This window comes from Hirundo rustica, chromosome 10 (assembly GCF_015227805.2).
Source record: "Hirundo rustica isolate bHirRus1 chromosome 10, bHirRus1.pri.v3, whole genome shotgun sequence".
NCBI lineage: Eukaryota > Metazoa > Chordata > Aves > Passeriformes > Hirundinidae > Hirundo > Hirundo rustica.
Genome location: NC_053459.1, coordinates 23,559,451 through 23,703,629, shown reverse-complemented (window position 1 = coordinate 23,703,629; position 144,179 = coordinate 23,559,451). Strand labels below are relative to the sequence as shown.

The following is a 144,179-nucleotide window of genomic DNA, read 5'->3' as shown; positions in this document are numbered from 1 at the left end:
GGATCACAAACCTCAGTCCTTTTATGGGCCATGGCTTCAGGGCCTGCAGCACAAAATCTCTGCCAGTGTTACTAGGTCAGCTCTGCTGTCCTCTGTTTATGTTTATTTTATAACCCAGCAGGATGGGTCAGGCTGGTCTGTGGCAAAGGTCATTTTTTCTGTGAGCAGACGTTGATGGACTGAGATACAAAAGGTGATAAAAGTTATCACTTTGAAAATGTCTCTTGTTAGAGTACAAATATTATGAATTCATCCTCTTTTTTTTTGCCTTGAATTAAAACCAACCAAGTGCAGCTATCTTTGGTTCCCTTGTCTGACACGGCTTTGCCAGTCTGTAAATTTTCTTTCAAATTAGCAGCCCGAGTTTCCTTATCAACCCTTAGCCAGTTGCAATTACTGTCACTCTTTTTAGCTCAGTTAATAGGTTTGTGCCAACCAAACTGAAACTTTTGTCAGGAATTGTGATTTTCCTGAGTGCCCTGAAGTCGCTGATATTGTTTTAAACATAAGAGCTTTTTTAGACATGGGGGTGACAGGCAGAGCTAAACTTTGTTCTCTGACTTCCCAAATTGCACTGGACAATTCAGCAAAAGCTGAGGGCGTGAAGGATTAGCTTTCCCTTCATTTTTATGAGGGATTTTTTTAATATATATATATATATAAAAAATTTATTTATTCTTAAGAATACAGTTTAAAGTAGAATAACCAGCACATGCACAAAACAGCTTTTGAAAAATGTGTGGAACAAATGCAGGGTCTTTCGGGAATCAGTGTGATGCATCTAAAATGCTGTTGAAAATGTTAATTAGTCCCATGTATCCAATAAGAAAGAGAGAGCTTTCATAATTAAGAAATATATAGAACTAAGAAGTAAATAGATGCAGATGCCAGGCAGCTGGACTCGTCTTGCTGTCTTTTCTCACTAATATTTTTGGGGAAGGATCTTTTATGGGAAAGAATCCTATAGAGGTGCAGGGGTTTCTTCTGGCAGGAAAGGTGGTTTCAGCTCTTCTGATGGACGTATCACTAAGGTTACTTCACATCTTTTCCCAGTGTTTCTTGCCAGTGAATATTTGTGAATTTACCCTTTTTGAAGCTTTTGAGGGCATGGGCAAGTGATCTATAACATCTCTGGGGTGCTCAGCTGCTGTGTAACCCAGGAAAGTTTGGGGTGGGGACCCTTGTCCATAGGGTTGAGCTGGGCCTTTCCCCCTTGATGGGAATTTCTGTAAAAAGTGAGGGTTTTCAAGGGATTTTTTTTGAAAAATAACAAGTTTGCCTGATTTGAGAACATCCTTGGTACGAGACAGTGAGGCAGAAGTGAGGGCTCCTTTGCCTCTTTGCTGATTTTCTGTATTCAGCTGTGGGAGGAGGGAGTTCTCAGAGGATTTTTTTTTGGCTGAACACGTATTTATGTACAACACTGGGAGGGATTTTTGTGGTTTTCCCCAGGTTTTCCAAGCTTTTTGCTCCAAATGAGCCAAAGCAGCAGTGAGACCTCTGGGGCCCAGTTGCAGCACCCAGAGCAGAGAGGGAGAACAGCCCTGAGACCATCTGCCCACCGTGTCCTTCCCCTGGCAATGGCCAGGAGCAGGTGTCCAGGGCCAGAATGTAACAACTGAGAGAGAATTCCTCTGGATATCCCCTCCCAGCTTCCAACAATCTGCTGCTGAAGGGTTTTCTGGGGAGCGGCAGCTCCATCACAGCCTCTAACAGCCCTCAGTGGGCCTTCCTGCTGCAAGGCCTGCCTGGTTATCCCCTTACACAACGGGGTGGAATGATCGGAATGAGCAGAAATTCCTCCCTTTTTCATGCCACCTCCAAAGCATTCTAGTGGGATTTATCCTGGTGTGACAAAACTGAGGCAATGTTGCAGCCAGACCTCCCAGTCCTCATTGCTGTGGTGTCTCTAAATTGGTGTTTGCTACCAGGCCTCAGCCTCCAAAGCATACAGGACAAGAGCTGCTGTGAAAAAAGATGCTCCAAACTGCTAAAAATACATTGTTCTGGGGTTTGAAGTCACATTTATGCTTCCAACAGAGAAATTAATTTGGTTGTCCCTGACAGAGCTTTTGCTCCCTGTGGGTTTTTCCACAGAGCTGTTTCTTCAGGGGACAATTAAAACCCACAGCACTGGGAGTGAGGGAGAAGGGGATGGACATGCTGTAATAATAGCAGGGCCCCAAATGCTCCTTTCATTACCTCCTTCTCTTCAGATCTCCTTCCTGGCCTGTCTCTTTGTTTGTTTCTGTGTTTGTTTTCCATCAGCAGGACCCAGTCTCTTCCTGAATATATTTCCCTGAGTAACTTGCTGGAAACAGCCCGCGTTTGATCCTACACCAAATGTTTTCATGGGGATGGAAATCCAACTGAGCGGGAAACATTGGATCCAAAATATATATTTATAAACCCCAAATAAACTAAAAAACAGCCTCCCCCCAGGAAACCCAACCCTCAGGAATAAAAGTTCCTGCTGGCACCCTGTTTTTTTCCATTTTTCCTTCCCTTCAGTCTTAGTTTATTTCCAAATGCAAAGTAGACAGCCACAAGTTCAGGATCAGGCTCCCACTGTTCCTGTGGAACCATCAAAAAATATTTGTTCCAAAATTTTTGCTGGTTCGTTGTAGTTTATTAAAGGTAAAACACGGGAGAAGTTGTTTTTGGAAGTCCGGCTGGCCCCAGGAGAGTTGAGCCCGCACCAGGAGGCTGCCCAGCCTTGCAGGAGGATTTCCGTCTCACTCTGCCACTCCAACTCTTTAAAAACCCCATTCTGCTGGATTTTTAATTCCTGATGTTAATCCAGGCCTTGGGTGAACAATTATTACAGAAAAAAGAAATCTTTGCAACTTGAAGCATAAGAGTTTTACCCTTGTGTGTTCCTTTACACTCTTCTCACTTAAAACCTGTGTGGTTGCCCTTCATGAGCTTTTCCTGCTGTCCCAACCACTTTCTGTGCAAGTCTTCCTCTCCCACCTCAGCCAAATTAATCCCTGGGACACTTCCCACGCAAACATCAGCACTGGGTTATTGAGGTTGCTCTTCAGAACTCGGTGCCAGCAGCTCCTCGGGGTGGCAGTCCCTGAAATGTTCTGATGGCTGTGGGGGCTGGTAATTTATAATTTTTCTGCTGTTTGCATTTATAGGTAGAAATTCTTTCATTTTTATATTTTTTTCTTGTGTTTTCTTGGGTTTTTCACTGCCGAACTCCAGCATCAGTGGCTACATGGAATGAGGCTGATTGAGGCTGGTGAAGTGTGCTTGGCTTGCATTTTAGTGGGAATATTCAGCCTACAGATGGGCTTGGAGAGAGGTCGCCTAAGTTCAAGTGAGGATTTCGATGCAGATTTGTGGATTTTGAAGGCCAGATGGCAGCACTGCCACCATTTTGTGGGATCTCCAGCAGGACACAGGCCGTGGAATTGCACCCCTTCATTCCCACCTCTAGCACGACGTTTTCCCTGCTGATGTTTGACTTCTCCTCTGTCAGGCCCAAATTTGAGCTGACCTCACATTGATATCAGTGCTGTTAATGACCCAAATTACCAGAACATTAAAGAGAAAAGCTTGCAAGGTCTCCCCTGGAATCTTGTTGGCTTGGTTGTAATTAATTTTTTTTTTTTAATTATTTGTTGTAAGGTCAATGGAGCTGTGTGGTTGTTTTCCAGAGCGTTTAGTAAAGAGCTCCAGAGGGAGGATCTGACAGCCTTCCTCTGTGATGGATTGGAATGTCAGATCAGCATATGGTGGAAGGAGGGGAAAGGCAAGAGGGACAGCCAAACCAGAGCTCTTTTTTTGAAAGACCCTGGAAATTGGGTTGGTGACTAAATAAAGCTTTCTCGCCACCAAAAGTACAGCAACAACAGCAAAAAAATTTGATCTGAAAATAAATCCCTTTTTTATTTTCTTTTTTTTTTTTTTTTCTTTCAGAAAATCATCACATATTCCTTGTTCACTTTATGTGATTGTTATTTTTCACAGCAGGATTTCTCAGTTTCCTGGAGAAACAATGAATCTGTAAAACATTTTCCAAAAAAAACCCAAACCCATTTTTGATGCTTCCCAGCCAAATCCCGGCATTGCTGCGTCAGCCAGCCAGGAAAAGCATTGCACGAGGTACTGTGAGCCCAGTTCCCTGCTCTTTGTTCCCCTAAAAAGGCATTTTTTCCTTGGAATTGTCTTATTTGTTCTGACAGGAGCTCGGCATGCGAATAAAACATCCTCTGACATGAGTAACGATTGCAGAATCAGATGTTCTGCACGGAGCTGGTTTGAAGTAGGAATAAATAAAAAAAAATAAGGGGTCAAATATTGTTCTTGTTCATTTTGCAGCATTGGCTGAAGTGAGTTGTCCTGGAGCTGGCTCAGGGCTGGGAATTCCAAATTTCAAGCGTTCCAACTTGTGGTTGGGATGTTTGAGCAGGAGGTGAAATGGGCAGGGACAGGATGGCAAACAGGGACAGGAGTTGGGCAGGGAGGGTGAATATTGGTGGGAAATGGGGTGATACAGATCTTTAATGATGTTTTGGAGATTGGTCACCAACATCTCTCCTCATTTCTTCTCCCCCAGGGACAGCGCTGGGCTGTGTGGTTAAAGGTGTGGAAGGAGTTAACAAAACCCTGCCCTTCAGCTTCAGAGGGATCCAACCAAACCCTGCTGCAGTCATGCATCCCATCCCAGTGTCCTTCATCCAGAATCCTGGAATTGTTCAGGCTGGAAAAGCCTTCTGGAGTCATCAAGTCCAGCCTGTGACTGATCCCCACCTCGTCCCCGGCCCAGTGCCACATCCAGGCCTTCCACGGACATCTCCAGGGATGAGGATGCCAAACCTCCTTGGGAAGCCCATTTCAATGCCTGAACATCTTTTTTTTCCCATGGGGAAATTCATCCTGATGTATGAACACGTGGATTTGTGGGCTGCCTGTGTTTTCTCATAACTTTCAGGGAACAAGTGCTTAAAAGCAATAAATAATTAAATGCACAGAGTTCCACAAACCAAATCCTCAAATGTAGAACACATGGAGGACATAATTTGGGACAGTGTGGGAAGTGACAGATTCTTGGAGATCTTCAGAAGCAAACAACAAACCTCTCCTGACTGTGGCCAGAAACACCTCGGTGTTCCTCGCTTTCTTCCAGGTCAAAACAACTTGAATTTGCAACTCACTGAATCATCTGCAGGGTCTGGAAGCAGTCTGTGTGCAGGAAGGAGGTGCCACGGGAGGGAGGAAGAAAATCCTCGGTGTTATTCCGCAGTGTTTACAGCTCCTGACAGGATGGCTTTACGGAATGAAGGCTTCGACGTGGCTTAGCACACGCACGCTGTAATTTGTCTGTCAGCTCTCTGAAAGTTCATTGGCATTGTCATGTCGTGTTTAACTCAGTGGGGAAATATAGATTTCATCCCTGGTGATTTCGTGGAGCACTTTGATAGCCTGAAGGTTTCCCATTAGAGCCACGGCCTCCCATCTCCTCCCCATCTCCTCGGGAATCACTGCACATCTTCGTAGGACTTCAGCATTCAAAGGACCCAAGAGGAATTGGGAAAGACTCCTTCAAACTGTTTGAAAGGATTAAATGTCTGAATGTGCAGGAATACCCACATGTCTGGGACCTCTCTGGATGTCAGTGTGAGTTGGGGTTCATAAAGCCAAAAGAAGGACATGGACAAAAATCAGAGTTTTCCTTGGTAGAAGATGGCTCGTGCGAAATACAACGGAGAGCTGCACTTGCTGCTCTGGGGCATATCCAGAGAAATATGACAGGAATATTTTGGCACTTTTCTTCCTCTTTTAATTTTTAAAGAAGAGTAGGAATCTCTTTGCAGCACTGTACCTGCTGGGCTTGGTCCAACACCAACAGAAAGTCCCCACATCCATCGAGCAGCCCAGGGCTGAGGTGCCTCTGCCTTCCCACAGCTGTTGCAGGCTTCAGATGGAGACCAATTAAACCTTCTGTATCTGGAGAACATTTAATTTTTCGTGCTCAGCCATTGAGTTAAAGGTGTTTCCAGACCACATTAACAAAAATAAAAGCTGACAGATTAAAAGGAACTCTGTTCATTTCGGAGGTGTGCTCTGAGATAAAATAATTCTCGGCGCTGATCCTCCACTGTTCAATCTGAGCTGTGCAAAGCATTCTCTGTGTGGTGTTGGATGGGTAAAAATTCCATGGAAAAATAAGAGTGTTTATATCAAAACAGTCTTTATTGTTTCTTTTCCGCTCTTCTGCTGTGCTGTGGTTTTTTTAAATCAGATTTCATACGCACGTGTATCATTTTTATAGTGTCATTTTACCTGGCAAGTGAAAAGGCAATTTTTATAAACTAAACTTAATGCTAACAAAAAACCCTACATTTCTTTGTGGTACAATTGAGCATAATTACAGTAAAGCACTGCTTTTAAGAGTGTTCAGCAGCTGCCAGCATGCCTGACACACAGCAGAATTGCATACAGGTTCAGTTCCTGGAAAAATAGACAGGAGACGTGGATTCTGTTGGGTACAGCTTGAAGACAACTTTTAACCACCAGAAAACAACTTTTAATTATCAGAAGCCAACTTGTCACCCTCAGAAGCCAATATTAACCACCAGAATCCAAAGGGCACCGTGCTGACATTGATTTTCAATCTGGAGCTGGGTTAACAAGTTGGAGGAGAGGAAGAATGGAGAAATACCTTCTGTTCCTGGAAAAACAGACAGGAGACATGGATTCTGTTTGGTACAACTTGAAGACAGGTTTTAACCATCAGAAAACAAATTCTAATTATCAGAAGCCAACTTTTAACCCTCAGAAGCCAATGAGCATGATGTGACATTGATTTTTCAATCTAGAGCTGGGTTAACAAGTTGGAGGAGGGAAAGAATGGAGAAATATCTTCTGTTCCTGGAAAAACAGACAGAAGACATGGATTCTGTTGGGTACAATTTGAAGACAAATTTTAATCATCAGAAAACAACTCTTAATTATCAGAAGCCAGCTTTTAACTCTGCGAAGCCAGCTTTTAGCCATCAGAAGCCAACGAGCATGATATGACTGATTTTCAATCTGGAGCTGGGTTAACAAGTTGGAGGAGGGGAAGAGCGGAGATGATTTTCCTGCTGACTGCAGAGAACTGGCTGTTTGTTAAACTCCCAGGTCAGTTTATTCCCACGTGTTTCTGCCTTATTGTCCGTCCCGGGCAGAGCTGGCTGTGCAATGTGGGACGTGCCAGGCTGGATCTCTGTTCAGTCTCCAGTGCTGCTCATCTGGAACACCAGGCGCTCCTTGATGGCGCTGAAGTGTCCTGACCTGCTGCAGGTTTGAGGGGATCCCACCCTGGCAGGCTGTCACAGTGTCCCTGCAGAGGGAGAGGAGAGGAGTGTGAGGATGTGACAGACTGCAGCGCTCCTCCCCAGACCCCTCAGGGCAGGAACGGGTGCCGTGGGTGGAAGGCTGGAATTGGATAATTCCTCCCAGGCTTCCCCAGCACCTCAGCAGAGCTTTGCCAGGAGGTGAAGAATGTTTGTTCATCCCTGCTTTGTTGTCCCGCTCTCGCTCCGATCCCTTTCCAGAATTCAAGAGTGGAAAGAACTCTGAGCAAGTTGCGATGATAATTCCTTGGCTGTCTCGGTAATGCCTCCATAATTAACATTTGTCCTTACAGATACAATAACTCCCTGTAATGCAGACATAAATATTCCATTTCAAATAGGCACCTGAATTCTGGGGATGAGTGGTGTAAACTTTAATTACATTTCACAAGTGCGTTTCCCTCATAATCCCATATTTTTCATTAGACACAAAATAACATTTCTGCTCATTTTGGATAGGTTTTTTTCTTTGCTTTGGTCTGTTTAAATACAAAAAAATGTGAACAAGTAGAGGAAAGCCTGTTGACTTAGACAAATTAAATATGTACAAAGTAATTCATACAGAAAGTTTAATTTTTTTCCCTCTGTCTCAATAAAGATATGATAATTTTCTGAATCAAAGTCTTAAGCTTCATATTGCTACCATCTCTTCAGGAAAATAAATGCTAGATTCATTTGAAAGTTATTATTTAACATATTACAAAGATTAATCTCTCAGCTGTTATTGAAAGCTCGTGTTGTTGAGTTCTGGTAATTCAAAGAAATATAAATACAATTGAATTTGATGAAGGTCTCTGTTGATGGAATATAGACTTTGCTTTCCAGCCAGGATTTACCTGATGATCTCATTTTTCCACATAGGAAACCACAGCTGAGTTTGGGCAGAGATGGAACTTGGGTTTTATTCTGAAAGTGCCTCTGTGTGAGTAGAAACATCTCCTTAAACTGGCTCAAGGAATTCATACAAGGGCCTGGAGTGCCAGGACACAGGGAATGGTTTCCCACTGCCTGGGGGGCAGGGGTGGATGGGATTTTGGGGAGGAATTGTTCCCTGGGAGAGTGGGGAGGTCCTGGAATAGAATACCCAGAGAAGCTGTGGCTGCCCCTGGATCCTTGGAAGTGTCCAAATCCAGGCTGGACATTGGGGCTGGGAGCAGCCTGGGACAGTGGGAGGTGTCCCTGCCATGGCAGGGGTGGGAATGGGATGGGATTTAAGATCCCTTCCAACCCAAAACACTCTGGAATTCCATGATTCCCTCAGATAAAAATTTAGCTGTTGTCTAAAACAATAAATCAAAAGTTCAGACTGAGAGCAGAAATTTCTGTAATTTCTGAAAATAGACTCGAGAATTTAACGTTGCATTTTTTTGGTTGTTTCCAATTGACAGATCCTTTTTCTCTCCCTCTATTTATTGAATATTATCTCTCCATTCTGCCTGTCATGGCATACCTGAAGTTTTGTGATTCTCAGGCTTTGGCAGCGTTATTGACTTAAAAAGTTCTTGTGTCCTTCACATTCCATCGTGTCCAGCTCCCCAGATAAGTTCATGGTTATATTCTATAGATCTGATCCAATTTATTTCAACAACAAGATATTGCTTGGAAGGAAATACATCCTGCTCTCTATCTTTAGAAATTACCTGAACATGTTAAAATCCCACCCTAACTATCTTTCACAATTAGGCTGATGGGGCTTGATGCCTTTCTGAGGGAAAAACCCAAGAAATATGCCCAGGATAACAAACCATTAGATGTAATAAGCCAGGAGGTCCAGTTTTCTTGATTTTTTGTCTTAATTATCTTTTTCGGGGGTTGTTGTTGTTGGGGTTTTTTGTTTATTTGTTTTTGGGTTTTTTTCCACTTTGGGCTACTTGTTTATACTGGAAGTAAAAATAATCCCTCTGTCATCCTTGTTTATTCCCAGCAGCCAAGAAAGTCTTTTCCATCTACTTCCCCTCATCTCCCCAGCCCCTGCAGCCAAGCTGCCTTCCAAAGTATAATTAATTTATCGTTTGTACCCCAAGGAGGAAAACTGAGTGCTCATCAGTGTGATGTTCCAGCACTTCAGTGCATTATTTTTGGGGATCTTACTGTGTTTATTCCAGTACCTGTGGCAAACAAAGCTGGATTCTTTGCCCTTCATTTCCTTATTTATCGTAATAAATAAAATTCCAGCACTAATCTTATTACAAGCACTTTTTATTGATGGTAATTCAGACTAAAAATGGTCTGATTTTGGTGCTCCCACTATAGCTGGGTGAGAGGGAGGATGGTATCCACTGAAAATAGTAAAATACAAAATATAATGCCCAGAAATTGGCTCTGTTCTAAAAGAAAACCTCAAATGTATGTGTTTTAAAGTGTTTTGTGGCCCAGAGTTTCTGCACAGGGTAAAAAAGTCTGCACGATTCTTGGTCCAGTTTGTGTCACACTTTTTTACTGGCTCAGGAACTTGAATTTCAGCTCCTTATCTGAGAGTCTCAACATTTGTGGACAGTGGAAGAGCAAAAATCCCATTGCCAGCAGCTCCTGTTTTAACTGTCTGCACTATTTCAGCAATTCCAGGTAAGTTTGTGAGTAATTTTAATTTTACAGGGACTGAAAGGATGTTTTTTTCCAAAATGGTGAATATTGGTCCCATTTTAATCCAGATATTTTTATTCATTTTATTCCTTTTTAATCTGGCATTCAATTTTCTCTTCCTGTTCTAAACTGAGCTGTCAAAAACCAGTGTAGTGTCTGGGAAGTGTGCAGGGAGAAGGGAAAAAAGTCACATTTTTGTGTTCTTTTATCTCCTTAATTTACCAGGAGACTCAGTCTGACCCAGGAGTCCAACAGGGAGAAAATACATTTATAGAACAACACAGGAAAAGAAAGAGCAGTGTAAATAGTTATTAAATGTGATATTTTGGTGGATAAGACTAAAATTAGATTCTACACATTCAATCAGAAATATTAAATAGCAGAGTGCTGGTGAATTATGGTCAGATTGTGAAGGGGTTACAGAAATTCTTAGCCTAAAATGACAGAATTTCATGTCCCTAAAACTTGGGAAATTCTCCTTAAAGGGGATATCTGAAGTTGTCAGCATAAACCCGATGTTTGTTTTCTACAATGAAATGTGGTATTTTCTTACTTTGTCCTCTGACTGCCAGGGAACTTTGTAGTTGTTTGTAATTAATAATTCTTGGCATTTTTGCTGCGCATTTTACTGGCTATATTTATAGAACTGAATTTAACTCAACCTCACATTAGGAATACAAATATATTAAATCCCTAAGTCATGGTTCTTTTTTTTTTTTTTTTTTTTTTTTTTTTTTTTTAACTCCTCACATGCATTTAGTAAAAGCAACATTTCCAAAATTCCCATCTGTTCTGCATGTAAATCCAGCTAATTATACACTGATTGACAAGGCTATAAAAGAACATTTTTTGGGGGAGATGATAGGTTTGGGAGCTGCACTAAAAATTCCCCCGCGGAGGCATTTCTGCAGTTTTCCCATGGAAACTCTGCGTGGGACTCAGGGAGATACAAACACACACACAGCGAAGTGTGCTCTGGCTGTCACCCGTGCGGTGTCACAAAGGCTTTGGGGTTGTCTGTGTGTGTTTCTCCACGCTGGAGTAAATGTGAGTGCGGGGAGGGATCAACAATCCACGATAATCCACAGCTCCGGCAGGAGCGGCGAGCAGCCCAGTCCAGCCCTGCCCAGGGTGGCAGCGAGCCCTCAGCGCTCTGCCCTCGGCCTGAAGGGCAGCTGGAGGGACCCCTGAGAGCTGTGGATGGTCCTACAGGCACTTATGGGATCAGAGAATCCCAGAATAGTTGAGGGTGGAAAAGCCCTCCAAAGTCATCAAGTGAATGATCCCCACCTTGTCCCCAGCCCAGAGCACTGGGAGACACATCCAGGAATTCCTTGGACACCTCCAGGGGTGGGGTCTCCAAACCTCCCTGGGCAGCCCCTGCCAGTGTTTATGCACCATTTCCATGGAGAAATTCCTGCTGCTGTCCAACCTGAGCCTCCCCTGGCCCAGCCTGAGGCCATTCCCACTGCTCCTGTCCCTGTTCCCTGGGAGCACAGCCCGACCCCTCCGGCTGTCCCCTCCTGTCAGGAGTTGTCCAAAGCCACAAGGTGTCTCCTGATCCCCCTTTTCTCCAGGCTGAGCCCCTTTCCCAGCTCTCTCAGCCTCTCCTCGTTCTCCAGACCCTTCCCCAGCTCCCTCAGACCCTCCTGGTGCTCCCGACCCTTCCCAGCTCCCATCTCTTCCCTAGACCTGCTCCAGCCCCTTTATTCCCACATGTATTTCCATGGAGAGCATCATATCCAAGGGATGATGGATTTAGCAGTTGAGCTGCAAGACTGAATTCTGGGCTTCAGTGAACACCCTGGATTCGAACTTAAATGCTGAACTTTTGTCTAAAAATAGCCGCGGTGCAAGATGAGCCACTCAGTTTCTTTTTAATAAATCACCCGCTTTTAAAAATAATGTATTTTATGTTTCTTTGTCCTTTTCATTCCTTCTTTTTGTTCCTCCTTTTTAAATTTTTTTTTTTAAATCTACATAAGCCAATTTTACTCTAGACAGGGAAGAGGAGATCTTGTGTTTTAAATAGATTTATGTATGAGCAGGGCTATTTATGAGAGAATCTGGGAGAAAAATTATCAGAAAATTTTGATAGAATTGGAAGGAAAATTGAACACAGAAAAAGGTCAAACAAAAAGCAGACAATTTCTTAATTGTATTCTTAACAAGGGTAATTAAGCACTGGAACAGATTATTAATGGATGTGGTTCATGCAGCCTCAGATATGAGGAGCCTTAAAATAAGATTGAATCTCTTCCTAAAATGCCTGATCTAATTTCAGCACCAGTGATTGGGTTAGATGAAGGCACCAAGAAATAAAATCCCAATCTGTGGCACCAGAGAAATGCTCACAATATTTCTGATGGCCCTGAAATACCGGGTTCTGGAAAAATCACCTGGGAGAAAATCCAATTGTTCTTCTAATGTGAAATGTGGGTATAATTAGGTTAAAAAATTAACACATTGCCTGGACCATAGAGCAATATTGGCTTTGTGGGTTTATTTTTTTAAATTTTTTAATTTGCTCTTTTGAAGATCACAGATAAAAAGGATCAATGTGTATTTTATATTTTCTGATTTTTCTGTGTTCATGTGATGCTCGTTGATCACACCAACAAGGAATTCCTGGCCATAGTTCCCGGGTGTTTGTAGGGAGTTTTAGATAATTTTAATGGGATTTTGAAGATTTATTTTTAACACGGGGGAGGAAACAACAGGGTTGAAATGCTCCTCTGATGCTGCCGCAGATCCATGTCACGGTCATCCTGCCATCCGCTGTCCTTCGCTGAAATTTGGGAGTGCATGGGATGAAATCCTGGAGCAACATTTAGTTCTTTCATACAGGTAAAGCTCAGTCTGGGAATGATGTGTTCCAGAAAAGGTTTTCCATGGACGGGCTGGTTCATCCATCCCTCCTATCTTCAGGGAAACTTGGTTTAACTCTTGTGGAAACAAATCTGAGAATTACGTGTTCCAGGAATGAAGTGGTTTTCCATGGACGGAATGAATGGTTCATCCCCTGTCCTCCAGGAGAGTGCACAGAATGCAGCCCAGGGGCATCATTTAGCCCTTGTGGGAGCGGCTAAATCTGGGAATTAAGTGCTTTCCCGTGGATGGAATTGGTTCCTCCCCCAGCAGGAGACAGCCAGAGCTCTGCTCCAGATGGGGAATGCCAAGCACCTCACGAGGTAATTAATCTCCCCCAAACTCCCGTCTAATTTGATGAGTTGTAGTTCACAGAGCGGTGTCAGTAAGGACTAAAACATTGCCTAAGGTCTGTGGGGAGCCTCAAATCAGGGAAGAGCCCCACTAAATACTTCTGGAAGTCAATCCAAAGGCTTGTCTAAATTTCTGATTAACAGGACAGCTCCGAGTCCCTCCTCATTGCTCGAAATAATACCTTCACCCCTCAACCCAAAGAGTGAGCTCCTGCTCCCTGTGCCAGGGATGGATGGGAGCTGGATCCTTCTGCCCATGATATTCCCAATTTCCAGCCAACAGAAATACAGGATCTTCCCCTCTCATTCCCAGGAATTTGCACTTTACTCTTCCAGTACTTTCTAATTTTGTTGCTGCCGTTTCAGGGAATTTTCAATTCTTAAATTTGGTGGATTTGATGCTGTTGAATCCTGTGGCTGAGAATTAGGCTCCAGCCTGGGTGTTTACAATCCCTGGCTCCTTGTTTTCAGCCAGTTCTTTCCCACTGAGTTCCATGAGGGTCCTGGTGCAATAACAGGAGCATGTTCCCAAATAATGCAACTTCTGGCTGAATGGGATTTTAATTTTTACCTTTCTTATAACCAGGGATACAAAAATATTTGTTTGTTTGTTTGTTTTTTCCTTGTAGCCTTTAATTTATACAAGAACCCTTAATAACCAGTGCTTAGCCACCAGGAGGCTGCATTTATTTAAATCAATATCTAATTAGATTCCTTTCACTCCAGAAATTTAAGGAATTTAAGCAATTAAGTTTGGGCAATGGTATCCTCCTGCTTTGCTTTTGTTTCTGGTTGACTAAATTTTGCCTGTAATTGATCATTTCTAGACCTCCAAATCGCATTGATTTCTTTAGTTTGTTGGTTTACTTGTGTATTTTTAAGGAATTTTTTTTTTAAGGATTTTGGGGTGCAAGAATCCTTCCTCATACTTTTAATTTTATTCCCACCAGCGGAAGATGAAATTAAAAGATAAGAAGAATGATTTTATGAATCCACAACACAATGCAAAGGTGAGATTTCCTCTTACTTCTACCTTGAAATTGCTTTGATTAAAACATAAAAATTACTACTATGCAAAGGAATATTTGTAAAATGTAGAAATCCTTATTCATAGGCAAAGCAGAATATTTTAGGAATTTTTACGGTGGAAAAATCACAGGGAAATCCATCCCATGATAGTTTATGTAGTACTGCATTTGATATAAGTGTTTTTAAAACCATTTAATAAGTAAAGATCTTCTTTCTTATTTTAAGAGAAGGACCTGAAAGTAAATATGAGGAAAAAAATGAGCTTCCCACTTTCAATATAAAAATTAAATATATGGAAATTTAGACCTGGGACAAAATATTTCTCCTGTGTTCTCTGTAAGGCACCTGAAAGGCCTCACAATAGGGGTCCATTAGGAAGGATGATTCCCTTGCATGGGGATTTGTGGGAATCACAACTTTCCAGGAAAAATGGAAGTGCTGGATTTTGGTTTTTGTTTTTTGGTTGGTTTTTTTTTTAATCCATAAAAAAATGAGCAACCATTTTGGGCAGACCAGAACAGCTGATACACTCCTGCCAACATTGTTTCTTTATATAAGCAATTTATTTATATATGGAGATGTATGCAAATCCTCGACACCGAAAACACCCTGTAAGCAACGGAATTCACAGGAAATCAAAGAATTCCTGGAGCTGACAAAGAAACTCTGCAGAACCGGAGAATCCTGCTGCAGGAGGCCCCTGGTTTGGTGTTTCGGGATTGTTTTAAGAGTTTTCAGCTTCTGATATTAAAAACTGGGGTTAATGGTTGGACTTGATGACCTTAGAGGGTTTTTCCAACCTGACTGATTCTGTGATTCCGTGATTTTGGGGGGGCACATATGGAATATTCAGCACAAAAAATGTCTGAGCAGGTTTATCTTCTGCCAGATTTCAGGACTTTTCCTAAGCAAACTCATCTTGAAAATGGTGCACTATGGATGGATATCACTGGATTTAATTTACACCTTTGGCAGGAAAAGTGGCTGCCTGCTGTACTCCAGGAGAGAGAATAGTTCACGGCAAACATCCCAGAAGGAATTTCTCATTATTACAGCACTGTCAACCTGAAATTGGACTTCCAAAGACTTGGAAATCCCATTCACACAGAGATATCAATTGTAACAAATAATCTCCTGGCTCACTTTATTCCTATTCACCTTAGTCAGCCTCACTGAATTAAGGAAATACAAAAATAACCCACTTGCTGAACGCTTCTGGATACGTATTTGTCATTCATGACAGTACAAAAATAGCTCGATTTTTCCGGTGCAACTTTTATTTTCCTTCCCCAAAAACTTGAGAACAGATTTTTTGAGCTGCCTGGAAAAAAAAGTTGCCTCAGAGATGACATTTCAAAGATCCAACCCAATAAATCAAGATATTGTGGCCATTTCCCCGTATTTCTAAGCTCGTTGTTGGGAACAACAGCCCGATAATTGTGGCTGCTCATGCCATTAATGAAGCAAAGCCATCTGAAGCTCAGATTTTGCAATCTTTTCTGCATATGAATAGTCTGAAGTTCAATGTAATCTGATGATCAAGACCCACTCGAAGCCTTTGATTGTGCAAGATGTTGTTCTGCGCCTCGGCTTTCGGCTCCCGTTGGCTCCCAAGTGGCTGGAACGTGGTGAATCACAAGTGGGGGAGCAGCCAAATGGGGAGAGAGCAGCAAACAGATAAAATAGAAAAAGAGCATTGGATTCTCTCTCCTCTATCCCAACTCTGGGCATGTGATGGCCACTCTTCACGAACGCGCGGGAAAAGCGTTGGGGTTTCCAGCAATCCGCTGGTATTTTAAATGTGGATTTGTAGGATAACTCGGATTTGCCAAATGCTGCTGCCGTGGGTTTTGGGTGCTCCACGCTCAGGGTTTTTGGGGTGTTTGGTGCAGAGCCTGACCCCAGCAGCTGCATGCACAGATGCATCCTCAGCTTGCATCCCGAATTTTGCTGCTCATCCAAGTCCAGCAATGTCCATCCACGCAGAGCGAGGTGAGGTGAGGTGACCTTGAAGAGCATGAGGAGCACACACAGATCCTTGCTTGGTGCTGATAATAATAATAATAAAAAAAAAAGATAAAAATTCTCCTCGGATTTGTTCCTCTTTTCAGTCTAGACAGGGAGTTTTGGAAGTGTGGTTTGATGGCAGCCCGCAACAGAAGCTGATCCTGGGAAGGTATTTTTAATAAGGGCATGCAAGAATGAGCCAAATCAAATGTAAACAACTTTTTTTTCCAGCCTAATCTGCCTCAGGAGAAATGGCAGATTCACCTCCAGCACTAATGACTGAATCCATTCCAACCTCACTTGATTTTCAAACAACTTCCTAGAGGAAAAATACACAGAATATCCTATCTGCAAATATGTGGAAGTGGAACTTGATGATCCCACGTGCCCATTCCAACTTGAGGCATTTATGAGGTGATTTATGAAACAGGCTGCAGGTAAAAAATGAATTTTAGAAACAATCCTGCCACTAAATTAAAACAACATCGCAGGTGTTTTCTGTCTTGTTTGGGACTAGAGCAAGGTCAGTCCAGCTGGATCTGTAGTTTATCAGTTCTTGGTGACTTTTAATGATTCCTGGTTTCCAGATGTATTTATCCATGCCACACATGCCTTCCATGCCACATTGAGAAATTGCTGGTGGGGACATGAAGTTGAGTCTCAGATTGTTCTTCTTTAATATGAAAAGTGTTTAAATATCCCATTTGATTGAAAAAGTCCATTATTTCCTAGTCAGTCCCTTTCTTGAAAATGTATTTCCCCAAAATACTTCTGAAGTGTTCCTTTCACCAAGATTTTGAGGTGCAAATAAATGTGAAAGTTTTGGAGCTGGCCAACAAGATGGAAAAAATCTATTTCTGAACCAGCTTTGTGTAGAAGATGTTGAAAATAAGAGAGAAAGCCAGATGGAGATTTCATTTCTACCTGAAGGACAAATCTCAGCTGTTCCAGAGCCATGAGGAATATAATTATTAAAAATCACTAAGGAAGCATCTCAGGTGGCACAATAAACTCACCTGTATCTTTTCTGTGTGCTTAGCAAAGAGATTTTTTCTGGAAAGAGTGGTTAAAAGTAATGTTAAGATGGGAAAAAAGGAAATGATTGCTGCACAAATTCTCTGCTTTCAGCTTTATTTTCACTTACAGCTGTGCGAGCTCAGTATAAAATGCAGCTATTTTGACTTTGTAGTATTTTACGTCTCGTTTGAACGGTTTTAAAAATTGATTGAAGGCAACCAGGAATTGGACCTTTTCCCTCTTCTCTTGTTCTGTGGTGCTTGGTTTTATGTGGCACCTTTTGCACTAAAGAGCCACAGAGGAGGCTAAACAGCAAAATAAAAGCCTGCCATGCTCTACTAAATCTTATTACCCAAACCAGAATCATTTGAATGTTTTAAAAGTTTTATCTGTTGGTTCCCCATGGGAGCGGGGTGTCGGGTTGGTGGTGGATTTATTTTCCCTAAATTTCTGAATTTCAATCAGATTTGCTCCAATAGCTGTCAGCTGACCTGATTAAAGCCTACCTCTCCTCGAGTTGATTTAAATCAACTTGGCTGCCACACAGCAAGCTGAAATCCATGCCGGCCATCTGCTAGGAGAAATTAATTTATTTTGGAGAACTTTAATTCAATTACCAGGCCCATATTCCATGGCAGGTGTAGGAGACAAATCCATATTTCAGGTTCCTATGTGGGATCTGGTGTAGGCAACTGAGGAGTGAGAGGAGGGCTCGGGTAATACAAAGGGAGTAAGACAGGATTTCCCTGAAAGCTTTAATTACAGTTTTAAAGCAGAAGATTTAAACAGGCTTTGGAATCAGGAATATTTAAAAGAATCATATTGTGACCTCGCAAATTGCTGCTGGTGTTGCACACAACGCTACAGCAGGCTGGAAATTACATAAACACCGTGACTCGGTTACCATTTCAAATCTCTGACTCACAAATTACCATGAAAATGGGGGATATTTCAGGAACAAATGAGGCCTTTACCCATTTCTTGGCTCGGGGTTGTAGATCTGGAAGGCCAAAGCGGCGGAGCCGGCTCCTGTGTGGCTTTTGAGTGGTGTTGGGAACCCTCTCCTCACATCTGTCAGCTGCTGGGAGGAGCTGCACTCCACGGATCCCCTGGCATCCAGACCCTCCCGGGGTGTGAATGCCCTCATCCAACGGGAAAATGCGGAAATGGGGTTTAAAAGTTCAAACCAGCTCCTGGGCTGCTCCTGGTCCCACCAGCTGGGTTGTGGCTCCTCCTTATTTATCAATAACATGAGGGGGAAAAGAAGCCTTGGTCTTATAAATTCCAGGGGAGGCTCAGGTTGGAATCAGGAGGAATTTCTCCATGGAAAGGGTGGTCAGACCTTGGAACTGCCCAGGGAGGTTTGGAGCCCATCCCTGGAGGTGTCCAAGGAATTCCTGGATGTGTCTCTCCATGCTCTGGGCAGGGGACAAGGTGGGGATCAGACACAGCTTGGACTCGATGGTCTTGGGAGGCTTTTCCAACCTCAGTTATCCTGGGATTCTCTTCATGTGTCTTCAAGGAAAACTTTCATTGTTCCTTCAACTTTAATTTCCTTCAGACTTTTGTTTTTCCTTCAGACAGCTCAACACTGAATCGATTTAGAGGAGAAAGGAAGAAAATATTTTGCCAAACTGCTGTAAATCTATTTATTGATAATCATTTTATGAGAAATGGATAGATTTTTACTTTTAATCCTAATTTGGGAGGAAAAATATCCCAAATATCACTACAATTAAAGCCATTTCTTGCCCAGCTCTACGCAACCTACAGATTCATTTCGCTACAAATTCAGTTACTTTCTCCTGAAAGGTCAGATAAAAATGGTCTTCTCCCACTGTCCTGACATTTTATTAAAATCCTGTCTGTTTTACTGTGTGTAGGAAGAGAAGTGGTGGTGTGGGGATGCACAAGGGTGGACAGGGGAGTTCTGCCAGGTTCCAGCCACTGGATCTGCATCTCTGAGCCTCATCACAGCAGTAAATATTTTTGTCTGCTGAGTTTCCGGCAATAAAACTGTTCTTAACTTTCCACAGTGTTGGTGTGGTTGGTTTTCTGTGTTTGTTTGGGGTTTTTTGTTTGCTTGTTTCAGTTTGGTTCGTTTGTTTGTGTGTTTTAGTGGTTTTGGTTGTTTTTTTTAAGGTTTTGTTGTTGTTGGGGTTTTTTTTGTTTGTTTTGGGTTTTTTTGTTTGGTTTTTTTGTTTGTTTTGTTTTTGTTTTTGTTTTTTTTGTCCTCCTGTTAATCTGTATTTTCAGGAATATCCATCAGTCTTGCCGCCACATCCACTCCAGTCACCAGCATGACCTGAGGAGTCCCTGAGGGGCGCCAAGCTTTGGAAAGTAGCAGGAGTTGGGAATTCCTGCTCTGAAAAGCAGCAGAAATTGGGAGCGACCTCTCTGAAAAGCAGCTGAGTGAGGAGCTACTGCTCTGAGTAGCAGCAGGAGTGGGGAGTTAGTACAACCATGCTGAGCGTGAGCAGCTTGCCCTGTGGTGACCTCTGTTTTCAGCCACCTCTTCTTCATTAAGGCAATTCCATCAGAACTAAAGGAAGAGTTAGTGCCTGCTCTAAGGGCCTATAATCAAAATTAATGGGTTTCATCTCTCAGAACCAGTAGATTGTTAATCAGGACATGGGTAGTTCAATAAAGGGGGTTGACGAAGATTTATGGTGTTACCAAAACGGAAGAGAGACAAATTAAAAAAATACAAAAAAGAAAAAAATATTGGTGGATTTATACACTTGCCATCCCTTTAGGAAAAAAAAAAAAAAAAAAAAACACAACAAAAACCAACCAAACAACAAATAACAAAACCCATAAATCCATCACTGCCCTACAGGCAGAGGAGGATTTGTTTCACCTGGTTTCATGTTTCTGATGAACTCGTTCATATTCTGGTGAACAGAGGTTGTGAAATGCATTCAGGTCTTCAGCTCTCACTTAGATTTACTCAAATTTTAAATAGTTTCATAGATTTTTTTCCCATTTTCATGCCCTGTTTTCCTCCTTGACTTGTGTGCTCAGTTGAAGTTCATGAGGCTGTTGTCAGGACACAAATGTAGAAGCAGTAGAAATTTTAAAGATCATTAATGATACATTTTTAAGCAGAAAAAGCCCCATAATCTGAATAAATAACCACTCCCTGCCGTGGGCTTCCACCGTCCCAGGTTGCTCCAAGCCCCAGTGTCCAGCCTGGCCTTGGACACTTCCAGGGATGCAGCCACAGCTTCTCTGGAAAATCCATTCCTTGCCAAATTCCAGCATCTTCAAACTCCGTTTGGGCCAGTCCATCCTCATTTCCCAGTGTTCTCTTTCCATACAACACAAGGACTGTGGAAGTTCTAATAAAAGGGGAATTTTCTAAAGGCTAAAAGCAATTTTGCCATAGCAAAGTATTCACCAGTAAATATTTTCTATTTTAATTGCAAATGACAGCTTGGAATGGCTCTGTTTTTACTGCCATTTTGGAACATACTAGTTTTTTCCCTTCAGGGGAAGAAATGAATTTTTCCCCTCCAATAAAATATAATCTAGAGCATTTAAATAATTCCTTTCCCAAACATGTTTTTCAGTCCTGCCTATGAATGAAAACAGAGATTTACTATTTTGCTCAGTTTTTAAGGTGGGGTTCTTTTTTTCCCTCTTCAATTTTTGAGCTTAGATTTTTTCAGTGGAAATGAGGCAATTTTTCAATGCAATTATGAAATTCCAGTTTTCCCAGCACATTTCTGACTAATGTCTATCCATTCATCTAGAAGGAAGGAGTACAGGTCTGACTGAGGGAAAATGGAGCTGTGTTCAACTTATTTCTGACTGATACAATCACAGGTCTCCAGGTCCTTTTGTGATTGCAGGACTGAATATCTATTTTTATTTCAGTGTTTTGGAGCAATGTCTTCTGAGGAAGAAAGTCACAGTTTCTTGCCAGCAGCAAGCCGTAATTATATGTATTTATATTTAACCTTTCCAGATCCCACTCATTAACATTTCCTTGGCACAGACACAGTTTATATTTTGATATAGTGGAGAGGTTGTAAGGACTCTGGTAATCTTTGACTTTCTGGTGTTTCCTCTTCTGAAAATGCTGGGGCTGCATCAAAACAGAAACAAAGAAGAGACGAGAACAAAGCCTGAACTCTGGGTTTTATTTTATTCAGCTAAACAATCTCATTCCATCACAGTAAAACTGATTTAACTCAATAAAAAACAACAGAAGCCATTAACAGTTCCAGCCTTGATGCTGTAACTGTTCCTTCATGCTCAGAAAACTTGTGCTCCTCTGGAGAACATCTGGCCAAACTTTCTGCTTAAGCCAGGACTGCAACAAAGTCAGATTTAACTTCAAAGTTGGGCCAGGCTTCTCAGAGCCTTGGTCACACAAGTTTGAAACATTTTCCAAGCCAATAAAGCCACTCAACACATCTCTCTTCCATCCTGAGCTCTGCAGGGGCATGCCTTTTCTTTCTGCTTCCCAAAGATGGGAAGGTACAGCTGGAAATATTGTCCTGGGCTGAATTCCCCACCTTTCCCGTCTTCCCCATTGAAAATATAATTGTCATACACAATTTTAAGTGGCAATAAAAATAACTCTATTGTTGTCACAGTGACTATTCTAATTATGGCTTAATTAGAAGAAAATCAAGGGGGATACTTTTAAAGATGCCTTTTCTCAGAGACTGGAATTTTATTTGCTTGATTTTTTCCTTCGAGCCCAACTCCTCCCTCTGTTGTTAGAAGCTGTAAAGAAAAGAAAAGTATTTTAGGAAGAAAAAAAATATATATATTTAAGTGCGTCTTGGCATTTATTTCTGACCACTGAAAGGTTATTTTTATCAAGGTGAGTTGGATGGATCAGTGGGATCCATTAGTGGAACTGGGTGTAATTAATGGTTCACCAAATATCCCACAGCCTGGCCTTCTCCGTGGTGTTCTTGTTCAGGTTTGCTTTTCATTGAAAAGTAAGGAATCTCCTGACTTTAAAAATAGCTGGAAAAATTCCCTTCAATAGATTCCAGCCTTGCAGACTGATCTTTGCTTCCTGCAAAGAGAAGAGCTGTCCTGCTCCAGTTCGGCTCCTGGTGGACTCATCCAAAACTCGGCATTTTGGAGATGTTTGCTTTTACAATTCCATCGTGGAGTCATGGAACGCTTTGGGTTGGGAAAGAGCTGGAAGTTCATCCAGTTCCAACCCCCTGAAAGGGCAAGGACACTTCCACCAGACCAGGTTGCTCCACTTGGATGGTTTCAAAGCTTTTCTCCTTTCCAACACCCAGAACATTCACCAAGCACCATTTGCTCTCCTTGTCCAAATAAAGACATTCCTTGTTACATTTCATCTTCTTTTTTTTTGCCAGGGTTGGGATTAAAAGTGCCAGACGGTGTTTCTTGTTTGGGCTCAGAGGTTTATTAATTCTCATCCATATTACAGTCTCACAAACCATGAGTTCTACAGCTCTTCTAGCTAACAAACTGAAAATGAAGCTGTAGCTCTCTCTCTCTCTACAAGGGCATTTAAGGATGAACTGTCCAACTAAGAAATGACACCTAAATTATTTAGATTTTTAACCCAATAACCAACCACCGCTGGCCCGCAATGTGGATTTTTCTACCCAATTACAAAATCCCACCCAGACCCGTGGAGAAGAAGGTGAAAAATGACTCAGCCTCTCCCCTAAAACCTCCATCTTGCTTTATGTATATTACTACATTCTAAACCCTTAAACTCTAAGTTTTGCACCCTGTTCTATCACACACTTCTATTCAAACTCCACACCCACAATCCCAGTGCTGTCACTCCATTTTGGGATCCTTCTCCACAGCCTCAGGTCAGTGCAGTGTTTGCTTGGGGGTCAGCGCCTGGCAGCACAGAAATCCTGAAATTCTCAGTGCCTGGGGTTCCAACCGTTCATTAGAGCGCTCCAGTTTTCAGATCTACTCTGAGGAAGGAAAAACGCTGCTCCAAATTCTGCTGAGCTCCCCTTGGGCGGTGCTGTACCCAAAATCCACGTGTGATCACAGCCACCTGGCTGCAGGTGGCTGCTGCTCCTAAATTGCTGCGGGTTTTACCGTGAGCTAATTGCCTGCTCAAAGCCCCTTGTGTAAAGCAGGAGAAGTAATGGCCCATGAGATATTAGAGGTGATTAGGAAAAATGAAGTTCCTTGGAAGACTGAGATGTTGACTGCCTGGAAGTTATTTCTTCACTTAAATTCCAGCAGCTCAGGTGGGCAGGAGGGCGCACCAAGAAAATTAAAAGTGGAGTGGTTAAGCCTGTTATGTTGGCAAATTAAGAACAAGACAAATAAGCAAAAAATTCCTCCGGATTCTGTTTGGTCAAATAAACAGAAAAAAAAAAAAAAAAAAAAAAAAAAGGCAAAAAAGCATCAGGTGAAGACCGGATACCAATTTTGAGTGACTATTTCACTACTTCAAATAGAGATAATTACTGGGAAACTGGAGTAGGGAATGTGTGTCTGGTGGTGTTATTGACCTGGGATTTTTCACATAGGATCTCAGCAGCTTGGAAATATCCTGGCAGTCAAGAAGTCAAATGAAAAAAAAAATCCTTCTTGGGGAAAGAGGACAAAAAAAAAAAAATGGTGATCACATTAAATCAAAATTGACTTTCATTCTGGCCAGACTACAGCTACATGATGATACATTAATGTTTCATAGAGAAATTTGCTTAAAGCTCATGAACATGTGAAGGGTAAGTGGAGCATCGAAGGCTGAAGAGGCAGCAAAAATATTGCCGTGAAAAAATCTCTTTGAGTAAATTATTAAAAGTATATAGAAATTATGAAATAATGCAGTGTTTTAATAACCACACTGAGCCTCAAACATTTTCTGATCTAGGCTGGAATTTGTGTCCAATGAGGATTTAAAAGGACCCCACATCTAGGGGGGATCAGCAGAGCCCAGTGCACCCAAACTGCTCTGGGAAGCTCCTCCCCAGGGATTTGTTGAACACAGAGGATCTGTTCTTTCTTTTGAGAGTTCTTGATCTATCCTACGGTAAAATCTAATAGTACATTTTCATTTTAAATGACAGATAGTCGTGATCCTGTCAGAGCTTTCCATTGGGAAACCTGATTTTTAGTTCTGAAATGCGAAATAATGCTAGAGACCTGTCTTAGAAGAATGAATTTGCACATCAACAGCCTCGTATCTGCCAGCCTCTAACTTTAGAGGAATTTTGGGTCAGGCTTTGGATTGAAAAGTGGGGTTTTTTTGAGCAAAAGTATTGTGTGATATAAACCAGAAATCTCCCAGCCTAGTCTTTTAAATTCTGGAGGGTTCATGTTTAAAGAAATGCATTGCTGTCAGCAGACAAATACTGAAATAATTGTTCTCCAGGGGATGACAAACACCCATTAAAATGCAGACACACATCCACTTCTTCATTTTTAGAGCACACTAAAAGTTTGATACACTGGGGACTGGCAGATTGATCGGGGAATCTGGAGGCTGGACAACAAACAATTGCTCATTTCTGTCTACAGCAGCTGAACCCAAGCTTTGAGGTGAGAATGATTCCGTGGCACAAAGGGTTCTGCTTCACCCCAATTTTATCTCCTCATGCTGGAGAGGTTCTGGTGGAGAACTGGGGTTATTGGTGCGCGAGAGGCTCTTTTAGCACTGGTGGGGTTTCCAAAAATGCAACAGGAACTGTGCCAGTCTGGAGGATCTTGGAGGATCTGATGGAAAATTGGGGTTATTGGTGCTCAAGAGGGTCTTTTACCACCGGTGGGGTTTCCAAAAATGCAACAGGAACTGTGTCATTCTGGAGGATCTGATGGAAATTTGGGGTTATTTGTGCTCAAGAGGGTCTTTTACCACCGGTGGGGTTTCCAAAAATGCAACAGGAACTGTGTCATTCTGGAGGATCTGATGGAAAATTGGGGTTATTGGTGCTCAAGAGGGTCTTTTACCACCGGTGGGGTTTCCAAAAATGCAACAGGAACTGTGTCATTCTGGAGGATCTGATGGAAAATTGGGGTTATTGGTGCTCAAGAGGGTCTTTTAGCACTGGTGGGGTTTCCAAAAATGCAACAGGAACTGTGTCATTCTGGAGGATCTGATGGAAAATTGGGGTTATTTGTGCTCAAGAGGGTCTTTTAGCACCTGTAGGGTTTCCAAAAATGCAACAGGAACTGTGCCAGTCTGCCAGAAAAGAGGTGAGGTCAGTCAGGGGTGTTGGGATAACCCAGTCCTGGTGTGGCTGTGAGGGCCAGAGGGAGGGGTCCAGGCACACCTGGGGTTAGGGTGGGTTTAGGTTTAGGCTTTTATTTAAGAGGGGGGAGGAGGGGTTTGGCTTTTGCTTTCACAGAATCATTTAGGCTGGAAAGACCTCTAAAATGTTCCAGTCCAACAATTCTCCTGGCACTGCTGAGCCCTCCACACACCTGTCCCCCAGTGCCACATCTCCTGGAGAAGGTAGGGAAGGAGATGTTCTTGATTGCCATACTCGTGATGACTAAAGTATTTATTTTTATGGCTTTTTTCCCCCATTCTTTGTGTTTGTGTTAATGAACATTTTTCCCCTTTTGTGTCACAGAGGCTGTGGGTGGAAGCCTCTTCCTTGGCAATGCATGGGGTGTCCTTTAAGATGTTAAAAACAAGCAGAATTTATGTTTTCAACAGCATTTTGGCCCAAGATTTTTCAGAGGAGCTGTTTATTAGGTCTTCTGGCTGATCAAGTGTCCTTTGATAATTAATTTGTCAGATTCAATTTATTTTTTCATAGAAAAGAACTAATGCTGAATGTCTTGCTTTGGTGTAAAATTCAGGGTGAGTAGGTTCAGACAAAGCTGCTAAAAATAGTAAAAATTAGTGTTGAGGGTTCAGCCAGAATAATGAATTTTGGGACCGGTGAATTAATGAATTTTGGCACTGGATTGGGTGGTGCAGGAGATGGTTGGGATGTAAATATTTGTGATTTGTGAGCATGAGACCCAGTTCTCTTTGGGTGAACCTGTTTGGGGGCAATTCCACCCCAGGGCTTGACCTCCCTGCCTGCACTAAAATTGGGGCAGATTTTTATGTGGAGAAAAGATGGGATTTGCATTCCTTGGCCTCAAACCTGTTGGAAAAATCAGGGAAATAACTCTTAGTAAAAAATGAGCATTAATGGGAGAGGTTTGCTCAGCACTGGGAGGATTCAAGGACTTGTTTTTCTGTGCCCAGGCACCACTAAAAGGGAAAGAAAAAAATATATCAGGTAGCAAAGCAGAAGCTCAGTGTTTCTGGAGCAATCCTGGTGCTAAAATACAGATAACCAGGGAATTCTGATATTTTGATGGAAAATAATTCCAAAATATAGCCACTGCAATGGAGTTGTGACAGCTCGAAGTCAATTAAAACTTGTTCCCTGTGCTCCCTGTTTTCAGGAAAGTTAATTAGGAGGTAACTGCTGTGGAAGGTTGGATTTTTCTGGGATTTTTGGTGATTTCTCTCTGGAGATGAGGGTATTAATAAGCCTCTGCCTGGGTGTTGGTTACTATGACACCATTAATAAGGACAGGCTGTTTCTATGGTAGACACGCAGAATGTTTTAGGTGTAAAGATGGCTCCAAGACACACACACACACAAAATCCCTTATTCTCTCTTGATAGCAACGGAAATAAGAGCTGCCATCAGAAGGTTATTAAAGCCTTATGGCTTTAATAAATTATTTTCCTTTTGCTGTTTGGGGCTGGAGGTGTTTGGGTCCATGTGGGTTGAGGAATAATGCCTGGAAATTCAGTTTGGTTTAGAGTTCCTCCTCAGACTCATCCAAGATGTTATCCCAAGCCATATGAAAGTGCTAATCCTTGTTTATAAACAGGAATAAAACAGGGTTTAGGCTGGAGACTAACCTGGGCTGCTGGCAGGGTTAGTTCGGGATGGGTCGTAACCACGTTTGTTCCGATTGGAATACTGCATTTTTCTGCAAAAAAACCCACAAAAAGTGCTGGTTACTCTGCATGATTCCAGGGAATTGCCATTCCTAGGGGAATTAAAATGTGTTTGTGCGCGTGTTCACATAGTTTTTACATCCTCTGGGAGCCTTGTTTTCCTGCCTGCCCCATCTCCCACCCCTCCTCAGGAGTGCCACCACTGGCTGTGGCACCTTGTGGGCAAAGGACAAAACCCCTGCCGGTCCCTGGCGCCTCTTTTGCCATTAAATTCTCAAAAAATCATTGTGATGGTTCATTTCTGGCGTGTTGCTTTATTCTCCGCGTGCATTTTTGCCTTGGCCACCCGCTCTTCCCAGCCCCAGCGCTTTTCCTGGAGGAGAAGTCCTTGGGGGAGCCGCTTTTTATTTACGGGGTGACAGCGGCTGAACATCGTCCTGGGCTCTTCGGCGTTGCCTTTGGAGTCCCGAATTCCAGCGGGATGGAGCCTCTGAGCTCACATCCATCACTAGATGGCACGCTGGGAGTGGGAATGCGCCTTGGCCGGGCGGGGATGGATGCGCCGGGCGCGCTCCTGCGGGGCTGCGTTGAGTTAATTCCTGCGGGGTTGAGTTGAGTTAATCCGTGCGGACCCGAGTTAATTCGTGCAGACGCTCAGAAGCTGAGCAGCGAGAGGCTGCTCCCTCGCCCAGAGCCCCGGTGAAAGGAGCAAAAGCCGGGCGGACAATTCACCAGGAGCAGACAGACAGAGTGTGTGGCACAGGCTGGTGACAGCTCCCGGCTGGCTGGGGGAATGTTTGCTGTCAGAGCGTCAAAGGAGCCTCTGGTTTCTTTTTTTTTTAATTATTATTTTTTATATCGCTTATATTTAATGTGGGTGCTGCAGCCACCTAGCAGCTCTCGGACGTCAGCAAAATTCAATTTTTTTCTCCTGTCTATCACAAATGCCTTCCTTGAGCCGCAGCAGAGGTGTGAGCGGTGCCCCATATTATTTACGTGGTAGAATTCTGAGAATTCCACTTAGAGGAAGACACAAAATGAGCTGTTGGAGAGTTTGGAGTGGCAGCAGACAAGCTCCTGCTCTCCACTGGTCTCATTGATCTTATTTGTTTAATTTGTTGTTTTTTTCCTGTTGCTGTGCTTCTCCATGTTCATTGGAATATTTTCAATACATTGGAATATTTTCTCTCCACCAGTGGTCTCCCCCACTGGATCATCCTTAGACCGTTAAGGAAATCCTGTCTGTTAATTAAATGCTAAATTCTAAACTGGGATCCAGATCTATTCATATCCAGTAAGGTGTTGATGTTGTTGGTTTGTTTTTTTTTTTTAATATTACAAATAATCAAGCGTGTGTTGGCACAGCAACTCCTCCTCCTGCTGCTGACCTGCAGCAGCCAGGAGAGCATTCCTTAAATGAGAGACCTCATTATATCCCTGGCAATCCAGAATCCCTGCTCAACTGGGTGTACTGGAAGGTTTCAGCTGCAATCCATCGCTTTGTTGCTTTAACCTTCCACAGCTGGTTTTTAAATGTTAACATTTAATGTGGTTTTATGGAGTTATTGCTTCCCCTGGTTATGAAACCTCTCGAGTGAGGTCAGGTGTGTTTGTTTAATCCTGGATTTTATAAGCAGGCCTGGGTGGGACAGTGGGAGTCTGGCTGCTGGGATAACTGGTGATTTTTGTTTGGAGTTCAGCTTCTGATGAGCTCAAATCAGCCCTGTATTAATTCTAGGCTCATAACCCTCATTGGGAAGATGTGGGCAGAAGGAAACACTGAAAAAGGATATTAACTGAAATCTTTATTTGTTGACTTGCGACTTTCCCTCCCAATATGTTCAGTGGGAGCTGCGCATGCCACCATAAATACGGTGGGGTGAGCTGTTACTGACCATTACACACAAAAACTGAATAAAGACAGTTTAATTCCACGTCTTTCGTATTCCCAACCTTTCTCCACGAGTTGTGGATCCCAACAGGAAGGATCCTGTGTGCATCCACCACAACACACAGAATATACCTTGGCTTTTCTTCTGCAGCACCGCTGAAAAATAAAAATTGATGTTTTTGTAAATATTTACCCGTCCTGCATTGGTGAAATGTTGGGGAAAGCCCATGTGGATTCCAGTGTGGATACTTTACTCTGACCATAATTTATTTAATGTCTACCCCACAACACATTTGCATATCAACACAGCAGTGGTGTGGTTTTGGTGCTGGGTGATCTTGGGTAGAGCACAAATTGTGATTCTGGTAGGAAAAAAAATACAGAAATACAACTTTTCCTGTGCTGGTCTCTTCTGGATGGAGGCACATTCCAAAGTCAAGAAGTTAATCCCTGGAGCATCCTTGGTTTTGAAGCCTGAGAAGTTATCTCCACCAAGTGGGATACCTGCAGCTGGGAAATATAAATATCTTTAAGTGGAATATAAGACTGTAGGTCAGGCAGTGATTTTTGTTTTAGACCTGCAATTCAGACAATTTTCTTTCCCCTGAAAAATGATGAATATATCGAAAAAATGGCGAATAAAAGGAAGAAATAAGTGATTATTCTCACTTGGAGTTTAACATATAATTTATATCCTCATTTGAAGCTGTATAATCTCCTGTAAAATTCCTACGAGCAGCTCTTTTATTGAGAAGTATTGCTGCTATCAGTGCCACTTTTATGTTAGAATCTTTGTTATACAATGCAAAGCTGGGAAGAAAAATGTATTCTTTCCTTCAGTCACTCATCCCTGTACACCCCAAAGACAAGCAGCTGAAATTCCTGGGGGTGAGGCAGAACCATTTATCACTCCAAATTCTGGGACGCAGAGCCTGGGAGATCAGGCTGGTTTCTGAATGTTGAGAGAGAGTGACATTCCACTCCAGGAAAAGAAAAAAAAAAAAAAAAAAAAGGAGGTGGAATTTGCTCCAGAGCTTTCACAGCAGGGAAAAAAAAAAACAAAACTGGGGTGGAAAACATCACGGTACAGAAGTAGGGATGAGATTTATCTGGGATTCCTCTTTTTAAAGTCCTAGGTGAGCTGAAGTAACTCTTGAGAAGTGGGTTAGGGCTTGTTGAGTTTTATTTAATAACCCTCAGCGCAATACCCAGCTCTGATCCAGCAGCTCGCATGGAGGCACCTCAAGGCAATGATATTTTTTCACCCCTCTGTTAGAGATAAGAGGATTAAGGGAGGGAAAGGTAAAGCTGGGCGGCAAGAAAAGTCAGAAGAGGAGCCCTGAGGGTTTTTCAGCGTGGCTTCCCTGATCTTATGTAATTAGGAGAGGTCACTTCATTGTGTAAGTAATAATTTAGTTCGCTCTGGAGTAATTGTTTGGAGTGCAGAGTGGTGGAAGCTGATCCTTGCACGGATGTTTTCCCAGTCCTCTGGTGCCTGTGCTGGTTGGGGGGGAATAAATGGTCAGTGGTCCAGTCTGCCGGGTATGGTGAACTGTGACTGCTGGGAATTTAATTATTTAACTCTAATTCATCTTTGAAATATGCACGTACATCTCCAGGAAAGAAACAGCTCCTTTTCAGATGAGTTTTGACTTTGACTGGAAAATTTTTTGGATAGCTCAGTTCTTGAGCTGACATGGACACTCCTGGCTTTTTCCCCCTCCACCCATCGAAGTTCTCTCAGTCCTGCCTGGCTGCAGAGCCCCGAGATCTCCCAGACTCATCTGTGTTAACCCCAAACAGCTCTGAGATCTTCTGTCTCCTCTTGCAGTTAATTACAGACTCTCCCAGCTGATTCTTTAATTCCCTGGGACGCTTTCTTTTCACTCCCTGGGATGCAGGTGTTGCATTTGGGGAGGATTTTTAGGAACTGCTTCTGTTTCCTAACGCAGGCTGTGAATTTTCAAGTGCCCTGCCCTTCCTGCACCAGTGGCCCTTGCTTTGATCTGGTTGAAATCCTGGGACGGGAGCCCTGGGGCTTTCCTCATTGTGGGAAGGAATCTGGATTATCTGAGACTAAAAAAAAAAGCCAAAACAAAAAAAAAAAAAAAAAAACCCCGACAACCCAACAAGCCCCAAACAGTTGTCTTTGAAATGTGCTCAGTGAGGAAAGTGTGCAAGGTTAGTGCAGCCCTGGGGCGACAGCAACGCCTGCTCCACATCTACACGGGTTTGACATTGTGGGGTTTTTAAACAAAAAAAGCTGTTGCCAGCAGAGCCCTGTGCAGCACTGAGCAGTGGGAAGATCTTCCCAAAAATCTCTGGGATGCTGGGAACTGCAGGAATTAATGCAAGCTAACACCTGGCCAAGGAGTCTGTCTTTGAGGGGAGAAGGATTTGATTTTCAGCTGAGAAAAGAGTTGGGAGAGCGTTTTGGAGTGGTGGAGTTGGTGGGTTGGAAGGTTTGGGGTGGGTTCTGCTGATCTCTGGTGGGGTTATGTTTATTCTTGCTGTGATGGAGTTGGTGGGTTGGAAGGTTTGGGGTGGGTTCTGCTGATCTCTGGTGGGATTCTGTTTATTTTTGCTGTGGTCCCCTGGAGCGACCCTGCTCAGTGCTCTTGTCTTGTTTGATTTTCCTCTACGGGATCAACGCAATGTAAAAAAGTCTGCAAAACAACCCTGTGTTCTCACAGGATCATAGAATCCCAGGATGGCATGGAAGGGACTGATTTGGTCTTTCCAACTATAATCACTCTTGTGATAGAATTATTGCTAAATCAGGGAAACACTCTATTATCAATAATTTTATGCCTTTACTTTAAACTTTCAGCTTCCTATGTCCCAATGTTAGATGAGGTGTCTTCAAGACCTATTCCTAAAAATTCAATCTGTTTTTGTGACTCAAAGGTTGGGATTTTGTCCTTGAACAGTATTTCATTAATGTCTGTGACTTTTAAATATCTCAGGCCAGTATCTGAATTATGGTACAAGATATCTGCCCTTACCTTGCTGTTGTGTTGAGTTTTTTGAGCACGTGACAGCCGTGGTTGTGACAAAATCCCTTCTTGGAGTTCTCTGGACCAATCCATATCTTTCCAGGAAAGGTCTGGTGCTGTAAATTCCACATAATTAAATAGATTTAAAATCCCTTGGCTGACAGGGATCACCAGGAAGCCTTTGGAGAGCAAATGTGGATGTGCAGGCCGTTGTGGAGCCAGTTCCTGTGGATAAATTAGGTGCCAGATCTTTAATCATAATCTTTAATTCCGTGTCCGTCTTCAGGTTAATTATTCAGAGCTCTTGGAATCAATTTTGGAATGATGCACACACTCAGGAAAACACTTCAATCAAATCCAGGGCTATACACTTGTGCTTAAAGCACTTAAGTGCTTTTTTTTTTGTGGAAATATTCTGTATTCTGGAAGTCAGATGCTTAATTGAAGGGGGAGGTTGTTAGGAGAGAAACAAGAGGAAAATTTTGGCCATTCCTACACAGGGAATCTTTTTCCTTGATCAAACACATCTTGGCCAGAACTTCCAATGAAAAATGTTATGTTTACTTATTTTAGGTATCGTTGAAAGCACCTCTTGGTGATGGCGGTGGGTGGTTTGATTTTGGGGTTTATTTGTGTGAGTTTGCTGTTTTTCTCTTGGTGGTTTGGGGTTTCTTGGGGAGTTTTTCCCCACGTTTAAATAAATGGTTGGGTTTTTTGGGATGGATGGGTTTTGAGTCATTTGTAAGAGTCACCTGCCAGTGCACGGAGCATTTTTCCCACAGCCAATGGTAAATGGGAACTGCTCTCCAGAAATGCGATTTAAAACTCCTGACACTGAGTGATTCCTCCCAAGAATAACCTGGAAAGTGAAAAGCTAAGACCCCACTCCAGGTGGATGAGGGAGAGGTTGGAACACACTTTCCACAGCCATGAAAACCCAGTTTGGAAAAAATAAGTACATTTAAGCCCGATTATTTGAAGTGGTTTAGAGGCACATGGATGTTTGTGGGTTTGCTCCATATACTTTTAATTTCCTAAATATCCAGAGCGCTTCGTGAGGTGTGGGGATTCCATCACAGGACTGTGAATGTGGTTGTACATTTAAACAAAATAAGTATTTAATTCTCTAGCAGACTGATGATTTTTTTTAATTGTTACTATTTTCTTTTTAATAGATTTGAATTTGATATTTTTTCTACAGATTTCTCTCCTTTTATTTGCTGTTACCTTTGTGGCAAAACCCGGAGGGAATTCATTAAACTGACTTAGGAGAGGAATGTCACCCTTTGCAGGATATGTTTTGCTGCATTGTCCCAAACACAGGGTTATTTTGACAGAGGAATAATGGAGATAGCCATGATTTAAAGAACGGGAGGAATTCCTGACAGGAGTGGGGATCTGTCCTTGTTGGGAGCCAGCCTGGGGTACTTGATCAAGGGTATTGATTCAGCCCATCAAAATCTGTTGTAGGAAATGTAATTTATGCTGCGACCTTCAGACAGCTCTCAGCTGAAATGGGAAAGCACGGCCCCGATCCTTACAGATGGGTCTGCTTGTCACTGGCTCCAAGGAAATGCAGGATGGATGGAGGAATTCAAGCAGCCGTGCGGGCTGGAAGGAATTTCCAGTGGAAAAAACATATGGAAATATCTGTTCTGTAGGCACTGCTATGCATAAAATTTTGTCATGAAACTCCTTTGATAGAGGAATTACATGTCCCAGGAAGTAAAACAAACCTCTTCCTTCCCTCCCTTTTTCAATTCTATCATTATTTTCATTGTAGATGCGAGGTGTTGTGGATTTGGTGCTGGTTAAGCCAATTCCAGGTCTGGGAATGGTGTAAATGCCCGGAGAAGGCACACAGGAACAGGATTTGAAGGGTTGTTTCTACTGTAAGGGTTAAAGATGCGTTTAAAGGAACAGAGTGATGAGAAATGCTTGGGATTGGGATAAACATCACTGTAAATGCAAGGAGAGGAGCAGGGATTCCTATTCCCAGTTAGTTTCAGGAAAGTGACCTGGTAGGGAACATTTAGCAGCATGATCTAAAATATCTGTATGCAATCCCGGGATGGTTTGGGATGGAGGGAGGCTTCAACCATCCCATTCCACTCCTGCCATGGCAGGGACACTTTCCACGGTCCCAGGCTGCTCCAAGCCCTGTCCAGCCTGGCCTTGGGCACTGCCAGGGACAGCCACAACTTCTCTGGGAATTCTATTCCAGGGCCTCCACACCCTCCCAGGGAACAATTCCCTCCCAATATCCCGCCCAAACCTCTCCTCTGTCAGTTCAAACCCATTCCCCCTGTCCTATCCACACCAGGATATTGTGTCCAGTTTTGCTCCTCTGATGTTCAAGAGAGAGGGAAATTTACAGGAGAGCCAGGGGAGGGATATCAGGATGGTCAGAGAGTTTGGGACCTTGGCACATCAATAAAAATTTAAGGAGTTGTCTCAAGGAGTTTATCCTTTTAGTACCGACAGCGTAATGAAGTTTGTTCCTTGGTTTGGATTTGTGAGGATTTGAATCAGAGGCACCAGGTACAGCCTGGTTCAGAGAAAAATCTCAGTGGTTGGAAGAAGAAGGAGAAAGGGGTGGGGAAAAAAAGAGAAGGAAAGAAATATTAACCACTGGAGTAAATTTTCCAGGGAAGTGCAGGGCTGTTCCTTGCCGGAGATGTTCATGGCTGGACAGGGGCCTGGATGAGGTAAGAGCCACAGTGGTGCACAAAGATCTCCACAGCTCCCTCCGTTTGCCCTCTCCTTCAGCCCACAGCTCCCTGCCCTGGGGCCACCCACAGCAAGGTTTTGCAGCACAGGAGGATTTTCCTCTCCTCCCATCCCTCCTCACAGCCAAATGTTGTTACGAGCCTCGGGGTAAAAGCGTTTCAGAGTTGCTCCCGATGTGGTTCTCTGCGCATTAGAATGTTTGAGGAGTTTAAAAGTGCAGAGCTTTCTAAAAACAGACACCCTCAGGCTTCTGCTTGAGGAGCTGGAGACAGGAATTCTGTTTCAAAGCTGCCTCAGGTGCCTGACGTTTGTATCAGAAAATGCTCCTGCTCATGCAGAGCTGGTGCCTGCGGTGGATTCGAGCAGCCCAGAGCCTCCAGCTTTTGTGTCTGTTGGATTTGGGACATCACAAGTTTTATTTTGGGGGATTTATGTACATGGCTGCCGTGTCTTGAAACTCAAGAATTGGTATTATACAAGATATTTTCCTTCCTCTGTTTTGGGTAGGGATATGGATGCAGTTTTCAGTTTTGTTGGAGTTGAAATCCCCTCGTTTTGGGGTTTTTCTTTTCTCCCAAAATGACAGGAGTAATCAGCACAGTGCGTTTGAATTGCTCTGGAATTAAATTTCAAGTGGAACAGCATGGTAGCTATTTCATTATCTCAGAATTTATTCCAGAATTAGGAACCAACGTTTTCAAATTTCATTCCCTTGTGCAGCTTCTTGAGCCAGCCCTTGTCTGTGACAGGCTGAGCTCCAGCAGGAACGGGTTTAATTTATTAATTGGAGGCAGCAGGCGTCGAAAGGTTCTGCATTTGGGCATGAACACATCTATATTTGCATCCCTTAACTAGAACAAATGGATGTCAGCGCTCAGCCCTGGATTTTCAAAGGAGCTCAGGAAGTTACTCTTCCCTTTGAAAGCCCTGAACTTCAGAGGAAATATTCTTTTTTAAAATTATTATTGCAGTGACTCTGTAGTTTCATAACCATCAGGAAGAAATACTGATTAACTCAAGCTCAGCGACTCTGTCCTTCCTTAGCCCAGCTCCTTGGAGTTATCTTGGAGATTTTGTTCTGTTGTTGTGTCCTAAGTTTGTCAATTCCTCTTCAGCAATATTTCTGAAATTCTGTCCTTCCTAAGTAAATGCCAGGCACCTTATCTGCTATCGCTGCTGTTGGGGCCTCATCTCCCATCCTTTATCTTATCCCTTCCAATCCTCTTGGAAGCTGCTGGATCGTTGCTGTTGTCTCTGGCACTGACAGCCCCATCAATTCTCTATCCCTTCGCTGTTCCCCTTTCTTCCTCCTGCACCAAGATAAACTTTGATTTTTATTTCTGAAGACGTTCTCTTTGTTTTCCTCTCTGGTGTCAGCTCCTATCACGCCGTGCTCGTGCTGTGGCTCTGTTAATGTGGATGGTTCCAGACCCTCAGCACAGGCTCCTCGGTCCATCCCTCCTCATTTCAGGCACAGTTTCCTGTCCTTGGCCCTTTCCTGCTCTGCAGAGACCAGAGCTTGCTTCAGATTGAGAAAATGCAGTGATTAAGGTTTGACCAGCTTGATTTAGCCCTCACCCAAGTGACCACAGGCAGCCACCCACCTCTCCAGCCAGAGGATGTGCGCTGGGGGATTGCAGGCTCCCATCCAGACTCTCCTCTGGCACGTTTAGGACGTGCCATCCTCTGCAGGAGCATGGGAAACTCCAAGGGAAGCTTGGTGGTGGTGTAGGGGATGCTGCCTTTCCCAGTGAGGGACTGGGAGGATGATGATTCCTGTTGTCCAGGAGTGCAGCCAGTCCATTCTCTGAACCTCGGATATGTGAGCTTCAGTTTGACTTTATCACTATTTTACTGCTGGTTTTCGTGCAGTGCTTCTGCTCACGGCCCTGAATCCTTTATTCCTGAGGAATTTGTTGTTGTGACCGTGGTTAAAAGTTTCCTAATTTCTCATCTCACTTATCCCAAAAAAGCTGTTTATTCCAACAAGATTCCACCTCTGCTCCCTGAGAACAATCCCAGATTGATCAGGGATCTGACTGATGCAGAGTTTTAAATCTTAATCCTGGCAGAGTGCTGAACTTTCTGTTCCTGTCCCTTTTGCTGTCTTTGTGCCTCACTCCCTGTGGGCTCAACATAAACCTCTCCTGGGGTAAGAATCCTCTTCTTATTTTCACTGCTCACACTCAAGACACCTTCTGCTCTCTCCAGCCTGGGGAAGATACTTAGGGGACAAGTTCTGGCTTTAAACATTCCCAATTTCTTAACCCCTTCCCAACAGCCGAGGGTAACACCTAGTTAAATCAAATTTGGACAAACCAGCAAACCTGGTTTGCCCAAAAACAAACAAAAAAACCCCCCCCACAGCTTCTCAAAACCAGCATGGCCTAAGATGAAATGGAGTCACTGCAAGATAATTAACATCCCCTGGATATTGGAGCGTGCAAAGGTGCATTTGATCCCATTCCTGTAAAGACCTGATTAGATTATGGTAATGAGAGTCTTCGGAGCTGCATTGTTGTTACGGGAAAGCTCCTTTTGAATTCAGCACAGCAATAATTCGCTCCCTTTGATCAGAAGAAATGCCAATTACGTTCATATTTGAGCTGGAGATCATATAAACAAGCCCGGTCCTTTCAGTGGTGCATGGTTAACACAAAAAAAAGTAATTAAAGCACATCAATAGCATTTCTCAGAAAGCATGTGCAGGGGCTAACAACAAAGTACAGGACCTTACCCCGCTTCTCGTTATTCTCTAGGTTAATAAAAGATATTTTTACATCAGCTTGGTGGTCGTCCACATATTCAAAGCACTTTGCTCCCTGCCAATGCCAGATATTCTTCCTTTTCCACCTTGTCCAAGAGGAGAAAGGTGCCTCTGGGGAACTGAGCTAAACCAAGTACCCAGGAATCTTCAGAGGGGCTCCATGTGACAATGTCACCTGTGAACTGTCTTGTTGTTGAAGAGAAAGCTGGGCAGAGTTTTATAATTCCGTTCTAACACTGAGTAAAATAGGAAAATGTATTTCATATCCTGGAAGAGATAAGAGAAGAGCCTGGTAGGAGGACATGGGGAAGTTCTTGGCCCGTGTGCAGCAGGTGGGAAACTTTGAAATATGATGTTGGGGAACCGAATTGTCCTTGTTTCTTAAGGTGGGTTTTGGGTTGTGGGTGGTTTTGTTGTGTTTTTTTTTTTGTTGTTGTTGTTTGTTTGTTTTGTTTGTTTGTTTTTTTGTTTTGTTTGTTTGTTTGCTTTCAGCTAAAAATAAATGGGCTAAATCAGGGTCAAGAGTTTCTATCTCTCCAGTCTGATGTGAAAACAACTGTTGAGAACTCACTGCAACCATCTAGTGAAGGGTGAAAATATCTTATAGATCCTTCTCCTGCCCCAGAGTGATGCTCATGTGTGGGTTGAGAATTCCGGGTGTTGTGTGAAGCGGGACAGCCCAGCTGGGGAAGAGGGAAGAGCTGCTTTTTCCTCTGTTCCTCAGTCCCACCGCAGAGAATGGGCTCAGGAATGATGGGTTTGGATTTTTTCGGCTGTGATCTGTGATCTAAAGTCCCTGGATTAATTTCTCCGTCACTCTCTGACATGGGGTGTGGTTCTTGGAGTCGGACTTTGAGCCTTGTGGGTCCTGACTGAACATTCCATGATTCCCTGGATCAGTGCCTGTGTCATGGTAATGAGGGTGGTTAAAATGAGCTGAAGAAGTCACCGCAGGAACAAAAGGGAGGAAATGATGCTGAACTGGGAGCTACCAAGTATGTGTAAATTGGTGTGTGGTGCAGCAACTACGCTGTGCAAATTCCCATGGAAAATATTGCTGAAAAGAAGCAATTTCAAGGATAATAGTTAACCACTTCTGGGACAAATTTATAATCCAGAGTGTGGATTATACACTGACTTAAATCTTGACTCTGACCAAAGCTGTGTGGCAAGAAAATAGAGGAAACATTCCCTCCTCTCACCTGCAAAGCCCCACACCAGGGATGCACTCTGTTAAACAACTTTGAGGCACAGCAATACGAAGGTTCTTTTTATTACAAATGCTTGATCTGTAAGTCTGTGGACAGTCTGTGGTTAACTGGGCTCTAGTGGGAAGGATCCATGAAGGGAAAAAGCAGGAGTGTGTTATTGCAAGGCAATTGTTTTAGTGCACAGGCTTTGCACAGCGCATCTATCTCAGTGAGCAGACGCTGCTTTGTGTCACTGGCCAAAAATTTTCATGGTCTGCTTCAGCAGGCAGACTTGCAGAATAATAAACAAGATTTCTCTATGTGTGACCGCAGCAAATACTTGTTGACGGTGACTGCTGTATTTCTTTCGGAGGTCCTGCCAGCTTTAATTAGCTCAGGTTTATTCTGAGCCGCGCCGAGATTAGGAAGTTGTTTGCAATCTATTTGCATTGTAATACACAGCCCAGAACATCGCTCTCCCCGCGTCTCCCTGACTGCAAACCTGCCTCCTGCCTTTCCACGGGTGAATTTGGACCCTGGCCATCCTCTCTGCTCCATTTACCTCCTGCTTTTCTAGCGCGGGTTTGGGGATGCTGGCTGGGTTTGAGCGCCCGGGGAGAGGGCGATTGCCTGCCAGGCTGCCTGTGCTCGTCACGCCCAGCAGCCATCAGCATCCCGGCGTCTCTTTTCAGATGCGCTCGTGTTGTATTTTAGAGGTTTTTCCACGTCGCCTGCTCTTCTTGCCTTCTCTCTGTGAGCACTTGGGGTCCCTGATGCGAGCACTGGAATCTCCTCGAGGCTGGAGTCGCCTCCAGCTGTGGCTGTGCAGGAGGTTGGATTTTGGGTGCGTGAATTTGGCTGTAGTTACACAGGATTTGTCCACACACACGTTTGCAGATCTTCCATAAGGGCCCCAGTGCAAATTCTTCCGGTGTTTCACCTTTCTTGGCTTTACCCTGCCGGGATAGGCAGCCAGGCTCTGCCAGGGATGCTGCTGCACCCCCTCCTCCTGCTGCTGCTCCCAGCCCTGATCGCTCTGCTCTCAGCAATCTCCTTAAAATTTAACTTCTGGGTGAATGAAACAGGGCAAAGCCTGTTCTCCCTGGCAGCACAACTGGCCAAAGTGACAGCTCCCACTCTGGCTGGGACAGAGATTGATGCTTGTGAGCTGTAGAGGAAAAAAGCTCCAGTAGTGCTGGGAGAGAAGGGAAAGCACAGGGACAGCGGGAATGGAGGATAAATAAGTGCTGCTGCTAAGTTTATTAGATGACTGTGCTGGATTGGTTGGGACATGATTTGTTTTCTTTTTCAGGGGAAGGGAAAAGCGAAGTTCTTCCCACCGCTGCGTTGTGCAGTTTATAGCGTAGGGAAATTGGTTTCTGATGCTGAAGTATTTTAACTCACCCCTTCAGCTTTCAGTACTGAAACCTGTAATTATCTGTATGGAAATGCTTTCATGGCAGCAGGCCAGGCTGTGATTTACCCAGGAGGTGGTGTCACCACCTCTCCAGGGGCACTGAGAGCTGTGGTTACTCATTCTCTACGGAAAAGAAGAGTTTTACCTTGTGCCCTTTAATAACCTCTTCACCCCTCTGCTGCCCTCCTGACCACACTGCCATCCTCCCACCCCTGGAAGAGAAATCTGCCCCACCTGATGGGAGAAGCGCCAGGAAGAGCTGAGCTGTGGCCAAAATAGTGCTGGAAAGGTGATTTTCGGTTTAGTGCAGAGCTCTCCTTCAGTTCTGCCGCTGCCCCAAGCCGGCCTGGGTCAAGTGTTCCACTTAACAGTGGAGAGCCTCAGTGCTGGGAGCAGCCCCAGGAATGGTCCTGCTGTGGGGATAAAAGCCCTCAGCACACAGTTACTCAGCGTGGGTGGAAATGGAGAGCTCCAGGCTTTTAAAAACAAACGTTTCTGGCCCAGCAAGCCAGAGACAGCCCAGCCAAGGAGCCACCTGCTCGTGCTCTCGTTTGAAGTGGAGCTTGGGTCTCCTCCCGTGTCACAAATGCTTTGAGTTGCTGCCAGCTATCAAATACGAATATTATTTTATATAATGGAGCCCTCTGTGCTCCTCTGAAGGACCAGCAGGGCTGTAATCATTGCCTGAAGGGCTTCAAAATTTCAAGTGTTTTTCGCTCTGTGATGGTTCGGTGAGGTTTTTCTTTGGGAGAAGTCCTGTCCCAGGGGAGCTGCTCTTCCCTCCACAGGCAGGAACACAGGGAATCCTTGTGCCTGCATGAGGTCCCACTAAGAGGTTCCATACAACGAAGCTCAGCCTCCACAACACAAAATGCAATGGGGAAAAAGGTGAAGCTGTAAAGGGCCCCCTTCTGACCTTGCCCAACATCAATTTTAACGTGATGGACAGTCGGAGATTAGCACTCTTTGTGGTAAAAGCAGTTTGTTTCTTGGATTTCTTCCCTTTTCCTGCTGTCGGCCTCCCTCCCTCTGCTCAGAGGCTGCTCAGGTCCCTCTGGTTCATCACCCAGACGTGCCCTGAGGGCAGGTTGCTGTCACCTCCAGAGCTTCCCTGGCCGCTCCTGCCAGGCCCCATCCATCAAGCGAACAGGTTGGAGGAAAACAGGAGCTGCCAGCCTGAAATAAATCACAGCTCCCAGCAGCACCAGCTTCTCGCTCCTGCTTTTCCTGCCTCATCCCCGCCCAGAAGCTTCCCAGCTCTCGGTCTGGTTCTGGAAGGAGCTTGGCTTTAGTGCCAGAACTTTCTGTGCCCAACAGGCTGGGAATGGTGGAGCTGTGGGGTCTGGGTCTGCTCAGGCCGTGGAGACAATCCCTTGTGTTGCTGGGTCATCCCTGTGCCAGCTGGGAATTCGGGGTTGGAAGGTGCCCACCCACAGGCACCTGGGAGAAGTGGCAGTGTTGATTTTATTGTTTTATTTATTTTTATTAACTCCTCCCGAGTCAGAAAACAGATTCTTCCTCACTGTATGTGATCCACATCCAGAGAGCTACGTGAATGATGTCCCTTTCCCAGATTAGGGAATGCCGAGGCTTCTGTGCTGTGGTGGGATTTCTGGGATAAAATTTGGAGGTCCTAATTTACAGTTTAGACTGGGCTGCCTAATGAAGGGGGCACTGATTAAGGTAGTTATGAAAAGTAGTAAACAAACATATGGAAAATAATTCAAATTTGTTGGTGGCGTTTCTGCGGTTGTTGGACATCAGAAAGTCAGTGATACAAAACCTGGAGAATGTAAAGTGAGGGTGGAAGAGGAACCTTTCCCTTCCTCCTAAAAAGTAATAAAAGGAGGAGAAAACAGACCAGAGTTTTGAAAACATGCTGTGTTTGATGAATCACAACCGCTCTTGAACGACTTTACTTTCAAAGGTACCAGTGCGTTGCAAGTTTAATTCCTCTGGTTTGAAATCTTTCTTGAAGCTGTTTTGCTTCAAGGAACACTCAGTGAGTGTGGACAGGATGGAAAGAAATGATGAATGGTCCTGTAAACATCCCTGATCGTGGTGCACAAACGTGGAAACACTCGTGGGTTTCCTTGATGGAGGAGAACCAGGAACTCCTCGGAGCTGGGGCCTGGGAAATGCAGGGTCTGGATGTGTGAGCAAAGCTCCTCTCAACAAAAAGACAATTTTTAGTAATTTTTTATTCTCAAAACAATTTTGAATTTCTAGCGTTGAATTCTAGACATCTAACTTAAAATCATGCCTGCTTTTATCCCTTTTTTTTTAATGTTTTTATTTGTTTTATAAGATTCATTTCACTCATTTTTACCCCACAAAAATGTGAACTCGGGTTAGCTCAACACCTTTAATTTTCTCCTTTTTATAGCACACCTTGGGACGCCTCTTTGCTCCGCACCTTAATTTTAATCATGCACCGAGAGCAGCCTTTATATTATTCAGGCAATCTTGGTGGAATAAGAAATGGAAATTGTTATTTGTCCTTGATGGCTCCATTTCCCGCGGAGCCCGTTCGAGATGTAAACACGCCAGGCTTCACTTCCCAGCTTCTGAAGTGAGACTTCCAGGTGTGTCAGGATTACACATGGAGCATTAGGAGGTTTAAAATGTTTTTCCTGTCAGGATGGGAGTCACAGCAATTTTAGGCATTTGATGCAACGCCCCATCCCATGCTCGCTCTAATAGAGGTCGTTATGATGCCTGTTTTGGAAGTGGTGTTATTGATGAGCTGCTGCTCTGCAGAACCCAGATTGCCTTTCCAGTCTGCTTTCTGCTCACAAGTTGTTTTCTCCGTGGGAAATAAATTGTTTTCACGGTGGGAAATGTTGGTTGTTTACTAATAAGTTGTTTTCTCGCTGGGAATAGATTCTGAATGTTAAGAGGGAAGATGGGGTTTTGCGTTGTGCTGGTGGAGGAAATACAATAAGCCTCAAGTCCTTGAGCTGTGGGGACCTTTTAAACAGAAGATTTATGATGTCCTGTGTCAGTCTTGGACCATATAAGCTTTTAAAAGGACACAGGGAATTGCGTCTTGGCGGCCACTCAGAACTGAAGGGATTGTGGTCAAACAGGCTGTCTGTTGATGGAAGAGGAGCATGGATTTCACCAGAACTTGTGCTCATCTGCAGCTCTTCCAGGGGAAGATCTGTGTCTTTTTTATTTAATTTCTATCACAGAATCACAAAGGATGAAAAAAATGTGCAAAGCTGAGTCCAGCCTGTGACTGATTCTCACCTTGTCAACCAGAGCAGTGTTTGTAGGTGAAACAGTCCTTAAATCCCCCCACAGCACAGATGGATGTGGTGTGTGTTTGCTTCCTTCACAGCAAACCTCCTTGGATTCGTTAAAACTCCAACAAAATCCCCCCTCTGTGGTGGTGGGGACGTTGGATTGACGTTTTCTTCTGGAGGTGTTTGGACAAAACAAACTCTGACTGAAATACATTCAGTGCAACATGCATTTTGTAGCTGGAAAAATGGGATTGAGGGGGAAAATACTCAGGAATTAATTTGCTTCCTATATTTTTCTTCAAATTTTGTTTCTCTAGGTCAGAGTATCTTTTTGATGATGCATTTTTATGTGAGATTTCTGTGATCATTCACAGAATCGTTACAGGAAAATTTGGGTTGGAATGGGACCTCAAAATTAATTTCATTCCAACAACCTGCCACAGGTAGGGACACCTTCCACTAGACCAGGTCATGGTATTCAGGAGGAATTCCTTCATGGAAAGGGTTGTTAAACATTGGAAGAGGCTGCCCAGGGAGGTTTGGAGCGCCCATCCCTGGAGGTGCCCAAGGAAAGCCTGGATGTGGCACACGGTGCCCTGGGCTGGGGACAAAGTGGGGATTGGTCACAGGCTGGACTTTATGGTCCTGGAGGGCTTTTCCAACTGAAATATCTCTGGAATTCTGTGATAGCAGTGAAGTAAAAAAGGCTCATTCCCATCCAGGAAATGTATCTTTCCTTCTTGGACCAGGGATACATTGGATATTCAGGGAATATTTCTTCACCAAATGGGTTGTCAAGCACTGGAACAGACGGCCAGGGAAGCAGTGGCGTCACCATGCCTGGAATTCAAAAAATGTGTGGATGTGGTGATTCTGGGCATAATTTAGCAGTGCTGGTTTAACAGTAGGTTTTAATCTTGGAGGCCTTTTCCAACCTTAATGATTCTGGGAAATATTAAAGAAAGCTTGATACATGTTTTTGTTAACATTTCTGTTCAGATGAAATACAAGATTTGTGTGTTTTCAGGAGGTTTTGAACTTGTTTAATGGTTCTCCGTTGATCAAATGGGGTAAAACTTCTGGACAGGGCTTTTCTGAGGGAGATACAAGCTGGTTTTCCAGCAGCCAGAACTGGCATGTGCAAACTCACTGTACGCTTGGGCAGGTATGGCTCAAAGAGGTTTTAAACGGGGAGGAAAAAACAGATTATTTCATCTGTGTTTAACTGAGTTGAATACATATTCCCCCCAAAATGGGCTACATGATCCCCCATTTCCTTTCCTGGAACACTCTCAGAAAACTAAAAGACATCAAAAATTTGAGATTTTGCATCTATTGGAGAATTTGCATAGAGTAACTGCAGTTCCTGCTGTAATTCATTGGGTGTCTTCTGTGAACAGATGTGAGCCCTTGGTGCTCTCCATAAATTAAAAGAATGACTGCGAAAGGGTAAATCTAAAAAAATAAAATTAAAAAAGGCAGAGGGAAACAAGGGAAAATATGGGCAGGGGGCGAAGAATTTGCCAGATGTGCAGAAGAGAAATCACAGCAATGAAAGGAAGCAGCTGCTGAAGGGTGGGATCTTCCTTCCAGGCTGGGAGAAACTTCTTGGAGTTAGATCAAGGCCTTGCTGGGCCACTAGAAACTTCTCCTTGATTCCTGAATCGTGGAATCATTCAGGTTGGAAAAGCCCTCCAAGTTCTTGGAGTTCAACCATTCCTGCCAATCCCACCACTGCCCCATGTCCCCAAGTGCCACATCCACAAAGCTCTGAAATCCCACCAGGAGTGTTGGGCAAGGAAGAATTTTGGAGGGAAAGGATATGTAAAAGCTTGTAGCAGCAATTCAGATTTGGGCATTTAAAAAAAGTAAAATCCGGGATCTCTATGTGTCAAGATGGAATTTGAGTTTGTTTTACAAATGGAAGATACAAAATTCTTCTCTCAACCACTGTATCCAAAGAAGAGGTTTTAGGTCACTTGCCTTCTGGGTTATTATTTTTTTTTTTTCCATTTTTAAATTTTATTTTTAAACTTTTATTTGGGTTTTAAAATTTTATATTTTCTGTCTCCATCCTTGCGGTTCTTTGCCTCTTTGGAAGCTCCTGTGTTTCCATTCAGTTGCCCGCTCTCTAGAGCAAAGAGTCATGGAATTACAGAACTCTTCAGGCTGGAAAAGCCCTCTGACTCCAACCCTTAACCCAGCCTGTGTCCCTCCATTGCCACCACTTCTTTTCTACCCAGTTTTGGTGGCTTTTCTCAGGTTTTTCTCCATCCACTCCATATTTTAACGAATTGGGTTGCCCAAAATGCAGCTCAGTGCTCCAGGTGATGGCTCCTCAAAGACACAGGGAGAAGGAACATCCTTATCTCTCCTTCCTCCTTACATTTGATAATCAGTTTAGATTTGTCTGATAAAAAGCTGTCACCACCTAAAGTCACCAAACTCTAGGGCTGGAGGGAGGAACTCATGCTGACATTTGTATGACAGCAAATATTTAGAAAGGTAAAAAGGCTAAAATGGGAATTTTGTGACGTTGGAGCAGAGGAACAGATGGATTTCAGCTCCGATTTCATTTAGGTCAAGGGAAATCTAATTAACAGAAATTACAGCAGTTGAGCCTGGTATTAGTGCTGTATTCACAGAAACTATGATTTTTACATTAAAAAAGGTAATTATCTGTTCCTGTGAAGCAGTAGAGGAGACATAACAGCTGTCAGAGGGCATTTGGTGTATTTTACCATGGCATTTTATTGCTAAATATAATTATAATAATGATTTTTTTCAGCAATGGTGAGACTGAGGGGATTGCTCCTGCAATGAGGAGCAGTGATTCCTATTTAGACGTCTTCCAAAGAATTTATCAGTGCTTCTTCGGCTTTGTTTTCAGCATAGCTGGAAAAAATAATCCAAGAGGATTTTTCAAATGGGTTATTTGGACTGTGTTTTGAATTGTGGACAGCCAGAGACTGAGAATTCAAGTCTAAAATTGGCCTTAGAGAGGAATTAAGCAAAACTTAAATAAAGCTTTGTTAATTCTGAATGTCTGAGAGGCTTCATAGTTGTTAAGGCAATTTTAACTAATCCCCTTTAACTTGATATTTCCAGTTAATTTGAATTTATATCTCAGTGTTGCTGTGCTGACAAACCCTGATATAAAACCCGTGTTAAAATGAGCTCTTTGTAGGGATAAAGCAGAATTTTGTTGTGCATCTCAATAGAATGGTACCACTTTGCTGAAATCCAGAGGGTTTTTCCTCTTGCTGGAATTGTGGCAAGGGAAATAGTTGTGCCACGTATGGCTAATTTTAACTGTTAATTTCTAATTAATTGATTTTTTCAGGGGCTGATCTTGAAAATTTTTCTTTTCTCTGGAACAAACCTTACCTTTGTCGGGCAAAATTCAAAATTGTATCATTTTATTGGGGCCCTGAATATTTTTTAAATTTAATTTTTAATTTAAAATGGCTTTGTGCACTCAGACATTGCCTCATGTACAAAACTTCATGCCCATCCCTGGAAAAACAATTTACAAAACTTTATAAACAATGCACCTTGAGAAGCAATTTACAAACGTGTCTAAAAATTACTCTGGCGGAGAGGTGTGGTCTGAAAAGCTGGAGAAAAACTCAGCTTGTGCTCGTGCTGGGTCTGAGCCTGTTCAGGAAGAGCAAAGTCACGTCCTGGGTGGCATTTAATGATTTTGTCATTGTTCTGACATTGCTGTCACAGTTGTTTATTTATCCGAGCTGCCTGAGGCACCGGAGCTCATTGGGAGCTTTGACGTGCAAAGTTCTCCCTGGAACAGATTTGGAGCCAAGGAGGGCTCCTGGGCTTGCTGGGCTCCGTGATAGAGGATGATCCATGGGGATGAACTTCTCCGTTTGTATTTCTGTGGAGATGGTCGAGGTGATGGAACGAGCTCGGAAATATCCGTAACAGCTCATCGGGGATATAAAGACCTTTGTGCTTAAAGATTTTTCAGTTCATTAAGAAATCAAAGTAAGTAGAAGTTAACTACTAAATAATCAGTGGCTTCTGAAGACAATTTGCCATCAAATTAGGTCAGATATTGAGAGGGAAGGACTCTCTCACACTTGAACTCCTATAAAAGCACTCTTGAGAGACGTTTTTCCTCCCCCAGTGAGCAGCACGTGTTCAGATTTAACCGGGTGACGTTTCCACCCTGGAATACCAGCTGGGTGCCCTAGAAAATCTTGCCAATCACCTTCCCACTTGATCTTTGGGGATAAATTGGGAAGTGCTATTTTCCCTGTGTTTCATGTGGAAGGGAGGGAAGGGAGTTCAAGGATGTGAGATGGCTCCTATGGGTTTGGCTGGCTCTTTCATGCCTTTGAAATTCCAACAGCTCTTCAGGAAGAGTTTGGGAACTCTGTTTTCCACCACCGATCATGAGAAGAGGCAATTTAGGGTCAAATATTTTTGCAGCTCGAGATAAATTGGTGGCAATTTCAGGATGAAGCTGTTTGACTTCAGCACAGCCTCTTAAGGTGTGGTGAATTTGGCAATTTTCCTGAATTTAGACTAACAAGGCTTCAATATCTTGGAATAAACTTCACGTCATAAATATTTACAACTGTTCTTAGCACCTGAGTAACTGAGCTGCTACTGCCTGAACAAAATTAAATGTCAGTTAAAACGAGTGTTACTGTTTAATGGCACAAAAGAAACGTAACTATGGCTCAAGAATTTCTGGCTATTGGTATTCTTTATTGGTGTATTGGTTTTAGAAGATTTAGTGGTCATGCCTTCATCAATTACTGCCACTTTTTAAATATTATATTGGAATTTGCTTCTCGACTTTATTTTCACTTCAGTTCCTGGCCTTTTTTTTTTCACATAACAAACTTCATTAGGGAGTAGGATTTAGCCTGACTTTTTGTGTAGCTTCTCCAAACTGAAGCACCAATCAACCACGAGCCTCTAAAAACGCTGGAATGGGAATGTTTACAGACTTCTGACGAATACTGAGCTGTTGATTGCAGAGACATTTTTATGAGTGAGTAGCAAATGTTTCTGGAGAGATCATTTACAGTGAGGCTGCTCTGATTATTTGCTGCATTTCTGTGGTGCCTTTTTTTTTTTTTTTTTTTTTTTTTTGGCAGTTGTTTGTTTTCTCCAGGGGAAGTCATAATAAAAGATGAGTCTGAAAATAGGCCCCATGTCTGGTGGTTATGGATGCACTGCTATAAATAGTGGGGCTTCTGGGGGCTTTTTTGGATGTCACGATGAAATCAATCTTGGGATAATTATGCCACTCTGAAGAAGCTGGAACATCAGCTTAGTCTTTTATGTGTGAATACATAGGAGTGACTTTATTGATAGTACAATAATTGGACATTATGAAAACTGTTCAGCATCTTCCCTAAGTGTGGAAGTGCCTATAAGTGTTACAGAAACTCAAATTCGATTGGGTCCCAACAGCTTTTCCATGGCGGGGGGAGGGGTTCTATCAGCAGGAATGTAAGAAAATGCAGTTTTTCATCATAATGCAAGCAGCAGTAAAAAAGGCTTAATATTTTTGTTTCCTTCTAAAAGGAAATGAAGTGTGAATGATGTATTTTATACCATTTTACCAGTACAGTGGTTAGAAATGTTTTTCTCATTAAATGGTTTGAGGAGGGTGCTCTTCTTATCTGTGGTCTGAGTCTTTTGTATCTCATGTGAGATTTTTACACCAAAACAATCATTAGGTTAAAGAAAGAGCTTTTATGGTAAAAAAACAAAAAAAAAAAACCCAAACCAAAACAAAAAAACCCCATAAAACAAACAAACAAAAAAACCCAAACAAACAAAAAAACCCCACAATAATCCTAGATCAAATTTAACATCTGAATCTCTTAAGACTAAGAAAGTACCAGACCAAAAAGACCGGTAATATTTATGTTAATATTTGCTTCAAAGGGAAGTTAGTTTTGGGAACTCCAGGTAAATTCCTCCACTAAAAATATGGAAAGAAGTTTTGTTTTCCTGCTTAGCTTTGCTCTGGAATGTGGTACTAACAGAGGGAAAAGAGATTCCTTGTTAATACTTCGGAATTATTTTCTAGTTCTGCTCCAAGGATATTGGATTTTCATTATACAGGACAGTTGTGCATAAAAAGTTGGAAAAGATAACAGAATGACTGGATAGAAAATCATCTTGGGGATGTGTTTAAATCCTTCTCATGTTTGGCACTGTGGAGGTTCCTCTTCAGGCCAGTCTGGATGATGTCACTCAAATATTTGGGTGCCTCTTAGGAGCAGCAATCGCTGATTTTACAGCAGAGAAACTGTTAATCCATTTCCCTGCCTTATGTACATATAGATTTTATGTGTATATAGATTCAAGTAGAGTGAAGGCTTCCAGGAGAAAGCTCAAAAATGACTTTTCTAACACCTTCATGGCTATTAAAATAAGAGCATTTGAGTCCAGCCCTATCTATAGACAAGTTATAAATAGGTTCCAGCTGGAAAATGATTTGTCACCAGCAATTATTAAAAACTTTCCAGTTAAATCCAAACTATAACCTCCTTCTTAAAAACAGAGAGGGCTGAATTATTATTTCAGGTTTCATCTGGGTCATTTTCAAACATGAATAAAACATTTCCCTCGCACAAATCATTCATCTCCACGAAACCTTCAGGAAGGGTCGCAGAAATGACCAGCAGAGGTGAAGATGTTCATGCAGATTTCGTGGTGATGGAAGAGCTTTTATAGAAACAAGGGGAGAAAGCAGAATGTGAGGAGAAATCCATCAATGTGAGGGGGGAGAAATGAAGTGCTTTACTCAAATGGCACCACGACTGAATTCGTCAGGGGCTGAAGGCTTATTTCCAACAAAATATGTTCACCCAGCTATTAAGAGTGTCCTCATGAGGAATTCCTGCTGCGTGAGACATCAGTCACAGGCCAATCTCCTGGCTTGTATTGAAATTGCTGGGTGAAAAGGTGATTTAAAGTCTCCAGTGATTGTTACTGGATTATACATCAGGGCAGAGTGGAATGGCAAAGCTTTATTGTCTGATACTGCATTGCAGAATTGGTATTAGGTTAAATCACGTTGATTGGTCATAAATCAGAGACACAGGGTAAAAAAAAAAAAAGAATATACACAACCTCTTATTGCTGTGGCTTTGTTTGTGGCTTTTCCCACTAATTCCTGCTTAAAATTCAGCTCTGCTGAAAAAGCAATCCCAAACCCATCAGTACCTGGAAGGACCTGATAGGTGCAGTGATTTGGGGGAGCTGCTACAAATATTTGTGAGTGTGGCGCTGGCTCCACAAAAATCACAGAGGAATAATTTGTAAATAGAAAATTTAACTGCAAAACCCATCTCTGGATGCTTAATTCCTTGATCTGATGGGCATTTTGGGGGGAACATATCAGAAAGTCGGACACTTGGACTCTTCCAAGGATGGGGCAGCCACAGCTGCTCTGGGCACCCTGTGTCAGGGTCTCCCCACCCTCACAGAGAGGAATTCCTCCCCAAAATCCCATCAATCCCTGCCCTCTGGCAGTGGGAAGCCATTCCCTCTCTCCTCTCACTCCATGAACAATAAAACCTCATCAAAAAAATCAAGCCACCAGTGGCACCACTATCCAGGAAAACTTCAGATAACCGAAGACACGGACCCAGAGCCAGAAGCCTTCCTCTGGGCTTGTCGTTTGTTCTGGCTAATATTTAATGTTTTTAGGCAAAGCAAAGTAAGAAAAACAAGTTTATGAAGGGATATTTATTTTTTTTTCCTTTTACATTTTAATTTCTTGGAATACCTGGTTAAAATTTAAGAGTCTCCTCCCCGGATTTTAATGTGCTTGCTTTTGTGGTCACCATGCAAGTTTTGGTAGCACTGAAAAGAGGTTTTTCCTGTAAGAATGGGGTTCCACACATGACAGCAATAGTGAGTCATAAAGCCCACAAAAAATTATTAAAAAAATCCCCCTGCTATTAATTGGAATTATATTATTTCTCTGTATGTTATTTCACTTGGGCTTTGGAGGATTAATTTATTGGAAGTGTCTGAATCGCAACAGAAATGCTGATTGTACTGAAATCACCTTAAATGAATCAGAAAAAAATGTGTTTTTACAGTCAAGCTGACTTTGCTCCTTTTTCTTTGAAAGTTTTCCCTTCGTTTCCACTTGCTTTGTCCTTATAAAAATATTCAATTTCTAGTTGTTTTTTGGAGATCTGGAAAGCCCTAATCCATCTCGATTTGAATTTTTAATCACTTGGCTACACTATAGGTTTGCAATTGGTATCTTAGTATCTGTTAAGTGAAACTTTGGGGGTAGGAAGTGGAGTAAATTCCATGGGAATGAGCTGAACTGGGAACCACCTACAAGCACCAACCTCTGGTCTTGACTCTATCTGTTTTTCTTAAGCTGTTTTCTAGAAACTTCAACAATCTGCAGTAGCTCTTTGCGTTCAACAAATCAATTTTGGCTTGTATTCATGATTTTTATTCAAATAGGTGTCAGTAGTGATGACAGAATTCTGGGATACAAGGATCTGATGGCTGTGCTGAGGTATTCCACGTTTTTTTTAGTGTAATAGGGAAGTGATTCCCATTGCCTTGGCTCAGCTGGCAAAGCCAAATCAGTTTTACAGCTGATGCCTTGGGAAGGCTGAGCTGGAACAGAGACTGGACAGGGCTGGAGAATAAAGCAGAGATTTATTGAAAGGCCTTGAGGGTGCACCTTGGGCAGGACAAGAGCCTGGGCAGGGCTGCACCCAAGGTGGAACCAAAATGGACAAACGGTCACAAGGCCCCACATTTTTATAAGTTTGTGTCCATTTGCATTTTGGGGTTTAATTCTCCAATTCCAGCTCCAGGCTGTGAGCTCCCATCCTTCTTGTTCCTCCCTCCAGCCACCGTTGTTTGTGCTTTTGGGGCTGAAAACTTGTAACCTCTGTCCTTGGTGTGCAGCAGGAACAGGATTTGTTTTGTGTCCCTGCTGTGTGCAGAGAGCTGAGTGACACCGAGTGTGAGCTCAGAGCTGCACCTGGGCAGCACAGAACATGGAATACAGGAAAGATAAAACTGAAGGCAACACAGCCTCAGCCTGAAATCTTAATTCAAGCCACTCATTCCAAACACTCCTGTGTTTTTGACGTTTCCAACATTCCCGATGTCAGTTTTGGGTAATTGCAGTGTGTTGATGGAAGCGTTGCTCTGGAAAACCTGGGAAGCTGGAGTCCATAGCAGCCAATTAACACAATTAACAGCTGCTCAAAGGGATAATTGCCTGATGTTAGCATCACCTAATGTTATTTTTAATGCTAATTATGCCAAATTTACTCTCCCATCCCGGCTCCAGGTATGTTTCCAAACGTGACAGCGGCAATATTTGTGTTCCTGCCAGCTGCACTCTGGAGTTTCGGAGGATTTTGTGGCTGCTCTGGTTAATCAGAGCTGAATATTCCTTGCTGAACGATCATCTCCAGGGTGAGGATGTTGTGGTGTCACAATCATCCTCTCCCTGGGGATTTCTTGGTAGGATTGCAAAGCCTGAAGGAAACAAGCCACAAAAACTTCCACAGCCCAGCAGATAGCTCTGTTTTTGTTAATTTTTCTGGAAAATTGGTACAACAAAGTAATTCCCACCCTTTTTAATGAACATTATGCTATATCTGTTGTCCTGTTCACTCAAAATTTCTTGGGGAATTACAAGATTACATCTATAATTTTTCTTTAAAATCCAGCCTCTTGACTTCTGTGAATTCCAGAATTATTTTTTTTTCCACAAGCTTTATTTGCTCCATAACCTCCTACTAACAACAGTCTGAATTTTTCCACTTTATATAAATGACTCGTTCCTAAGCTTCACTACAGTCTTGCAAACTGAATAAAGCAGCATAATTTACCCATTTAGGAAAGGTCTTATTGAATGTTAACATTTTATGTCCAGGATCAAATTGAAATAATTGCCTGAAAGGAAAACGCCTAAAACAAATGATGGACCTTGGAAATAGAAATCATAGTTTCAAATAAAAATAGATAGAGAGCCCTTCAGAAGCTGTGGTAAATGAATGGTTGGTTTAGTTGGGAAGTGGGGATTTATTAGCTTGGGTAGATTGTGATGAAAGATATCTGCAAAAATAATTGGCCTCATTTTGGGAAAATCAGGCAGTCCATTAAAACTGCTGCACACAATGATCACAGGAATACTAATTTGGCTTGTAAATTCCTGTGGTTTTTAGCACTCCCCGAACCGGTGTAAATTCCAGCCAAGAGAGGATAATTCAGGTCATCCAGAGTCTTTTGTTTGTGCACCTCTGCATCCCCAGGAAGATTCCTGTGTGTGAATGGATGTTGTGAATCCCTCTGAGCCCCCCCGGGAGCCTCTCCTGAGGTTCCAAGTGCAAGCAGGGAGATATCAGGAGTTGATGTGGAATATTTACAATTAATTTTGGTGTGAAATAACACAGAAAATGGAGTTTACCTTCCCAAACAGTGCCTGACCAACACCCAGCCCATGTACAGAGCAGGATGAGTTGTATGAGTTTTTGAGGAAGGAAAGCGGAATCACCGGTTAGGGCACAGGGAAATAAAATTTTCCTTTTTGCCTTTAAAGATGTAAAAATAATTCAGAGAGATATAAATGAAATATATGTGGGGGGCTTTTTTTTTAAGGCAGAAAGAGGTAAAATAATCACTATAATGGAAAATAGAAGTTGGGGTGGCAATGCTTCATTGACACCAATGTATTTTCTGTAGGTTTGATGGAGACAGGAAAACACTTTTAATCTTTTCAATCATGATTGATATCAATCATCTAAACATGCAATTACCCAGGTATACAATTAATCAAAACACTGTGAGATGAACAGAGTCTCATTATTTAATTTCACCAATAAGTGCCTCGACAGAATCTGCTCTTGAAAGATTTTTCCAACGCTTGCTTCAGAATTGGTTTCAAAATAAGAAATGATCGCCCATATGGAGTCATTTGTGAAAGTGTCGCTGGCTTGAAGCGTGGGAATGGTGAAGCCTGTGGGTGCTGCAGCAAAAAAGGAACATGAACCTGTGGAGCCAGACAGAAAAATGTACAGGGGGAAAGTCCAAGTGAAGAAGTAGTGGGTGAAGATGAAAATGTTGCACACTTTTTAAAGTAATTTTGCACTTAAAATTCTTATAAAAAACTGTGTTCCCTTTCCCAGCCAGCTCAGGAAGCCTCAGAGCTCAGCACTTTGGATACTGGCCTATCCTGACAGCAAATACACCTGGAAACGCAGCACTGCAAACGTTCCTAAAACTGATTTATAAACCCCTGTGCCTTCAGTTCTGGCCAAACAAAAGGGGTTTGTTTTCCCTTCCAGTTTTTGAGCTCTGCTGTGGTTGGACAGGTGAGATTTGTTGCTCCTGGTGCCAAGGAGAGAATTTTCTGTGTGTGAAGTGAACAACCAACAAAGAATGACTTTGCTTGGTGTAATTTTGTGAAGCAATTTGACGGCTTTTGAAGATTCCCTGTCATCCTTGAAGCATCACTTTTGTGAGAGTATTTGATTTTGATGTTCATATTTCTAGAGCCCAGTCTGAGCTTATATTTTCCCCTCTGCTCCTCTCCTTCCTAATCTGGAGTGCTGCTAGGATTTCCCAGGGCCTTCTGTTTATGAAATGCAGAGCAAATCTGAATCTTTCATCAAAATTAAGATTGAGTTGCGCTTTATCTCTCTTTCCTCTGCATCTGCTGGATTTGCAGGTGAGCATATTTCTTTCCTGGGCAGCGTAGAAATTGGAAGGGTTTTATTTTTAGTGAAAATCCAGATTCATTCCTCTGTAAGGCCAGCTCATATCTCTGATGTAAAAAGTGAACTAGGATGGAACTGATTTCTGGTTTTGCTGTAAACAGCACCATAAAATAGCGATGGAATTGAGAGGGGTGAAGCGCCTACATGAAAATATCTGTGTGTGTATATAATGGCTTCCAGTGGTCTGAGATAAACATACACAAGTAATAGGAAATATTCCCAAATATGAGCAAAAAACCCTCACTGAGCAGGATCACAACATGAGGGACAATTCTGCAGCCGTGTCTGAAGGACTAAACCAAGGAAACTCTCTTTGGAAATCAGGAAAGAGCGTTGTGACTGCTGCCTTCATTTCCTGGAGGTGTCCCGAACCTGCTTGGATCCAGTCCCGATCCCGCTGGCTCTTTCCCAGTCCTTCCTGGACAGAGAGTTGTGACAACTCCCAAAGGCTCCCTCCAGCCTCGAGCACTTTGTGACTCTGGGCAAGACTGAGGTGACAGTGGCTGGGTCAGCATTGGCTTCACTGGAAAACTCCGGTGATTGTGGCAAAGGAAAAAGGCTGAGAGGGATTGCAGCAGTTTTCAGGTGTTTGAATATAAACCCCACTGTTTTCTGGGCTAGTAACGCTGTTGTATAATATTTTTGTTAACGATACTTTTGAAAGTGGTTTTTGAATGAATAAAGGGTTTTTTAGGTAATGTTATCCAATGTTATCCAAATGCAAAACACCCTTTCAGACCAAAATTTACCCTCCTGCTCATGCCAGTTCCCATCCTCCTCGCGTTCCTTACTCAAGGAGTGACATCTCAGGCAGAAAACTAAAGAGTCTATTACACAGCAAGGGGAAAAAAAAAAAAAAAGGCAAAACAAACTAAAAAACAAACCAAAACCCAACTGAATTTAGCTCAGCATTCAAAAGCACAGTTGCTTGAAAGGTCCTGCTCCCCTCTGAAGGCCCGGAGAGCCCGTGGCAACTCCATTTGTCACGGCGGCAAAGGGGCGGAATGCGGAACCGGCTGACGGGCACGGAGGGGAGGAGGGAGATGATGGATGGTGGGAGGCCCTGGGCTGGACCAGCAACTGCCCAGCAGCTGGGCTGCATCCTGCTGGGGGCTAGGGGCTCTCCAGAGTCCCATTCCCAGGAAAACCTGCAGATATTCTCTCTTTAATGAGGTCATCAGCGGAGCGAGCTGAAGGCAAATCTTCCCCGCCAGGAGCAAAGCTAAATGTGGCAGCTGCTGAGGCTGGATCATTTCCTTAACTGGTTTTCTTGGGGCAGAAAGAAAGATGGGAGAGGAGCTGTTGCAGCTTAAGAGCTGAGCTGAGGGGTGGAAGGCCTCAATTTTGTTTTCAAGTTGATAAGTGTGGAGTCCCCTTCCCTCGCCAACAGTGTCACCACAAAGGAAAGTCACCGGATGGAGGCAGGGACATTTCTCAGTCAATCCCTCACTTCCAGAGGTGATGATATTCACAGATGTAACATCCCAAGGTCATTTAATAAGGTCATAATAATGAGTTCTGTAATAACAGGATATTTTTTACAACACAGAAAGATGTTTAAAGCAAATACTGACCAAAATTTTAATATGGGTTTAAGCCAGACCCTTAATTTCATTTCTGCTTTGCCCCTCCAAGTGTATCAGAGGGAAGGTGGGTTTCCTAACTGGAACACTGGGTTACTCCTGCAGTGCTGGGTGGGAAATAAATTAGGCTTTCTCCAAACTCGTTTCCTGAGCTGAGTTCCATGCAGGGCATGGTCAAATGCTCATTGGGGCTGGAAAAGGAGAGGCAGGAGCGTGGAGGGACCACCTGCTCTGCCTCCGTCCCATCTGGAGCCAAGGAAGTCCAGATTAATTGTATTTGTATTTAACATGAGATCAGGAATTACAGATCTGACAGAGCTCACCAGCTTCAGGGCTGGGACAGAAGACAGGAATCAAAGAATTCCAAGCGCAGAGCTGGCATGTGATGCTTTCAGGACAGTTGCAAGTAAATTGCTGTGAATTTCCAGCCCCAGCATTTCAAAGGCTGGAGAGGGAAGTCCAATTCAATGCTAAAAATTCCAGAGAGGTGGCCTTGCCTCTTCCTCTGATGGCTGCCGGTGCTAGGGTTTGTTGGAATTGCTTAAAATTGGGGAAGTGATGAAAGTGAGTTATTTTTGAAGCCTGAAAATGCTGTAAAGCCACAGCATTTTGATTTTTTTGTCAAAGAGCACTGCAAGTTGTGATTGTTATTGGTAAAAACAACACATGAAAATGATGGTTTAGGCTGTGGCCTCTCCTGTACACCAATGCATCAAACAAAGTATTTCCCTTTGGGTGAAAAAACTCTGTTTTTGATGGAGTGGAGGAAAACCTTTGGAAGCTGTGCCTGGCACAGCCGTCATGAAATGCTGTGTTTAGGCTGATAACTTCAGCCATGCAACCCGTATTTTATATTTCTGAGAACACTAGCATACGAATATTAAACATCTCTATATTCCGCCCTTTGCCTCGACAGATGTCTTGGCCAGGATTAAATTAATTGCTAAATGTCTTTTCTTGCCTGACAGCTGGGAATTTGAGGCTTCAGAGGTAAATAGGTTTTGAAGCAATCCAATAATAGGCTTACAAGGCTGAGAGGCAACAGAGCTGAAAAGTGAAAAATCAAGAGGCTGGACCATTAATACCTCCTTGAAAAGTTAATCAGTCCATGACAAGGGGCTGGAGTCTGAAGAGTGGCTGTGTTGAGGGCTTTGGCAGGCCAGTATTTTGCCCCGAGTGTTCAGGCTTGAAATATTTATGTGGTTGTACGTTGCGTGGTAAATATTTGTAGTTAATTAACTTTGTGATAAAGCTGTGAGGTGATCTGAGCAGGCTCCCCTCAAGAGAAGGGGTGAACGTCCTCAAAGTGCTCCTCCAAAGCTGATTGTCGCTGCACAGCAGATGTCCTGCATATCCCAAATTTAGGGTGTTTTTCCTGTATCTTGCTTCAGTGCAAAGGCGCAGCAGAGTTGCTGACTCCAAACGCCCACAGAGGATAATGCCAAAGGATGAGAAGGCTGAGGGTGGCTCTCCCAAGCCTTTTCAGGGGAAATCTCAGTGTTGGTGGCCGTGGTTTCAGTGGGAGCAAGAGGAAAGCCAGAACATCAGAAGGTCCTTGGTGGCTTTGGGCCCCAAGAGCTGCAGAAGTCGAGGTGGTGCTGGGGAGAGGGCAGAGGTTTGGGGCTGTATCAGAGAAGGAAAGTGACGGGGAGGGTTAAAACGTTCATGATGGATGGAGAAAGAAAAGTGTGGGGCTGACAGATCTAAGCGATAATGTTATTATTGAAACAAAAGTAACATTGCTGAGAGCCTCCAAAGCGTTCTGCACCGACTGGTAAAATACCAGTGCCCATCTGCAACAGGGGCTGCCGGAGGTTTGTTTCCCTGTTGTCTGTCTCCATGGTAATTTAGCTTCCTGAGGGCTGAAATCCATTTGTTTAATTACAAATCTTTCATTTTAATGCGGTGGTGGCTCTGCGTCCCTGATTACTCTGGCTGGTGTGCAGATGTGGAGAGACCTTTACCCACGGAATGCCTCAACAATCCTGGGGTGTTCCTAAAGGAAACATTAGCATCTGGAGCAGAGTAACACTTTTGGATATTAAAGCTTAAAATGAAGTATTTAGGGGTTCTTGTGCTTTAAAGCACACACCTGACCACGAGGAATGTGGGCAGGAGGATGTCTCGAAGCCCGGCAGAACCCCTGAAGGGTGCAAAATGAAGCCAGCCTGGGCTTTTGGTACAAATTCAGGCACATTTGTGCCATTGAATTCCTTCCTCATGGGCACAGTGGGAAGAGCAGCCACAAATTTCCATGGAGAGTGGGGACCTCCAGCCCTGCTGGTGCTGGGAGCTCGTTTTGTCCCCACCCACCTCTTTTGCCGCCTGAAAATCACCTGTAATGGGAGACCTTGGGGCTGTGGGATGAGCAGGGGCAGGGATGGATGGAGACGACGGATCCTCTGGAATTATGGTGGATTCTGATGCCTTTGGCAGGCCTGGAGAAATGTCTTGGCAAACACATTCCTGTTATCAGCTCCTAAATGGTTTCTTCAAGGACTCCCCTTTGCAGATAAATTCCCTAAAAATGGGAATTAACCTCCAATTTGGATAGGGCAGGAAAGGAAAGGGGCAGGAATTTCATGAGGAAAGAGGGTGGGAATGGGCTCTGGGAGTGCTGCCCCTGAAGGAGGAAATAGTAAAATTTATTATTATTATTATTAAATCCTGTCATTTGCTGGCAGGTTGTAACCACAGCCTGGTGACCTCCTTTTTATCTAAATGACTTCCCAGGTGAATTTCTACTTTTAATATTTATCATACCCTTCTATGGAAAATACTGGCAATTCTGGAAAACAGCCTTCCAAAGGAAGGAGTGAGCCTTGTGAATCTTAACTGGTTGATAATTAAGTGTGGATCAGGTGCTATTCCCAGAATAATTTGTCTGGTTTTAAGTACGGTTTAAGATGTTTGTTTGTTTTTGTTTCTTTTTAATAGGAAAAATTATGAAGGAAATCTTCCTTTAGGGATTTCTGAATCCTCTTATATTTTCATTAGTAATTTCCACCAGCTTGGATCTTTCCTGTGAATATCCAGCTTGGATGGGGTTTGGGATCGTGGGAGGTGTCCCTGCCCATGGCAGGGGGCTGGAATGAGATGATCTTCAAGGTCCCTTTCCAAACCAAACCATTCTGTGATTCCATGAACAGCATTGTCAATGCTAGAAAAATGAAGTATTGGAGGTAAAACTGAAGGAATCAACACTTTAAGCATTGCAATGATGAATTATTGGCTTTCTCTTCTGGATTTGTCTCCGTTTGATGACGTTGAGCACACCACAGCTCCTTTTAGGCAGCTCTTGTGGAATATTGAATTCCCAAGGCATCCAGCTCTGCCCTCAGCTCTCCAGGGAGGTTCCTTGAGCTCCCTCCTTGTGCAGCCCTGATCCCCTCAGCCCTGATGTTACAGGAGCTGTGTCTCAGTCCATGCCAGTGGAGCCGAACTAAGCACTTTGTGTCGGATAAATCCAATTTCCAGGCCTTGATGCCTTTTCCTTCCACTCCCTGCTTTCCCTCCGTTCTTTCCTGCGTGCCTGCACTCCCTGGCTCCTGCTGCAGGAGACTGATCACCTCTCCTGTCTCTGACTCAAGCACCTCTCCTGGCCACCTGAACTGTGCAGGTTGTGCTTGTCTTGCTGGTGCCTTCCAGGGAGGGAAACAAACGAGGAACAGGGACAGACCAGCAGCCACTGAGGTCAGGAAACATTTGTTTTCCTTCTGGCAGGAGGAGCAGCTGCATCCCCAGCACTGGACAGAAATCTCCTGGAATGCTCCTTATGTCTGGTGTGCGTCCCATGGCTTCACATGGCCGGGCTGAGAGCAGGAGATGGAGCCTCACTTAATTAAACCTTGCAAATGAAGGAAGGGAAAAGCAACTTCAAATTTTATACACAGAGAGGCTGTTGATGAAGAATCTCAGATTCGTTTAGGTTGGGAAAGATCTCCAAGATCCAGTCCCAGCTGTGCCCAATCCCCACCTTGTCCCAGCCCAGGGCACTGAGTGCCACCTCCAGCCCTTCCTTGGGCACTTCCTGGGGTGGGGACTCCAAACTTCCCTGAGCAGCTCTTCCAATGTTTAACAACCCTTTCCAGGAAGAAATACTTCCTGATGTCCAGCCTGAACCTCCTCTGGTGCATCTTGAGGCTGTGTCCTCCCATCCTGTCCCTTGTCTGCGAGAAGAGCCCATCCCTGCCCAGCAGGGGAAAATTAAACCCAGCCTGAAGCCATGAGTTATTCCAGAGTGGAGAGGAGCCGGAAGCAGATACGTGTGAGTTACTTGTGTCAATTAAAAATACCATCCAGCCCTATTTATTTTTTTTTTTTTTCCTGCGGAATTTGGCCTAAAACTGTCATTCCCATCCTTAATTTCCCCTTCGGCTCTGCCTTAGGAGCTAAATATTGACGTGCCGGGGTTTGATTTCATTGTGCTGTTAGGAGACTGCAAGAAGAACAGGGCGCCTTTCAATTTTCTTCAAGAAAATGCCATCTTTTCCCAGTTATCCCTTGCTTTTCTCCAAGATTTCTGTGAGCTGGGCCTCCAGCTCTGTGACAGGCAGCATCTGCTGCCAGCCTGGAGCTGTGGGAGGGCTGGCTGGGGAGCAGGTACTGCCATTCCCTCGCCCTGCTGGCAGGGAGATTCAATTTTGGCCATCTGGCTGCTGTCTCTTAAGAGCAGGGAAAGGAGTCAAAGACCTGAGAAATGGCAGCTGGAGGGGCTGAGAAGTGGATGTGTGAGTGTGTGTGGAAAATGGACTTTTCAGCGCTGCTTTCTGTGCTAACCAGAGGTGGAGAGAGGTGGAGTTTTGTGGCTTTTTTTTTTTTTTTTTAATAATTTTTTTTTTCTTTTTTTTCTTTTTTCCCCAGGCAGAGGATTTTGTTTTGAGTTTTTCACGAGCTGCTCTGAAATATTTGGGTTTTACATGTTTTTGCCATTTTGGCTGAAAGGGGAAGCTGTGTTTCCTTTTCTCCAATTCCTATAATTGCACATTCTGCTTTAAAAATGGTAAAGGAGAGCCCCACCTTGTACTGATGGAAGTGTTTTTCTTTCCTGTATGAGAACATGAAGAATTCCACACTTGGATGCTGCATTTCATTCCAGTGGATCCTCTATTGGGTTGTATTGGATGGAAAAGGAGGGGATTGAGAAAAATTTGTGATTCTTTTTTCAAAGTAAAGCAGGTGGAGCTTGGCCTAGCCAGGCACTGGGTACTGATGGAGGTAAATCATGCAGATAAATGATAGTTCCCCTGACCATCAATTAATAAGAGGCATTTCCCCTCCATTTCAACCTTTGATTGGGAAGCCAAGACTTAGACATCAAAACTGGTTTCTACCACTGTCAATTATGATAATAGACCTTTGTCTTTTGCCTCTTCACACATCAGTAGCGATTTATCATCCACTTAATTGCATACAAAAAAATTCTGTTCAGCCTGGAGTTAACCAGGAAAGCAGATCCTTCCCTTTGATCCCGAGGATATGAGCTGCAGTGGGGAATTTTCCCTGCCTTCTCCTGCCTCAAAGCCAGGGCTCACCTCATGACTCACTCGATGGAAATGAGCGCTGCTTAAACAAAAGTGAAATTAGAGTCGGGAGGGCCGTGTGAGGATGATTCACAATTCATATTAAAAATTGCCTCGTCATTTAGGGATATCAAACCAACGTGCATCCAGATCTTTTTGGCTTCAAACACTTCCCTGGTGAATAATTGCCTCCTTCCAGCTTTGTGCTTCTTTTACTTTGCAATTTCCAGGGCAGATGTCCCTGGAGGAAAAGCTGCAGCTGAACTCCGTGCTCTGCTAATTAAAGGTTACCAAGTGCTGCTTAGAGAGTCCACAAGAGGAGACAAAAAGCTTTTCTGGGGGAGTGGGAGAGGGATGTGAGGATTGGGATACGGGATTCCTTTGGGACAGCAGGGAGCAGGTCTGGGTGATACCACTGCAGATCCCAGCTTGAGGTCATGTCTGGAAGCTGAGGGAAGGAGCAGGACGCCCTTTGGAGAGTGTTTTATCCATGGATGCAAGACAGCATCCTGGAGTATCCACCTGCAACTTCCCAGTTTCCTCAGATGCATTCAGTGCAAGCATTTTCTGCACATCTGAAGACACTGTGTGCTCACTGCTGGGGAAATCACGTGGATATGTCCTTGCAAACACTCCTGAAAATTCCCTTTGTCCTTTCCAAACGTCCCTGCTGGGCTTTGACACGCCTGTGGTACAGACTATGGATGTGTTGAGTCTCTCTCTTTAGATTTTACAGAAGCCTCAGTCCTGGAACCATTTTTCCATCTGAGACTGGAAACTCAGATTTTCCGAGGAGATCAAACCCCACCTCAGTCTCTGTGGAAGGGAAACTTTTCCCATTTAGCTCGAGCTGGAGCTGCAAAAAGTGCTGGAAAACTTTTCTCGTTTAGCTCAAGCTGGAAGTGCAAGGAGTGGCTGGATGCCAGCTCATAAACACCAGAGGTACCGAGTGAATAAAAACCCACCCTGGAGCAGAGAGGATGTGGAATTTCAGAGCCAGGCACATCCAGGTGGGGATCCAGGAGCTCTGGGGCTGCAGGGAAGATGGACAGGAGCTGAGTCCACAGCACTGAATTTTACAGTGTAAATGCCAGGGAATTTCTTCCCACCAGGCTGATCCAGTGGAATGTAAACCAGGGAATGGCTCCTTGGAGAACAGGAAGGGAGAGGCAAAGTGCATCGATGAGAGCAGACTAAAGTCAGCCCACTGACCTGCCAGCACTGACTCTATAGCTGATGGTAAAGGAAATACAGATGAGAAAAATTTGACCTTCCACATGAATCTAATTTTAAGTGGGTTTATCCAGTAGCAGACCACAGGCAGGGTTTAAGTCTGCCTCTAGGTCAACAAAGGCCTTCATCTCATATTAACACACACAAAAACCAGCTTTGTTAATTTAGGTGGTTATTATGTGTTAGAGAGTGTCTGGGGAAGGGTCTGGAGCACCAAGAGGGGCTGAGGGAGCTGGGAAAGGGCTCAGCCTGGAGAAAAGGGGGATCAGGAGGGACCCTGTGGCTCTGCACAACTCCTGACAGGAGGGGACAGCCGGGGGAATCAGGCTCTGCTCCCAGGGAACAGGAGAGGGAACGGCCTCAGGGGAGGCTCAGGGTGGACAGCAGCAGGAATTTCTCCATGGAAAGGGTTGGAAGGGGCTGCTCAGGGAGATCTGTAGTGCCCAGCTCCAGAGGTGTCCAAGATTCCTTGGACAGGGCACTCAGTGCTCTGGTGGGGATCGATCACAGCTTGGGCTTGGCCTGGGAGAAATTTCCCAAGCTGAACATTTCTCTGTGTTCCCTGTGGATGAGGCTGTCCAGACAGACCCTGGGCTTTGTTCCCTCATCCATTTGGCTTCCAGTCCTGCTGAAAGTGGACATTTACCTGAGGAGCAGCCCCTGTGCCCGCTCCCTTCCCAGCCACAGAATCCCTGCCTATCCGTAATGAAACATGAAAGCTCCCCTCTCTTATTCATGGCTGCTGAAAGTTACTCAGCAGCAGTCTTCACCCCTGCAAGTACCTCACTCCACAATTTATGTGACAAGGAATGACACGCAAACATCTTTGAAAGTTAAGTATTTGTGTTAATTATTGAGGAGAGACATTCCAAGAGACAGACTGGATGAATACTCTGTGGGAAGTCTCCGGTCTTGTGGTGAGGGAAAGGAGACTTTGGGAAGCTCAGGGAAATATCTAACTCTGGAAGTTGTCATTCCAACCCCTCCTGCTGTGGCCAGGGACAATTTCCACTATCCCAGGTTATCCCAAACACTGTCCAGCCTGGCCTTGGACATTTCCAGGGGTGCAGGAACAGCCACAGCTTCTCTGGGAATCCCATCCCAGCCCCTCACCAATCTCACAGGGAAGAATTCCTTCTTAATATCCAACCTAAATCCTCATTTAATTTAAAAATATTTCTCTTTCCTGTCACTTATTTGTCCATGGAAAATCCTGCTCCCTCTTTTTCTAAGGGCTCCTTGGATTCCTCTCTTTTCCAGGCTGGACAACCCCAGCACTCCCAGCCTGTCTCCAGAGCAAAGGTGCTCCAGGCCTAAAAAAATTCACCCTACTAAGATCATTCCTGTCAGTCCACGGGGTTCTGTGCTATATTTATAAATATTGGGGTTTGAGCTCTCCTTCCAGTTGGTCTGAGGGTGTTTGTCACCACATTTCAACAAGAATCCTCGTGGAAACACGCAGGTGAACAAATCTTCCATATCTGTGTAACAATAAAGGAAGAAGCTTTTGTTTCAAAGGTCTTATCAGAGCTGCTATTAAAATTCTTTACAAATATTCCCATGTGCTACCACGTTGTTTAAGTTTCATACCTTTTTTTTATTCCAGCAGGCTGCAATATTCCCAGAAATAATAATAATAAAAAAATCAAAGCAGAGGGAGATCTCATATAACAAAACTTCCAGCTCTTACAGCTCCTTTTTATTTTCTTTAAACTCATTTGAAAACCTCCGCTCCCACACCTCCACAGCTCCTCCCTGACACGATCTGTAGCACCTTTCATGTCATACTCCTCTGTGGCAAAGGCAAAGTTGTGTCTTCCAGGGAAGAAAACATCCACTGGACGTGAGAACTCTTTCAGGCTTTTGTAGGAACACAACAATCCCGGGAACAGGGGGAGATGCCATAGGGAATGTGATTTTCAGACTGAATTTTTTTTCCCCCTTTGGTGCTTTGAGTGAGTTTGTTCCCCTAATTTGATTTGTTATGTGCTTGTCGTGGCTTGAAGCCGGGTTCTCAACAATTGTAGGAATATCAAGGCCGTGTCAAGTAATTTTCTGCTTTAATTTCAAAATACAACTTCTTTTATCTGCTGGTGTTTGGTGATAAACATCGATATCGTCATCAAGACCACTCACAAGATAATGGTGCGTGTGATAATAATTTAAATACTACAGGATTTATATGGAAAATTGATTGAGGGATGACAGTGTACAAGATTAGCCTGACTCTTTACTCTGCGTTTTCTAATGAAGCAATTTTCATTGCTGAATGAAAGCAATGAAAAGACTCCTCTGCACAATTTTTTTTTTTTTAAATTAAGAATTACTGTCAGTTTTTCTTCCTGAATTTTCTTCCTGAATGTTAGAACTAAATCAATATTTTTGATTGTCCAAGGAGCTATAAATATATATGTGTTTCCTTATAAGCCCACTAATGGAACTACCAAAATTTGTGTGGTTGTTCTCTCTAAAAACAACTTGATAATTTGATTTATTTAGAATTTTTCAAGGTATTGAAGTCTCTTCATTCTTGAAAATGTCTGTGTTTCTACATCCCTAAATAGAGTTTCTATGTGTTTATGACTCTAATGCACATTTTTCGTCACCGACTCTTTTGAAAAAAAAGGGAACAAACCCAGATGTTTGGTCTCCTGGGCATCCATTGTTGATATTTTATTGTGCTTGTAGAGGCAATAAAAATGTTTATAAAAAATGTGTTTGCAGCTTCCCACACTGCTAATTTTTGGGGAAGTGTGAGGCAGTGTTGTCTTTTCTGATACCTGGCCTAGTGAGATTGATTTATAGATATCCAGAAAAAAACATGATGGTGCAGGATTTGGAGATGTTTAAACATTGACTGAAGACGTGGAACATCCCCTGGCTCCTGTTTTTCAGAGGGATTTTAGCAGACGTGAGAGATTTGTATGGCCACAGAAATCCTGTGAGTTTCAAGGTGATGCTTTTTATTTATTTGGACAAAAATAAGGTTTTCCAAAGGATCTAGGCTGACCCAGGAGAGTGAAATGCTGGATTTTCTCAGCTATGGGCACAGATTGTGCCAGGAAAACCTTTTTCCACACCAGTTTTTCCATGAATTGGAGCTGGTGTGTGCACTTGGACTCTGTCAGGAATTTTAGCTCCTAGGGAAGTCTCTGTGTGTTTGGAATGTCACTCATGGAAAGGACTCCATATTTTTTTGATGTCCCCAAACCCCACATTTGTCAGTCCTAAAACTTCAAAAATTCCTGGGTATTTTGTGAATACCAGCTTTTAGTGGAGTCTCCCATGGGACATTCCCATCTGTGTCTTTCTCAGGATGTCCCTAAATCCCCAAATTCAACTTTGTGCTGAATACAGTGGGAGATGAAAAGATTCCCTGTTGGAATGGCTGATTCCTTGTGTTTAGGAGCTCCAGTACTGAAAAGTTCAACCCACGTACCTGAATTTACCTCTTGTGTCTTTAGCATTAATTATCGTTATTAATTTTTAACTTATGCCCTCCTTTTGTGACCGGGTGATTACTGAAAATCATGGAAGGGTTTGGGTTGGAAGGGACCTTAAAAATCACCTTGATCCAACCCCCTCCATGGGCAGGGAACTTTCCACTATACCAGATTGCTCCAAGCCCCATCCAATCCCATTTCCATTATAATCAGTATCAATCTCAATTATTCCATGTCCAGGGAATTACTGGAATCCCAACAAAAGGATCAGTCTTTGCTCACTTCTCTTCCTTTTCTATTGTACAGAAGCTCCTCAGTGCTGTGCTGGCTTTCAATAAGGGATGAAGCTCCAATTGTCTGTGAGTGGCTGATATATCAATTTAAATATATTTGGCCATTAATTAAGTCCCCTTCTTTTTGCATGCAAATGGATTTTTCTCCAGGGACTTAATTACAGAACAAATTTCAAGCTAATCTATCTTTGCAGTCCGATGCAATATTGTGCAATAAAACCCACTCTCAAAATGAAGCTGCTCCCATTTAATGAATTGCTATCAAATATTTCTAAACAATTTGGCACAATCCAGTTAAACAAAACCAGGAATCAGCGTAAAACTGACTTCTAAATGTCCCAGCACAGTGGCTCTGGTTGATAGAATTGCACAGGGATTTGGAGATGGATTCGGAGATGGTCGCATGGTTTTTTGAAATGGCATGTGGAATTATGGATTTAATTTGGATTTTTTTAATATTATTGACTTTAGTAGTAATTTTTTCATGGAAACAGATTAAAGTCCATGCTCATAATTTTTTTTTTTTTTTAATTCTACCATACCATCTTTTAAAAAACTAAATCTTCCAATCAATCACTATTCAAATTGATAGTGATTCTTTTTCTCAGGACATGAATATCCTTTCTCCAGGAATTCCTCCTCTCCTGGAATGATGACTAATTTGCTCTGCATCCCCGATCCTGCAAATCCTTACCTGTGTACTTGTATTTAGTAATGATAGGAAGAGTTAGGCCGGGTCAAACTTTACTTTCTGACTCATCCAACTTTCTTTAAAGACACAGAAAACTGTTTGGGTGTCCTCGATTGATACCAAAACCACCCCAAGAATCTTTTGCTCTGGAAGGAAATTAGGGTGAGCGTGTATTTTTCTTTTTTACTTCCTTTGAAATATTTTGGTGTTTTCTAACAGTGATTATTGGCGTGAAGAGCTCAGTGGTGCAGTGCTGGTGCAAAACCTTTCCAAGCCTCTGGAATGCCACCAGCCATTCCCATTCTCCACCTCCCAAGCCCAATGGACAAGGAAATATCAGAGCTGCTGCTCTGGAGAGATGACAGGATGAACATCCAGTGTCAGTGCAGTCCCTTCTGTCGCAGCCTGGATGTATCCGAGCTCATTGGAAAACCTTTTCCCCCATCTGATTTATTTTGGCTCTGAGCATTGACCTTTAGGCAACTTTATTAAGTGGAATCGCTTTCCATTTGCTGCTGCTTTAACAGCTTTCTGTTTTACTTGCCTTTTCCTCCCTGGCAAAGGTTAAGTGGAGGTGACCCCTATCACATTTCCCCCATTCCCCACTTCACTCTGTCCCAGCCCCCCTCTCCTCCGAGGCAGGATTTATCATTGCTGATCTCACTTAGTTCGGATAATAACATAGGATCGGCTCTTCCGTTTCCTGCTCTATCACTTTCCCCACTCCAAACCCGTGTCACTCTATTATCGCTTCTAGAACAACTGAAAGTGAGTGACTTTCTGAAAGCTCTGTTTGTAAATGGGTGCTTAGAGCGGTTTTGCAGCACAGTTCAAGGCAGTTCAGCACTCCCAGGTTTTTTTGTGGAGCTTCTTTTACGTGGGAGTTTGTGGAGTTACTTCTGCTGACCACCTTCATTCCTTGTGTTTTTTTATCGGCCTGGAGGAGGTTGTTGTGTGCAGATCTCAGAGCAGCCTTCCAGTATCTGAAGGGGCTTAGAGGGAAGCTGGAGAGGGACTGAGTGTTCACCAGAAACTGTTATGGGAAAAGGGGGAACGGATTGACACTGAAAGAGGAGAATTTTAAGTTGGAGATATGGATGAAATTCCTCCCTGTGAGGGTGAGGAGGGGCTGGTATGGGATTCCCAGAGCAGCTGTGGCTGCCCCTGGATCCCTGGCAAAGTCCAAGGCCAGGCTGGACAGGGTTTGGAACAACCTGGGACAGTGGAAATTGTCCCTGCACATGGCAAGGGGTGGGAATAGATGATCTTTAAGGTCTTTCCAACCCAAATCAGTTTGGGATTTTATGATTCCAGTAAACAAGTTAATAACACCTCGCAGCAGCGCTCAGTTTGTTCAGCTGTGCTGGCTGTCCCTTGTTCCAACAGCTAGAAACTTTCAGATATATTCCTTCTGTTTTTTGAAGGTAGTTTTCTTTTTCTTATCGGCACAAAAGTAAACACTTATTTCTGCTCTGGGGCAAAACTACCTTCATAGAAAACACAGAAGGGTCCAGGATATGCTCTGCGCTCACCTTGGGGCAATATACTTTAAGTGCCTTCAGATAGAAGTGATATCTAAAAGAACAAAAATAAAAAATCTACATCTGTTTTAGCCTTGAAGACAGACAGGCTCATAGAACACCAGGAGCTGGAGAGCTGTAATAAAACTGGAAGTTTCAGTAGCTATCTGGAGAACTGAAAAGGTTGAAAGGGCAGAGCAGGAAATGGTGCCCTGGTGAGAGAAAAATAGCTTTTCTCCAGGACATGTTTAGTGTGTTGTGACCCCGGGAAATTGTGGAAAAGCAACTAAAATGCAGTGAGGCATTGTGGTTGTGATGCAAAAGAGAAAATAATGTTATTAAAATATGGATCTGTGTGAATAAATGCATCTCTACAGACAAATACATGCATATGCACACATTTATTTGCCTGAAGGGGGTACGAATGGAGATGAAACTGCTCAGATGCTGCTCAGCAAATATAAACAGAGTGAAAAGGAACTTTTTGGGCTTTGCAGGCACAGGAGGAATTTGCAACTGCAGCTCAGCCTCTGTGAGGAAAGGTGTTGCTTCGATTTTTCAGCTCTTGGACTGGTTTGACGATTTTATAGCTGTGGCCTCTGAAAAATGTACAAAAGGTCTTTTTGCAAAGCTGGGAAATGAAAAGCGAAAACGGTGAGGGGACAAATTGAGATGGACAACAGTCAGCAGAAAGAATTTTGGATTGTTTAGGCTGAGAAAGCCTTTTAGGATCAATCCAACCATGACCCCTACATTTCCAGGTCCTCCACTGTCCCCACACCTGCAGGTTTTTTAACCCTCCCAGGACTGGTGATTCCCCCACTGCCCTGGGCAGCTGTTCCAATGCCTGATGCTCCTTTCAGTCTGGAAATTCTCCTTAATATCCAATCTCAACCTCTCCTGGCACAACCTGAGGCCTCTTGTTCTATCTCTTGCTCCCTGGGAGGAAAGACTGACCCTCACCTGGCTGTGTCTCAGCTTTATGACAGTCTCACACGATTTCCCCCATGTCCTGGTTTGGAAAGACAGGTGTCTGCTAAGGAAGGCAGGAGCCTCCCTTGGAATTGAGAATGTAACCCCCCTCCCTCTGAATTATTATAATTTTGAAATTATGGGGCTCTCTGGCAAAGATATGGGAATAGGAATAACGGTTCTTTACTAGGAAAATTAAAAATGTAGTAGTAAAAAAGCAAACAAACAAACAAAAAGAAGTAAACACTGACAGTGTCAGAACGTGACCTGACACGCTGTTGGTCAGGGTGTTGGGGGCTGTCCAATCAAATCCTCCTGCAGTGACAGATGTGGTTCTGTTGATCAATGATCCTGTAGCAGGGTGGAGTTTTCCTCTGAGGGTCCAGTGGTGGTGGGATGGGTCTGGCGTTCCTCTGGCAATCCAGTGCACACAGGCTGTGCTGGTGTTCCCAATCCCAGGTTTTATTCAGGTGGGAATGCTGGGCTCCTCCCCTGGGTGGAGCATCTCCCAATGGGATGATGGAATTGTATCAGTGAGCCTCGATGGCCCATTAACAGCAGATATCCCTGCAGGGAGGATGGGTGTGGAAGAGATAAAGAACACTGCCACACCTGGTTTAACAGCTGCTAATAGAATACATTCTGCTGGTTACCTCTTGCATTGCAAGCTAGGACACCTCAGCAGTTGGAAATGTTTCTTTCCTTCTCCTTTTCCTCATTTCAAGTCAGTGTTGGAGTGGTGCTGCGTGGGAGGAAGGAATGAAGAGGTCTCTTGCTGGCAAACAGCTGGAGCTGTTCAACAGAGCAGCCCAGCAGGGAGCAGAGGGGTGGACTGACGTCCACAGCGTGACAACAGGAAAATTATGTCAACCAGAGCTCAGAGCAGCCCGTGTTTAGGAAATTAAACTTGTTTGGGAAGTCAAAAAATGCAGCAAAACACACACAAAAAACCCCCTGAAGGATATTTGCAAAGCAGAACTTCGGACTGGCAGGCATTGGGTAGGAAGTAATTATATTTTCATTTTTAAATGGGATAATGAATTTGGGTGCCTCCAAAAATACTAAAATTACCTCCTCATGCATAAGTGGGCAGTCTAAACAAGACAGAGAATTTTGTAAAAAGTGAAAATTTAAGCTGAGCTACTTAAAATTAGATATTAAAAAAGTCTGAGAATATCCATTGTTTGTGTGAGTTTGGGTAGTTTGTGGTGAAGCTCGGGTGTGAAGGAGTTTCTGTTTCTTTAGAAGAGAACCTTCTAGAAGAAATGAGATTGGATGTAGATCAATTGCTGCATAAAATCATAGGAATGGCTTTGCATGTGGAGATTTGGATTTACGCCACTTTAATTCACAATTTTCATGTGAAGTTTGGTTTCTAAGGCCTGTTTCTAATTAAAAAGTCTTTCAGAAATTTTACTGAATATCTAATTACTAAAATTGAAAATATGTCCATGCAGCCACCACTGATTTCAACCTCACCAATGGCTTTAATTATAATTACTATTTTTAATTGGTGCTGCTTAATCAGAATTGCCATATCTGGCAATTCTTGGTTTGTAGGTGCAAATTTGGCCAAAATAGGTAACATATCCAGTTTGGATAGAAAGACCATCGTGCTCCTTATTTGTCTGCTTTGAAAGCAAAGTAAAATTTCCATGATTTCTTTACAGAGAAACAATGAGAGATCTATAAGAATTTCAAGGGGGGGAAAAAAAAAAAGCGAATTTTAAACATAGAACAATACACTTAACTCCAGCTTTTCCCTGAGGAATGCTTTTTTGTATTATTTCAAAATGCATACCTGCATTTGATTTATTTAAAATCCCTCTTTGATTTTCCACTCTTTCCCATTGGAGGAACTTCAACCATGAATGATAAATCAGGGTGTTGAAAAGTTTTCTTATCATTTTTAGACTTGAAGGATAATGGATGTTTGAAGAAACAATACCAAAAGCTACTTGAAAGGCAGAATTAAAAATAAATAAAAGAAAAAAGATGAGAGAGGGGACCTCCGCTGTGGATTTATGTCCTTTTGATTTATGTGGAAGAAAAGCTGAGTTCTTGTGACAGAAGGGAGAAGGGCTTTAAGTGCCTCCTGTTAACCTTAGGATATTCTGAATTTTCAGTGGTGAGTGCACAGGATGGAACACAAGAACTTGTTGGGTGAAAAAAAATCTGCTTTTTCTTTCAGTAGCTGCTGGTCTTCTCTGTCTTCTTTCTCTTTGTGGTTTTCGTTAATAAAGGCAAGATGGAATTTCTCCTGGAGTGAAGTCATCCTGTAATAAATTGGAATTTGCGTGTTTTAAGGATATTTGTCCAATGAGTGGGACATTTGTAGGATTTACCTGCTCTTTGGGGACATAGCTGCTACGAAGGAATATCCTAAATTTAGAGCTGATGAGGAACAGCATCCCTAAACACCCTCCCAGCTGGGCCATTCCAAGCTATTTCCTTCTGGGAGGATTTTCTTGCTTCACAACTTTGAATTTCCCGTTTGCCCTCCTAGGGGTGAAATTTGGTGCTGCCTTTTTGGCTCCGTGTTCATCACCTTTGGGTGGCTCATTCAGGGCAGAGGAGGATTCCCTGTGGGGTATTCCCTGGGTGCCAAGCCCATTCCTGCCCTCCCTTGTTTCCCTTCTGGTGCCAGGGATCCCGGCCGTGTCCGGCTGTCAGCTCACACAACGGATCCCCCACCTCTCTGCCCTTTTCCAGGGCTTCTCAAAGAGACTCATTTTATTCTAATAAGGCAGATGACATTTCCAGCAACCCTTTCCAAGCAGATTCCCTGCAGGGGACTTCAGGAGGTTTGATCTAGGCCTTGTCAGTTTTTGCTCTCTTTTGCATCTTCTTTGACCACTCGCCCCCAATTTGGTTGGCCCCCAGTGGTGTGGTGAACCAAGGAAGGTGTTTTTTGTGACAGCTGTGCTGCTGCTGTCCCTTGGCTCCTTGTCCAAACACTTGTCTGCACTTCTGCTTCAACAGAAGACATAAATGAACTAATTTGCATCTCACATCAATTATATTATTTGGAATAACGAAATGTCTGAGTGCTTTTGTTCCTCAGTCAAACCGTGCTGCTCCAGGTGGGGGGGATTGTGCTGCGCGTTAGAAATGTTGGCTGTGCCACACTCCTGAGTTCTGGCATTTGGGAAATCAAACCTGAGATCCCTCAAATTTCCAACAGGGACTCACTGATGCTTCTGACTCCCTCTCCCACCGTGTCAGCCTCGCCAAACTTCAGACTTGCTAATCAGGGCAAAGGATTTTTTTTTTCTTTGACTGAATTTTATTTACTGTCCTGACATGTAAAATTCATATCTTGCCCTGATGCACCTTTAGTTTTACTAAAGACTCCAAAAGCCAATATTTCTGCAATTTCAGAATAACAGGCCTTTGTCTGTGCAATTTTTGGCTTCAGTTTTCACACGGTGAGAACCCAAGGAGAGCGTTGCTTGTTAACCATCACCCTCATCAATAATTACAGTATTTTAGTCCCCATGCTGATGCTATTGATTAGATTTGAAGAACTTCAGGACTAAATTCAGAATCTCAAAGTATCAGAGAACTACTTTAAGATTCTTTCCCAGTTTTGATTTGTTGTTTGAACTCGTCTTCCCTTTCCCCATCCATATGTTAGATGCTCCTTGTTTCCTTCCAGCCATTCAAATTATTCAGGCATAAGAATTGAATACCATTATGGCTCAGCTACAAGAGTTTTACATTAGCCAAAATACGAAAAGCAGATTTATAGTAGTTCCTATAAAGCCAGAGATGGTAAATTGTATTGACGTGTTGTGTTTAGGGAAATCTTTCTTTACCACTGTCCATTTGTGCAATGTAAACTGATTCTTTTGCTCCCCTCTCATGAGAACATGTTCCATTCAGGGAAATACATTAAAGTTTAAATTATTCAGCGTGCTTTGCTTTGAATGCTCTGAAATCAAATTCAAATCTAGCAAATAAGTCTCTCCTTATGTATTAACAATGGAATAAATATGAGTGCTTTGCCAACAGAAATTATTCTTCATCTGGATTTTTCTGTTTGTTCGGTTTTGGCTTGTCAGAGGAAAGAGGGACTCTGAGATTTCACCGCATCCCAACTTCTGTGTGGGTGTGACTCTTTGCCCTGACCTGGGGAGGTTTTTGTGCCAGGATGTTCTTCCTCCACCTCTCCCTTCTTAACAAAGTGTGCTGTTGTGAAGGGCCTGTTGATGGAAGGGGAGAATACACAAGATTTGTGACATGAACTTTGTAGTGGACTCAGCAATGCTCTTCAAAGTAATGGGAAAAATTCTGAAGATAACTTCTTTTGTTGTCTGAACAAGTGTCCAAAAAACTGAGTCCACGTGACATTCATGATAGGGTTTCATGGGTATGATGGTCAAAGGTTGGACTTCATGATATCAGAGGGTTTTTTCTCCAAACCTTCATGATTCTTTAAGCAGTTTCTTCTCTAAAGGCCTCAAATATTACAGAAATTATAGGAAACTAGTAACAGCCCCAGAACTCCTCACGGTAGCATCATATCTGTGATGGATTTCTGAATAAAATTGATTAGTTTTATAGAAGGAGAAGGTGCTGCAGAGCAAAAGGCAGGGCAGAGTGAGGGGTGAAATCGCCTGAGGTGCTGGACCAGCCTGAGATGGTCCCACTGTGGCTTTGGACCTCAGCCCTCAGCTGTAGACTTTGAGATTTCATGGGCAGGTCTGGATTTTATGGAAATAGCTCGAGTTTGGAATAGATTAGGAGCTAGAGAAGGTTTTTTTTGAATCCTTGCAGACTTGAGACCAGGAGATATTTGACTTCTAGTCCCTGTGTTAACAAAGCCTTAACAGACAGCTGTGGCCTGGAAATGGGGGTGAGTTATTTCCTACTAAATTTAATGAAGAATTTTTGGGGTTTTCACTGCAGATGTGTTTATTCCACGGACAGAAATCCTGGGATTCCTGAGATGAGGATGGTGGAGTTGGGAGTGCTCTGCATGTCGCAGAATTCACTATAATGACTCCCAACTGCTTTAGTGCCTTCTTTCCCTCCGTTCCCTGTTCTCCGTCTGAACAAAATTTGTTGCCCTTGAGCTTCAAAAATTGGTGTTTTCCTGTGTAGAATGAGGCAGAGAAGAGGTGACACCTCTGCCTCATGCGGCGTTAAACAGATTGCTTGATGTATTTACCTTCATTTACTGGAGCCTCTTACTGTCAGCTTTTATCCTTCTCTGACCTTCTGGCAGTTTATGCAGAGTTTCAAAGCTAATAATATCTGCTAAAGCAGGCACCTGCTAGAAGTCATATGCTGTGCTTCGAATCGCTCCAGAACAGGTTGGAATTCAGCTGGAAAACTGAGGAGACTCTGTTAGCTTTATGCAACCTCTTGAGTGTCTTCCCAAAAGAGTAAAATATATGTTGGTTTTATAGGAAATCTTTGTACGACATTTCACGTCCCTTCCAGGATCACAGTAAGAACTTGTTCTACTTTGTAATTCTGTAGTAATCCATGGATTTTCCGTCAGCTAAATCCAAGTTGTGGAGAAGTCTGATGGTGCCTCCAGAATGTGGGAGTCATTGGAAGAAAATGGATGGAAGGAAATTTGGGGTAGGATCGGAGTGTTTGAGGTTTGGTGTTGGAGCAGCCCTGGGCAGGGTGTGATAACCCTTGTCTGCAGTAAAAGTGACTTGGGATAAACATTTTGGTTTGGTTCCGTGTGTCCATTTGGAATGGAATGGATTTCATCCCTTTTACCACTGGTGGTAAACCTGCTGGATATTCAGGATATGATTCTGCACTTCTTTCCATTGTTGTGCGAAGCCTCCCTGCGAGGGTGAGCTTGTGGAGGAAACTGAACCTTACGATCTCTCGCCTCATAAATGTTCCTTTAATACAATAACCATGAAATCTCAGAATGGTTTGGGTTTCAAGGGACCTTAAATCCCATCCATCCCACCCCTGCCATGGGCAGGGACACCTCCCACTGTCCCAGGTTGCTCCAAGACCTGTCCAGCCTGGCCTTGGACACTGCCAGGGATCCAGGGGCAGCCACAGCTTCTCTGGGAATTCCATCCTGGCCTCTCCCACCCCTCACAGGCAGGAATTCCTTTCCAGTATCCCATCTAACTCTTCCCTCTGGCTGTGGGAAGCTGTTCCACCTTGTCAGAAGTCCCTCCCTGGCTCTTTATTTCACTCTGCTGGCAGTGGCTGTGCCAGCTGCCTTCAGCACTGCTCCTCCTGCTCCTTGGGATACATTTATGCTTTTTAATTTTAATTTGGGGTTTTTTTTTTTATGCTTTCTATTTTTTAAGCAGCAAATCTGTGCTGGCAGAGGGAAGTGGGGAGCTGAGTGTGAACCACATTAGAGCAGAGTCCTTCCCAGAAGAGTGAAAGGATTCCAGCATTTTCATTTCCAGTCGGAGCGAAGCGTCCCCGGAGCACTGCGGGGACAGTGAGGAGAGGGATGGGAAACAACAGGAGAGTTGTTCAGTGCAATAACAAATGAGGGATGAGGAGGTACAGCTGGTAATGGATCTAAATCAGAGGAGATGGAGATGAGCAGGACAGCCCAGGACACCAATTTGTCTGTGGCTGTCACTGGTGTGTGTCCATTCCAGGATTTATGGTTGGGATCGTCCCCCCAGGACCGGGTGGGGATGGGAATTTCTGCTTGCAGGGGAAAAACTGCCCGCCAGGAGTGTGAAAAATTACTCTGTGGGATTAAGGACAGCCCAGCAGCTTTTCTCTGGCTTTACTGTTATTGCTGAAGAGAGGCTTTTTCCTCTTTTGTTTAATTCTTACCGGCGAGTTGGATTCAGCTGTGGCCTTTGGATGTGCTCGCTGTGGGGTTCTGGGACTGCATTTTGGGTTTATCTCGATTACTGCACATCCCCTGAGTCATTTCTGTGTCTTGTTGCTTCCAGTCCTGCCTCTGCTCTGTGTTGGGAAGTTCCTTTTTATCTCTTTGCCAACATTAATGCTCTGTCTTTACAAAACATTAGCAAGGAGAGGAATTTAAGGGGCAGGGCTGCTTTACCAGCCTGCTGTGCCCATCTCTGTTGCCCTCTGGGGAAGAATTTTGTTTTATTTCGGGATGGTTTGCTCATTTAAAGAAAGGAAACCCTTGGATTTGGCTCCAGTTCCTTGTTTTTGCAGAGATTTTGGGTTTAATTTCCAGCTGAGCTTGGCCTGGGCACAGCACTGCTCAGCTCCCTCTTACTTCCAAAGAAATTCCATTACCCCATTTCCAAAGGGTGCTGTGGGAATAAAATCATGGAAAGATTCAGGATTTCCTGGTGCTGAACTGGCCTCTAGGTGTTTGTGTCCCGGCTTGTGTCCTCCAACAGACCCGTCATAATGACGAATTCCCATAATTCTTTTCTTTGTGAACAGGATTTTTTTTTTCCTCTTTTGTGTTTCTTTTTTCATGTCTTGTCTTTTACTTTCCCCACTGTCGCTTGTTAATTGCCCATTTCCACAAGACCTTGTTGAATCTACTGGGAAATTCTTGGGCTTTTTCTTATATTTACTGACCAATAAATTGTTTATTGTGTCATTTGACCAATGTCCATCCTTTGATCAGTATTGATTCTTTGATATCTTCTCCATTGAAGGGTGTTAAAATGATATTTACAAAGCCAGCATGCTGGGCTCCAGACTCCCATCACAATTGGATTTTCTGACCCCACGAACTCCTTGGATGCTCTTGCTGGACTCTCCTACTATGACAATCATTTATTAACTCTCTTGGTCACTAACAGCCTTCTCTGAGTAAAATATTTTCAGAATACTCCAGCTGGACTGAAAATTTTCCCCATGAGAGGCTTAGGGTGATGAGAAGATTCGCTCTGTAGAGGGGAAGACACAACTGGTTTTAGTGGGGAGAGGACAGGAGAGCTCCAGCTGGAGTAAAGCCACAGCTTAAATCATCTGCAGTTCAACACTGGAAGGGTTGAGGAGGCAGATAAAAGAGTAAAAACAAAGTAAAAACAGAGGAAACACAATTAAAGCTTGGTTGTAACTTAACCCAGAGTTAACATTTCAGTTCTTTGCCGTCACTGGCTGCTGTGTCCACACTCAACACAAAACTCCAGCCTATGCTCCCTCTGCAGATCTTGGTGCACCCATTTCCAGGAGCAGGAAAGCAGCAGCTTGCTGCTCCAAAGGCTCTGGCTTCTATTTCAGCCCCCCAGTAAATAAAAGAGACACTCTGAATTTATCACAACCTCACCTTTTTGGTAATCATTGGTTTTGGAAGCGCAGACTACTTAAAAATTTACCAATTTTTAATTCAAAACATTCATCTTCCATTTGCTTCCTTTCCCCTTCAGTTTCTGCAGCTTTAAAACATCTCCAGCTCGCTATAAACTCACTTTTTAAAAAGATAGCATTTTAATTACTTTTGATAAGGAAGAAATCCTCAGGCTCAGTACTAAAACCTAATTCCTTCTTTAGTGAAAAACCTGATTATTATTAATTCCAGCCACCTGCAGAATTTTGGGGGCATCCAGCCCAGCCCAGGATCCCCAGTCCTACTCCAGCAGCGCTGTGGAAAAAAGATGTTTTTCCTTGTAATATCCATGTTGGGTTTAGCCCAGACTAAATCACATTTCTTGAGTGCAGTCGAGGCGGTGCCACAGCAAGCCCAGAGTCCTGTGGCCCTTCAATGTCTCTCTCAGTGAATAATGAAACATCATTTCAGTTTCCTTCATGCCCAAAACTGCACAACTCTCTCCCAGAGCTGTTGGGGGAATTTGCCAATGGCTCCACAGCCGTGAAAAGGAAAAAAAAATATCTTGGAGCGTGTGTCATATTTGTAGATGAATTTTATTTTGTTCGAATGTACGACAGCTCTCCCCAAATATTGTCTGTAGGTTACAGGCTGCTCCCACTTCAATATTGCCACGTCTGTGAATTGCACCTTGTGGGTTTTTTTCCAGTCCATTCACTGCTGTAGGCACTGAGATTAATGCATTTTCTGATTTATTTTTTTTTAAATAATATTATTCAATCTGTAATATGCTTGCCTTCCTCAGGTTCTTATCCTGACAATCTGATACTTGTCCTTTTGTTTCCAGAGTGTCCCAAATTGCTCATAGCCATAGAGATATCACTTTGCTTGCTCTTCTCTCCGGTATTTATTCCTTCTTTAGGGCACTATTGTTGATGCTCACAGGTTTTAGTGTCACATTTTTGCTGACAACTCCCAAATCTATTTTTCTATCTGTACCTACTGACCCTGTCCTGGCTCTCCCTTTGCTCTGCCTGATTGCCTTCATGACATTTTGGGTCTGAATTGATGCCATCAAACTTTCTCGAGGTGTAGCTTAAAGAGCTGTCTCAGTATTACTTTTATATCTGTATTTCTTTTTTTTTTTCCCATTGCCTTTGGTGGATGAAGAAAAATCTCCCATGATTTCCTCTAAGATCTGTAACTAATATCAATAAATATTAGTGTTTCATATGGAAGTATTAATGGCAATCAGTATTTAATAAGCTTATAATTATCATAAATTAGTGAATTTAGGCAGCTGGAATCTCTTCAGGGGATAAGGAAGCTGACCCGTTAAAAATGTGTGTCTGTTCTGAAGGGCAGCTCAATATAAAATTTTAGATAATAAAATTCAGGGAATATTTGTGGGCACATAAACTGAGGCACAAATTTGCCTGCCCAGCAGATTCTGTGTGTGCCACATTCCCTGGGCAGCTGTGACCCAAAAGAGCAGCGGCACCCTCGGAGCCCCCCCAAAAATTCCTGAAAACCCAGGAAACACCTGAGCTGCCAGCAGAGAACATCTCAGGAGAGCTCATTTGGAATTGTATTGCTGGAAATTCAGAGCACTGACCAATATGCTCAGGATCTGGAAAAATCACTGGAAATCACTGTCCTGAAGGATTGGCTGCAGGGATGGGAAGCTTTAGGGAATGACAGGGTCTGGTTCTGTGGGAACTCAGGCACAGTCACCAAGAAAGACTGAAGTCTGATGGATGTTCCTTTCCAAACTATTTTTCTTTCAAAAACTCCATGGATTTAGTTTGTAATGCTGAGGTGATTAAAACCAAGTTCTATTTTATGATTTCCTGTGTGGTTAAAACAATAATTTCCTTTACATTTTCACCTCTGCTTCAGTCTTAGCGCTGTAACACAATTCCTTATTTCATCCCCCCACTCTCTGCTGACTTCTGAGATGAAAAGGTTGATCCAACATTTTATACCCTTTGCTTCCAAAGTAATTTGCTCCTTCTGGGGCTTCTCTCTGGCTTCCCAACTCTGGGATTAACATCCAGCTGCCTTTGAAACACTTCTCTGTTCCTTGGGCTTCCATTGTACTCCTGGACACCCAAGTTCAGGACTCATCCAGGCTTTGAGAGATTTGAACACGATTTGCAAAGCAGCTTCAAATCATTATCAGCCCCAAACCCAGGAAGCTTCATTGCTCAAAGAATTATGCTTAAAATTTAGAGTTGAGAGGGGAAAGGAGTCAGACTCCTCGAGAAGCAGGAGTTCAGGGTGGTTTAATCCCGGTATTCTGAGGAGAGCTGGAGGGCAGAAGTTGTGCCCTGCAAGAACTGACCTTCTCATCCTCCTGAAAACCTGGAGAGTTGATGTGGGGGCAGAGGGAAACCTCCTCATGCCTGGGAATAGCCTCAGGAAAGATTTCATTTCTCCCGTGAATGTCACTGCTTGGGAGCTGCTCCTGCATGGACAAAGGGACAGTGACTTTTGACTTGGGTGGATAGTGATGGGAGAAGCGGGAATGGTTTTCAAGTGAAAGAGGAGGGATTTAGATGGGATTTGGGAAGTAATTATTCCCTGGGAGGGTGGGGAGACCCTGGAATAGAATTCCTAGAGCAGCTGTGGCTGCCCCTGGATCCCTGGCAGTGCCCAAGGCCAGGCTGGACAGGGCTTGGAGCAACCTGGGACAATGGGAGGTGTCCCTGCCATGGCAGGGGTGGCACTGGATGGGCTTTAAGGTCCCTCCCAGCCCAAACCATTCCGTGATTCCATGATTACAATTCATCTTTCATCCTTTTGGACTGGACTCTGACCACCCAAATGAGCCAGTTCTGGTTGGTTTGGGCAGCTGTAGGGCTGGAAATCTCCCCAAACGGTAACAAAATTTGTTCCCTTCATCCTGCTATCAATTACTTCACCACAGTCAAGTATTTATGTCAGCAACTTACTGTTAAGTGTGCTTAACACTCTCCTTTCTCCGAGATAAATTATCCCCCCTCAATCTTAACCTCTCGTCAATTTACACCTCACGATTCCCAGAAATGATGACGACACACCCCAAGCACTGGGCTGCTGAGCAGATTCCAAACCCAGCGCGTGGCAATTGTTTGCGGGAAATCCGTGGGATTGGATTAAACCGCCTTCAAGCGCCTGAGAAAGCGGCGGCTGAAAGCGATCTAAACAAAACGTTTACAAATGGGCACATAAATCTGGTTTGGAGACGGGCTCTTTGCAATGCTGGGCTCGTCCCTGTGCAAAGGCAGCTTCCAGCGCAGCCTGCTTCTGATAATTGCATTTTGCCTTAATAAACACAAATGGGACGGACGCTTATTTTTAATTACGTTAATGCCTCCTTTTTTTTTTTTTTTTTTGATGACTCTCACTAATACCGTGCATAGAGGGATGCGTGACTTTTATATTCCACGGAGAAGGGAAACATCTCCGTGCTCAGAATTAGGGAGGGTTAAAAGGAGGAGCAAATTTTTGTCTTTTTTGTGCAAGATTTGGAGTACCTTCCAAACCCGTTTTGTCCTCGTGAGGTTTCTCCAAGGGAACGGAATTTATTGTACAGCAGAGGGATGGTTTGTGTTTAATCAGCAGCTTTCGCTCTGGGTTTTGTTCGTGTGAGATGTGTGGAAATACGGGAAATACGGGAAATGTGGAATTTCAGGGTGTGACAGCACACAGGGAATGGCTTCCCAGTGCCAGGGGAAGGGATGGATGGGAATTTGGGAAGACCTCCCCCCTGGGAGGGTGGAGAGGCTGTGGAATGGAATTCCCGGAGAAGCTGTGGCTGCCCCTGGATCCCTGGGAGTGTCCAAGGCCGGGCTGGACACTGGGGCATTGGGAACAGCCCAAAGGGGACAGTGGAAGTTGTCCTTGGGACAGGAACTGGACGAGCTTTACGGCCCCTTCCAAGCCTTTCTGTTATTCCATGATTTTAAGGGCCCGGATCTAACCAGAAATCTCTATTTTCTCTCTCCATTTTTCTTTGTCTGACATATTTTTAAAGCCCAGGGAGTTAAGGTTAGACACACTTCTAGTAATGGGCTTTTTGACAGTTTTTAAACTGCTTTCCTAAAAATAAAATAAATTAAAAAACAAACCCAGTAGAGCAGGATAATGCCAGGGATTTATCAATGTAAATTGGCTTTCTGGGTTCAAATTAACTACTCAGAAATGTCACAAGACAGTCACAAGTGAAAAGCAGCTCTGTCCCAATTAGACAGAATTTGCTCTTGGTTGTTATGTTTTGGGGGGGAAATCTCTTATTTTAAGACACAAATGGAGGGAGAAAAATCAGTCTTTCAAAATAATTCATAGCCTTTTCCACCCAAAGGAAATGAAAAGGAGCACAAACTTCCTCCTGGAGAGTTTAGGGGTATCACTTTTAACTTGATTTGTGATAATGGAAAACTCTATTGACCAGTTTAAGCTGAGGACTTGGAAGGAATGTTGGGATCGCCATCCTGGCCTATTTTTATCCCTTACAAAGTTTATTTTTAGCTGAAGTTGAATTTTGCTGCTGTGTCTCTGCAGCCTTTTATTGTTATTGTTTCAAGTGTGAAAATCCCTAAACATTAGGACAGTGAAATCAGTAATAAAAAGAGGAAATTCTGTGATTTCCAAATGGTTTTCCAGTGCAACAAAGAATAATATTTGGGATGAGTAGGAATTTACTCATAGGTGCACCTGCCAGGGTTCTGTTCTTTGTTATTGGTATGTTGCACCCTGCATTTTTGGGGGATTTGTGGGTACTAGTAACTGAGAAGGGCAGTAAGATGAAAGGTCTGTTATTTAAAAAAACCCAAAAAAACAAAACAACCCTTGAAAATGTGTCAGAGGAATTTCTGCAATTCCATAAAGCTCCAGGGAGTTCATCTTTCCTGCATCAGAGAGTGCAAAACTGGGGCACTTAGAAAATTAGGTTAAAATATTTTTGTCCAATAGTCATGATTACTCTGTTTGTTATAAGTGTTATCAAATAATTTTAAAAATGTATTCACAATGGAGGGAAAAAAAAAAAAAAAGTGGTTAATAATGGTGCTATTCCCAAATTTTGGTGGGATTCCTCGGGGCACAGCAATGCAGAGTGGTTTATCTCATTAGCTCATTAGACCTGTATCAGCAGCAATTTGGATTAAACCAAAGTTTCTCCCTGAATCAAGAAACCTGGCTTCAGAAAATGCTGAATTTAAAAAGTTGTCTTGATGTTGGTTGATTTTTTTGGCTTGGTTCAAAGTTAGTTTCAATTAAGAAAAGGGGTTTTTTTCTCTATTTCACCCCACAAAATGGGAAGGGCCTGATCCTGCAGCATGCTGGAAGCTGGGAATGACCTCAGGCCACTTTTGGGGCAGCAGTGCCAGGTGGAATCCAGCAAAATGCCTGAACACCATTTAGATTTACCCCATGTGAGCGGGAAAAAGGGAAATATTGCCTGGTGCTCGTCCCTGTCACTCACCTGCCACGTCCCTGTCCTGCTCCCAGCACCGCTGATCCCTTCTGTCCCTCATCCCTCCCCTCCGGATGAGCCCCTGTAATTCCATCCACGCTGGGATGCAGAGGTTGAGTGGGAACCCTTTTGGCTGTCTGACAAAAGCAAATTTCCTCCCAAGAGGCAGCTCTTGAACGCACCCTGGGAAGGAGCTGCTGCTCGTCCCTGTGGCTGATGATGGGCAGTGCTTAACGCAGCTGCTGGAACGTGTTTGGGGTTGGTTTTTTTTTTTAATCCTTCCACAGGGGGGAATTTTCATCTTTCCACAGCTGAGAGCTCCGTGGCAGCACGGGGTGAACTCACACAACCTCCCACCACAGCTGACAAAAACGCTCCGATGCGCCGACACCGGGAGTGAGCACCAAGGAGAAAAAAACCCCAAAAAGCTGTTTACCCTTTTTAGTGTGTTTTATCAGCTCCATTGATTTCCTGATAGAACATCTCTCTGTTGCACAGCAGAGCAGCCTCACGTGTCCCATTGGGAACAATCCCGGAGCCTGGCAGGGCTAAATCCTGATTTCAGGCACTCGGTGGGGAAGGAGCCTTGGTGCTGCGTGTCCACAGGGAAAACACTGGGAAATGTGATTATTCCTGCCCCTTCCAGGAGCTTGGAGCAACCTGGAAGTGGAAAGTGTCCCTGCCATGGCAGGGATTTGGAAAAAATGAACTTTCAGGACCCTTCCAACCCAAACCATGCAGTGGTATTTGTGTGTGTGCACTGTTTGTTCAATTATGTATAAAATGGTGATCCTCATGTTGTTTAAATAATGAACTATAAAACATTATATAAACCTAAAAGGAGTTCACCAAATAACCAATTAGATGGTCCAACTATGGATGTTGTAATAATATTTTTAGTTTTTATGATATTTTCCTCCCAAAAATCTCACACTGGGTACGGCGCTGTTTGTCAAATGTCGCTTACAGGAATTAAAGGGTACCTGTAAAATAAAATTTCTGTGAATCATCAAATTATAGCTCCCATCGTCAAAAGCAACTTCCTTGGAGGTAGAAAGGAAACAGCTGGACAGACATCATTTTGGAGGGGAAAAAAAGCAGGTGTATTGTCTCATGACAGGGAACTCGGGGGACCTCAGACTTGTATTAATAAATATTTCTATTATCTTCTATTAAGAAATATTTTTAAATCCTGGTAATGGAGCTGAGAACTTCACTTTTGAGCCAAAGATTGCATTTAATCCATATTTCTTCAAACATGCTCCTTTATTGCAAATATCTACTCCTGGCCCCTGTGACCATTAAAAAACAAACAAACAAATAATCAAAACCTTAAAATTCTCTGCCACAACTTTATGCTGCTCTCTTTTTCTTTATTGTTAAACATTAGCAGCAGTAAAATATCAAGATCCAACTTTCATCAGCATTAGGATTGGAGGGATTTTTGGTTTTTTTCTTTTTGTTTTGCTTTGTTTTGTTTTGCAAAGGTCTCTTTAGGCTTCTAGGTTTTGGTGTTACAAATAAACCAAACCAACTTTGAAATCCCGGAGAAATTTGCTGATTTTCAACATCCAGCCCCAGGTGGCTTTTTGTGTTTGTGATTTTAAGGGCAGCATCTGTAATTTAGCAGCTTCCATGGCAAAAAGGCGCCGTTAAGTTAAATATACTTAACATTTAAACCAGAAAAAGGCTAAATAGATTTAAAATTCAGAGGTGTAGAGTCTTTTGAATTTCTGTCTACGATGGGTCTCGTAAGGGATCGTTATCACAGCTGTTGGGAACTCTCATTTCACAAGTAGGAGTCTGATATTTCCTTTTTATGCAACTCTTTTTTTTTTTTTTTTTGTTTTGGTGGCTCAGGATCACGCTCTGAGATGGGAGATGGAAACCCTGTGATAGAGGGTTATTTTTGTCAATAGCAGTCCTGGGTAATGAGATGTATCTCTCGGTTTCATTTGAATTTTAGAAGACGTTTCAAGTTATTTTTAAAAACTTTATCATGACTGTCTGAAAGGAGAGATAAGACGGAAAGGATGTGGAAACTTTTGCTTTGGAGATGGATGAGATAAAGGGTCTGAGTGTAGCTGGGAGAATGATGCTGGTGTCATGCCAGGAACTGATTTAGTAAATATGAATATGCAGGTAATTAGAGTATTAATGATTTCAGCAATTCTTGCTGCAACGTGAGAAAATTCTATATTTCCTGCACACCCCATCTCAGTTCTGCCAGCTCGTGGCTGCCCTGAACAAGAGCAGGGAGGGGAGGGATCATTCCCTGCTTGCTTCCATCGGGAAGATGTGCTCAGTGTCAGATGCTTCTGCTGGCATCCTCCTGAGCTTTGGGAAAAAACAATTTTCCCTGTAAATCCTCAGCTGGGAGTACTCACCGAGCACTTTCAACTGGGGTTTTTTGCCACTGTTTTAAGTGTGACAGATAAACCATTGCCATTAGTGTGAAAACGATCGATATCACAGGGAGTTTTCTTCAATTTTCACTTAAATCTCTGCTAAAAGTAAATCTGTGTGCTCCAGTGGGGCCGTTGGTGGCAGCTGGACGCTTCCATGGAGCAGCTGTGGAAAACATGGGGAGGGTGTAAATCCCAGGTTTTGTTGAGAGGTGACAGTGTTTGCACAGGAGAAGGGATGCAAACATTCCCAACGCTGCGGTCTGTGCACAAATAAATGAAAATACACTTGTGGAAGGCAGGGCAGAACCCACCTGGGCTGTGCCACCATGGAAATGTCTGCTCGTTCCTCTGCCAGGGGAGGTTTGAAAGCCACAGCGTCTAATTCTGCCAGGATATCACTGAGTTATACAAGAAGTGAATAAAGCTTAGCAAGATTTAGCACCAGAGGGTGCTGGGCACTGCCCAGGCACTGCCCAGGGAATGTCACAGCCCCAGAGCTCCAGGAGAGTTTGGACAAAGCTCCCAGAGATGCCCAGGGTGGGATTGTTGGTGTTTCTGTGCTGAGCCAGGAGCTGGGATGATCCCTGTGTGTCCTTTTCCCCTCAGCATCCTCCATGATTTTTTACAGGCAGCAACAAAGCTGACTTATCCATGGACTAAGCTGCAGCAGAGGTCAGTTTAATTAAAGCGTGAGACTAAGGAATGCTTTTCCTACCCCAGCCTTGCTCTGGGCTCCCTCCTGCCCAGGTCTGCCCAGCAGCTGGGCCCCTCTCCCTGTGCCAGTTTATGTAAGGAAGGATCCAGCTGGTTATTAATAACCCCAGACCTGTCAGACATTTAGCCCACACTCAGTAATGAGCGCACTCTCCCTGGCAGACTCTCTTGCACCAAAAAAAAAAAAGAAAAAATATCCCTGAACCCCTCCATACATTAAATATACACTCGAGAAACACGACCTAGCGGCGCTCCAGTGGCAGGCGTATGCTGCTGAGAATGTGCAGCAATTTCAGCCTCAATCACGAGCTCTCCAAGGAAACCCACTGGTACCTAATTACGGGGAAGATTACAAATGATAATGACAACATAATGAATTGCAGAACCTTCACGACTTATTAGCACAGCTTCCTGCCGTGCATCAAGACACTTGGATGGGGCGTGGGGAGAGCCTTGAGTGGCATTTGGTCCTGGCTTCCTTGGGAGGGGAACGTGATTCCACGGGGAATTACAAACTGGGTACTTCTGGTTTTATGAGGGTGGCACAAGTTCTTGTGCCTGCTGTGCTTTTTATGAAGTTAGAGCCAAAAAGCTCCTAATCGTGGTGTTTCCTAAGCCTTTGCCATCTCTGTTGGGACCATGGTGTCTGCTTTTCCAGTTATTACATTTCCATGATCCCACATTTTCCCTTTAGCCCTAATTTGTTCAGTTGTCTTTCCTGCCATAACTTACAGGTTAAGAACACACAAATCAAATTGCAAAGGAAAGGAATTCTGAAGTTTGATAAATCCAAGATTACACTTCCTGTCACCGCTCTTCCTTCCCTTTGCCGTTTGTTGGGTTCCAGACATGGGCAAGACCAAGATGTAACAATTCTAGATAGAAAATCTCAGTGTCCTCTCTTCAATCACAAATTTTATGATTCACAAATATTGATTTTAATGAAATCATATTTAACCCCTGGTATGCCCCCAAATGCCATGGGGGTGACTCAGGCAGAACTCTGCAATTTTATAACTATCTCCTACAGACAACCCTGAATTTGTTGCTGACTGGAAAATTGGGTTTTGGTTTGAACAGCTTAGCCAGGATTTCCTTAAGTCTTGCTAAGATTTATTCACTGCTTGTATAATTCAGCAATATCTTGGTAGAATTAGGTACTGTGGCTCTCAACACTGGAATTTGTTTCAACCAAAAAATGACACAAGTGAGGTTTGAAAGATAAGGAAGGAAACCTTTGCCTAAAAGACAAAACGTTGTCCGAGGAATTTATAAATAATTTTCCTTCCGATGCTGTGTTATGGCTAAGCAGAAAAGAAATGTAATGTACACACAGTAAATTAAAAGAAATCTTGGATTTGTTTGCCTGATTCAAAGTCGACTTAAACCCAATGTGTTTTACCCACAGGGGAAGAGAAAGTTGTTTGTCACTGGTGTCAAATCCAAGACCTTGGGTCATTTTAAGAGAAGTAAAACAGAAAATTTCATGAAACCTTGAGCACCTTGAGCACAGGCAAAATATCAAATATCTGTGTGTGGATCTGTAGAGCTGTTGGCAACACTCTGGATTTCACTCTCCATGGAAACAAACTTTTTTTTTTTTTAACTAAAAATTGAACCCTGAAGTCTCCTTGCCAATGAATGTCACTTTCCTCCTGTGGGAAACAAACCTTTACAGGAAAACAATGTCCTTCGAGCCCTCCCTCTCCCTGACTTTTCTTGGGAATGGGAGGAAAATCTTTTGCCCAATCCTATTTTAAAGTTCAGTTTTGCCACCTGATTCCTGGAAAGTACTTGGCAGGTTCTTTTTTATCATTATTTTTCTCTGACAGCTGGGAGCTTCACCTGGGTTGTAGGGCTCGTCCTCGTCTTCCCAAATCCAGAGTGACTTGTACAATTCCCATCTCTGTGAACCCTGTATTTTGTAATAATTATTAATTCCTACTTGGATTCTGTCATGAATAAGTGGGAATTAAAGAGCTGGCCCAGTATCTGGAGCTAACCCCCAGTGGAATGGACTGCAGGGTTGGCATCAAAGAGAGCAAGGAGAGATCTGATTTAAATAAAGGGATTGTCACAGACCCATTCTGGGGACATTAAAAAAAAAATTATATATATCTTCAGGAATCTATTCCAGATTCTTAACCACATTTAAATTCCTGTTAAAAAAATAAATCTGTGTGCTCCTCCAGAGCCTCTTGGAGCCATTGGTGGGATAATCTCTGTCAGCTGTGACTTTTTAAAATATCTTTGACTTTTCTTTTACAAAAAGAAAAAAAAAATCTAGCTTAGAGAATGGTGTTTCCAATGTCTTTTGCATAGATTTTCAGTCAAGTACTTTGAATAAAAAATAATTTGGGAATATGAGACAGGTTTAAAATCAGCAATGAACTGTCCTTCAAGAATGTGCAGAGTTGGAGGAGTGAAATCTAACAGAGTATTGAAGAAATCTGAAATTCTGCACCAAGGAATCCAAGGCTGTAGGATTCCAGGTTAATCAATGAATTCCTGACAACAATTTTCCATAATCTGAAATGTGATAATCCTTTTTTTTTTTAGTCTCAGATTCCTACAGCCTTCACCAGTCCATTTCAACACACACTACATGTTAATTCCGTGGCACAAGCTGACAACCAGGGTGAAAAAGCAAGGTTATCTCTCTCTGTTCTTTGTCTTTTTCTTCTTTTTATTCCTGAGGCCTGGCCACTTTTGTCAGAATTCTCAAGGAGCTGAACCTGCAGAACCATGTCAAAAATGTCCTCTTATCTTTCTGGCTTTAGAGATGACGCTTTTAAATTTTAAGACTTGTGCCATTTTCTGTGGGGAAGAGTCATCCTGAGTTAATAAGAAAATGATAATTGGACTTCTTTTTTAAGGGGGGGGAACGCGTGGTGTGAATTCCGTAAGAGACAGTCATTATGATTTTGGTGAGACTGAGCTATGAAATTGTGGAGGCTTCAAAGCACCCAAACCCATCACATTTCCTTTTGAGCCAGAGTGCCACAAATTCACAGAGGAGCAGATCTGATCTCTTTCCTAATGCACATGAGTTATTAAAAAATTAGGATATTGTATTCTACGTGCTGCATTAGAAATTAGAAATAACTGGAAGAGTGTTCTGATATTTCAGGCACTCAAAACCCAAGAATTGAATGTAAGACATTGATTTTCCTTTCCAGTTAATTGTTCCTAAGAAAACGAGCTTATTCCCCAAAAGAGAAAGGAATGGATGAACGTCTGCATGTCAACCAAACTGTTGTTGAAATATGTGATGGTTTATATTGATAAATAGATGGGCAGGGAAAGCCGGGAAGCTCGAAGCCGGAATCAGTAATTTGCTTATGAAATAATGATTAGAGTTCCCAAAAGCACTCCCATAAAAGGGATTTCACTGCACTGGAATGAGAAGTTCAGGCTGGAAGTGTGCAGAGCTGGAAGCCTGGCATACCTGCAGCCAGCAAAAAAGCAAGATCAAACCCCCAGGTGTTTGTTCAGCCCGTATTTTAATTCTATTTTTACATCTGTTCTGCAACCTTTCAGGCTGTTCTCGGAGTTAAGGCAACAATTCCAAATGGCTGGAGTGGAAAACATTCTCTCTGATTCCGAGCTGGAAAATTGAACCAGCGGGTGAGCACAGGTAGGCAACTGCTTTATGGGAAGAGCAAATGGTTCTGTGATTGCTGAGGTAAAAGTGCTTCTGGAAACCAGAAATATATAAGAAAATATATAAGAAACCAATCATGAGCCTTAGCAACTCCAGGCTCACAGTGCCTTTATATTGGAAAGAAGTAATTTTTAGGTGTGCTGGAAGATTTGCTGAGTTTCAATCTCCAGGTTTTATTTAGTCCTTTCATTCAGTCTATTGTGTTAAAAAAAAAAAAAAAAAAAAAAAAAAAAACAACAAACAAACAAACAAAAAAACCAACCCTCTGGATTGAATTGAGTGGTTTCTCCTTTCGGTTCTGTTTGTTAATCATTTCACTAAACACCCCAAATATTTAGAGACTGAAAGGACACTTATTTCTGAGTGTGCAGCTGGGTGGGATCCAGGGCAAGCTAAGATGATGCTTGAGAGATCTTCCTGAGTGAGGTTATTTTCCTGGCAGAGCTACAGTGAGGGATGGAATTCAATGCCATTTCGCAGGTTTTCTGATGGAGCATTTCACACCTATTGCTGGGGAAAGAAAGAATTATTCAGCTTATTCTTACTGGAGCTGATGTATATCCTAAAATCAATTTAAGCATGTCTCCTGACTGAGGAACCAGAGAGGCTTTATGTTTTATTACCGCTTCAATTTGCAAGGTTAATTTGAAAAACATGCCCTCAGCCTAATAATTGAGACTCTTTTTTTTTTATTTATGAGGGTTCTTCAGTGATTTGTTTATTAATCCAATTGCAAACAGATGGTGGTGAGTTGGAGTTGGTGGGGGTTTTTTTTTGTTTTTGTTTTTTTTTCCTTTTTTCCTGGCTGTGTTTCTCTCCCATCTGACCTCATTGAGAGATTCCCCAGTCTGCTGAAAGTCTGGAAAAATTTGGGTTAGGCTTGAGGTTCAAGACAAACCCTTGAGAGAAGGTGGTTCATATGCAAAGATGGCACAGGAAGGTAATGAGTCACAAAAACAGCACCTGAGATTTCCTTGTAGACACAGAATGCTTCAAATGCTTCGCATCTGTTCCACAGCTGGGGAAAGGATTTGTCAGAGGGAAGCTAAAAAACTAAAAAGTGACCAAAACCATTTCATTTTATTGCCAGGTTTTTCTGGTGTGTTTTGTGCCATGACAGGGAATTCAGTGACAGCAGATGCATCTCCCTTGTCCCCTCCAAATATTTTGCTAATTGAACAAACTCTGATCTTAAAATATTTAAGAGGAATTTTTTGCTGCATGTGGTGAAGTTGCTCCTGTAATAATTTTATTTGCTGGGGTGGTTTTTGTTTTTTTTTTTTTTTTTGGCCTTACATGAAGACAGATTGGATCAGAGAAGTCCAATCAATCTGGTGCCTGAGCAATTTTACTTTATAAATGCAAAGTACAGAATTGCTGAAATTCATCAATTTTTTTCCCTTCCTCATTAATACTAGAGGAAAAAAAACCCAGTTGTCTTTGAAAAAGTTCAATAATATTTTATCTAATGAAGAATGCTCACGCCTCATTTATTTTTGGAAAATTCCTTCCCTTTTAAGCAGCTGGTGTATTGTAATTTTTAAAATTTTTTTTAAGAACCAGGCTTTTCCAACATTCATTCTTGTGTTGTTGTTATTATTATTATTATTATTATTATTATTATTATTATTATTATTATTATTATTATTTTAATAATCAGGCCTTTCGATCATTCCTCCAAGCTGGTTTTTGCAAGGACACAGAGGTGACAGCCAGGACTGGTGAAGGGTGGTTTTGGGAAAGGTTTTTCTGGATATTTTTGCAGGAAACCCCTCTGAGCTAGGGATTTGGGTTGGTGTTGAGAGTTCCTGCCCTGGGATGTAGTGGCTTTGTTTGATTTTTCTGTCTTTTGAATGTAGCAGTGACTGTGGGAAGTTTTTATCTTCCCATAAATTTAAATTACTGCTTTCCCCAAGCACCTACAGGAGATTTCCAAGAAGAAAACTGCTGTGACCTCGGTGGGTTCGCACGGAGCATTTCACCAGCCATTAGGGGTGGTTTATGATTTAATCCATTTTCAACCCTTCCTGTAAGTACTTATATTTTCCACTTAATTGTATCCATTTGATCCTCAGCAGTCCTTCAGGAGACAAAGTTATTGGACCATTATCCGGTCATGAGGCATTGATCTGTGCTATATAAAGAATGTATGGATCTTGCTCTTTTAAAACGGGAACACCTCTTTGTACTTGATCTCCTAAATGGGAGAAGACTTTTCCCTCTGTGAACTTCTGGCTGAAATCTCTCCAGATCACAATTTTAATTTGTTTTTTTAAAACAATATGCTGCTTACAACACCGTTAGAAATGGGATTTGGATTTTCCCTGCGACCTCTGAATGATGATATTTTTAGTCTAATGAAGTGATGTGCCTAAAAACAAGAGGAGAAGGGCTATTTACGGGATGGGATTGGATTTTGTTCAAGAAAACATTGTGTCAAAGAGGAGTTGCTAGCCCTTGCCTTATCCCAGGAGAATCTGTAATTCCTGCTCTCCGTGTGCCACTGCCGCCACTTGCTCACTTTCAGAACTAACCTGTTGTCACTCCTGCTTTCTCTGTCTATTTTTAGAAGGGGAACTTGAGTTTAGATGTTCTGGTGGTGTGTGAGGTGGGTAATGGCTGCATTTGTCCTGTTGTGCTTCAAAAGCGTCACAGGAATTTAAAAATATTACCGATATTCCAAGGCACGCTCGTTACTACAAATGCACCCTGATAAATTATTCATGTTTGATGTATTTATTATGCCCATGTACAGGCACACCAGTAAAGCAAATCATGTTTTTAGTAAAAGCAATATTGTTTTATATTCTTCCCTCTTTCCCCTTATCACTAATTCTGAGGAATATCTGTTCCACAGTTTAGCTGGGATTGGGATTTAACTGGGAACTGAGTCTTCATGTGCTTTGGAGCTCATTTTATTCTAGAGAAGAGTGTTTCTGTTTGGTTTTTCAGTCCAAAATGCTCGTAATATGAAATACCACACAGATTTGGTCCCTGAATTCCGGAAATTCACGGATCACAGGGTATCCTGAGTGGGAAGGGGGCACAGAGATTATCCAGTCCAGCTCCTGGCCCTCCCCAGCAATTCCACCCTGTGCCTGGAGCATTGCCCAAATGATATTTTCTGCCTAAAATCCATAATTTTGACCCACTTGCCTCACCCGGTGACTCTGTGCCCTATAGCTCTCCCAAGTAATGCCCACCAATCCATATCCTCCTTCCCCAAGCTGAATTTACAGCATTTCAAAATCCTTTCTGTTCCTACATTTGTCACAAACGTTGCTGCAGCATTTTTCTAGGTTGCTGTTTTCTTAATCTGGAGTGCTTTAATTTGCTACCAGTGCAAACAATGTTTCTTAACTACTGCTAAACTCCAGCTGACAGCCCCTTATGCTAATGTGGCAAATAATAGGACCACTTTGTTATCAAGCAAATAATTTAAAATACATAAAGAAGAATTCATTATAATCTGTTATAAAAGCAATGAGAGAAGGAAGACAGCTTTTCACGAGGCCATAAAACACGGCTGGTGGAGTTCACCTCACAGCACAATCATCCAGGAGTAAACGATGCCATAAAATCAGCCTTGCCATCCTTAATTGCTTAATTAACACCAGATTTTAAAGCGGAATTTTAATACAAGGCACTGCTAAGCGCTGCAGAGATTCACCTGAGATAAAATGTTGGCAGGTGAAGTAATTCTTGATTTGTTTACAGCAGACCTCGTGCCAGCCTTTGCTGCGGCTGTCGTTGTTGCAAGGATCAGTTTTGGCTCCTCATTCCAGCCACTGCAGGGCAGGACATGCCAAAATATTCTGGATTTCTGAGCTGCCACCCTCCCATTTGTCGGGAAGAGTGATAGGATCAGCATGGAGCAGCAGGGACATTTTTAGAGGAATATTTATTTATTGCCCCACAGTGTCGCCATAGGACGGCATCCAGTGATCCAGGAACAGAGCCTTTGACACCAGAAATGGGACCCAGATAAAAAAGTGTCTCCAAATGTGGAGTGGCGTGTTGTGGAGCTTCAATTAATTAAGTAATTAATTAAGTGCTATGGGGTCTTTTCCTGAGAGGATCTCTGTGTGGTGGTGCTCTGGCTGTAGAACTTGAGGTGGAATCTCACAGAGTATTTTGCTCCCTAAAACTCCCTGGAAAGAAGCTGCAGCCAGGTGGGAGCTGGTCTTTTCTCCCAGGTGACAAGAGGAAACAGCCTCAAGTTGCACCAGAGGAGCTTTAGATTGGATATTAGGAAAAATTCCTTCACCTAAAGGGCTGTCAAGAGTTGGACCTGGAGTCACTGCTCCTGGAAGGGTTCAGAAAATATGTGGATGTGGTGTTTAAGAACACGAGTTAGTGGGGGATTTGGCATAACCGGAATTGATTTTGGAAGTCTTTTCCAACTGGAATAACCTTGTGATCATGGCTTGGAAAGGTTGCGCAACAAGTTATACTTTAGTTTTTCTCATGTGGGGTGTGTTTTGGTGTGTTTTGGTTTGGTTTGGGTGTTGTTTTTTGGGTTCTTTGGTTGGTTTTTAGGATTTTTTTTTGTTGTCGTTGTTTGGGGCATGGTGAAGCCCAAAGGCTGTGAGAAGAAGGCTCAGCCTGCGTCAAAGCTCTCCCATTTTGCAATGCTCCTGCTGGGCTGTTTCAGAGCCTCAGTGACACAGCCATACGTCAACGTCGTCAACTCGGCGCCAGTTCAGGGATAATCGATGGATGTACAGGTGACACTCTCCCAGATGGGAACATTCCTTTGACTGATGGGTTACTGCTCCTTTGTCACTTGAAATTAAGCAAATAAATTAGCTCCAGGTTCTGTGTGGAGTGAAAGGCAGCTGGAATGGGAGGCACATTCCCAAAGAGAGGTGTGGGGCCTTTGCAAAAATTCAACGTAACCAATTTAAAGTGCAGTTCAGGCCATCATTTTCCAGTTACCCTGTTTGCTCCAGTACTTTCTTGAGCCACTTATGAAATAACACTTTACTGAGGCTTAAAGGATGGTTGCAGAAAATAACACACTTTATTTATGTATTACTTACCTATTTATTATAACAGTAAAGGTATTACAGGCTTGTAACAACGAAATTAACCAAATTTGGTCTCTTATTTTAGAAATTCCAGGAGATTTTTTTGATGCTGATCCTAGTCCATGAAATAATTGTTCAGCCTGGTGCTCGCCTTCTGCCCTGGGAACAACTTCCCTGGGAATTGCTGGGCTGCAGCAAGGCCACCTGCACACAGGTGCCACCTCTGCCTGTGCCCAGGGACAGTCTAGAGACTGGATGAGTTGGTTATGTGGGAAAATCAAATCCACTTTTCCACTTCCCAGTTTCTGAGGCTGCTCTGCTTAAAAAGAATGGATTTATAGGAGGTCATACCATGGTGGCACTTTACTTATTTATTTATTGAGCTTTATTACTAGGCACAGAAGCAGTAGGATCAGGAACGTGGGAATCCGTGGAGTATAGGCATGTGAGCATCAGGAATTCTCTGAAATCCCATTGCAGACATGGAAATTCCAAAAGAGCAACCAGGAGCCCAAGAGGGGCATTGGTTCCAGGGCAAGCTCCCCTCACTTTCTCTCTGTCAGCCACAAAGGTCTTCTGTGGGCCTGCCCTTGAGCCCAAAATAAAAATACTCTGGGAATAAAATATTCTCTTGCAACTTCCCAGTGCTCCCCAGCAGTGAAAAATGAGGGAAAAACAAGGGTATGAAATCCTACCTTTTCCTTTGACTGTGTGAAGCCCACCTGACACTGAAATTCCTTCTCTCGCAGTTAAAAAATGCATATTCTCCTATGCTGCTCTTGGAAGCTCTTTCCAAAGGAAAATGTTTGGATGGAAGACTTGAAAAATAATTATTTGTTTTCCTGTAAGACACCCTGTGCAATCTAAGCAAATAGAAATAGCTCTCCTAAAATAGGAACTATTGTTTCTATTTGTGCTGCTTCATCAACTGAACCACTTCATGATCCTGTTCCTTTATCAAGGAGACATTTAAATGGAGGAAATGATTTTTAATGCCAGAGCAGAAATTAATTTCATGCATCTGCTGGCAAATGCCTACTATCAAGAACCGAGTAAACAAACATTTGCACATCTGCTCCTGCTCTGTGACAACAGGATTCAAATTAGAAAGGAAGTTGGAGTTTGCTTTTTAACTTTCTAAAGGCTGTAGTTTGCCATTTAAAATGTTATGAAGTGCAGTAGAAGAACAGAACATGATTTTTTTTTGCCAGGATGAGGTAGAAAAAATGTCCTTGGTGGTGATGTTATGAATCTTTAGTACGAGCTATTGCTTTTTAGTTTAGTGTGTTTTAGTTCGGTGTTTGAGCAAGTCCAAGTCCTGCACATGGGGTTTTGGGGAGAAATGTCTCCAAAGATGCTCCTTTTTTTTTTTTTTTTTTTTAGGTTTAGATGGTAAAATCCGAGGCAGCAAATCAGTGTCATTCAGGCTGCTCTCATTCTTGGAAATGTCCTGCTCTTGGACAAGCTGGAGCCATAAACCTGGCAAATTCCCGGGCTGGGAACGCAGAGGATCTTCTGCTGCTGGAGGTTGTCAAGCCAAAAGCAGCAGGTCTCTGCTCTTCATGTTCTGAAGCTTTTAGGAAGTTTCTAGGTCTTCCCATGGTGATTTTTGTTCAGTATAAAGGTATTGGGTGAGTAGGGACAGCTAAAAACTGTTGGTGCAGGCTGAAATAAAAATCTCATTAGATCACAAAGAGAAAATGCATTTGGTCACAGAATCATGGAATGGTTTGGGTTGGAGGGGACCTTAAATCCCCCACCCAGTGCCACCCCTGCCATGGCAGGGACACCTCCCACTGTCCCAGGCTGCTCCAAGTCCCAGTGTCCAACCTGGCCTTGGGCACTGCCAGGGATCCAGGGGCACCACAGCTTCTCTGGGAATTCCATCCCGGCCCCTCCCCAGCCTCTTAGGGAACAATTCCTGCCCAATAACTGATCCCAACCAGCCCCCTGTGAGTTTGAAGCAATTTTCCTTCTTCCCTTCCCTTTAGCTCTTGGCTAAAAGGACTCGTTTTGGGAAGCTTTGGCTTTCTCCTGCCCGGCTCTGTTTGCTTTCTCAAGTGTCAGATGCCACTCGAGTGTGTTTCAGACTACAGGGTACAGTGGGAAGTGGTCTCTGAAGAGCATTTTGCCTAAATACTTCTGCAGTGTGTACTGAACAGAAATTAAATTTCCTTTGGCCGTAGCTTTACTCATGGAGTGTGTTTTGGATGGTGGTGATATTCCAGGAATAGCCGTAGAGGCACCAGAAAAGATGGGAATGTCTCCATGGGGAGGTTGGTGCCAGACAGCTGATTACACACTATAAATAGAGATTTAAATTTGGTTTAAGCAGTCTGTGGAAGGCATCATTTAAATCAGTCACAGACACATGCAGTACAAGCATAATAACATATTTTATCTCTGACAGCGACTGGAGTTAATTCTCAGGTTGGATTTTTCGACATCTGGCTCCTCACAACACATCCCAGGAAAGTCCTAACAAAGCAAGAGCTCTGATCCTGTTCAACAAATCGAGCTGGAGAGCAAATAAAGCCTTTGTGGCAGGAGGTGTACATCATTAGCTGTGATCTCGTGGGTGCAGGCCACCGTTTAATGGCACTGCTAAAAGAAAAGCAGGAAAAAAAAAACCAACCCACCCTAAATCTAGGCCAGTTTAAAGGTAACACTCTTTTCATGTCCTCAAAAACATGGAGGAGGAGCAGGTTAGAAAATATGATTGATTATTTTAAAAACTCAGTTGATGCTTTTAAGATGTATTCAGGAATTCTCCTGGTTTTCTTGTTTTCCTGTGTCTTTAGTATCAAACATCGCAGGAGGTAAATAATGGATCAGAGGTGCCATTCCCAGAATTCCTCTTCACACAATAAGCAGGAAAGCAGAGCATTTTTTTTGCCCACTAACTGCAGTAGGAGCAATTCTGCTTCCCTTGAAGTCAATGAGATCTTTCCCGTTATCCTTCCGTGGGGCACAGATCTCACCCTGGAAATTGCTGAGGCAGAGTCCAACAGAAAACCCATTGGAGCCAATGGAATTTCTTCTCCTGATTTTAGTGGATTTTGGCTCAGGCCCAGAATGGACAGGATGGAAATATTACATCACTGGCGACTCAAAATGCTGAGCCCTCCTTTTGTTGCTCCTAAACCATAAAATACAGTTTGTTAGCAACAAGAAGACCGAATTTTTTTTTTTTTCCCTAGGCTCTTGTAAACCCCCTGACTCTGCCTTCAGAGGAATCTGAGGATGCTTTCTACTGTTTAAATTCAACCCCAAAAACCCATTGATAGCTGCACATTGCACACGAAAAAAAAATCGCATTTCGGCCACCCCAATTAGGCACAAGAAAAACAGAAGAAAATTTTTTTTCCAAATTAAATCTTAAAGGGAAGGAAAAAAAAAAAAGAAAAAAAGAAAAAAAAGTGTCAGGTCCAAACATCTTGAATTAAAATACCTGTTTTTGGATGGGTGAAACAGAGCATGGAGTAAATCTCGTCAAATAAAATACCAGCACTCTGGAGGATTAGCTGCACGCTCTGTTTCCTCCTCACAAATGCGCCACGGAGCGCTGGGCGCTCACCCCTGCTCTGCTGGAGTCGAGGTGTGTTATCTCCCTGATGCAGATCCAGCCAGCCCTTGTCAACCTGTTGAACTCGGGGGCTTTCAAATTGTTGTTCGTTGGAGGTGACAAAGTGATCACGCTGCTGGAAAATAGTAATGTTTTTCCTACGGGCAGCTGCAGCCACGCGCTGGAGCAAAAATGTGATGTGTTAATTAATTTGGGGTCCCTCTTTTAAACCGGCTGTGAGTGAGGGGCTCCAAATTAATTAGCACATCATTTATTTTTTTTTGCCCTAGTGCATGGCTGCGTTTGCTCGTGGGGAAAAACATGATTAAAACAAACAAAACTGCATCTTGTTTTGTTTCCTGGTTGGGAATTTGGATGCTTTGGGAGCTGAATGTGGTTCCAGCCCCCAAAAAAGAAGCTTTGTCACCTTGCAGGGATAAGCAGGTTATTTCTCACTCCTTGCCTGCTCTGATGTATTGAGGTGAAAACATGTGCCAAAGTAATGTAGAAAACAGGAATCTGCCACGAAAGTCTGGTGTCTTACACAGGAGTTGACCTTTCCAGGGAACTAAATCGGGAAAAGTCAGCGAGCACGAGGCACAGAACATCATTTGTCACTCTCTAAACCCCGGCTGCGCCCACAGCTGGAGCAGCCAGTGCTGTCTCCATCCCTGCACCTCGGGAAGGGCACGGGAGGTCACAGGAGTCACCCGGGAAGGTGAGGGAAGCGATTAAAGCTTGGAGAGAGGGGATGGAAATGGGAGGGATGCGACGCTTTGCTTTGCAGGGGAGACACCTGGGCAGCGACTGAGTTACAAACCCCATGGCATGCGGGGAATTTTTCAACAGATTGCACTTTCTTTTTTTATTATTATTATTTCTCCGTGTGTAGATTTTAAAACACGTTACCTTTCCGTATTTTCCTATTTTGCGCGTTTTAAACAGTACACATAATTTTTCTATTGAAAGCAAACCTGCATGCCTGGAGGCCGGGGTTGGGAGTAGCTAAATTAAATGCTCTTTTCATGGTGAAATAAGGGCAGTGGAGAAAAGAGTGCTTAAAGAAAGGAGCTGTAAAGCCATCAGGACATTATCTGCCTCCTAGGTTTGACCTCACAGCAGGGCAGCTACATCCATCCACTAACCAAATGATTTCACTCCATAAAAGTCTTTGGAAATAGATTTTATCTTTTTCCTTTTTTATTTTCTTTTTTTTTTTTTTTTTTTTCTCCCTCAGGAACATAACAGAGCAGAGGGATTGATTTCTGGAAAGAGAATAAGCTCCGTAGTGTAAATTATGATAATTACTGAGTAAAATGCCGACATTAGAGGTATTTAGGCCAACTTATGTGGAGATGCTCTGCTAAAACTCCTGCCCTCTTGTAGTTAAATATACATTGAACACAGATTTAAGGAGTAGTTTAATGAGGGTTTTTTCTTTCCCCAGAAAATGGGATTGGATTTTAGAAGAAAAATGGTTGCATAAGGAGGGTTAGATTAGTTATTTGACCCAATTAGCCCTCCTGGTGTTCTTATTCCAGATATTTTCTTTCAGCCTCATCCTGTTTTCTCCAGACAGGGCATATTCATGGAGAATTTCCACCAGATCTGGGAGGAAAAGCGGGATAGGCAGATAGGCAGATAGGCATTGGTCAGTGCTTCTTCCTGGGAACAGAGAAGGGGAAAAGCAGGAAAATGGCAGAGTGGGCAAAAAAAATAGCATCAAATGAACCAGTCTGATTTGCAAACAGAAAGAGAAACTTGGCCAAATCATTCAGTGCACGGGTTGGAGCAGTTCTTAGGGGTTATAACTCGTGTAACTCGGATTTATGTAACTTGTAATTCAAGCTGACACCGGCTTTGCCGCCGCCGGGAGGGTCATTCTGTGCTGTTCTTGGGCAATCTCAACGCTGAGCAAACCACCCCTCATGCCATGGATTTCACGTTTACAGCTGACGCTCTGCCCTAAAAAATAGCTTTAATTTTGGGGGGAATCTTGAAAAAAAAAAAAATTAAAAAAAAGAGTTCTTTGTTGGTCGTCAAAGTCATCTTTGTGCCTCTTGGCGCTTTCGTGAGGGCGGTGCCTGAGTTTCAGAGCTTTGTGCCAAATTCCTGTTTGCATTTTGGATCTTGCTCGAGAAGCCGGAGCCAAAACCCAACTGCTGATGTTCAGTGCTGTCCTGCACCACTGGTTTTTGTCATTTGAGGATTGAAAAGGATTTTCTCCAGGTTTTTGGCATCTGTAGACGTGGCACATGTTGCCCAAACCAGGGGCTGCGAGTGTGTGTAGCAAAATTAACAGAACCCAATCCAAGCTAAAATGTGAGAGACAAAAAAAAAATCAAATATTGGTGGAAGGAGCTCCTAATTTTCCCAGGAGGTTTATCTGGAGCACTGCCATTCTGCTTTAATCCTCGTGCCCAGACCCCAGGCAAAGTGAGAGTTGGGATGGGAATGGTTTTTCTGGTGAAACCTTCCCCCAGTCTCCACCACCGTGCCCCAGCAGCTTTTCTTCAGCTCCTCACGTCTGCTGACCAAAGGGACTCTTCTTTTTTTAATTGCTGATTCCTTTTGATTTGTCCGCATGCAGTTTAGTTAATCTACAATAAAAACTTCCATTTATTTCTAGTGGCGTTCCCTGCTCCTGTTGCTGGCTGAGGGAAAAAGTTCCATGTCAAGAAGTGGGGACTGAACCATGGTTAGTGACTTCATGGAAACCTTTTACAATGTAAGTGTGAATTCCTTTCCTCCTTTTCAGGTCTATTTCAGTTTGATTCTAGGCTTTATTTCAGTTTGAATTTTTTTTTTTTTTTTTTTTTTTTTTTAAGGTGAGGAATTTGTTTTATGCACCAAACAAAAAGGAATGTGTTCGCTCAGGTCTGGAGGTAGCAGTGACTCTGGATTTCTCACCCTGGTCTGGGTTGGAAGGGACATTAAAAATCACCCAGTGCCACCCCCTGCCATGGGCAGGGACAACGTCCACTGCCCCAGGCTGCTCCAATCCCTGTCCAGCCTGGCCTTGCACACTTCCAGGGATCCAGGGGCAGCCACAGCTTCTCTGGGCACCCTGTTCCAGGGCTCCCCACCCTGCCAGCCAGGAATTCCATCCCAAAATCCCATCCATCCCTGCCCTGTGGCAGGGGGGAGCCATTCCCTGCGTCCTGTCCCTCCATCCCCTGTAAATTGTCTCTCTCCATCTCTCCAGCGGCTCCCTCCAGGTGCTGGAGGCCACAGTTGGGTCACCCCAAAGCTTCTCCTGTCCAGGCTGGACAATCCCAGCTCCTCTCTGTGACTCAGGCCCGGTTCATTTCCCCCAGGAAGGTCAGAACATCCAGCCTGGTGGTGTTTTCTATTGCAGGAGTTCTTCTTCCAAGTTTGGTAATATTTCAAATGGGAAATGGAAAGTTTCAAATGGGAAATGGAAAGTTTCAAAGGGGAGACAGCAGATGCATTTGCATAACTCAGAGGGGGCTCTATCCCCTCAGTTGTGTTCTGGGAATTCTGTGTTTCACCTCATGTGTGGTGAAAGCAGCAGCCTGCCTGTAGGATCTGTAGGATTTTGGTGCAAATTCTGACTCATTTCTACAGAAGTAGCTCAGAGTGAACCTCTTCTGGGAGACGCAACTTTCCAAGAGCTTGGTGGGATGGACTTTTACACCAAAATCTGGATTGCATCAAGCACAAAGCTGATTCAGGGGCTGTTCTTTGTCACTTTTTGGACTCACCCTTCTCAGTGAAAGTCAAATAACTCCCAAATGTTTTGAATTCCAGTGCTAACACTCACAGAGATGTTCTGTGAGCTCTCCTGCTGAGATTTACAGGTGACAGCACAAGTGTCCAGCTCATTTCTGAGGAGGCTGAGATTTGTGTGCCTGGATATTTGGATCACTGTTTTGCATACATTTAAATGGAAGCATGGATGATGTACTTCAGGAAAGCTGGGAGTGTAGTTTATTAGAAATACTTGGTGATAAATTAGTTATTGAGGCAACTAAGTCAATCCTGAGCTCCTTGTCTGTAAACAATCCAAATATTGATTTTTAGAAATTATTGTACTAATGAGCTAGAGCTCAATTTATCAGAATAACGTGAGGAACTGTGCAGCTAATAATGCTGTTTATTAGCGTGCTATAATCAAATTAATGTTCATGAAAAAGCAGCATCATGAAGGTAAGAATTATGAGTGTGTATTGACACATCTGAGGAAGATCGGCAGAAAAAAATATTTATATCCAGGAAAAAACATCATGGAAATTCTGCTACAGAGATGGTCTCTTAAAAATATCACAATAAACGCATTTAGGGAGAGGAGTAGAAGTGAGGTCTAACAGAGGATATTTTGCATTCTGGCTCTGAGATTCCAGCTCCAAAATGAGATTACAAATCCCAGCTCTGGGATTCCTGTGGCAGTCACAGCATCAACAGTGCTTGAAGCAGAAAGTCAAGTGGCTGGATTTTACGGAGCTCATAAGTGGGTGCGTAATCGCACAAAATGCCAGCGAGCACTTGGCGGCTTAAAACAGGGGCAGAACTCTGCCAGGGAGGCTCAGGAGTTCCTGTGGAAGTTATTTATTCCAGAATTCCAACAAATAACGACTTTTGAGTGCTCGGAGTGCCCTGGGAGTGGCTTTTTGACGGGAGAACAACAAGCTGTGCTACTCTAGAATAATCTTTAGTCCTCTTAGTGTCACTGTCCCTGTGATCAAGAAGGAGGCTGCCCGGGGGGGGGTTAATCTCTGCTTTCATGGGAAATTTCCCCTGGAGAGGTGGGAAAGGTGGGATAGAGACCTGATGAGGTGAGGCTGCAGCAGCTACTCAAGCTGCTTTAATTTAACCCTCGTGTAGATTAGCTGGAATAAGACTTAATTTAGCATAATGAGGAGATCGTATTAATAATGATTAACATTAAATCCCCCCCCCCCCCTTGGAACATTGGTGCAGGATTTACATTCATAAAAGTTTATTTTTTTTCTTAAAAAGCTCTGGGGATACATTGCTGAGTGAGAGAGAATTAGGCAGGCTGAGAGCATTAGGGATAAACTGCTGCAGTCCCAGGGGTTCCACAAATGGGGATCTCAGAATGATGGAATGGTTTGGAAGGGACATTAAGGATCATCTTGTTGATCCCCCAGCCATGGCCAGGGACACCTTCCATGGTCCCAGGCTGCTCCAAGCCCAGTCCAACCTGGCCTTGCACACTTCCAGGGATCCAGGGGCAGCCACAGCTGCTCTGGAAATTCTATTCCAGGGCCTGCCCACCCTCCCAGCCAAGAATTCCTTCCCAGTATCCCACCCATCCCTGCCCTCGGTGTGTTTGAAGCCAATCCCTCTTGTCCTGGCACTAGAAGCTCTTGTAAATGGTGTTTCTATGTTTTAGAGGCAGGGATGAACATCTGCCTTTGTGTCCAGAAAAAGGGAAAAGCACTTCGTGGGGAAACTATTCCTTAGCAGGAAAAGAAAAGCATAAAAAGTGTTTTATTTCTGCCCTTTTTTAAAATGATGGCCTTTTGTATTCCGGGTTGATTCCATCGCAGGCTGCTGAGCCAGTGGACAGGACAAGGGACCTAGAAAAATGCAGAATGTGTGAGATAACACCGAGCTTCCCATAATCTATTTCACCCCAAAATTCAAGAATGTCTCCATCTCCCAGGTCCTGGCTAGACTTTGCTTCTTGGATTTTATCTGGCTTAGATGGGAATCCAGAAACTTTGATCGATGTCAGAGCTGCTGTTGCATCCTTAGGACTGAAGATCAAGGGAGTAGAGAAACCACAGCTTTGGCAGGATGCAGGAGCGTGGGACGGTGAGCTAAATTAATATAAAATATGTTCACACCTTAACTGCTGTTCCAGCAATTGCTGCGAGCGGAGCACAAACAGAAAAAGCAGTTCCCAATTATTTATCGTGGCTGGGAATGCACATCGTTACCGAAATGTGAGCCCTCACCTGTTACACTTCTGCTGAAGAATTTATCAACACTGACACTTCCCTATTTAGGTCAGTCCCAACAGCATCCCTTTGCCTTTCAGAAATCATTTCACAATCAGTCTGGGAGCTCTGTTAAACACAAGCTGGGAGTTCATTGTCATCTGGCAAAATCCCAGCCTGCACATTTGGATTTGGCTGTGCTGGAGAAGAGGAATCATCCTTTTGTCCACCAGAGAAGCTCAGAACGGGACAAGTTGCCAATTTTCCTATCTAGCCAGAAATGGAAGTAAAAATACGCAGTATCATGCGTGAGATGGTTAAAAAATACGCCCCCCCTTTTTTTTTTTTAATGTGAATTGGAAGTCTAGACTGTTTATTTGAAATATTGCAGCTACCACATCAATAAGACATAAGAGAAATCTCAGTCCTTGCCTCCAAATTAATCAATTGCACATTGATCCAATAACAGAGAAAACAATTTTGCAGCCTTTTCCATCTTTCCCTTATCACAAGGTGTGATATAATATAATAATATATTATAGATATATATAAATACAGAATATTACATATCTTTTAATATAGAAATATCCTGTATTTATATATATATAAATATTTAAATACTGAATATAAAGCTCAGCTCTGTGCCTGTTAGTGCTGTGCTTTCCCTTTCTGCAGCCCAATGAGTTCCTTGTGCCTCCTCAAAAGTTTAAAAAACATTTCCTCAGGAAACTTTCCCGAAGTGTTTTATTAAAGTCGTGCTCCTCCTGACACATTGATGAAGTTCTTCTCTAGTGGAAGCTCCAATGATTTTAATTTCATCAGGAAAACACATGAAAATCAAGCAAGAGGAAAACCATCAAACCCTAATAAATCTTTTAAAACAAATTAAAGTGATGGCTGAGCTGACATATTCAATTTTCAATAAAAAAGGATTTTCAGCAAGCCACAGGCATTACTGAAAGACTTAAATCTGCAAAACCAGGATTCTGCTTGTTTGTTTGCACTTTTGAGTGCATTAAATCATCTGGGTGGCTGATCTGTGAAACACTGCCCACACTGTGGCTCCCAATGCTGGAAGTTGCTTATAAATAACAGATAAAGACAGGAAAATGACTTTTCTATGAACTTTCTGTGCACCAATGCTGTGAAGTTTCATGTTTGGGTCATGTGCCAGTCAGATAATTAAGGATAAAATGTAGGATTTGTGTAGTCACACTTAAAGGATTTGTTCCTACATATTTCTACTGAGTAGTGTTGGATGCATCCTAAGTGACTTTGCTTTGTTGCCTGCTCTCAGTTGAACATATAAACACTAGGAAAAAAACAAAATAATCCCAATCCTAACAGGAAAATTTCCTCCCTCCAAGTGTCCTATTTCAGGATAATGCACTACAGGGATAATCTTTATCATTAAATGACAAAGCAGGGTATTGGTGCAAGTGTTTCAGTGTGCAGACAGCAAAGCTGTGGGAAGGAAATCCTTCTGGGGTTCTCTGTGAGCCTGAAGGGAAATGCATGGATGAAAGGGAAATGTATGGATGAAAATGATGGTTTAGGGCCAGGATTGTTGGTTCATCCTGCCTGGAGTCCAAAGTGCCTCCTCATTTCTCCCCTCTCTGATTCTCCAGCCTCAGGGCTCGTTCCCAGTCAGGCTAACAAAGGCAAACCCCACATCCATCCTGCTTCCGTATTTTGCTTCCTTCATTTCTCTTTTCCTGCTTCACCTTTTTCACGTGGTGATCAGAGGGCTGACCCCTAATGACTGAGTAAACTCCAGAAAACAATGCACTCTTTTCTAACAGCAACCACAATTACTCTGACTTTACTCCCAGCCTTAGCTAGATGTGTTCCTGATTAATTAGGCAGCATTTTTTCAAGTATGAATCAGTTTTAAAGCACCCTTTCAGGTCTGACAAGTGGTGCACGCTGGACACCACAGTTTTAACAGTTGAGTTTATTCGGCTTTTGATGATTTGTGCATCCTGCCCCACAGTCTCCCTTTGGGTCTCTACCTCAAAGCTTGGGCTGCTCCTTTTATAATGAAATAATTAATACTGGTGACAGAAAAACACAAGGTGTGAATGCAGCAGGAAGAGGGTTACGGCCTCTAATTAAAATGAGCACAGGAGTACAAAAGAAATTCCTCTTTTATAATTATCATCTATATTATTCTTCTAATGAGTGGAACATCAGGAGGTGGGATGTTATTGATCGCTCCAGAGCTGCGCCCCTCGAGGCACTTCAGCTTTTCCCAGGTAAACTTTATTCAGCTTCTGGTGTGTAGGACATAAATCTTTATTGGGGATGGTGTGTCAGTAACAGCATTGTAAAACTGACTGCTGAATATTCCCGGTAATTTGTGGTGCTCTGCAAAGGTCAGCCCTGGGCTGTGGGAGAGGGGGAGCAGCTCCCAGCACGGGCACCAATTTATTTGGGAATTTCTGCCTGGTTAAATGGCTGTCAGGCATGACAGCTGCATTTATAGCAGGAGTTAATGCTCCAGAATCCAGCAGGACTCTCTGACTCTCCAGACCTCATCTTTAATTCAGTCCCAGATTTCCATTTTGCTGGGCACGGGACGAATGTATCTCACAGACGAATTGGTTCTCGTTTTCCCTGTTAATGGTTTGCACCCTCGGGGTGCTGATTTTGTCGGTGTTGACGTCCATCCTCTTCACCAGTCCTGTAATGGAGGCATTCATTCAAAGCCCTCCAACACAGGGCAATATAAACGTCCTCAAAATTACTGGGGAGCTATAAGGTTTAGGCAAATATTCAATCTCTTGTGTGTCCAAAGTCCACCCCGTAATTAAAAGGACAAAAAAGAAACACCCCCAATTAATATCAGTTCTCCAAAACAGACTTTTTATTTTAACACACAGCATTCTTGCTCTGAGATTTGTTGATGTCTAGTGTTATTTTAGGAGTACACAGTTCCTTTATGAATATGCTGATTGTCTATTAGAAATCCTTCTTCCTCCAGGTTAAGAGAATTTGTAATGTATCAGAAATTCCATACAAATTCTCATTTGTTACTGGCACAGGGCTTTTCTTTTCTTTGGGGGGACATATTTTGTCAGCAAGAAAATATTTTCTGGCAATAATTTAATTGGGAGGGAAAAAGGTTCTTTCTTCCCTTTTTTACTCCAACAAAAAAGCTGCCCATGATTTTGTTTTGTGAACCATGGCACAGCCTTGGTCTCAGTTCCATTTTATCCCATCTCCAAAGTCACTGCTTGCTTTGAGTTCCATCTCAGAGCTCCCTGTCCCACCCGCCTCCCCACTCATTATTTTGTTGTTGGAGTTAAATTGGAGTTTGATGGTTCAGTGTTTTAAAATCAACAGCAAACCTCGAGTTGGAAGAGCATCCCTTCCCAAACTGATCCTGAACTTGAAAGTGCTGAGAGCTGACTTGTCCCTCGTTGCTTTTAATTATCTCCAATCCTGCTGAATGCAGAGCTCGCATTTCAGTGTCTGTGTTGTGGAAATTGTCTGTATTTTATTTACGTAGCCGCAGGTGAGGTGAGAATAAAAAGAACTTAAAAATAAGCTGAGCATTAACAGCTTGAAACAAGTGGAGTGCTAATTGTGTTACAAATGCCACCTTCATCTTCTTTTTGATAAGACAGAAAATTTTAAAAGCCCACACTTGTAGATGTGTTGTGCAGATTTTCAGAGCCACAACAAAGTTCTAGACAGAGCAACTTCTTTGCATTCAAAAAATATGGAAAGGTCACTTCATATACAACCGATAAACTGCCAGCTGATTTAGGTTCAGTCTAATTGTTACTTTAAGACTTTTTAAAATTTACTTTGGAGTTTATAGGAAAATTTCCTCTGGCTGCAAAGGGAGTTTTGATAGGTCCTGGGGGAAAAAAAATATCTATATCTATAACTATATCTGTATCTATGAGATAAGACGGAAAAAACCATCAAAGCACAAGTTGGAGCACTGCTGGCGTAGCCGGCATCAGGAATGGCTGCTGGAAAAGTTACTCTGATGGATTTTTATTGTGCGAGCTCTTGGCTGGGATTGTAGCAAACAACGGGAAGGGAAGGCGTGAGTGTTGCGAGCGCTGGAGCCGCGATGGCTGCCAGCGATACAATCCCAGGGAATCCAAACTCCTGGGGTATTCCTGCCAGGAAAACAGGCACAGGACAGCTGGGTGTCCCTGCCTTTTGGGGCTACCTAAAAACAGAGGCCAGACAGAGTTAAGGTAATAAAAAGCAGTTCTGTTTATTGAAGGGCCTCCAGGTCCATTTGGGGCAGACAAAGCCCCCCAGGGGCTGCACCCAAAATGGACCCCGGGTCACGGTTTCACACTTGGATCAGTTTGCTCCATTTGCACATTGGGGTTCATCTCCCAATTACAGCTTCAGCTAATGAAGTCATTCACCCCAAGTTTGCTCCCCCAGCTCACTTTTGTTTCCATCTCTGGGGCCTGAGGCAGTGAGGTGTCCTTGATCCCCAGGCCTGCAGAGGAATTGTTGTGTCTGACCAAAACGGGGAAGCAGCAGCTGACGCCGTGTGTGGAGTTTGGAGTCACACACTAAAGAACTGCAGGGGTACAAATGCATGGAAAACAGAAAAGCTCAGATCCTGACGCATCAGGGGCCAGGGGGAGTGCCACAAAATTGGGCAGCTTGGCTTTAATCCAAAATCTCAACTTTGCTCTGCCCAAAATAATGAGACAAAGACACAAGAGGGGACCACAGAGTAACCTTTGGGGATAGAAAAAATAACCTGGACCAAAGGGCCCTCACGTCCTGCTCACCAGAGTAATTTTACCATGAATTATGGTTTTGTCATGCCAAAATGATGAGTTCTGACTTCTGTGCTAATTCTGGAATCATTATTTAATGGTATTTTTAACCTTTGGCTGTGGCATGCCAGTAAAGCTTGCAGGAGGTGGGGACATTTTTGGAAGTGCCACTGTCACTTCGTAACTTGGTGACAATATATCTGCTACAGATGTGGCTGTGTTATTTTATTTATAGGTAATGCAAATAAATCCATTATGGGCTAAAAATAAATCAGGCAAGCTAATCCAAACAGGTGTACATCCCTCCAAAAAAGCAAAATGATTGACTATTTAACATTAACATTCTCTAAAGCAAATTAGGAAGTTATTAATTATAAAAATCTGTATTTATTCTGCTATAATTTATCTATTCCCATTCACAAGATGTTGCACTTGTTCCTAGGACTTCTAAACTCAGCTTAAATATTAGCATTTAAAATCTCTTCCCAATGCTAAAGACCTTCTGCATATTTGCAAATTTTGTGTTGTGGCATCGTAAAAGCCATAAAGTACTTCAAGCATTTAAACTGTACAAAACAGTGACTGCAACTCATCGCTTTGCCTCAAGTGCAATGGTTTTTCTTGTCTCCAAAATGAATAGCAGGAGAGGGAATTCCAGGTATTTATTCTTAGTCTCAATTGGGCCTTTTTCATCTGTACAATGGGTTAGTTAATGGTATTTGAACTTTTATTCAGGGGAAGAATTTAGTGTTCTGCCTTGGTAAGGATTTTTTTCTTTGCCCACAGGCTCCAGCGTGACACAGGCAAAAATAATAATATCAAACCATTGCCTTTTTGAGGGAGCCATTATCTTTTTTTATTAATCATCTGATGGGGGGAAGGCATTCATCTCAGAGCAGCAATTTCTCACGCTCTGCTCCTGGTGAATGGAGCTTTTGTGAGGCAGCAATTTTACCTTGACCTGTAACACAGCTCTGAACCTCTCTCTTTATGAGGAATTGTTCCAGTTCCTTCTCTCCAACGTTCTACATTTTACTGTGTGCCAAGAGCTTCAGAATTCAAAGAACTACGTTTCCTTGCCTGTGTCCAAACATAATTCCATCGGCAGGAAAAAAAATCAGGGTTTATTTTCCTTGACGTGCCCCTCAACTTTTACACACCTGGATATGCGGAATTAACAGGAGGCAAAAAGGTGATTTTTCAGCAGGTGCTGGGAAGTTTTACACCTTCCTGAGAGGTGCTGGGAGATGGTTGGAGATGTTTCCCAGAGCAGCTGTGGCTGCCCCTGGATCCCTGGCAGCGTCCAAAGCCAGGCTGGACACTGGGGCTCGGAGCAGCCTGGGACAGTGGAAGGTGTCCCTGCCATGGCAGCCGGATGAGCTTTAAAGTCCCTTCCAATCTACACCACTCCATGATTTTATGAGTGGCTGTGAAGATTTAAATTCCTCTTTCCTGAGAGCTCTGCATTGGAAGGTGCAGCACACAGTGCAAACATGTTTGTGAACCTTTGCCATGGAAAAACAGCTAATGCTGCAAGAATTCCACCACTAGTGGAGTGCACATCCCTGCTACTTGTTCTTGAACTTCATGGCCTTTTTACTTTCTTTTTTCTTTTTTTTTTTTTTTTTTTTTTTCACGGTTGTTTAGGTATTAATTAATTTAGGTATTAAATTGTAGCGGATTTAATAACGAGCAGAATGGAAATGGTAAATTAAATTAACTGCTCTGCAGTAAAAAACCCTACAAACACATCCCTTCCATCTAGGTTTGATATAGCCCAATTAAAAACAGGATAGAGCTCATCCCTTTGTCTTAATAAGCATGTTAAATTAGCTGTTTCCTCCTCAGAGAGAAACACGCTCAGAAACAAACTCCAGAATGTTTAGGAATGGGGAAAGAGTTGATTTCTTGTCCCCTGCTATTTGTAATCTGTGATTAAGTGGTGTGAAATGGGGCTAAGCCTTCCTGGCGCTGCCTTAGAGCGCTTCCTCCTCCCCTGCGTGCTCCAAATGTGTCTGGAACAAAAGTAGAGCAAGGCAGGACTAATCCCCATTTTCTCCACAGCCTTGGAAAATCTTTCCCAGTGATGTAAACTCCAAGCAAAGGCTGTCACATGTTTAATCCCACAAATCTGGAATTTAGGGAGGAGGGATGTTAAAAAAAAAAAAAAGAGAGAGAGTGTATGGAGCTCCTCTATTCTATGGTAAAAGGAATTGGAAGATATGTTTCTGTCTCCTCATTTAAATTCAGTTCCTTGGGTCCTTTGGGTCCTTTTTTTTTTTCATTTGATTGCATTTTTTAAATTGGAAATCCCAGTGATTAGAGGTTGGACTGCAGAGTGTTTGGGTGGATACTCAGATGTATTATCAAACATGCTTTTAGTGATGCTAAAAAGGAAGTTATTCAGATGCTTTGCTGTTGTGTTTCCACCTGCAACCACAGGGAAAACATACCGGCCCATCTCCTGTAGGAACACTGAGGGATCATTCCCTGCCATTGATGCTGCAGGAATAAAATCTTTACTTTGAATAAAACCTTAATTTGGAAGTTCTCTAAGTCTGATTGCATTGATGCGATCGTGACTTCAACCTGTTTGCCAGTTTGATTTGGAAATGGTCCACACTGCACCTCTTTTCCTTTTAATCTCCTGCTGTGCCACCTAAATTAAGTTTGTTTTATTTACTCTGATTTTTACTTGCATCAGAATAAAGGGAGACGCTTTGTGCTGTGATACCAGGTAAACTTCTTTTCCCTGTGGAATTGTGAGTGGTTCATTGTGCTCTAATAAATAAAGCTTTGCTGAAGCAAGGTTATAAAACAGATTATTATTTTCTTAAGGGTGATAGAGACACACAGGAGTCTCCGTAGAGGCACCCAAGCAATAAAAAGAGGAAAATTCAGGATCCTAAGGCAGCTGGAAGCAGATGTGTAAATGGAACAGGGAGTACCCACTAAAAGGGAAGGTCATTTCTATATAATAAATATATAGTGCACTTTAGGGCTATAAGTTGCTGAAGAGACCTAATGGTGAGGCAGAGAACAAAAGAAATTGGAAGCAGAATCTTGTAAGAAACAGGAGACAGTAAAATAACTGAGGGTCACCGAATATTTGGGGAGACTGATAGAACGAGAGAAATAGCAGCTTAACTGTGGTGCAGAACTCAGGCAACCCCAGATTTTAAATCGGTTTTGGAGGTAATTTGGCCATGGGAGCAGATCCTTGGGCAGGGAATGTTGGAGCCAATCTCTCAGGTAGTACCGACCTCCTAGGGATTTGTGGAGAGTTGATTTTGGTGAGAAACCCCCACTGAACTTGTTCATTTTCTTACAGTAACGTAGAGGTAGAACAACTCTTTCCTGAGGTGATGTTCTTTATAACAGGAGCTGCATTCCTTGGTTTTATTCAGGTTCACATGGGGGGGATGTGGGACCTCCTCCTCCCTCCAAAAGAAACAGCAAAACACCAGCTCACTGCCCAGGGCAGGGAGAGTTCTGTCTCCAGGGCCAGCTGCATTCCACAGCCTCACCTCGGAAAGCAGCAGCATTGATTAAAAAAAGGCAAACCAGCAGGAGCCATTTCCATGGTCTGGAAAAATGTCATCTCTTTGACTGTGATCCTGGAATTTGATCCTGAGGAGTTTGTTGTGGTGCAGCTCTGAAACACTGGAAAGTTGCCTTGCTGCTTTCATTTGTAGAAGACATGAAGGTTCCAATACAAAATTAAATTCTTCAGTGAGTGGCAGCAGTTTATTGATCTACAGAAATGTGTTGCGGTTAATAATTCTTCTGTGAAAAGTATTTGGTTTGTTATTAAACATTATTGAACTTTCCTGATTCATTCACCTTCTCTTTTCCAGTTGGTTGTGATCATGGGACACCACAATGGCCTGGAGTGAGTGGACAAGAGGAAATGGATTTGAATTGAAAGGGAGCACGTTTAAATGGGATATTTGGGAAGGAATTCCTCACTGTGAGGGTGGCGAGGCACTGGAATACAATTCCCAGAGAAGCTGTGGCTGCCCCTGTATCCCTGCCCAGGGCCAGGTTGGACAGGGCTTGGAGCAGCCTGTGATGGTGGATCGTGTCCCTGCCATGGCATGGGGTGAAATTGGATGATTTTTAAGATCCCTTCCAACCCAAACCATCCTGGAATTCTACGATTCAAATAATGTAAGTTCATATCTTTTATTTACCTGGACCACTTTTAAGGATCTGGATTTTTCCAATACTCTGTGGTAGAACGCCAACACCTCTATTCCAATGTCACGTACTGTATCTGACTCTTATTTTTCAGCGGAATGAAAGCATTTAAAACTGAAATTTGTAACTACCATGCTCACTCTGTGAAGGTAAATTCAGTAATCACCAGTGTTTCAGTAAAGAATTTGGCTCTGTGGCTCCTCAGCATCCAGTGGATGTTTACAATAGAGTTGTTCTACAGCAGGTACTGACTAATAATGGAATAAAGGAATAACTTCCTTTTGATTAGGTAATTGTACCTGTTAATTAAACTCCATTTAATCACAGTGCCTTCTATCTAAACCTTGTTGCAGGGAATATTTCTTAATGTACACATGACTCGTTTGGGTGGATAATTCCACTGCATGTTGTTTATTAATAATTCAGAGCCAAGGTGCTGCTGTAACTTCCCCAGTAACATCCTTGGTGGGTCCTATTCATTCAGGGCCTTTTCATTTTAAAGAAGAAAAAGAGATTTTCCTTTTAAACAGGCTCCACGACTGTAATTGGCTTCAGTGGAGCCTCAGTGATTCTCACCAGCATTCATTTGTATCATTAAAGGCATTTAAAAGCCTGATCTCATGAGGAACAAACAGTGTGATATTAAAACAAAGTCAAGCTCATTGCTGCATGAAATTCCTTCTGAAAACTCCACTTTTCCTGGCTTTTCCTGGCTTTTCCTGGCTTTTCCTGGCTTTTCCTCTCTCTTCTGCCATGAGAAATGTTGGAGGCTTGGTGACTCAAATTGTCCACTTTGGGTGGCCCTGCCCTCCTCCTGATGGCTTCCCAAATCTAGCCACTGAATCCACCTGGGAGCAGCTGGGAATGTTCTTTTTGCAGCAGCAAGTTTGCTCCGAAACAATGAGTGCACACATTTATCAGAATTGTGGGTTTATTTAAATTATTATCATTTTAAAGAACAAATTTAAAGCAGGAAAGTGGGAGGCAAAATTGCTTCTCTATTGAAAAAGCTTTTTTTTAAAAAAAAGAAAAATTTGCTTTCTTTTAAAATGAATTTTGTTTATCCTTTTTTTTTCAGTTCATCACCAATCAGGCTGGACCTTTGACTTTCTGAACACAGTTCTCTTATTTAGAGGCACCTTTGAAGTGACTCATTTAAGCTGTAGAAAATGGAATAGCAGCACTTTAATTTTTAATTATTTTGTAGGATATATTAAAAAAACATACGACTGCAGCATATTCAGTACGTGCATCACTCTAAGATCATTTATTAGGTTTGAGCTTTGTTTGAACTTCAAAAAAATGGGCAAATTTGTGGTGCTGTAGCTGAAAAACAGTGGTCGCTAATAAAGCGTGAAAATCCAACCTCTCATCTGTTTTAACACAATAAGAATTGTCCTGGGGCAGAGTTCATTTGCTCTGCCAGTTCCTCCCCTTCACCTGCGCTAAATGCCAGAGGCTCTGCGGGATCACAGCTCCGCCCCAGGAGGTGGGAGTGAGCCAGAGCGGCACAAACCCGAAAGCAGAGCAAATAAATACCCGCAGGAGTGCAGTGCTGGGACAGGAGCCACGATCAGATCCATGATGTCCAGATTCAGAGGGGCACACCTCGAGGAGCAAAAGTGGTCCTGTTGCTTCGAATGGCATTAAAAAAAAAAAAAAAAAAAAAAAAAAAAAAAAAAAAAAAAAAAAAAAAAAAAAAAAAGGTAAATTGCCTTGCCTGGGCATCGTGCTTGTCTGATTTAAGAGCTGCTTAACTCCCTGTCTGCAAGGCCAGTTCCAATTCTTGCCCATGTGATTCACCCAGAGCGCAGGGAGCTGGGAGAGATAAAAAGCTTGTAGAGCTGTTAGCACTATTTTATGTTGGAATTGATGCACCAGGCTGCCAAGTAGCACAGATGCTTAATACACTCAATTTGTAAAGGAGATTTTAATCTTCACGAGTACATCTCTTTTCACTTTCCGTCCCCGGCTCTCCTCGGTGAGAAGGAGAAATATCCAGCCAGGCTGAGGACTATAAACCAGCTTAAAAAAAAAAAAAAAAGAAAAAAAAAAAAAGGAAATCTCCAGGCTCTGAGATGGCCACTAATGGATCTTGAAGTTTGCCTGTGAAAGCCCGTGATATTCAAGTGTATAAATTCCAGTTTATTTCAGTAAATCACCACAGGATGTGAGGCAAAAAGCTGGACAAGGCTGCAAAGAGTCCTAGGAAATGGAGTTATTTGGAATGGTCAAGACTGAAATTCTGCTTTGAGAGGAGTCAAACGGCTCCCACGGCTGGGGAAGCTGGAGTGAAAAGGTGAGGAATGTTTTGCTTTTATCGGCCTCCTTTGGTATTCTTGTGTGTGCAATTAAGGAGAAACACAGTCTGTAAGACTTTAATTAATGTGCGGCTTTGCTTCTAGGTGTGGGTGAATTCAGCTGTAATCTGGTATTTTTTCTTGGCTGTAACAAACGTATTTTTCTTTGGGACACTGTTAAAATAACATCACTAGGTCTGTTCTCCAGCATCATTCCCTCATGTCTGCATTCCCACCCTCTGATAGTGTGGTGTCTGTATTTCTGAGTTATTTCAGGACATTTCACACCCTTTTCAGATTTAACATTTGGTTCGTGGTTAGAAGTTTCAATCTGGCTTTTGCATAATGAAAAGCTGGGCAGTGGGATTTGTGACCTTTGCAAACTCCACACAAGGAAGGAAACTGTGATAAAAAATGTCAGTAATGGTCAAGAGCCCAAGGGGAGAGTGGGCACCGTTAAATTACTGGAAGGCAAGGAGCAAAGTCCAGACCCAGCAATTCCATGCGGGGACTGCTTTGCATTTGGGAGTTGCAGCTACTCAAGGGTGTTTAATTCTGGGGCTCAAACTCCCAAAGAGGATTAGTTCTTCAGAAAATGTCAGGAAAACTCCTGGGGTTGTTTGCCAGGGAAAGAGTTGCTGCAGCTGTTGGTCAAAAATCCCAAAATCCAGTCAGGTCAATGGAGTGACTGCCATCAATCCAATGATGACGTCACCGTGATCATCATCCTCCTCCTCATCATTACTGACCAGCTCATCCAAAGTTCAGGCAGGCCAATGGACTCATCGTCAGTGACTTCATCAGGATTTGTATCAAGCCCAAAGTGAAAATTTAACTTTTATTGAACAAAATTCTGGTACAGAATACAAATGCATTTTCATCCTTATGCAAATACACCATATTTGGGTTGATTGACAGCTGGTAAAAGCTGTATTTCTGTATTTTATGCCTGTCCCATTTGCAGTCCATGGCTGTGTCCCCCTTTGATTTAACAAGGGGGACTTAGCCATTTCCCATATAACATTTTCTTTTGTTTCCTCTGTCAGGGCCAGGAGTTGGGCTCTATGGTCCTTGAGGCTTCCTTCCAACTCAGACTTTTCTGTTATTTATTATGGCTAAAATGATGAATCTGCCTCAATCTCCCCATTTTTCCTCCTCCTCTCAGGCTAAATGACACCATTTGTTTGGCTCTGTACTGACACTGGTGGGAGCATTGCTCAGATGGTGACTGATTTAATGAACATCACATCATTAAACCCAAAAACCCTCCTGAGAAAGCACTGCGAGCTACGGGTGGAACTCCTAGAAACACAAGCGGTGAGTACTTAATCCAATTATATTGGATAAGCTTCTCTAGGGTGGGTGTGTTCTGAGTCAGAGCTCCCTTAATTATCATTTTTTGGCTGGTTTCTGCTCTGGATCACAGATCTAGACTGGCATGACCTGTCTGAGGCATTCAAAACTCTACTGAAGTGCTTGCCAAAGCAGGATTGCCGTGCCTGCTGCCTGTGAACAGCAAAGGAGCTGCTGCTAAGGTGTTTCATCCATTGTGCAAGCTCTGGGGATGAAGCCTATTTAAATATCCACAGGTTAGGCAGAGCTTTTCATTCCTGCCTCCTGGAGCATGACAGGGAATCTCACCCGCTACCCAAGTGCAAACAAATACAATCATCACTCCTATCATCATGGATTTTCCGCTTTGCTTGCCCAGCCCTCAGCTCTGAGACATGCTCAGGCTCCAACGACTCCTGTAACACACATGAGAAGTGGCTCTTAGAGGATTCATTTGTAATTTTGCTGTTTAAGCTGCTCTAACGGTGCTGCATCACCGTTTTTTTGGATTTTTTTAAGGAACAAGCTGTGGCTGCTGTTACACGCATAACTCCAAAAAAGCTTTGTGGCAATAATACAGATAAGCCAACACTGCTTGTAGAAAAAAAAATCCAGTGTTTATAATAGCTGGAGAACATTCCCATTTGTATTTCAAATTTCCCTTGTACATGCACGGCGGCAGGAATTGATTTCACGCCGGCCTCGGTGCTTGGGCTGCGCTGTCTTTGTTCTTGCAGGGAGAAGAAACATCTGAATGGAGCAGATCCCGTTGTTCTCCTGCAGGGGATTTGTCACGTTTTCTCCTGTCTGAGATGAAAAGGAAGCGGAATGGGAAGGAAACTTCCCCATCTTTCTCTGAGGTGTGGGTAATATCCCTGCGAGCAGCAGCGGTGGCTCTCGGCTTTGCGTGGCCTTGGGGTGACGGCGGCTCCCGGCTTTGTGACAGGGAGGGAGTGGCTCAGGGGACAGCTGGGGTGGGATCTGGGGGCTCTTCTCCATGGCTCCTGCCAGCATGGATCTCTGGAATGAGAGGGAGCCGAGGGAAGGGGCTGCTGCAGGGAGGTGGAACCACAGGATGGTTTAGGTCGGAAAAGACCCATAAGATCCCCGAGGCCAGCACTAACCCATGTCGCCAAGTGCCACATCCACACAGCTTTAAATCCCCCCAGTGATGGGGCCTCCACCACTGCCCTGGGCAGCTGTGCCAGGGCTGGACAGCTCTTTCAGTGAAGACATTTTTTGAAACTCAAAGAAACCCTTCCCTGGTGCAACGTGAAGCCATTTCCTCTTGTTCTGTGGCTCGTTCTGTTGTCTCTCCTGTGAGAAGAGACCAGCCCCTCCTGGCTCCAACCTCCCCTCAAGGAGCAGCAGAGAGCGAGAATCCCCAAAACACTGAGGGTGGAGAAGCTCTCCAAGACCATCGAGCGCAACCTGTGACCCATCCCCACCTTGTGCACCAGCCCAGAGCACTGAGTGTCCAATCCTTCCTTGGACACCTCCAGGCATGGGGACTCCAAACTCCTGGGCAGCCCCTTCCAATGCCTGACCACCCTTTCCATGGAGAAAGGGCAGTGGGAGTGCCCCAAGATTCCCAACAAAATCCAAATAATCCAGCTGGAGCTCTTGGTGCAGAATATCCCTGGCCATGGAAAAAGGAGCAAACGTGTCTGAGTCGAGAAAAGTCCATCACGACCCAGAGATGATTAAAAATACAGAATAAAAGCTTACCTGGAGGGACTTGTGAGCGCATCAAGGGTCTTTGTGCCAAATGATTTTATAATGGCTGAGGAAGAAATTATTTATTAGTTCATCAAACATAAAGGAATAGTTAATGAGAGCATTCGTTATAATCTTTGTTGTGGCACATAATTAGCAAGCTCTGCTTCCGTCTCAGTGCTGTTGCTGAGCACGTCTGGGAGAGTAAAATGTGTGATTTATGACAATATTACAAGGCACGATATTTCCCCCCCAGATTAATGAATCCTAGCAGAGAGACGCAGGGAATGCTTTTACCAAGATTTGAGTCTGCTTCTAAAATAGCAAATTGTGAACCAGCAGCTGTTGTCTTGCAAGTCTTGCGCCTTTTTTGTCAAAATTTGGGAGTTTTAGCCTGGTGGAAGTCACATTTCTAGCAATGATCGTCATTACCAGAGAGTTTGGGTTATTCATAACATACAAATTATTCTGATTAACCCTTATCAGCAGGTTCCACTTTTAGTCCATTCCTCATTTCTAGAGATGAAGAGGACAGAGAAGCTTTTGATTTTATGAGGCATTGGGTGTCCAGCCACAAAGTTCTGGGCCTTACAGGGAAACCTCTCACTGAACAGGAAATGGAACCTGACCTTTAAATCTGGGCCTTCATCACCCTCTCAAAATGTAACAATTCCTCTGTGGTTGGGTCAAACCCTTCGAGTGCTGACCACAAAAACTTCCCAAATCCTCACTCACTAATTTAAGGCTATTTTCTGTCAATAACATTTCACCTCCATCAGCACCTACAGCACAGAATTTATGCTAAATAAACATTTTTTGGGCTTCTAATTTTGTAAGTGCAATAATAGAACTGCCCAGGATCTTATCAGGGTAATTGAATAATATTCACATCTATCTTTATTTCTTTATTTTTTTATTTCTTTACTCTTCTAAATTCTGCCAAGGTGGCTATTTTTACTTTTTTTTTAACAGAGTACAAAATGCAGAATTCTGAATGCATATCACATACCTGGATACATAATATGGGATTTGTGGGTTTTGATTTTTTTGTTTGTTTATTTTTAATGCATTATAGTCCCTTTTGAAAATGCGGCAAAACAAATGGCCTCAAGTTGGGCTGGGAAGGTTCAAGTTGGATTTTAGGAAAAATCTCTTCCCTGGAGGAGTGGTTAAGCACTGGAAGAAGCTGCTTGGAGCAGTGCTGGAATCACCAACCCCTGGAACTCTTCAAAATATGCATTGTAGCTCTCTGGGATATGATTTAGTGGGAATGGGGACATCCAGTCAAAGGTTGGACTTGATGATCTTGCAGGTCTCTTCCAGCATTAATGATAACGAAATGCTCGAGCACTTCCCTGAACCAGGGCTTGTGTCAGTTGATCAGGCTCTGCAAATATTCTGGATTGCTTGCAAAGTCTCAGTGTATTTAGGAACATAAATGGAGCATCAATAAATAATGTGGATTATTAGAAAGCCTCACACATCCTAACGTGTTTCCCACTATTAGGAAAAAAGCTGCAAGGTGATTAGGGATTCACAAAGAGGATCCACAATTAATGTTAATCTGCTTACAACTCACTAATGGTTAGGTTTTAATGATTTTTAGATCCACTGCTGCTCGTGGTGCTTAGCTGGGCTTTCATTTTTTTATTTTTTTTTTTTTTTTCCCTGCAAATAATAATTGAGATAAATATTTTAAAATGTAAGTAGGGCAATATTTAGTTTTGTGTTTCGAATGTAGGACTTGTGAGTGTCAGCAATGTTTTCTGACAGTTCCCATCCCACTGTAAATCCTTTCAGTGTTTTGTCTTCCAGCATTTTCATCTTTCCAGTGGGGTTTTCTTTGGATTGACTGTTTGTACAAGGGTGTCCTCCTGGTCCAGGTGTGGGGCTCAGTTAAAGCAAAGCAGCTCAGAGACCTTTTGCTTGAAGTGAAATATCTTTTATTGGGACATGGAGGTGGCAAAACCTTTCCCTTCTCCAAAAATACCAATGAAATTTTGCTTTGGGGACTGAACAAAACTAAAAAAACCCAAAATAAAGAGACATCCCGATGGGTGATGCATCTTGTCCTACTAAATTTTGAATCCATCTCCTCTAATATTGGGGTTTATTCATGGCATTAAGTCCTGTGTGCATTAATTAGTTTGCTGTGTTTTGGAAATTAATTGGATTTTGATTATTGGTTATGCTTACTGTCAGTATTACAAGACCAAAAAAAAGGTTATTAGTAAGGTAAACCATCTTATTTACTGGGAATTAGGCAACTCAAACTGAAGTACTTGCCTAAATATTATTATATATTTGAATATATACATATATATATTCTAAAAAACCAAACCTGTGTATTTATTTTTTTTTTTAATGAAAGCCTTAGATCCAGCTTGTACCTGAAGCCACAATTCTCCCTGATTTCAGCACACTTGAAGGAGAACTCCAGTGGATTTAGGAAGATATTAACTCGGTGCTGAGATGGATGGAATTAAGAGGTCAAACTGGAAAGAAACAGAGCAGAGCACAGCCTGAACCTGACACACCAATCCGTTGTTTTCACAGATTTTTAAGGAAGAAAATGCCATTATAAACATCTTTCCTGACCTCCTGTGTATTGCCAGGCAGGAAATTTAATCCCTGATTCCTGCATTAGGGGAAACCTCTCTGCTCTGTTTCATGAAATGCTTGTCTTGTTTGTTTTGCTGGGTGATATTTTACCTTCTCAGAGTGGAGAACATCAGCCATCACAAAGCCAATTTCTGCTCCCATTGCTGGGGATTTCTTTGAAGCATTTTGATATCTGCTGTCTAAATAAAGGCTTCACAAAACAAACCCTGAAAACAGCGTAGTCACTGCTCAAATATCTTCCCATCACTGCTCAATTCTTGGTTGTTTTTTTTTGGTTTTTTTTTTTCCCCTCTCTTCAGATTACGAAATTATTTTTGTTTGTTCAAAAGCCTGAGGCCACCTAGACCCCTCCTAAGCCTGGTTTGGCCATAAATCCAGGATTAAAATCCTCACTCTAGTCCCAAGTGGGACATTTACTGAAGGAATGCCACACAATCAAGGTAAGATTTTTTTGTTGTTGGTGGTGGTTTTTTTTTTTTTTTTTTTGTTTTTTGTTTTGTTTTTGTTTTTGTTTTTGTAAACCCGCTCCCAGCTAAGGAAACTGGAGGGATGAGGTTGGAATTCTGACCAAAAGGTAAATTAGAGAGTAAAATAAGCTGGGAAAACTGCTGAGAAATATGTTTTGTAGGTACTGTTACGTCTCCCACCCAGTACAAACCCAGTATTTTGCTCCCCACATTGAGAAAATCTGTTTTTTTTTATGCCCTGGCACACCTTCAGTGATTGGATTTGTCTGCCCTCACTTTATTATGACAAGAAGTGAAACCTCAGGGGAATTTAGGCACTTAGGCTGTTCTCTTCAATCACTGTAAATATATTTATATTAAAGAAATCTGAATTTTCTACCAAAAATTAAATAGGAACCATGCACAGTGTATTCAAGAGTCTGAATAGAGGGTGTAGGATTACTAAATCTCACTAAATCAGAATGCATTGTCCCCCAAACATTCCCAAAAAGGCTAGTTTAAGAGTTTGGGAATTTTGCAGGTTGTTTAGATGAGTTTCTCCACAATCCGATTTGTGCTGCCCACATTAATGGAATCACCACGTTCTGTGGTACTTCTGCAATCATTGCTTTATCTTAATTATAAGTAATTTGCAAAAGCTATTGGAGTGGAAAAATAAACAAAGGAATAAGAAAAATCTCAGCTAAATGCAGTTCCAGAAAGATATACTTATGTTATTGATTTCATTATCAAACATTAACTAATTTGGGTTTTTAAATCAGCTTTTCAGCCAGAGCATTGCTCTGAGAGTAATCATAATGTTTTGTTTTCCATTTTTATTGGATTTTCCTCTGGAGGGAATTTTTGCATTATGAAAGTGGATTGAAATAATCTGAAATTATGTTTTAAGATTTTGAAAGTACATTTGTAAGAGTTTTAATTGTTCTGAAAGAGGGGAGCTGGAAAGGGAAAGACCAGCTTGGCCCAGAGGAGCTCTGGAGTTGACGTCAGAGCAAAATTTCTGTATGAAACCCTTGAAAAATATGAACTCTAAAAAACCACCCCATCCTAAAGAAAATCAGGAAGAGATCCATTTGCAGAAGACATTAATTTCAGCATGAAATCCAGCAAGTGGGAGTAAAAAATTATTGTATAAGGGGAACCTGAGGCTATTGGATGGCTCAGGGACCCAAATGCAATCTGTGCTCTGGTTTGGCTCCACTGGAATTTTCAATCAAGACTCGCTGGAAATTCCTCTCTCTCCTGGTGCTGCTTTTGTCCTTGGCAGGTTTGGCTTTTATTTCTGTGGAGGAGCTGAACAAAAGACACCAGAGGGGGAAGAAGGAGGACAACTCCTCCCCAGGCCCCGTGGACACAGATATCTGTGGGTTATGAAGGTGAAGAGTGCATCCATGTGTCATTTAACATATCCTTAAATATGTTAAAAGACTTGTGGGTGCATCCTTCACCTTCATAACCCGCAATTTGTTCAAACTTCTGGTTTTTTATGAGTTTCATGGGACAGAGGTATTTTTCTGGTGCTCTGACCTGACCCGAGCACTTGGCGTTGTCAGAGGCGTTTGCTGATTGTGCTGCTGCACCTCTCTCCTCTCAGGTCTCAGCTGAGAGCATTTCTGAGGCGCTATAAATCACCTACAAATGTGTTTTCAAACACAGTTTTCTATCCTTTTTGCAGGCTGTGAACAAGAGAGGAACTGGCCTGCCCAAATGGCTCCTTGGCTTTGCAGGATGGAGATCCGTAACCTTTCCTGAGGGATTAATGATAATCCAGGGCACTGGCAGGCCATCAGGGTGAGAAAATTCACCTGATTTGGTAATCTGGCAGTGATCAAACTTGCATAACACTGGTTTGGAACTCTTGTGGTACATTTTGTGCCTCAGTTTGTTCCCCTGGCTGGTTTGGTGCTGGAAGGCAGCGGGGCCTTGGTGAATCCAATTCCTTGGGGTTGAGCAGGACGTGAACAACCAAAACCCTTCCTGGTGCTTTGTGCTGGGTCCGAGCACCCACAAACTGGTGACGAACCAGAACTGTGGGTGAATTTATCAGCAGGCGCCTGCAAGTCGGGGGGATCTCATCCAGGGAAAAGCTGGAAGGCCCCGGTGGATCGGGAAAGGTTTAGCTTGGATGACACCGTGAGACACTGAAGGGAGGATGAGCTCTGGGTGATTTATCCCTGGCTTCTGTTTCCAGGTGAGTTAATAAAAACTCATTTCAGTTAATCTGCATCCACTGGGTATTGTCTGTGTGTCTCTGTGGCTGGAATGAGGCTGCAGTCACGCCTTGGCGAGGGGAGCAGGGCTTAAAGCTTCTGATGTCCGTGAATTAAATGAATCAATCTCTTCCAACACACTTTAAATTGATCTTTGATTGGACCACATGGCCCTTGGATAAGGCACCCTGGTATTAGTCAATTTGACTTGGAAAGATGATGATACAAATTCAAATGGAAAGATGATCTATATTGAGCAGCTGTGGTTCTGCAGAGTGATTTTTTTTTTCTTTTTTTCTTTTTTTCTTTTTCTTTTTTATTAGTATGCTGCTCTGTTTGTGAAGTTCTTTTTGTGAATACTGATGTCTGAGCCCAGGGCTGTGTCCAGAATTGCAAACTTGGGCATTTGCATTAACGATCTGTGGCCTGTATTATTGCTTTAATCCTGCCTTCAGATTGCTCAGAATCTATAGCACAAAATGCTCCTATATCCTCTGCTTAAAAGAACCTATTTATGTCTAACACAGATACTCAGAGCTGCCTGCTGGTTTGAAGGGTCTCTCTTCAAGTAGTTTGAAATTCATATTGAAATTCGTGTTAAGGTCTTGAGAATGTACAATTGAGATAAAAGTCCTGAATTCCCAAGGGAAGGGGTTGTATCCAGGCACCTGGACTGCGAGGGAGGCTCCTTGTGTGTACTTTTATGTGCCCAGGGGAGAGTGGGCAAGTGGAGTAAATATTTTCCTTGATTTCAGCAGGATTTTTGTGACCTTTGCACAAGTGACCATGTAAAAATGAGGTGTGGAGTGACTTCCAGCTGATGTATTTTTGATTAACCGTAAGGCAAATGCCAGTAATTTTTATGGGTGTGGAAAAGGTGAAACCTCGCTGACCTATCTCAGATGTTCTTTAAACAAGGTTTATCCTCACAAAGAAGAGTTTACTTTAAAATCCGATAATTACCTGATTTATTAACGAGCTAAACCAATGCCTCTCCAATGTCAAGCACCTGCTTTCAGCCTCTCTCTCTCACACGCAACTCCACGACCAAACCTGATTTCTAACCCCAGCTGATTTCAGCCCGTAATTAAAATTTCATGGCTAAATTATCCCCTGATCCCCTGCCAAAGAAGATTTGCAATGGGACAGCTGACGAGGCAGGACGCTTTGGAATGTAGATCTGGAGGCTCCATTGTGTCAGCTCCGTCGGAGCCGCCGCAGTGCGATTGCCTTGTCAGCTGCATCCCCAACACAGGGCCAAGATCAATCTGTAATGAAGGGAGATGAGGTCATTTATCCGACTGTAGGACTGGGATCCTTCCCCAGGAACTGGAAGCTGGAATTGCCGTGGTCATGCTGGGCGTTGCTCTTCACATGCCCCTAATTTGGAATAGCCAGCAGTAAATCAAATTAAACCTCTAGAGAAAGGGGTTGCTGATAAAGATTTGAATAAAAGCAGGTCATGTTTCAGGTTTTGGGATGTAGTTTATGTCTCTAAAGCACAGAACACAGCGTTTTGTCTCTGTTTTGTTGTTTCTAAACTTTGTGTTGGGTTTTTTTTTTTTTCACGTGAGTTTAGCTGGAGAGCCATGGGTGAAAGGGGAGAAGCGAGAGCCTCGGGTGGCTGCAGCCAGGAAGATTTACTGCACCTAAAAGCTGCTTGGGCTCTGCTCTGCTGGGGACCTGCAGGTCATGGAGGGGATCATCCAGGTGGAGGAGACCAAAGGAATCCTCTGAAGCCAAAAATGGCACCTGACCATGCCCCTGATCCTTCCTGCTGCTTTTCCCACCTGAGGCATACTTGACAGTTCCACATCCCTGCAGTGTGTGCCAGAGGCTGGATGCCTGCTCTGGACAGATCCTTGTGAAGGGATCACAGCTTTAAAAAGGTCAAAAGGCTGCTCAGGATCACTGTTCCTCTGCAGGAACTTTCTTACCGGCCCCTCTCACACAGAGTTTCATGCTCTGTTTGCCTTCGGCAATGTGGCTTTAAGTTCCCATCCCAGCAGGGTCACTCCAGTTCCCAACATTACAAGCAGGTTGTTTTCCAGGTAATATCTCGAAGTTTGATGTCTGGGAGAGGTGCTGAGCTGCTGGAATGCAGCAGAGCACTGACAAGTGCAGAAGGGTTGTGTCAGTGCCAGCTGAGGGCTGAGCTCCGTTTCTATAAAGATTATCCAGAGCTGTGGTTGCAGCCTTGGCAGCAGCAAAGATGTTTTAGATTTGTGATCTCTGCTCCTAATCCTTCTTTAAAATTAGTAATCTGGACGTGGGCAAGAGGTTGATGATTGAAAATTAATAATTATGCAGTGACAGAGCGGGGAAAGTAAGGATACGGTTCTCACCTGTGTCCCTGCAGACACTGTCACAAGAATTTGGGGTAACATCCATCCTCCAGAACCTCCCCCTTGCTGATGGTGTGGTTCCAGCTGTCTGTCATCAGTCAGGATTGGGTAAGGACAGCCCTGACAGGCCAGCCAGGCGTGCCAGGGGGACACAAAGGAGGTTGGGAGAGCTCTGGCTGCCAGGAATGGCAGTTCTGCCCCTTGCCAGAGCACGGCTGACAGCCCCAGGGCTGTGGGCAGCCAACCCGAGGGCAGCTGGGAGTTGGGATTAAGCTGCTGATCTCCTCAGGATCTACGAGGGAATCGCTGTCAGCCCTGGTGTGGACCAGCAGGGCCGGGGGGATTAAGGAATAAACCTCTTCAGCCACACAGGTTCCCTCCAGGGCAGGAAGAGTGGAAGCGAAGTGGATTGTGGAGAGTTTTTCTTGAATTCTTTCTGCATCATGACTCTAAAAATTCCCCCCTTTTCAAGCAGGTCTTTGCTTGGGATTGATGACAAAGAATAAGACTCACAGAACTTTGCATGTTTGTTTGAGGATGTATTGGGAGCTGAGCCTGGGTGAAATGTGATGCAATATTTTTATTTCCACCTACGCATTGCCACGTGTTGGAGTAGTTTTGTTAATTCCCATGCTGCTTTTCATTGACAAAGAATTTTATGGTTCTTGCTGTGGACGTGCCATTCCTGCAGCTTTGTCCCTCACTGTTCAGCTCCTTCCTCATAAGAATTTCTTCTTTACTAATGACTCAGGTTTAACTACCCCTAATTTAATAAAATTAATAGTCTAATTTAATATAACTAATAGTTATTTCATAGCTGTTTAGCACTGCTTAATGCAGAAAGCCTGTTTCAACTAACACAGGTTAACAGTGACAGAAAAAAATTGCTCTAGAGAAAAATCTGATGGCATCTTTAAGAAATGAACTTAATACAAAGCACAGTTCATAATTATCTGTGCACTTTTAGACTGGAGGTGCCTGAACATTCTGGTGTCGTGTCAAAGAATTAAAACCTGAATTAAATTAGTAACAAAATAACTAATTAGATAATTCTGATAGTGACTGTGTACCTGGCAATGTGTTGCCCCACCATTGCCTGGGTTTTAATTGAAAAGAAGCTCTTGGCACTGAAAGACCTTGCAGAGCTGGAAGGGTTGGTAATGAGGAACCAAATTAAATCAGAAGTCAGCTTTTTCCAAATTCAATACCTTTCTAAAGTTAATTGGGATTAGTTCATCCACCCACCTGTTTAACTTGTGATTCTTGTTGAAATGGAGTCATCACAGAATGGTCTGGGTCGGAACCCAGCTCTTCCCATTCCACCCCTGCCCTGGGCAGGGACATCTTCCTCTATCCCAGGTTGCTCCAAGCCCTGTCCAACCTGGCCTTGGACACTTCCAGGGATCATGAGGCCGCCACAACTTTTCCTGGTAATCTATGGCAGGTCCTCATCACTGTCTTGGTAAAGAATTTCTTCATCAATATCCTCAATTAACTAAAAACTACTCTGAGTGCAAGGATGGACTATCGGTGAAGGTCATCAGTCAACTTTGCATTAAATGAGACTTTTCTTAATCTTTCCACCTGGAAAACTACTTTAAAAAAAAGAAAAAAAAAAAGATTTGACAACATTTTTAGAAGTAAATCTGGAATTTTCAATGCCTCCTTTAAAAATCTTTCTCTCAGAAAACATCCCTCCTCCAGCATATTGCTGCTAGGATTCAAAGCATTAAAAATAACCCAAAATGCACCTCGGAAAACCTCACTGAAAGGAGACCTCCTGCTTGCTGTGACGTTCCAAAGAAAGCTGATAAGAAACCCAGCCCTGGTAAGGGAGGAGAGGAAAATGTCGCAGCCGTGGCTCAGAGGGGGAATAAGCGAAGGGTGGAGAGTCGTGGCTTCATGAGCTTGACTCCTCCAGCTGACTGCACACACGGAGCAATCACCGAGCAGCACCCAGAGCCCTGATTTTCCTCTCCCTCAGTGGAGTTTTCAGATGGATATGACCCCACCATCCTCACTGAAATAATGCCTCACGTATCAATCTGTGGCTGGGAGCATTTCGTGCTCGGAGCGGAACTGCTCCCGCTAAAACACAAATGGGAGAAGGGGCCTTTTGTCAAGAGGAGGGATAGATATGAAATTTTTAGTGTTCAAATGAGCCTGTAGATTGATGATTTTCTTCAGCCAGTGAAACATCCCCATCCATTTTTCTATAGACTGTCATTTCGGAAAGATCGCAATTTGTAAAAAAAAAAAAACAAACAGGGTGCACTTCTCATTTAAACGCAATACTTAAATATTTACACTAAATAAAGACAAGACCTTCGCAGTCTATTAAAGCAGAAATAATTCTGCTGCCACAGCAGTTGTGTGAGAGTTTCCATTGAGAAATGAGGAAAATCTCCCTGTTTTGGTTCACTTCAAAAAAATACGGATAATTCTCTTCTTTCACAAGCGATTTTGCTGTCAAGATGCTTCTCACAATGGCATGGCTGGATTCACACCTGCCCCGAAGGAGTTTGTGGCAGCAATTCCGGGCGATCCAGGGATCTACAGGGGATTAATACCCCCCAAAAATGCCCTCCCAGCTGCACTTTCAGCTCATGTTCAACACAGAAGGTTATGTAAAATGTCATGTGATAATTATGGGACTTTTTAAATCCTAAAACATTATATGACAGCATTTCTTAGTTATTTCTTTAATTAGATTTTCTTAGATTGTTATCCAAAAATTCTTACATTTACTTAAAATTGTAGATTCAGTTATATCTTTTAAAACTCGTAGTTTTAATTCTTAATACATTGCAAAAAAATCCCAAGAATGGGAATAAGGATGATTCAAGACTTGACCTTGACAATAGCAAATATTTTTTATTGCTTTTATGATTTTAATGTTCCTAATGATTTAAAAATCTGTTCTGATGTTATTCTGGAAGAGGCCAGATGGCCAAATAATGTGTAGCATGTAAATTAAATCAGCAGTCTGATCAAAATACTTATCCAAACACAAATACAGGCTGTGACAATAATTCCACAACCATTTTCAAAAGATAGGAAGAAGAGTCTTGTGCCAAAAACTGTGCTTTGTGTATTCCTTAAAATTGCATTAGTGGTTTTCAGTGGAAGGAAAATGGAAATTGATGTCTTGTGTGATAGAGGGAAGTTATAATACAGAAACATAAATACTATTAATTATTCAGTTCTTTAGTAATGAATATTTGAGTATTGCTTTTTTCTGTTGGGTTGAAGGGGTGTGGTCTGTGCTTGGCAGTTCTATCCTGTGCCAAAAGGGCAGGAAAAGCTCTGTGGTTGTGAGGTTTTCCACACTTTTTGCTTTAGTTGTTCCCAAACGCTGCCATCAGCAAAGCATCCCCAGCTCCAGTTAAACCAGTTAGGCCAGTAGTGCAAACCAGTTCACAACTGTCCAGGCAGTTCCTGAGCAAACTGGAACTGCAATTAGGATTAAGGATATCCCAAAAGGGAGTAAACCCGAGTGATTGTGGTTTCACATTATTAGGACCGTTTAGGGTGTCCCATAGAGTTCTTTCCTTCCAAATTGCCAGCTTTAATTTTATTGTGGAAAGGAATGTTGCTGGGTCCCAAAAATCTGTGTAAAATGATGTTTTTCTGGAGCAAGAGACCTCATCTCATTTTATCTTTCATCCTATCCAGCAGATCACTAGAGATTGCTCTTGATTTGCTCTTGCCAGAGATTGTCCCTCTATATTAATATAGTAATTCTGAGATTTAATTAGACCACATATTTTATTTTACTTCCCATCCTGTCAGCAACAAAAGGTGCAAGGAGAGCAGATCATAAAACATGTCAGCTTGGGGGAGGGGGTCACTCCATCAGATCTGCTCCGCAGGACAAGGAGCAAGGTCACGGAAAACGGGCAGCACAGAGGAGGAGGGAATAATGGATATTCTCATACTGACTTAGATCTGCTCCTGTTTAAATCAAAGTTTTAATGCAGTGGGATTAACTCTTTTGCAAAAATGGTGAGCAGGATCCTCCTCACTTGGAAATACCTCCAAAGGAAGGATTTTAAGCGGCACTGAAGTTTGGTGGCAACAGCTTAGGTGACAGCAATATCTTATAAAGTTTTTTACCTCTAGGTCACCACTCCAAATCCAGTTTAGGTCATTACTGACACAGAGTCGTTATCATCTCATGAATGTCATCAAATGGCACTCCAAATGTTAAGTATCTCATTCTGCAGTTGAGACCTGAGGAATCTTTCTGTCAATTTTCAGGACGATCAGTGAATCGCTCATCCTGCTGCTCTTCATCCGTAGCCTCCCCTTTATCACATCAAATAAAAGCCATCACCTGCCAAGGGTGGTTGATATCCCATGGCTAACCTGCCATCCTCATTTTCTGTAGGATAGCCCAAATAATTTTTTTGGTTTGTGTCCCATGTGATTTTTGTCCTGTCATTGTTTCACATTAACATTTCCCCCTACTTGTTCCACTGTGGAGGTGATTTGGTGTAGTAATTTATTGCCAAGGTGTAAATAATTAAACCCAAAAAGGGCTTTTCATCTCTGTGTTTTCTGTTGTTATTTGCAGAGGTGGCTGAAGGACAGTGTTGACTTTATCAATGATATTGTGTCCATTTTATGTTTCAAGACACAACTGTTAGTCCAGTCCCAATAATACTGAAACCTCAAAATTGATACTGGAAAGCCTTATCAATAAAACATTCAAAGTTAATTTATAAGAAAACTTCCTTTTATTTGGTGTCAGGCTCCCCCAACATCCCTCTGGATCCAAGTGTCCACTGCTCCAGTCTTTGTGAAGAGGGATGGGGAAAGGTTTTCCAGTGCTGGTCAGGGTGGGGATTTCTTGCTTTTCTGTTCTGGATACATCTCTATTATCATTTACTTTAAGTCCTTTTCCCCTTTATTATGCATGCTGCATCTCAGTTACATTTGGAAAACTTCCCAACAGCTCCTCCAGCCCAGCGAGATGTGAAGGACAACGTTTTGTGACCTGGAGGCGACCTGAGGCTGTCAGAGCCCGGCCGTGTGCAGCCTCCATGGAGCAAGGGAGGGCAGGTGAGACGTTTGCTGACCACGGCTGAGGTTTTAAATAACACCAGCCCTGCTGGAACAGTCTCTGCTGAAGCTGGAGTCCTTTGTGAGGGTGACCCTCCTTTGGGCCAAGAGGTCGCTCTCCATTGCATAGAGAAGAAAAAAAAAAGGACAGACAGTTGGAGAGAACAGTGAGGAGGAAGCCAAGGAACTGTCAAAATGTCTTTAGAATATGAGCAAATTATTACTTCTTAATGTGCTTAAAAGACACAGAACTGAAACAAAAACTAGTAGGTCTTTTTTTTTTTTTTTAAGATAAAGCAGAAAGAAGTGAAGTTTTTCTTTCTCTTTTCCTCCTTTTTTTTTTTGTTTGTTTGTTTGTTGGTTTTGGTTTTGGTTTTTTTTTTGGACACAGAGATTCTAAATTACTTTTTAAATAGGATTGTACTCTCCAGCCTTACTTTTCCAATTCCCTCCCAGCGCTGTTTCCACAAAGGCTCGTGCTGGTGCCACTGGAACTTTGGTAGCCAGCCTGCTTTTCCTCATCCAAAGTGCAAGAGTGCAAGCAAGGCTGAAAATGGAGAGCTATTAAAAGCCCTGTTCCATGTCCAGGTGGGGAGTGGTGTGTCAGCTGCTGGAGAGGAAGGACGTCTGAGGTAAGCGGGAGCTTCCCTTGTCGTTTGGAACACAAAAGGTTTAAAAGTCGAGGGCAGGACCCCTGTGCAAAGGGACGCTCAGGGAATCATTTCTGAGGCCAGTTGTGCATGTAAAATAAGGTCAAACCTGTGCACGGCTCGGGCTCTGGGTGACAGCTCCCATCCAGGTGCAGAGGTGTTCCTGTAGGACCAGCACATCCATAGGATAATGAGTGCTAGGCTGCCTTTTTCCTTTTGCCACCTGTGTTTGCTCCAGCCCAAAAGGAGATGGGTGCAAGGGCTGGTACAAGCTGCTCTGGCTTCAGGAAAACACACAGGAAGGAAAGAAACCAACCTGGCTCGGCAGTAAAACCTGGGAAATTACACATTTTCGGCCTGGCAGTGCTGAGGGATGAACAGCAGGTAAAGAGGAGGGAGCAAGATCTGCCTGGACACTTCCCCACTGAAGTTTCTCTTTTGTAAAAGGAAATTAAAGCAGCAATTATAATTCAAAGATATTTTGATATTTGAAATTACGCTGGTTTTTGCTTCCAGGTGGTGTAAAACTGTTAAAAATCAGTTTGTCCTGCAGAACAGGTGGGTTCCTTTCTATTCATTGTGATAACAGGAGGGAACCTGATGTCCCCATTACCTCAGTTTCCCTCTCAAGGAGCCAGTTTCAGACCAGCTCTGCTAGCAGTGAAATGTGATTAGAAGATCTGCTAGGTCAGAGAAGTCTTTCTTCCTCAAATGTGAAAATATCTGCTTATTTAATAGACCGTCAGAGTCACCAACTTTTCCAAACCATCTTCCTAAAGAAAAATAATTTAAATAAATTTGAAATTACTTAGGAAATTCTTGTAGGAAACTGCATCTTGTGGACCACATGCAAAGATCTCAGAGCCTCTAGCATATCTTTTCTATTTTATGTATTTTTAAGGCACAACTCCTTTTGGTTTATTTTGTTTTTACTGGTACAGCACCTTCTAAAAGGTTTTATACATACAAAAGAATGGAAATACAGGCAGCAGCTGAAGGAAAAGCAAGAGGAGGATGATTTACTGAGAGCTGTAATGAGAAATAGACTCTCAGTTTCATAAATTCAGAGCAAGTCCTGGTGCATCTCCCTTAACTGATGTCCTCTCCTGAAGCGCCACGCGACTCCGAATCCATCCACCGGGGAAAACGCATGGATTGCGCTGGGTTATTTAATAATGCAGGCAGCAAGGAGGGAAAAATCACTGCAGGCAGTGAACTGCTCATCACAGCTCAGGCCTGAAATCCCCAAAAATGAATGGTAAAGTCCTGCCCTCCCTGCGATCCAATCGGGAAGATGAGTAGTTCCACACTGCTCTTCTCATTAGATCCCGAGCAGCGCTGAGGAATTATTGATGGGGATATCATATCCATGGATTGCAGGATGAGGGCCTTGGAGGCAGAACTAGAAGGTTCTTTTAACCCAGAAATTTCTGCTGCCTGCTGGAATCTCCAGGAAATTCGAGTGTCTTTGAAGGTGTTTGATTCTGCACTGCCGATCAGAGGAAATGTGACAGTTTGCCTTGGGAATGCGCTCTGGAATATTTTTTTACATCACTGAGAAGCATTTTGCCTGAAGGTGTGAATTTCAAATTTTGCACTAAGAATCTTGAGATGTGGTGCTGGGTCTCGGGAAAAAGGGAAAAAAAAGGGAGAGAAATCCAGTAATGTAGATTAATAGAAGAAAATGAGATCTACATGAGAGGTTTGATTAAATTTGGAATCGGCTGCTGGACCAGAAAGATAGAGCTAAGTAAAAGCATGGAGTTAACTAACGGAAAAATGAGTTTGGAGCAGGAACAGAGCTCAAATTCATCTTTGCCAGCGAGGCAGGAAGCTGGAGTGACCTTGAGAGCCGCTGTGAGTGCCGTGCACGTTGCGGGCCCTACAGCGGCACGAGAGAACCCTTCACAAAGGCAGCTCGGATTTTTGTTTTGGTGCATTTAACACAGAGCTGCCGTGGACCGTGTGTGGCAATGTGTGTTAAGTCTATAACTCAGCCTGCTGAGAAAGCAAGGAACTGGCAGGGAAACTCATGCTCCTGAGGCCAGGATGGTTTTGTGTCTGAAGTAGCCTCAGTCTCTTCGTGGTGCAGGAGAACTGGACGTGTCATTAGACACATAGGTTAGTAGGTGACAGCCTCCATTTAGATGTGTCTTTTACAAACAGAGAGATTCTTCCTGGCCAGCAGGAAGAATTTCTTCATGGAAAAAATGTTGTTAAACATTGGAAGGGGCCACTCAGGGAGGTTTGGAGCTCCCATCCCTGGAGGTGTCCCAGGAGTGCCTGGACATGGCACCCAGTGTGGCGCGGGGATCAGTCACAGGCTGGATTTGATGGTCTGGGAGGGCTTTTCCAACCTCAGTGACGGGACCTTGGTCAGTGGTGATAAAACCAGCAGTGACAGTTTTGGGGTCTCTGAATCAACGGGTGGGTGAGTTATTGCTATGTCATGGCCAGTGGTTGTCCTAAAGCCCTTTGTGCTTAAACTGAAGCACTCGTCCTCCCTCCATGGGAAGCATGGCCACATCCCAGACCAAGGCTTCCCACCAGGTGCCTGAGCTCCTCTGGAGGGTGCTCCCCCAGCCCAGGTGGGATGAACAAGCTGGGGAAGGATCCTGCTGGGAAGTGCGGGTCTGTAAAACAACCGAGGGTGAAAGGGAGCTCAGGAGGTCCCTGGGAACAGCTCCTGCCCAGTGCTGTGAGCTCTCACTACTATTGCTGGGGCTGCTCTCGTAGCTGTTATGTGCCCAGAGGGAGCAGTAAAACATGGAGGCAGAGTAGAATAATAGAGGGACACCTTGAGAAAAACCCCAGACACATCAATGTCCCATTTGGGCGTGTTTCCCACCAACGAGACACTCAGCAGTGCCTTCCTCCAGGTATTTTCCATCATGCTGATCCTCTGTGGGCTCGTTTTTCTGCTCCCATGACCTATTTTTTGCTTTCTGTCCAGTCACAACCACTTCATCTCCTTGTTTTAACATCCTATTCTTTCTGTCCAGACTCTCTTTTTTTTTCCCCTGCTAGTTAACTGTAATTATACACTTTTTTAATGAGTTTTGATTAATTTAAACTTGCTTTATGTGCCTTACAGCAAACTCCCTGCTGGTCTAATTTTATGTAGTGTATTTAACTGAGACCCCTTTTACAAGTGCACAATTTGTGTGTGGCAAGCACAGTCCCGAACCATAAATTCTGCTTTATTCCCACTCTCCTGATTAGATTTTTATTTGCATTACATTAATGTTTTTTCCTCACTAAAATGCTGTCATGTACATTTTAACCACTCCACCAAATTAATTCTTGCTATATTTAATGCCATACAGAGAAATGCCTTTATGGAGCTTCTAATTGTTCGTTTTGAGCATTCCAAAATTAGTTCCCTTCTATTAATTGGGGAGTCACTGTGTCCTGGAGAAGACAGAAAGCTCTCTTGCAAACCACATTAACTGGACAGATGTTCTGAAATATGTTAAATATTACCCAGTGAGTGGTGGCACAGTTCATCAATCATGTCAGTGCCACAGTCACTCTGGGATCTGGTGTGGGATGAAGGTGCTGTGAGACTGGCAGCGTCAGAAAGGATGAACTGACACTACCGACAGCAGTTCTGTGTTTAGGGTAAAGCAGGAAGAAAATCATAATTTGAAACAACTGAAGAAATGTTATTATCCCCAACAGAGAGTTACAGAATGGCTTGGGTCATCTAATTCCAGCCCCCTGCCATGGGCAGGGACACCTGCCACTGTTCCAGGCTGCTCCAAGCCCCGTCCAACCTGCCCCTGACACTTCCAGGAATCCAGGGGTAGCCACAGCTCCTCTGGGCACCCTGTGCCAGGGCCTGCTCACCCTCTCAGGGAACAATTCCTTCCCAAAATCCCATCTAAATCCACCATTCAGCTCAAAGCCATTCCCCCTTGTCCCATCACAGGGCAACGTTGAACGGAAACTTGTAACGCTCAACATTGTCATGAGAGAGGAGGGGACTTGATTTGGATTTCACTGGTGGTTTGGGTTTTTCTTTTGGTTGGGGTTTCTATCTTGTCTGGGTTTCTCTTTCGGTTTGGATTTTTCTCTTGATTTGCGTTTCTCTCTTGGTTTAGGTTTCACTCTTGGTTTGGGTTTCACTCTTGGTTTTCCCTGGAGCTCAAACACTTTACAAAGAGTCAGGATCACTTTATGAGTGCCAAACAGAAAGTTTTCAAGCAAAGCAAGAGCTGCCTAGGCAAAGTTTTCCTGAATATATTGACTCTGTGGGTAAGAGGCAGATCAAGACTTCTTTTCCGGAGTGGCCACCAAAAATAACCCACCTACCTCCTGGCTACAGTTCATTAACTGGGTCATCTCCATCCCTCTTCAAACAGACCTTATCAGCAACACATCCGATGGGATAAGAGTGTCTTGGGATGTACAGTTACACACAGAGAGATAAAAGGCTTACATAGCCCCAGCAGCAGAAAATACATCTCCCTCAGACAACTGCCAATGTTCCCTTGCTAAATCCTGCAGAATGGGGTTTTCCTGCCGTGTCAGCAGCTCCATGACAATAAAGCCAATGGCACGGGTATCCCCAGAGCCAATTTCAATGTCCACGAGGCAAGAAATGCCAAGTTCCCTTCCTTTCTCCGGCTAGATGGATGATGTTTGAGCAAAGAACAAAAATCTCTGCATTACGGTTCTTAACTAACCCATTCAAAATAGCCCCGGGAAATATCCAGAGCTCTTTGGTTTATAGCAGGGTGTTCAAGTCTATTTAATCTTTTTCAAATACGTGGCAATAAAATGGAATTTTCTGAAGCCTTCCAAGAACGCAACCAGGGCACGTACTGAGAGAATCCCGAGTGTTTAAAATCACAGGCGCAAAAAGAGCGCTCCAACAATTAAATTTCAGTTTTTAGGCGCTGCCTGTCTTCAACGAGCCTGCTTGCTGAGTCAGCACTTTAGATTTCATCCTCCCTCAGCCAGGTTTTCCACAGGATTCTCATAAACCAGGTGATGGATGTGGCCAGCGGGAGCTGTGAGGGTGAAAGATGAAGCACTGAGACTCAGGACAGCCACTGGCATCTTGCTCAGCTTCCGTATTGTAGTGGTTTGTATTTATTTCACATACTTATTACACATTATTTTTATATTTATTTATATAAATTATATTTATTTTTAATATTTATTTAATATATATTTATTGCACATATTTATTTCCTGCAATACCTGTCCCCAGTGTGTGTCCTGCATCGCTCTCAGAGGGATGAGTTGGGATTGGATGCGGGAGGGACTTGGAAAACAGAACTCTGTGTCATGACTGGAATGAAGAGTGCTGCTTCCTGAGGGACGAGCCTAATCGATCCTAACTTCATCCCAGAGAAGCCTGTTGTGGTCCTGAGGAGCTCTGTGGAAGTCTTTTAGGAAATGTGGAGCTCAAATGTGGTCATTTGGTGATGATCAGACCGTCCAGTGGACAGGGGTGACCTTATGGGCTTCGTGCTTCTCCCAAGTCAAGAACTCTCCATCCACTCAAGTCAAACTTGCTCAGGATGGAAAAATCTCTCTGGGATTTTTCTATAAAAAACTGAGAAATGAATTCATTCAATCACATCACGGAAAATAAAAAAGTTTCTGGTGGTATGAGAACACTGATTAGCTGTACGATCAGCAAAGAAAAAAATCCTGCCATAATAGTCACAAAATCTATTGGGGTTTATTTTTGCTGTGAGCACTTCAATTTTCTGCAAAAGCCACAAGCAAACAAGACTTTTGAACCATTTCAATCTACTCTAAGTCAGAAAGCACAGTCTCTGTTGGCATCTCCGCATTTTATTATTGTGTCAAAAATTAGGTGAGAAGGAGAAGCCCGAATGAGCAAAAAGCCCCTGTGTCTTATGTGCTACAGGAATCATTTTTGCCTGGCGCTAAAGAGGCAGCTCCAAACCCCAGCAGGATTTCGGTGTTAGCTCACAGAAGAGTCAATGTTTGCTCAGTTCTCTCTTCAAACACTTCCAGCATTTTGACCACTCATTTCTGCTTTCTCCGGGTGTTGAAACAAACACTGGACGCCTTTGTGACTCTTTTCAGCCGGTTTTCCTGTGGTGCCATCCCAGCTCTGTGGGATTCCTAACAGGGAAAAAGGATTCAGGACCAGCCTGCACATCGAGTTGTGAGGCGCTCGATATTTGCAGGAACTGGGGGACATTCACTGAGCCCATGTAAAGTCCACAGGATCTCCTCTATTTATGTTTAAAGATCACCTGGGTCAGAAAATGTTCTCCAAATGCTCTGCCGTTTGTGTGGGACAGAAGTCCAAAACCTACAGGAGATGCTCAGAGGAGAAGAAGGACATTATGGCTTTCAAACAGGTCTGGAGTGTTACATTTTCCATGTTGGAGCAGAGTCCTTTATCAGAAATGGGAATGTTTTGATCATGTTTGTACCTCATTTTGATCAGAGCATTTCCCATTCCTGCTGCTGGAAGCGTTTTGCTTGTGTGCACTTAAACCAATTTTTGGTGCTTCTGTCACCACCATCTTCGAAAGCACGGCAAGAGTTTTAATCCAGCAGGATAAAATTGATAACTTTTATAATGACATAATTATTACTGGGAGTATTAAAGAAATGAGTATAATTACTGCATTTCTTTAATCTGACGTTATTTTTAGCCTTGACTCTACAGTGACACATTGGATGACAGTATCCTTGATATTATTTTAAAATTCAACGTAACCCATTATGTGTGAGCTCCCATTCCTCACAGGTTACCTGCCGTAGTTTCCTGATTCAGATCCCGCTGTAACTTCTAAATTAGTGACTCGACCTTTTCCACACTTGAAATTAAAATCAGGGTTTAAATTTCAGAAAGTTTGGGAGGGTTTTGGGGTGAGTTTGCCCATTATACAGTTTTTGTATCTTCTCTGTGGCCATTAAACATGCTGTCGGGAAGGTGAGAAGTCCTGCGCACCCAACAGGAGGTGAATTCTCCAAAATTTCTCTGTTACCTGCAGGGCTCTTGCATTACTCATAACATAAATCCCTGCTCCTGTGAGTAAGGGCCTGCCTTTTAGGCTGGTACTAATCTACACTCATGAAAATCCTTCTGGGATGGATTACCTGGGGAAAAGGGGCTTGAGCATCACCAAAAGTTTAGCAGGGAGTTCCTCTTAGCCTGGGGTTTCTATTTTTAAATGGATAACATATTAAGCTTTAGATGATTCTGTTTTTCAGTGAATAAATATTTGAGGTTTCTTTCCAGCCCTTTCAGAGATGTAGAGAAAATGGAAATAAATCCAGCGGAAACAAATCAAACAAGAATATACATCTGAGATATCTCCTCTAAAGGTTTTTCAGCTGAAACCCTGCACTAGGTAAGGCGGTTTATTGATCATGTCCTAAAACGTGTTTGAAAGCTTTTATTTTTAATTGAATTTGTCATAATGTTGCAAAGTATCCTGTTTTAAAATAAGATGTTTAATAAATCTGTAAAACCTCATGTCATTGGGTGACAGGATGTGCTCAGCATTTAGGGAGTGCAGCTGGAAATTCCTGCCAGAAGTTCCAGAACCGGAGTGTGATTCCTACATGGAAGAGTCTTAGAAAACACTCTCAGGTTCCTGGGAGTTTTCTCCAATTTCAGCTCAGCACAAGCAAACCTGAGATTTTCCCTGGGGCTCCCTCTGAGATTGTTGTCATCGCTGTTCCTGCATGGAAGCACCAAGGAGATGTTGTGGATGTTCCTCTAGCCATAGGAAGGGAGTGTTTTCAGGGGAAAAAAAATACAGAAAAAGAACCAAACTGAAAAATCAGAATAATGTTTGTGAAGGCCCTGCCTTTCAGAAGCTCAGGGGGAAAGTCAGCTGCATTCTAAACTGAAAAATTACTCCCCATCTTTTGTTAGCTGAAGTAATGAGGGTGGAGAGAGATTTGGGTGTCGCTGCCTAAATCCCAAGGTAATTTATGTTCAATGTTCAGAGGAAAACACCTCTGGAAAAGATGTAAATCAAAGCAGAGCTAAGAGGGGAAAGCTGCATATCGTATATAACGAGATTGCTGAATGGGAGTTACAGATGTTTTAGCATAAGCATGAAATTATTGGAATAAGGGAGACTTGGCTGAGTGAGAGGAGTGATTGGGGATTTAAAACATCAGGAGTTTCTGGGAAGGATGTACAAAATGAAACTGGAGGTGTTATTGGCAAGGGATTAGGGAGGCTTGCAGAGAAATGATGGATATATTTAGGTGATATGGCAAAGGGTTTTGCTTTGAAATTAGGAGCAGTGAAAGTGGAGAGGTGGCTGTGGTATTTTGTCTCCAGGGAATGAAAATCAGGTCATTATTCAAAAAACATATATTAAGAAAACAGATTAGAGCATCAATTACTGCAAAAGCGCATCAAATTTGATAGTGCATCAATTACTGCTTGATAACGTGTATGTTGATAAAGGAATAAAATTGGAATATGGATTTTGGAAATGTCAACAGCTGGTACTAAAATACCCAACCCCAAACCTGCAGCAAGGCACTGCCTGCAAATTTTCCAGTCCCAAATCCTCAGCTGATCCTAAATGAGCCAAGTGGTGGGGGTTTGTATAACTGTGGCTGCATCCCTAGGGAATTTCACATCTGGCACAGCTGGATGGAACACAGACTGCTATTAACAGCAGATGAGCTCTGTTTGGTTTGGCTTGTCTTGGGAAAAAAAAAAATATATATCACTTCTTTCACTTCCCATTTTTCTGTTGGTTCCCCTATTTCTGCATCAACTCTCCCACCACTTGATTTTCCTGGCGTCCTCTTTCCTTTTTAAATGGCTCCTCATGGAGCAGAGCATTGATCTCTCCCGCATCTTCAGAATTTCACCTTCTTTTCCTGCCTTTTCAAGCTCTTTTTTTCATCTCTTTTCCCTCCCTGTGTCGCTGTGGTGGAACAGCTGCCACCAAATTAACACCCAAGTCAGCTGGTACCTCCCTGTCCCTAAACCTGCTCTTGTCAGACACGAAACACCCCTTTCCTTTTCTTCTTTTCTGTTTTATCTTGTTCTAAACTGATTCCTATCAAATGATTGCCCAATCCATCTGTCCACCAGGCTCCTTTCTAATTTCAGAGAGATCTGCTACCACTTTAATTTCATGCTGCAGCCACTTCACTGTCTTGCTTTGAGAATTAATCTCTCCAAGCACTTTAACTTCTCCTTTTCTTTACTGCTGCTCTCTCTTGCTTATTATTTCCTCCAACATGCATCAAATTCCCAAATAAAAACCTGACAGTGGCCTTTCAAGAACTGTAAATACTGATGGTCTGGGTTTTCCTTTGCTTGGATGTTGATTCATGTGATGGCTCTTATCAAAATTGTGTGGTTCTTCCACCTAAACTATCTCTGTAGGTGGTGACAGAGGAACAGCCTTAAAAATAGGGATCACAGCCTTGGAAAGAGGTGAAATTACTGATATTGGGGACTTATTAGGAGAAACTTCTTCCCTGAAAATGTTAAGGCTTGTGGTGGAGTCACCGTCCTTGGAGGAATTTAAAAAATATTTGGATTTGGTCCTTGGGGACACAGTTTGTGCTGTGACTTCCTGGTCTTAAAGGTCTTTTCCAGCCTAAATAATTCCATGACTCCCTAAGTTTTGAGTTTCAGAGTTCTGCACCATCTCTGTTTACTGGCCGAGATAATTGGAGCAATAAATATGAGAAATCTCATAAACTGTGCTCTGAAATACAGAAGATATTTGAGACTGGTGTGGGACAGGCAGTTCAATCCATGGAATGGGAATGGGAGCAATTAAAAACTTTCAGAACCTTCTTCTGTGCCATGGCTCAATCAATATTATTGAAAATCAAAAGGCAGAATTATCCAACACTGAAATATTGCTCCAAAGAATGATACTTTTTGTTCAGCTTGAAAAAAAAAGAACATTTAATCCAAAAGAAACAGGATTTTGAGGCTGTTTTTTTTTGGCAGACCAATCCATATTTTTGCATGGAGGTGCTTTATTTTGACAGGTTTTATTTAACAGGTGTTTAAGGGGAAAATGGAGTTGTTAATGCGGTAGGTGCACAGGGAGGTGACAAAAATCCCGCAGACAATACGTGGAGTGAAATAATGAGTTAATATGGGATGTGAGGCTGTGGGCCAGCTGGAATGGAACCCCAGCCACGAGGTTAACTTGAATTTTTGAATTTATTTTTAACACACAAATTAGAAATTCAAACCAACATGAAAACAAGGAGCGCTCTCCCTCCCCATTACGTGGTTTTGTTTGAGGTGATTTAGGGGACAGGCTGCGGATCAATACAGCAGCTTTTCTTCAGCACAGCAATTTTTGTTGATTTTTGTTGTCTGATATTTTCAAATTTAAAAAGTGGATAGTGAAAGTGTCCCTGACCCTGGTAGGGGGTGGCATGAGGTGATCTTCAAGTTCCCTTTAAACCCAAAAAGTTCTAGGAGTCTCTGCCTGTTCTATCTCTGCCAACCTACACTAAGTCTTAGTACAGGAATTTTTCAAATCAGAAGTAAAATTACCCAAATTCTGATGGCAGGGCCAAACACCCTCTTGCCTGATGTTTGTTACATGTTATTGCCTCAAACCAATGAAAGAATATCATCATTAACTTTATTTAATGGTCGCCACTGACTGCAAACTCATTTAATTATAACCACGAGGCGAGTGCACGTAGTTAGACTGATTATTTATCAGCCAGAGGTTGATGGCTTTAATAGGGCAGTAATCTCCTAATGAATGCACTTTAATTGTCTATATGGAGAGGCTGTGGAATTGTTATTTAAAGTGCAGAACAATCCCTGAATTACAAAGACCCAGACAGAACAGGGTAGAAAAGCTGCTTCCCGAAGAAGTTCCATTCTGGAGTGAATTAAACTTGAACCGGGGTCAACCACCTGCAGTAAAACCCAGTTTTTATGGCCTCTTTGGCTTTTGAAATGTTATTCTTCTTTTTTTCGCCCCGTTTATGGCGTGTACATGAGTGTTTCTTGATTTACAATGGAATGTTTTATTAAAAACGATGCTCGCGGTATCTCTGTGCCTGCAGAATACTGAAAACCGGAGGGATTATTCACAGGCACACATTGAAGAGCCAAAAAGTCAGCCCAGCCTCACCTCCTGCCCTCCTTGGGAACAATAACTGTCCCTGGATTTTAGGTAGGCTGCAGTAGGATGTCATGAATTTA

General features: G+C 43.0%; 2 long non-coding RNA genes across 5 annotated transcripts; both read left to right on the top strand.

Moving 5' to 3' along the window:
- Positions 1 to 12,675: 12,675 nt before the first annotated feature.
- Positions 12,676 to 14,163, top strand: LOC120757317 (uncharacterized). The gene is made up of 3 exons (XR_005702460.1): positions 12,676 to 12,779; positions 12,913 to 13,123; positions 14,104 to 14,163. It is a non-coding gene; the product is annotated as an uncharacterized LOC120757317 (long non-coding RNA).
- An 11,370-nt stretch (positions 14,164 to 25,533) lies between these two features.
- On the top strand, positions 25,534 to 122,399 carry LOC120757213 (uncharacterized). 4 transcript variants are annotated; one of them, XR_009208184.1, is made up of 10 exons: positions 25,534 to 25,640; positions 90,692 to 90,788; positions 92,732 to 92,844; positions 102,040 to 102,138; positions 105,061 to 105,212; positions 113,958 to 114,270; positions 116,455 to 116,599; positions 117,766 to 117,917; positions 118,670 to 118,792; positions 122,020 to 122,399. It is a non-coding gene; the product is annotated as an uncharacterized LOC120757213 (long non-coding RNA). The 4 variants fall into 4 exon arrangements; XR_009208185.1 differs by lacking the exon at positions 122,020 to 122,399 and adding an exon at positions 91,516 to 91,561 and having other exon boundaries at positions 118,670 to 119,869; XR_009208182.1 differs by lacking the exon at positions 122,020 to 122,399 and having other exon boundaries at positions 118,670 to 119,869.
- The last annotated feature ends 21,780 nt before the right edge of the window (positions 122,400 to 144,179 follow it).